The sequence below is a fragment of the Hoplias malabaricus genome, chromosome 16, assembly GCF_029633855.1.
Source record: "Hoplias malabaricus isolate fHopMal1 chromosome 16, fHopMal1.hap1, whole genome shotgun sequence".
NCBI lineage: Eukaryota > Metazoa > Chordata > Actinopteri > Characiformes > Erythrinidae > Hoplias > Hoplias malabaricus.
The window spans coordinates 21,509,556-21,653,734 of NC_089815.1; the positions used below are offsets into that span (position 1 = coordinate 21,509,556).

General features: G+C 39.5%; 7 protein-coding genes and 1 long non-coding RNA gene across 9 annotated transcripts in view; 5 read left to right on the forward strand and 3 right to left on the reverse strand.

The window, feature by feature from the left end:
- Positions 1-2,044, forward strand: part of amh (anti-Mullerian hormone) — a 6,188-nt gene extending 4,144 nt beyond the window's left edge. Inside the window, exons 6-7 of the mRNA XM_066647857.1 lie at positions 262-656; positions 906-2,044. Of these exons, the coding sequence (XP_066503954.1) occupies positions 262-656; positions 906-1,327 (817 nt within the window). The 3' untranslated portion in view covers positions 1,328-2,044. The remainder of the gene's footprint in view (positions 1-261; positions 657-905) is intronic.
- A 3,628-nt stretch (positions 2,045-5,672) lies between these two features.
- oaz1a (ornithine decarboxylase antizyme 1a) lies at positions 5,673-10,066 on the forward strand. The gene is given in 6 exon segments (XM_066648058.1): positions 5,673-5,853; positions 7,486-7,543; positions 7,545-7,631; positions 8,078-8,253; positions 9,288-9,373; positions 9,457-10,066. Coding segments are annotated over 6 exon segments (669 nt in total). The 5' UTR covers positions 5,673-5,734; the 3' UTR covers positions 9,600-10,066.
- A 292-nt stretch (positions 10,067-10,358) lies between these two features.
- Positions 10,359-17,756, reverse strand: peak3 (PEAK family member 3). The gene is made up of 4 exons (XM_066648057.1): positions 17,528-17,756; positions 16,342-16,487; positions 13,012-13,526; positions 10,359-11,543 (listed from the first exon to the last, which is right to left on the reverse strand). The coding sequence occupies exons 1-4, from the start codon at positions 17,593-17,595 to the stop codon at positions 10,470-10,472; spliced, it is 1,803 nt and encodes a 600-aa protein (XP_066504154.1). The 5' UTR covers positions 17,596-17,756; the 3' UTR covers positions 10,359-10,469.
- Positions 17,757-23,489: 5,733 nt separating this feature from the next.
- On the forward strand, positions 23,490-27,043 carry org (oogenesis-related gene). Its single transcript, XM_066648296.1, has 7 exons — positions 23,490-23,614; positions 23,803-23,883; positions 24,354-24,576; positions 24,730-24,884; positions 26,170-26,274; positions 26,712-26,750; positions 26,832-27,043. Exons 1-6 carry the CDS (start codon positions 23,561-23,563, stop codon positions 26,733-26,735), a joined length of 642 nt encoding a protein of 213 aa, XP_066504393.1. The 5' UTR covers positions 23,490-23,560; the 3' UTR covers positions 26,736-26,750; positions 26,832-27,043.
- A 32,888-nt stretch (positions 27,044-59,931) lies between these two features.
- lingo3a (leucine rich repeat and Ig domain containing 3a) lies at positions 59,932-88,805 on the forward strand. The gene is made up of 2 exons (XM_066648196.1): positions 59,932-60,322; positions 86,754-88,805. Exon 2 carries the CDS (start codon positions 86,799-86,801, stop codon positions 88,611-88,613), a length of 1,815 nt encoding a protein of 604 aa, XP_066504293.1. The 5' UTR covers positions 59,932-60,322; positions 86,754-86,798; the 3' UTR covers positions 88,614-88,805.
- A 9,497-nt stretch (positions 88,806-98,302) lies between these two features.
- On the forward strand, positions 98,303-108,335 carry LOC136672131 (uncharacterized). Of its 2 annotated transcripts, none has more exons than XR_010795769.1 (5): positions 98,303-98,493; positions 98,895-98,960; positions 102,032-102,113; positions 102,831-102,979; positions 108,271-108,335. It is a non-coding gene; the product is annotated as an uncharacterized lncRNA (long non-coding RNA). The 2 variants fall into 2 exon arrangements; XR_010795768.1 differs by lacking the exon at positions 108,271-108,335 and adding an exon at positions 104,313-104,673.
- On the reverse strand, positions 105,167-105,952 carry nfil3-4 (nuclear factor, interleukin 3 regulated, member 4). The gene has a single exon (XM_066648084.1). The coding sequence runs from the start codon at positions 105,950-105,952 to the stop codon at positions 105,167-105,169; it is 786 nt and encodes a 261-aa protein (XP_066504181.1).
- An 18,440-nt stretch (positions 108,336-126,775) lies between the features above and the next one.
- si:dkey-172o19.2 (nuclear factor interleukin-3-regulated protein) lies at positions 126,776-129,165 on the reverse strand. The gene is made up of 2 exons (XM_066648402.1): positions 129,121-129,165; positions 126,776-128,060 (listed from the first exon to the last, which is right to left on the reverse strand). The coding sequence occupies exon 2, from the start codon at positions 128,055-128,057 to the stop codon at positions 127,014-127,016; it is 1,044 nt and encodes a 347-aa protein (XP_066504499.1). The 5' UTR covers positions 128,058-128,060; positions 129,121-129,165; the 3' UTR covers positions 126,776-127,013.
- Between the last annotated feature and the right edge of the window lie 15,014 nt (positions 129,166-144,179).

Here is a 144,179-nt window from a genome sequence, read left to right on the forward strand (position 1 = left end):
TTTTGTCATTCTCCTAAAACGTTGTATAATAACCGCAGTAGTCAGCGCTGCCTCCATGTTGGCTTAGAGCAGAGACAACAGAACACAGTCAGAGCAGCAGTGCTATTGGTCGGAGAATTCACATGTCGCAAGTGACGCAAAACTGTTTTCACCCAGAAGTCATGTGCTAAAATTATTCAGAGCTACTGTTACCTACATTAATGTGTCTGTCTCAAGAGTAGAAAGAGCCACACCCTGACGGGGCTGTCTCACCTGTTCCAGGACCTTCCTGTTCCTATGTGAGCTGCAGAAATTTCTGAATGATGTTCCTCAGAAAGACACAGGACATGAGTCAGAAGAGCAGGCTGCAGTTTCTGCAAGTCTTCTCCATTCTCTGCCTCCTCTGAGTCTGGGAGTTTTCTCCAGTGAGTCTCTGCTTCTGGAGCTCATCGGTTCCTCAGGCCCCACTGTCTTCTCCTTCCCCCGTGACAGTATGAAGCTGCAGAGCCACCGAGTGGAGCTGAACCTCAGCCCACAGCTGCTGAACAGTCTCAGAGGGCGGCTGAACGAGGCTTTAGCTCAGTTCCACTCTGAGGTGGCTGAACGCAGTGTAACGGAAAAACTGAAGATTCTTACAGCTCTCGCCTCACTCCCCGACCATGAAGCACCAGCAACAGGTGATTGTTTTCCAGTTATGTATTATAACTTCTGATCTACATTATTTGGGCAAACGATTGTAGACACTAACTCATCTAACAGTACTTCTAGATTCAGTAGTGGTAATGCCCCCCCCCCCTCATTTTTCTTGCAGTGTATTAATCTAGTAATGAGAGTTGGACTTTGCTAAGATGCCATTTTTGCCTGTAAATATTTTTGGAAGTTTGTTTTGATCTGACTATGACAACATGTCTATCTCCTGTCTGAAGGTTTGGATAGTCCTGGTGAGAATCAGTACAGGGCGTTTTTGCTCCTGAAGGCTGTACAGAGTTTGCTGGGCATGTGGTCAGTGGAGAGGGCACAGCGGGCAGCCAGGGGTGACCAGGATGGACCATCCAAACCGAGTCAATGTCGTCTGCAGAGCCTCACCGTGTCTCTGGAGAAATTCCTGTTTGAACCTTCTTCAGCAAACATTAACAACTGTGAAGGACCATGTGGCTTCCCTCTGACCAATGCCAACAATCACGCCATCGTCCTAAACAGCCATCTACAGAGCGGTAAGCCCCTCAACCGGACGCTCTGCTGCGTCCCCGTGGAGTATGATGACCTTTGTGTGATTGAGCTGACAAGCAAGGGCCCCATCATCTCTTACAAAACCAACATGATCGCCAAGGAGTGTCAGTGTCGCTGATCGTATCTAATCAAGAAACCACAGGCCAAAGGTATGGAAGCAAATACTGAAAGGTTTTTAAGTATGAACAACAATACTCTACAATCAAGTCAGTTTGCCAACAACCAACACAGCACCAGATTTTCACTGTCACCTAGTTTTCTCAGAATGTGTAGATAATGGTCCCTAATAAAGATTACTTTGATGAACTTTTTTAGGCCTTTTACAATTATAAAAATGCTCCAGGAGAATTACATAGGAGCAAAAAATAACAGAAGAATCAGCTTGTATTGCAATATGCAATCCAGGTCAATAGAGAAATAACAGTAAATATTTCACAAAATGAGTGTTGCTCCTTTTGGTTTGTGCTGTATTCACCCAGTAAAGGTCAAAATCACAGCTCTACTAAACAAGTCTCACAACAGTACGGCGTTGAGAGATTCCCACTTCCTTGTTAACTTGAGGTGTTTTACAACCCATTCAAAGTATAGACACTCATGTATTTAAGTCAAATATGCCAGTGTTATTATTTCTAGCTTGTGCCTGCAGCCTCTGCTGTATCCACTTGAATATCATACATAATCATTTCAATGCATTCCTCAGTTCTTAGTTACTTGGTGTCAATTATGTGGTACACTGCTCTTATGAAGCAACCGCTTGTATTTCAGTCTGTGCATGGTTCACATTCACTTGTATGCTGTTTTGTCTACAATAAAGAGCCATTAAGCATGAGTCAACTATGTGTGATAAATACTAAAATACATGATGCTACATATTAAAAATGTCAATTTATCAAATACTGTCAGGTTGTGGTACTAAGGGTTCTGAAAGGACAGATTTCATAAGATTTCCTAATGTTCATTTCAAGGCGATAAGTCAGTAAATGATTCATCTATGAATAAAAGTATGTTTTATAACACGGTGTGAGAAGTACAGCAGTAGCAGCCTACCAACATTTACAGTAAGTGTTACGAACTGCAGGGAAATGTCCTAATACAGTCAACATCAATCAGCTAAAATTAATACAGCTCTCTTGTTCTCTTTTAGAATACACGAGGCATTAAATGTACCCCTAAAACTGTATATGATACAGTAAACATCAGAGGTGTGAGCAGTTGTAAAGCCATCACAGTAGCCCAATGAAATTAAACACCAAACCGCAATTAATAGGTAAATGTTAATGACTAAAGTGTAGTTCAGTAAAAATGTCCTTTTCCTCTTGAAATTTGTCAGTAGAAGAAATTTTATTTTTTGAATATTCTCAGGGAAATACAAATCCATTAGATATTAATTTAAAGGAGTGATCGACATTTCTCCAGGGTGATGATTCCTCACATTTTGAGGCAGCAATTAACTAAACATATTGTAAACATGGCTGCCTGCATCTGAGGAAAATATACCTGTTACATTGGAGTGCACAGCTGTTTAATTCCTGTGTTTTGCAATTTACAGTAAAAAATAAATAAATAAATATGAATATTGTATGTTTCTTTAGGATGGTACCAATTACTTGCCTTTTTCATTACATTTATTTGAGTAAATGTAACTAGTTAATAGCAACTACTGCTTATGTGGCTACAAGCTATGCTAACTTGTTAACAGTATGAACCTCATAGTTTCGGCTAAGCAGAAGGAAACTACAGACAAATGATGTACTACCTATAACTCCTTACATGTGAATTCACTTATAGGCCCTTTTTTTTATGGCTTCGACGTCCAATCAATGTTGACAGCCCTTGCGGTTCTCGAAAGGGACGTTTTAATCCCTATCCTTAAGAAGTCCTTTCGTAAGCATTTCCCTGTTACGGATCCGGGGTCCAGGTTTTTCTCCTGGTTGCCTTTGCCTGGCTGCTCTCTTCTGTCTAAATTTGTCAATTTCATCCTCTTCTCCCCAGTTCCAAAATGCTAGTGTGTCCCACCAGGATTCTCCAGACTAGAGGAAGAACGCAGGATTAATGAATGTGAGGTTCTGAACTGAACAGTATATTTTACAGTAATGGAGTATTTTCCTGTTACCTCATCTGCACCCACTTCCTCCACCTCTGACCCTGCCTCCTCTTCTGCCACTTCAAACAAAGGCTCCAGTGTCTCTGCAGTACGAATAAGAACTTAACAATTAATCCAGTCCTCTATTAAATACACAAACAAAAAACTTGACATAATAATAATTAATTCTATAGCAACTTTCCAGATGAAGAACATCATTATTATCATTTTTAACCATATTCAGTAATAATATGATTTACCTTGTACAAGCTCAACTCCTGAGCTGACCAATACAATCACCATGGAAACCAATATGCAGCGGTTCAGAGTGACCCCTGTCCATGGATTTTCCACCTCGCTCAAAGATTGAATGGGCAGTATCCGGCGATATTTCACTACGGGCCAACAAGTTTAATTACACCGCAATCTGCTGCACAATACTGATATCATAATCATCAATATGTGTATGAATAAGAAGGTAACAGTAATTATTCAGTTGTGAATTTATTTCCTAATGGATGTCTATTTACTAATTGCAATACAAACTTTCCGTAGTGGTCAATTTTTCTCAGTTGGTCAGCGAATCCTTTGGGGGAAGGAAGCAACAAGTGTCAGCAAATTAAAATCAAAACATTTTCATTAGCCTGTTTTACTGAGGATTTAAAGCTGACGCTGAAATAACATCAGACACAAATCAGAAATTAAAGGAACAGATGGTAATTTATGTACACTACTCTGTTCCAATATGTCCACTCGTACTATACAGTATACCACAGTACAGCAGTAGTATGAAGTAAACAGCACTTACAGCAGCTTAAAATAGATGACTGGTTGCACATAGGGAAAGATCTAACCAGATAGAGTACACACAACATATTCAGCCTCAAAGACACACACAAATGTGAACAATATTTATGAGAAGCTATCTCCAGTCTTACCTGGGTTAACCTGTAGTCATGGAAAGAATGGATAATGATTTCAAACGTGGTGCGTCAGTGTCTCATGTTGTGCGTCAGATGTTTTTTCTTGACTGACAGGCACAGCTGAGGGTGGATTATAAAAAAAATCAAAGGCAGCACTGAATGTGCGCCTGGTGGTCAGTGCAGACATACTTTCACCTCAGTGCTGCGATCCAGATTAGTTCCTGCTGTTCCATGTGCGGTCTGTTTAGTTGCAGGTGAGCCGTGTGCTGTTTGTCAATGACAGCAGGAGGATCACACTGATGTGTTTCAGCAGTTCACACAGATAATGTATGTTTTAATCAGAGATGAAATAACAAAAGTGGACTTATTTTTACAATACTGTGGTGGAGTGTCTTACTCATAATCAGATTTCTTAAGGGAAATAAATAATAATTTTAAAAAATGGTTATTTTCTGTCATCCAAGTAACAAATACCTAGAACAAGTCTTAGTTTTCAAAATCATTGTGATGTTTCACTGAAGGCTTCATATTGAGAATAAAGCCTCTGTTGATGCTGCTCTGGGCACAAATCCTATAAAAATAATATAACAATAATATTTGGTTGGTCTACATACATTTCTGCCATGATGTAAAAGTCAATCAGCTTTTTCTATAATTCCTCTTCACAGTATGTAACTGTTTATCCTGACCCCTAATGACCTGGATGTGGCAGAAATCCTGTAATAAGTCTATTTTAAACATGGCTGCCTCCATGCGGGGGACCTGCTCCCTGGTACATAACATCACTGCCCAAAGAAAACATAAATTGGTGGATTTCTAGTTAACGTCATCATTTAAACCCAACAGATGTCCTCCAAACTGTGTGAAAGTGTCACGATGAATTGACCAATAAAAATGTTCCACAATTACTGGGAATTAAATCTTTTTACATTGACTTCCACTGAAGATTAAGAAGGTTTTTTCTTCACCTGTAAAGTTACAATTGTGGAGGCACATGTTTTTCTTTGGAGAGCGGTGATAATCTGGGATATTCAGGGACTACAGAGCAATTCGATTTTTTTATTTTCATGTAAGCATTTAATATTAAGTTACAAATATTCGCCTGAATGACTGTTGCTACTTTTCAGTGGGGAAAAAAAAACGTATTCATCTTGTACTTTGTCCATGCTGTGTGGACTTTAAACAGATTGTGTGTGTGTGTGTGTGTGTGTGTGTTCCTGTTCGTTCATTGTGGGGAGCAAGGTGTGTTTGGGGGTCTTGTCTTACTTTTTGGACCAAAGCTATTATACTTTTAGGAGAAGACCTATTTTAAGAACAAGATAATCTTAAGCTTATTGTAGCAGCAGCTATGTTTAAGGTTAGGGCAAGTCCCCACGAAATAAATGTGTCAATGTAAGGTCCTCACAAGTCATGTAAACAAACAAGTGTGTGACTGCGAAATAAAAGCCGAGGCTCCAGCTCCGCAGCGCCACTTCGGGCGGAGAACGGACAGAGAGCTGAGGGCCTTGACGTTGGCCGGATGGTTAAATCCAACCTCCAGACGATCCTGAATAGCCATTGTTTTGTCAGAGAAAAAGAGAGAAATATATCCAAGATGCCAGTAGCCGAGGTGAACCGTAATAAACCCGAGATCGAAAGGTATGTTGAGTTTAATCGGGTTAGCGTTAACTACTACGACCGAGGCCTGGCTTCTGGTGAAGCCTTCCTGGACCAGGTCCAGCTTAAAACCACTTGCATAACGATATATATCCTTCTTACACACACCAGAATATAAACCAGTTTTCTCATAGGTTCTTCCACATTTGCCATATTATTCAGAGAAACGTTATGTTTGTTTCTCGAAGCTGTAAATCTGTATGATGAAGGCCAGCTAATGCTATAGCTAATGTTAAGACGTCTAACGTTAGCTAGTGCTACTCCCTCATATTTCGCTGTTTGTGTTGTTACCTGTTATTTTACATATAATATCATAGCTCATATGACTAGACAAAAAAATGCTTATTTAGGGCTCGTTTCAAGTCGTTTAGGCAGGTGTTCGTTTGTTAATTTAATAACATCACTGAAGCTAGGGACCTCAACGCTTACGGTAACGTTGCGCATGTCAGAGACCTCTTATTATAGTATTACGTCAAAATGGCCCTGAATTACAGCACACCGACTTTTCACCGTCAGAAAACCACACCGAATATAATATGCATATTTAGTATTACCTCTGTTAATTGTATCGTTATTTTTAAAGATACCTGTTGTTAGCTTTACATAAACACCTGTTGGGAAATATTAATACCTCCTAAATCCAGTTAAGAACTTGATTTTTTTTGTCGAACAGAGGCGTTAATTTACTGTAGCGTTATTTATTTTTGGCTACAGTTTATAGACCTAGTGGGTTTAACGTTTCTTAATATCCTAAAAATGAACAATATTTTTGGATACGTTTTCCTTCTTCCGTCTAGGGATTTATTTATTTTTTACTTCCCTGTTCCTTGTGCTTTCCCCCTCAGATTTTCTCGTGTATTTTTATATGGGAATCTGTTACATGTAAGGTGGTCTCTGGCTTTTGCACACTACCCTATAACCTTGACCCTTGTCTGTGGCTCAGTGATTAATGCAGACTTTGTACGTGATCACCACATCCTATAAACGCAACAAGACTTTCCTGGAATGAGTTCACTCTGGGGGATCATTAACAGACTGAGAAATTTAGACCACTATCAAGAAAAATGTTGAGGTGATTCTAGCGTTGAAGTGCCAGTTTTGTTTTAAGTTCGTTGATCAATGTAAAGGAAACAAACATTTGAATACAGCACATGGAGGAGGGGGAGGAGTCATCGTTTTGCCTCATGCGTTAACTGTGGTTCGGAATACTTAACATATGACGTTGTTTGTACTCTTAGTATGTGTATCCATTTAATATTAAGCATCCTGTGTCCCAAGCCTTCCATTATAGGTTTTTGAAAGTGTGGTGTCACTTACCAAAGTTTCCTGAATGCATGGACACTTCTGTAATAGCTGGGATATTCTACAGGTTGCATAGTTTAGATTTATGATTCAAAAATAAGGACAATGTAAAAACATTTTGTTATGTAATATGTAAAACGCAGAAAGTAAATTATGCCTTAAAGATTTTCTTGTATAACCTTTAAACTCTATTATATAACGTGTTGGATTTTTATCGTGGGGCTCTTCGGCTTAGCTTAGTGTTCTGTTATTTACCAGGACTGTTTTTTGAGTACTGTAATCATTGTGTGGTTGTTCCATTTCTCCCTGTAGCCCCCGCCGGTGCCTCCGGTGTTGCTGTAACCCGTGTCCGGGGCCTCTGTGGTGTTCCTGATGCCCCTCTCCCACCCCTGAAGATCCCAGGTGGGCGAGGGAACGATCAGTGGGATCACAATCTTTCAGCTAAATTGTTCTATTCTGTAAGTATGTGTGTTCTTTATTTTTCCTTTTCCTGTTTGTGATTCAAGTTTATGGAAAGAATAGTAACTCTTAATATTAAACGTTAAGTCGTATTAATACCAGACCCAAGTCTTCATGGGGAGCTTGTAAAAGCTTGGCAGCACATGGAAAGTCTAAAAGTACAAAATAATGAGTTAATTATTGCTTAAATCTCAGTCAAGGGAGCTGAATGTCCTAAGGTGATTTCAGCCCATGTTAATTTCTTCACCCTCGTCTGTCTGAAGGAATGAACTTTGAAATCCCCTCTACACAAATGTAGAACTTTGAAATCCACTCTACTCAAACCTATGATCTGCTTTGAATTAAACCTAGGTCAGTGTTTAGCCATACTTCAGAAGGACAGAGGACTGTAGCTGAGCGCTCTTGCACTCAATTAATGAAACATCCCTTTTCCCCCCTTTAACAGGATGCTCAGTTGCTGGTTCTTGAGGAGCCTCCCCCCTTGAACAGCCGTGTACGGTTTTTGCTCTTTGAGCGGCGTTGCTCTGAGGCTAAACCACTAGTATGGAGGGGGGCACTTACAGGGGCCAAGCTTTACATCGAAATTCCCCCTGGAGCTCTTCCTGAAGGCAGCAAGGACAGGTAGGCTAGCATTTTTTTTTTATAAGTTTTATAAGTTTTTTTTTATTATTTTTTTGTATAAATGTGGAGGCAGTGTTCTTTATTACAATAAGTGAGGTATATGTTATTTTTGACGAGATGTGTGTAGACCCTCTGCCATCTGTCATTATCCAAGCTCTAGTATCCTGAGGAATTAGTCATGTCCCCCACCCCCTCTGTCCAAATAGGGCTCAAGATGCAGATTCTCTTCTGCATTTCTTTCTTTATTTTATACATTGAAAAAAAAAGTCAACAATACCAAATGGTTTTTTTAAAATCAGAAATCTTGACAATGTTATATTTTATATTATATTTGAACAAATATAACGTGAAGAACAAAAAATGCTGATCAATTCTTGTGGGGTCTTCGTTTGGCATGGCAGCAGTACTGGCCATTTTCTATGGAACCGAGCAGTGTACACAAGATGCCGTATGGGACACGCCAGGTTAACTCGTATCTAGTAAAGGGAGAAGCAGCCCCATTTTGTGCAACATGCCAAACTCGACTTACAATAAAAAAATTAATGTTGGACTGGTGTTGGGTTTTGCCCGTGAGAGGCAACAGATCCTAACTGCAAGGTCCATAACAATTATTCAACAATACGAAAGCGTCTGCACTCCTAAAATTCTTGTCAGTAAAGAAAATTAATCAAAACACACGACTTAAATAGATGTCAGCCTCAACATATCTAAAGTAAAACTGTTAGTAAATCAGCACCACATTTCATGTCAAAGTTAATAAGATGTAATATGGCGTTAAATACTTTTTTATAAAACTTTTCTATAGAAGTGTGTACACCGGATTTCTGTGATTTCTAAATTAGAAAACATCATGCAGATGTTTTAAAAAAATACAGCTTTCGATGCTCTGTGAAAGTATAGAAATCAAATATACAGAGGGATATGCCTTGTACACAGGCCAGACTGTGCTAAGTAGACATGGGCAATCCGCCTAGATTTTAATGGCCTGTTTCTGTTGAGTGACTTATTTACTCACTGACTTTCTTCTCCTGCAGTTTTGCTTTGTTGCTAGAATTTGCAGAAGAGAAGCTTCAGGTCGATCACGTTTTCATCTGCTTCCAGAAGAACCGTGATGACAGAGGTAAGCATTTTGTTGTCTGTCTTGACAAGGTTAGGAGTCGGTTTTTGGCAACCTATGCTTAGGCTTTCTGTTTTTCTACACAGCATCGCTACTGCGGACGTTCAGTTTCCTGGGCTTTGAGATTGTGAGGCCGGGTCATTCCCTTGTCCCTTCCCGCCCTGACGCTTTCTTCATGGCTTACAGCATTGAAAGAGACACAGACGATGATGACGACGATGATGAATAATGCTTAATCCCACGCTTCAAATGATTTTGTGCTCCTTCACCCAAATTTGTCACCATTAAAAAAAAAAAAAATGAAACACATCAAGACACTGCATTGATGTTTCCTGTGAAGTTCTTATTAAAGTTGTGCTGTATGTCAGTGATATTTGCACTAGCGTAAAACCAGGAATTCCACTGCAATCATTAGGCTATATCATTACCATTGGGTTGACCACCTAAAATAATTGTTTAAAGCTGGTTCTTCCACCCTTGTTCCCACACTTTGCTTTTAGATTGTAATATTTATGGTTAAAATTCCCATGCAACAAAATGTATGTAAGTAGTAGTTTCCAGTATTTGATATATTTTTTTCCATGTTTGTATTGATTTTTATTAATGTGTGCATGAATCTGCAAGTTTGTTTTGTTTCAGATTCATTTTGGATTGATCTGCATGTTGTAAAAGTGCAGAATAAATGTGCTCACCCTGTGCAGTGGTTTAGTTTTAATTATTGCTACAGCTCACGTTTTTGTCCATTTAATGCTTCAGACGGTGAATCAGTGACGATGGCTTGGTGTAAATCTTGACTCGGAACCCCAATCTCTGTAAAAGTCATGGACCCATTTTTATTTATATTTTTAATACATCTGAAATTCCTTTTGTGTGTGTATCTGACAAGAAGCCATTACTATTTCAGATCCATAGTTTTGAGTGCTATGTTGGCAGTGGAAATGGATGAATAACTGAAGGGTGTTTTGCACATTGAAGAAATCAAGCCTGTTACGAGTATAAAAATGGACTTCTCCTTTTGGTGCTTGTAGCAGAGCTCAAACACATTTATGATTTCAAGCAGTAAAACTAAAATCTTAGATGGTGTGAAGGGTGTTTGTTACTAAACAAGCCTTACATTGTTGTACAGACCCAACTGTGCTGTTGTCTTAAGTACAGTCTCTGGCTCAGCAAAGGCAAGGTACTGCAGGCACAGACAGACCTCCCAATCCAGCCTAGTTTCTGTGAAGAAAAGTCCCTTTTCAGCCAGTTTCAACACCAGTAGAGAGCGTTTCACCATCAGCCAGTTGTGAAGCACAGCTGTGTTTGGTTGGTTCTTTTCAAAGAGTCCAGCTCTAGGGCCCCACAGGAGGGCCTGCAGAACCCCTATTACTTCAGCCATTTGAAGCCTGGTATTCTCAGCAGTTAGTTGTTTGATTAGATTAAGCAGGCCAGGTGTGTACTGAGTATTCTGATGTTTGTCCATGTCGATGTGCAGACAGTGCATCAGCAGATTTCCCAGTTGGAACCCATTGGGTGGTGCTTCCTGCATAGATTCACCACTGAAGCTGGTTTGACTGATTGCAATACGAGGAAGGCCCCACTTCTCCCACAGCTTATGAACCCTGTGCACACTTCTGTTGTCGTCCTGACCAATACGTTTCCTCCCACATTTATCTGCATCACCGTATATTTGAAAGAGATTCCTTGTCTGCCCTTCTTTTGGATCTCCAATGGTTTCAGCCTCCTCTGCTGACCTCTTGTTCTTTGCGTACGACCACACTAGCATAATTTTCTGTGGGCTCAGCTCTGCATTCTTGACATTGTGACTTTCTAAGTGCTGCAAGCCTAAAGCCAGCTGGAGAACCAGCAGGCAAAGCCGCCTCTCATACACATCTGGATGGGAACAATGCAGAGAAATTCCCTCTTGGACAAAGTCCTCCAGTGTTCCCTGAGGAAAATCCCTCACAATAGTTACTGCAAGGCCTTTTTCCAGAAGTGATAAAACTGTGTGGTCCTCAGGTTCTTGCTCAGCACTGCCCTCTTGCAATAATTCGGACGCTTCTGTTGCAGACCATAATTTCGAGAGCTGTTTTTCCTGTGCCCTGCTTGACGAAAAGTGTCTCACAGCCTCCTCAATATTGGGATGATGTGGAAGGGACATCGAGCAGGTGGTTGCAGAATCGTTGTTGCTGACCTGAGATGAGAAAATGCAGACAGGTTTGAGAATGGTTTAAGGCTGTCATCATATTAAGGCAAATAATGCATTGGTTTAAACCTTTGATCATATTTAATATAGTATTCATCAAATTATGTGAAACTGTTTAGTTGATTAACATGAGAGGGATCCCAAGTTGTTTATTCTTTTTTTTATCCAAAAAAAAATTCCAATTACACGTATAAAGCCCTGGAATGGATATTAGGGGAAAAATACATGGTTAAATTATAATATTAATTTTGAGTGATATTCCAAAACCTTTCATTTTGGTTACAGTACCTCCAGGTAAGTTTGGACGGCTCAGAACTCAGCCGTACTATATCTCACAGAGAGCAGAGGACTGCTGAATTTGTGTTATTTCGCGTGAGTGTGTGTCATTGTGGTGGGGCGACATTCTGTGGCATTAGTGTATTTATAAAAATACATACAGCTGCACGCAGCCACATTAACATGTTTTACTCTGAACAGTTACATTGAATAAATAGGTAACTAATTCTTAAAATCGTAAAAACGTTCTTGGTCTTTGTTCATTGGTGGTAGATCTTGTATTTATCTTTAAATAAAATTAACAAGAGGAACACTAATACCGGCGTTATACATTATGAACAAAATTTGTGCTACTTTTTTTCATTTCTGCATTCAGTACTTGCCCTCCACACTCTGTACAACACACTCACATGATAAAGACCATATATAAACAAAGAAACACCTCTGTGACAATGGCTATATAGCTAATGGCGGTCTGGCAAAACTAGGCTTGGCTAATTTCTTTTTGCTATTGTGATTAGATATGACCTTATACGGCTTTGAATAAGGGACAGTGTTAGTTTAGCGTGACTAGGGGTAATTTTCAGTCACTTAGAGTGTGTTGTTAGTGCCATTTCACAATACCTGGTGACAAAAAGGAAGTGTGGGCCATTGAGGTTTTAGTTGTCTGAGCAGTGGGTGGCCTTATATGGGTGTTTATGCTGTCTGTTGGAGTACAGTATGGGAAAGTGGCTGTTTACAGCAAAGCCTTTTTTCTTTTGTGCCCCAAGCTGCAACACACTCAATGTCTAACCTTTCTATTAATATTTCCATTGACATTCATTTCAAAATTCTCATTATATTGCATTATATATTGATGGGTATTTCCCATTTTGTTTCAATAACAGCATTATACTATTTTACCAATGTTTTGCTGTAAATGTAGGAACATATCAGTGAGGATTTGATGAAAATTAGTATGAATTTTCTTGTCACGACTTCTACATCCCACTGCTTCACAGCCCAAACCTTGGGGGTGGGGGTGTTTAGCGTCATCTGCAGCTGCTCCAGAATGTCCCTTTTCATTTCCTTCTTTTTTACAGAGGTTAAACAAGCTGTGCATGCACAATGGAACATCTGTGACCACAATGGGTGCACCTTAAAATAGAAAAACAGCACTGATGTATGACTGTTGCCTCACCTTTGCAGAGAAAAAAACATCTTGACGTTTTAGGGCATACACCATGTAGAAAACACCTTCATCTGTCTTTTCAGGCTGGAACTTCTTATACACGATAAAGTCCTCAGGCTGTAGTGTCTTCAACTGTTCCACTTCCTGTTCTCCTAGAAGGACCTTGGCCTCTATTTCCTTCACAGCATTCCTCAAAAACTCAAGGTAGCGATTCTGGATGCCTCCATACACCTGCTCCTGGTGACTGAAGCTGCTGAAGAAGCCTGGAAGGTGCTGGTCAGGGGTGTCAAATGTTAACAGGTTGGAACCATGGCCTTTAAGATCATCCTCTTTCTTGTTCTCTCCAGCATGTTCCTGCGTGGAGTCTTCAGCTGTGTAAAATGGTATTGCATAGTAGTGAGGCCTCTTGACAAACTGGAGAGTGGAGGAAAGAGACTCTGCAGGCAGAGACAATGTCCGTGCCAGCTTTTTTTTGGGAATGGGAGGAGGGGTTTGATCAGAGAAGAATCTCCCTTGGTGATATCCTGATGAAAACCCATGAGACAGAGTGATTATTTAAAAAGTGCCAAGATATGAAATACAGGTAAACACAGTAATAACAGAATGAAATTCCAGAATAAAACAAGTATGTCATTTTATCGTGATTATGATGTGTTCTGTGATTTTATGAGCACAGCATGATATTCCTCAGCCTTTTGTGTCCATCAATATACTCCTTTAAATTTCCAAAATGCATCCTCTAAGCATGTCATGCAACAATGAGAAAAAAAAACTAATAAATAAGAATGTGATACTCATCTTCCTAACAGTAGCTTTCAGTCTAGCACCCTTCATTATTTACCAGCTAATGAAAAAAAAAATAATTAAGCAAGTGCTTCAACCCCAAGTAACAACACAGAGCAGTTGAGTTTTTTAAAGGTTCCTTCCTGCATCATGCACCATTAACAGCATGTTTTAATCTTCTTATCTGAAAACCTCATCCTCGGTGCTGCCATGGCTACGCTACAAAAGAGAAGTAAGCATTTAAAAACCACTCGTAAGCTATGGTAACATTTTTGACATTGACTTAAGTGCCACTTTAAAGTGGTTCCTTATACCAGTGTTTCTCAAGCCTGGTCCTGAAGGCACACTGCCCTGCACATTTTTGTAGTTTCCCCTGCTTTAACACACTCACCACAACTCTGAAAGAACTTGTTTATTAACTGATTATTTGATGCCAGTGTGTTGTGAAAAGTGTGTTGTGACTTTTATGCTTCCGGTTCATGTTGCTAAGAAGTTTTAACATACTTAATTCAAGGAACACAACATAATATTTTTACCTTAAAATTATCTAGGGTGACCAGACGTCCTCCTTTACCTGGACATGTCCTCTTTTTTAGACTTAAAATTTTTGTTTTTCTAGAGCTTACATAGAACTTCGAGAAGCGTTTCGTTCACAAACTAGTCCCGCCCTCCCCTACTCCGATTGGTTCGCTTGAGTGAGAAGGGGGCGTGGTGAAGTAGCCTAAAATCTTCTGATTGGACGGTCTGACTGTAGAGCTCCCGTTATCAGTCGATAACCTTCTCTGTAAACATTTAATTGGTCAGTCTGCACGTCAGTAGTCCTTGTTTACGTCAGACAAAGCTCATGTACCTACCCTCATCTCGAGCAGCTATGCCTAAACGTAAATGTAAGTTCTCGAATGAATTAAAAACGAAATGCCCATGTTTTGTGTAGCAAATAAAGGTGTAAAAGACCTAAAAGCACACCTAGGTTCAGCTAAGCATACAACGGCAGCGAGGGGCGTGACCTCATCACCCCCCTACCCCCCTACCCCCCTCGGATAGTTGATGTACATTTAACCCAATATCTGAGATTTTGGCCCATTTGATCAGGCCCACTTTAGACATGTATATTACTGGTCTAAGTCAGAGACCGCCAATCATTCACATAATGTCTAGCTAAAATGAACTTTTATCACAATTCTTCCTTCAAATCTGAAAATCTCTACAGGTGTTTGGTTTATCTTAACACTAAGAGTAGAAAACGCAACACTATATCACTGAAAGGATGTGAAACTTCTAACAATTTATAACCTGTTCTGGAAACAGGTTTCTGAAGTCTGACATTTTAATGACACATTTCTCTGGAAAAAGGGGAACAGTAAAACATTATATGGCGCAAACATTTATTGTATGTGACAAGCACACAGAACATTCAAATCATTTTACAACAGAATCTTTCACAGGCAACTGTCAGGAAGCTGAGAGGAAGTTGGCAAGATAAGGACGCACAAACAAGAAGCACAAATAAAATAAATGTGTGAAAATCAAACAAAGAAGCTGCTTAATTTTTCAGAACTCTGGACTGGCCTTCCAGGAGCCCAGGTCTTAACATCACAGAATATGTTTGGAATTACATGGAATATGAAGCAGAAAATGCTACCAAGTTACACTAAACTTTTGAGTGTTTCGATGCACTGAAAACTAGCTGCTGAGGTGCAGATTTCTCCTTTGTTTATGAAAATATAAAATAATAATCATAAATAAATGAAGCGTGGTGCTGACCTTTGCCCAGAGGTAGATATAATTGTAGTTTTGCATCTGCTGATTGTAGTTTTACTTCAAATAACTTGGTTTTGTTTATCAGACTCCTACAAGATGGTGGACCATTCCCAGCTAGCATACAAAAGCTAGTGTGCACTTTTATAATAAGTGGAGCTTATTAAATGTATAATGAGTATACATCCACTGTAGGTGTAGCTATTAAAGTGGCCAGTGGATGGAAATGTCTTTTAAAATGGCCTAGAATTTTACATAATTACAATATACTGATATTTCTTCGGAAGACAGTGAAGTGCGTCGTACTTGTCTGTCATTTGAATATATCTGTGTAAGCTATGATCTAGCAATCCATGCAATGGAATATCTTATGATTTGATAAGAATTTTGCAGCTCCCCAAGTTATTTATTTATTTATTTATTTATTTATTTCACTGTTACACAGAAGTACATGTGGTTAAGTGGTCAGGTGGCTCTTTGGTTGTGTTTCAGATATTATTTCCTCTCATTCATTTCATGAGAAAAACAGAACCAGGACCGAAAAAAAATAAAAATGTACATGCAAATCTAGAGTATGTTTATCTGACTTCAGTCATGTCCCTGTTGTCAAATCGGAGTTGACCTTTACTATGGGGTTTCAATTTCTAGAAATCACACTCCTGTGTGGCAACTAAGCAATGGCCCTGTCACTGGGAGATTGTGAGTTTAGTCCCTGGTGATGCCCCAGCCATCCATAGCCAGCAGTCTGGAAGATACAAATTAGTCTCATTTTCTCTATCTGTGTCTATGCACACTCACCATATTTGTGATGAATCGGGCACTGGTCAGCATTGCAGTCCGCGGGGGCAGTAAATACATCATAAGAAGGAGAAGGAAAAGGCGAAGAGCCCTGCAGGTTCCCCTCTAACTGTAGATCTGGAGCAGAACTTGTACTGGAGGAGGACCTACACATGTATAAGTTATAAGTTAATGACCTGACAATGATCTATTGCCATTTTGCCTGATGCTGGTGTATATTTTTCATTCTGCTGTTCTTCCCTAGAGAAACAGCACCTGATGGACACCACCATGGAACTGGATATCTGAGCTGGAGTAATATTTTACAGAGTGGTGACTCTACATATGTAATTTTTAAAAATATGGTTACACTTCTAAAGCGCCTTTCTGGACAGAAGGCCATTCCATTCAACACACGCACACTGGTGAGAAGCACTTACACACTCATTCACTCACATCAGTCACAGGCCAGTTTCTGGAGTGGCCAATTTACCTAACCTGTTTTTCAACTGGGTTATTGCTTTGACTGTGAGAAACAGAAAATGCAGCCAACTTCTAAAACTGAACTGAAAACCCATTCCTGCAGAATTCTTTGAAAAAATAAATAGCAAATCTACAAATAACAGTGTAAAGCTGTAATAAAGGTTTTTGCAATTGCACATACTGAGAACAATGATTCTTATTAGTCGCTAAGGTTTCTCTGTAAATTTTGTTAAATATAGTTTCCCATTTTTTATGCCTTAGAGTGGATTTTGATACTTTAAATATAATGTCTGTTTATGTTACATTATAAAAATGAAAATGAATCAATGAAGGGTGGCCTTTAATTTTAGCTTAGCATTATACATTCCCTAATATCTTTAGAAAGTGCACATTTAAACATTTTAAAAAGACTTAATACTTATTTGTCCACTGTTTGATTAGCTTTGGTTACATCTAACATGTAGGTATTACTTGATCCAAGTGATCAGCAGATTACAGAAAATGACAGTTGTGTTATGTACATTTTCACAGTTCAGGACATATGAAACACGCTGATAGTAAATAAAAACACAAGACCCGTGTAAACAGTTATTAGCTGTTAATGAACAAATCCTACATTGTACTACAGATGCAGTGTATATAAATGTCTGCAGCAGTGTGTATGTGTGTATGTGTGTGTTTGTTTGAATGTGATGTGCGTGAGTTGAAGGTGCTGCTGGGTTACCTGCGCTGTTTGATGGGCAGAGCAGGGGGCTTCGTGTCTGCTGTAGACCCTTGGAGTTTGCAGTCCATAAGGGCTTTTACTCAGGGCGCTTTGATGGTCTCCGTCAAATGAGAATGAGAACTTCTCCAACTGTCAGTTCCTGTAACTTTCTTCCCATGTGTGAACTCTCTCTCTCTATCTCTCTCTCTCTCTCTCTCTCTCTCTCTCTCTCTCTCTCACTCACTCACATGCTCTATCTCACTCTCTTTTCTATCACACACATGCACACTCACTCTGTTTTTCTCTTTCTCTTTCTCTGTGTTATCTCATTGCATCTTTATCTGAGGTTGTAAGCGGAACAGTTTTGTCTCTGAACATCTCTTCCTCGCAGAAACCTCAACTTTTGAAACCCGGAACACATTTCCTAAGCTCATACAGTAGTTCCAATAACACTTGCATAACAGATACGGACACTTTAGAGGTGTTTACATCTACCATATTGGTTTTTTTTTTGTTCTCATGATGAAGTCTAAAAAAATGAAATTAAATAGTTTAAATGGTTAATGTAGGGCAGTAGCAGCATGACTGACCTACAGCAATTTGTTGCCTTCTGCACGCACATGTGCAAAACCCGAGACCACCCTTTACACCATTTCCACCCCTCCCTTTCCTTTTCTTAATAACAGCTTCTTGACAGCTCACATCCTTCTCAGATTTGAAGCAAGTGTAGACCTTGATTATATTTCCTAATCATCCACTGATAGTGGCAGTTAAAAAGATGTAGATTTCTCAATACAAATATTCATTTAGCTCAAAACTGGTTTAAAAATGTGCTGCTGCAGCTCTAGCTGTGATTTAGACCATAATTTATAACACAGACCAAATTTTTTTGTTGTTTTGATTTATTTCACATAAAATAATGAATGATAAACTGTTGCTCCATAGAAAACTTAGATTCTAAAATGAATACATACTCCAGTCCTTTACACTATTACCTTACACCTGAAGATCTAAGAGCTAGTGAGGAGGGTCGGGTAGTAAAGTATGTTACGGTGATGAAAGCATGCCACAAGTTCATGCACCAACAAAAATTAGTCATCAATGTTAAATAATTACTCACCTGGACTCGAGTTTAAGTGTTATCATATGCCAGAGCTTGGCATCAATCAGAGTAAGCTCTGCCAAATTGATCAATATTTGATACAGACCCAATCTGTCTTGCTTTGTGATAGGGTTTCTTTGACCTCTATTTGACTGAGACTAAAAAGGATGTCTGCTGCTCACTATCTGAAACACTGTGATAAAGCCTTGACCAGGTTTATCTCAGTCTGTGTTGTTCATGGTACTGAAAATGAGTAAATAGTTACTAGTTATTTTTACAGAAGTAACTAATTACATGAACAATTACTCTATATTAAAATAATTAGTTAAAATATATGTTGAATTACTTTCACATGTTTGGGAGAGTTCTGTAATTAATTACTGCACACGTAACTTTGATGTTTTTGTGTTTCTAAAACACAATGTGACAGTTGTTTATTCTATGGTGTAATTATGAATGTAAGTGGATCAATAAAAGACAATGGACATGTTTTGATAGGCCTCTGAATATAAGCAACAGGAGACATTGTATATAATAGCAATTTATAGAATTTAAACATCCCATATCTTCACATTCCCCCAAAATAATAATAATAATAATAATAATAATAATAATAATAATAATAATAATAATAATTTGAATAACAGGGAAATTCCGCAGTTGTAACACAACTTATTTCATTATTTTTTATTTATATTTCAAAATCACTTTGTGCATTTGAAATATATGTTAATATAATTTTAGATTTATCGCCCTGTGAAGGACTGGCGCCCCCTCCAGGGTGTGTGCCTGCCTTGCGCCCAATGATTCCGAGTAGGCCTCGGACCCTCCGCGACCCTGAACTGGATAAGTGGTTACAGACAATGAACGAATTAATGAATTAATTAATATGTGATTAATATAATTATTTTCTTTAATTTGAATGCAAAATACATATTCACAGCAATGTTTCAGCATTTAGTGTAAACCATTCCTAGAAAAGATGAAGCTCTTACTGTAAAGGTGAGCAATGCCCTGCAACAGAATGAGTGCTGGCCCAAATATTATTATTTGAATATCCATCATGTGCAGATCAAAAGATGAACATTTACTCTGAGCTCTTTTAAAACTCGCCTAAGTGCAGGTAGGGTCGTGTCTAGGAAACCGAGTGAATTCAGCATGCTTCCATCAATGACGCATAAAGCAGAGGGAAAAAGAAAGGAGAAGAGACAATGAGAGCACTGAAGGGCTATGAAGTGGACCCTCATTAGGCCTTTAAGAGCTTGTGGATAGCTCCTTTGCTTGCCCCCCACAACACCAGGCATCCCTGAATCACACACACATGCTCACGTCAGCAGCCTTATACAAGATGCTGAAGCGGGCCTCATTACGTAGGCAAAACCAGCCACTGTATGGCAACACATGCTTGTTGCCTAAAACTTGAGTTCACTGAGTACATCTGAAAAAGTGTTCCCAGAAACCCAGCGGACTCTACGTGGACGTGTAATGACGTTTCTGAGAAAGACTACGCTTCAAATTCCTCCTTTTTTAATGATCTGGTTTCTTAACCTCGTTGAATAAAGTGTGTATCCCTTTTTCAGGATCATCCCTGGTAATCTGGGCCTTTTTTCTCACCCATGATGTGCTGGAAAAACAGAATTAAGCCAAGGTTATCATTGCAGTTTTTGTTACGTTTTTATTGCTACCACAGCCATGAAAAGAGTCAAAGGTATAATCTATAACTTTTCGTTTATTGGTTCACATTCTGTAACTGATTCATCATGATCAGGGTCAAGCAGCTGAGTCCAGAGCCTACCCAGAGTAATTGGGCACAAAGCTGCCACACACCCTGGACACGGCAATGTACAATCAACGTTTTACTGAATTAAAAAAAGAAAAAAAAAGATTATTGTTTTATAGTATATCAGAAACATAAATCATTCACCCTGTTTTTAATAAAATTATAACTTTAGAGCAACACAGATTTGAACAGGGCACAGTTGGTCTTTATTACAAAAGTATAATTAGCATTGAATAATTCCAGTGTCATTGTTCATTCTGCTGTATGTTTAGTCACATGTTTTTGTGTCCTTCTGGCTGGTGAGATGTTTGCGGAGGACCCCCCAGAGACTGCATTTGGGTTTGCTGGCAGGTGGCTGTGTAGCTGTAGTTGAAGATGATTCTGAATGTCCCAGGGTCTCCCAGCTGTAGTTTGCCTTGCCTGGGGGCTGCTTCTTTGGGTTGTTTGCGTAGACGTGGATGGGCATCGTCTTGCATGAGGAATTTCTTCTGTTCTGCAGGTCTGGCTTCCTCAGTGGGACGTTCTCCTCATCCTTGGCCCAGCGGCGATGTCCTGCCTGGAGGAAGAGCTCCTCCTCATTGGCCATCTGAGGACTTTGGCTGAGAGTTATGAACCCATATGGTGTGGTGACTTTGGGCAGGTGTGGCAAGGATAGTGCAGCCCTGGTGGTGGGATCATGGCAGTGCTCGCCTTCCATCATGGGGCACGGGATGGAGCTGCCGCGCCGAAGGAACGTCCGCTTCAAGGTGTCGGGGTCTGAGATGCTGCGGTGCGCTTTGCGTCCAAGAGCTGGAGATGAGTCGAAGGGCGAACATGAAGATGATGCGGAGGAAGAAAGTGAAGAAGATGGCGGCGATTGTGGGTGAGGTGACACGCTCAGTTCTTCTGTGCTGTCCCAGGCATCCCGATGCTCTTTGCCCCTGTTTGCATCCTCCACTGCAAGCCTGGGGATGATAAACTGTGGGATGCTGTCTGGGGTCACCACAATGCCCCTCAAGCTGTCCCGACTAGTGTTGCCCTCCGAGCCCACAGAACAGGAGAATGCACCAGGTGATGTCCAGGCCAGAGCTCTTAGTCCTGCTGCACTGTGACGCCGCACAAATTCAAAGCCGCTGGGGGGCTTCTCAGCTGAGCGACTGAGCGGAGAGCAGCCAGCACTAATGGTACGAGATACAGGCTTGTTCATGTTTCCTCAGGGTTCTTCTGGTGCAATTATGACTGAGAAAAAGAATGGGAGACAGTGGGAAGCCCTGTTGTGTTTTATAGCCACTCCTTCAAGGCCCTCCACTTAGCTGATTACGCACATGTGACGACCCATTGGACGCACGCCTCGGCGGAAGCCCAGGCCAAGTGTGGCTCTTCTGTTGGATCACAGACTGCAGGGGTGTAGGAGAGGTATAAACAAGAGGCTTCCTCATCAAAAACATGATGATTCATACAAGGCACAGTTCTGCCACACAACAACTCTCATCCAAATACAAACCAAATCAATAAACAGTTAAATCTAGTTTAAACAGTATTTATTTAATAATAAACAACATTTACTTAAACTGTTATATATTGGGTGTCATATTATTATCATTCGTCTTTGTATTATTGTTATTATTAAAGGCTTATACATTTCTGATCAAGGCTTGGTTTCCCAAAAGGATCTTAGAACAAAGAAGGCTCTAAAGAGGTAGAGTGACTTGAACTCTCTCACCCTCTCTCCCTGTTAAGGTGATATCAACAGTAAGACGTTTTGGGGAAACAAGACCCAGATCTATACTGTTTATGAGCTCAATCTGGTTGTTGTCTTAACATTATAATAAACATGGATGGTTAACGTCAAGCAACTGATGGACGACAAGACATTAAGCTGTTTTATGCGGTTGTAGGGTATGGAAATTTAAATTGCTGTTCTTTAAGGAATACTGACAAACAAATAGGCATTCAGATTGAACATTCCTTGAAATGTAGAAGCTTACAATATAAATTTCATTCATTATCTGTAACCCTTATCCAATTCAGGGTCGCGGTGGGTCCAGAGCCTACCTGGAATCATTGGGCGCACGGTGGGAATACACCCTGGAGGAGGCACCTGTCCTTCACCAACATGTGTTTTTGGACTGTGGGAATCAAACCCACAACCTCCAGGTCCCTGGAGCTGTGTGACTGCGACACTACCTGCTGCGCCACCGTGAGCTTAACATATAAATATTTTCCTGAAATATTCACACTTTATTTTAGAAAAGTTCTTATTTTATACTCAAACATTATTTTCGATGCAGTGGTCCTAATTGTGCGATGAAGTTTTAGGGCCACGGCATAGATTTCAGGATAAATACTCAGTCCTCTGCCAAATTTGTACCAGATTGTGATTAGTATTTAAATCCTGATTCGTGTAAGACCCGTTTATTCAGAAGAGGGCATGTAGTTTCACAGTATACAATTAATGATCACGAAAATGATGGATCCAAAGTGAGTGGAACTCCAGTGTGCACACGAGGCTCCATCGCATTACGGCTCATGAACTTGTACAATAAACTAAAGCTGTATGCATCGCAGTCGTGTGGATGCTTTTAATAAATAATTCTGTTCACTCCACTGACTGCTTCTTTCGCAACTCACTCCATGGAGCACAGACTGTGAGTCTGTCTGTCTATATATTATAATAAATTATAACCGAAAACAGTGTTTCTCTAAATATTCTGACTTTATTCTCGGAATTATACTGACCTTTTTTCTCAGTATTATTCATAGATTTTTCCTCAAAATTATTCCAAGATTATTCTTATTAATATTCTGAGATTATTCTCAGAATTCTGACTTTACTCTCAGAATCTTTTTTTTCAGTGTCGTGGCCCTAAAAGTCCATGGTTATACCCCATTACCAACATTTTTGCCACGAAAATTCTTGTGTTTATAATGCATATCGGCTCTTTAACCACTTCACAAAAGGGTGCGTTTCAAAACGCAAAAAAACAAGACCATGATATGATTGGCTCGATCATGTAATTAGGGTAATTAACCCGGAAAACTAAGTGCTGATTGGCTGAGCGCTAGCCTACGCGTGGCGTAATTGGTCGTGAATGATTGGCCAATGGGCCAGGGATTGTGATTGGTTGAATGACACCGTCGCTACATGAAAAGCGCCAAAGTTAGACTCGAGTGAAGAAGTACTTGGTCAACAATGGCCTCGCAGTGCAGTGTCAACACTGAACATGAGCGCCCGGAGGGTCAGCAGGCAAGTCTCTCTCACTAACCTCTGCCCATGTGCTGGGTGTTTTTTCTGGACAGGTTTTCAGTTCAAACTGTTCCACCGTGAACGGTAGAGTAATGACACGGTGCAGGCTCTTGACTATCATTTAAGGTGGAGTGGATAATTTGAAGAAAGCTTATTCGGTTTCGTTTTTTTTGGTTTTCTTTCAACAGAGGGACGTAGTGTTGAAGAGAAGCGGTTTTCTCGCATCCGTCTTCTGTCGAATTTCCCAGTTTTGGCCAGTCAGCTTTGTGGTGAGTGGCCAGCGGTTGGTTCGCCATTTTCGACCAGACCATCTTCTGCATTTTGATCTCTTTAAGCTCGACTTCCATCATTCTTCTTAATTGTTTCTAACACAGTTTATCGAGTTTTTTAAGAATTTGCGTTCTCTGTCTATGAAACTTAATGTTTGGCTGAAGGCCGACGGCTGAATAAATAAACGTTATTGGTAATGTTTTTGGTAAGACTTGGTAAGACTATTTCAGAAAATAGAGACTAAATACTGAATATAAAATGTTTGTCAGCATAGGAGCAGGATGTTACTCCTCACAGAAATAGGAAAACTGTTAAAGCTTAAAGTTGGTAAAGATGTCATTTACAAATGTGTAGCTGTTAGATGGGACCAATTACTGGAAACCTGGTTTGGCTTAATGTATTTTAAAAATTGTGTATATGTATGTTGTTTTTATAAATAATAATTCTGTTATGTCTTGGTCACTTTCAGGTGCGTGGTTTCCGTGGCTTGTGGTGGCTTTTTGGGTTCTCCTCTCCCAGAAGGTGTCTCCTCTCTTCAGAGGCTGGTGGTTCTCCAGCTGTACGGCAGTGCAGGACTGGCCGGAAGCGTCTGCGGTGGGCTTCTCGCCTGCTGCTGTCTATACTGCCTCGCAGGGTCCAGGGTGTCCTGGGGTTCCCTGTCTGCACAAGCATCGGCTGCTCTGTGTCTCCAGGTCTAGTCTGTTAAAATGAATAGAATGCAATTGACTAATCACCCACATCCAATACCCCCACTATTATATCATGTTATATACACACAGTTGATAGAGGCCTTCTAAAAGTACCAGTGTTTTGTCTTTTTAAATCTTTTGCCTTTTTTTTAATAGATGTGCGCTGCTCTCCCACTAAGCCTTGTGGGAAAGGAAGTAAGCGAAAGCAGGATGATATAGATGAAGATGAGGAGCTAGAGCAGCAGTCCTGGGTGGAAGCTCTCACACAGGAGCTTACTGATGAGGACCATGCTGGTGACCCAGACTATGAAGTATGACCACCACTAGTTCTTAGCTAGCATGAGTACTTGGTAGGCTTGTCATTATTCCATTATTGACGTGTGTGTGCACACACACACCGTTGTCCTGCCATTGTTTGTGTATGCTGCTGGAGCAGTTCTCAGCACATTTATCGTGCACACTCAGGCCTACCTCTCTTTAAATAAGAGTCAAAGGACAAAAATTAAACCAGTGGCAAAGCTTTAATTTAAAAAAGTGCTGTTAGACCATGATTTGAGACATGCTGCTCTCCCTCAGCCAGAGGGAGGGGCAGAGACTCCACGACTTCTAAACGTGCCCTTTTCATTGGCTAAATAAGTGACGACCATCAGCAGCCAGACTTGGCTGTCTATTTAGTGCTGCATCTAATGAAGTCTCGCCTACAGGGGTTTGTTGGTTTTGTGGTGAAGCCGAGAGAAATGGGTCAGTGCTTAATAAATAAATCTTATTTTAGCACCGTTTCTGAAATGCTACATAACTTGTCGCTCAACACATCTGTGATGGCAATAAGTGACTGACTTTAGAATCAAAGTATTTCTTTATGCATGATCATATTGGATTTAATGATTACAAATATGTATATGCACTGTTTATGAAGACACCATTTGTTTGTTCTAAACAAATTTAAGCAGCAGCTTGATTGCAGGCAGTTTTTCTTGTTTCATTGTAGTGTGCACTTTGTAAACAGTACTGCAGGAAAATTGATCAGATTGGGACTCGGTATCAGCAGATGGTCAATATTCAAAGACACCCATCGGGACATCACTTTCTTACACATAGTTTGATCATTTTGGTGTTAAAACACTGACCTTTTTTATATAATTATTTTAAATCAATGAACGACCCAGTGTTTTGGCTAGTTGTGGTCATCTCTTCTGGGGCCCATTTGTTTGAAAAATGGTGGTTAAACTTGTATTTCTCATGTCTGTTTAATAGTTTGTACAAATTAATTCCTCTATAAAGACTTGTAATAGCCTTATGCTGTAGCTTTATTCTATCATTAGCATAAAATGGTCTCTTGCTAGACCACGGTTTCTTTCATATTCTTTGCTGCTTAATCCATTTGAGTCCTGGTATGGTTTCTATATTTTTATGCAGTTGTGGGCAATGTATCAGTCACTACCTCTTGTGCCAGATCTATTACTAGGGATGTATTGCCCATCTGAGCAGACCAGCTTTCTCTTCTGCAGTGTACATAAACTTGGGTTGCATTGTGCTTGGCCTTTTATTCTGGAGTCTTAATGTTTGCATTAGAATTTGATTTCTCTGGCCCTGCAGCCCAGTGCAGCTGAGACGGACAGTGAGGAGTACAAGTCACACAACGAAACGGAGAGTGATCTTGAAATGGAGCAGGGTGTTGTTGTGATCAAAGATTTGGAGACGGTATGGATACCTTACTACATCTACACTCTTTGGGGGAGGGGTGAATTCTAGTACACCAGGCACAGGAAAAGCTTTACATAAAAGCAGTGCTGTGGATGTCCAAGACTAGAGTTGGAGTAGGAGGGATACTAGGTTATATGACAGTTCTGTTTACTGTCAGTTATTGTTAACATTTTTGCAGTGTTTGAATAAATATGGACAGTTTGGTTAAGTATGAAATGAGCCAGAATTCAATGAGGCATCCTTTTTTAAAAAGTGTGAGAGGGCATTTTAAAATGCTTAAGTGCAGCATGTATCATGTGGAATAGTCTGCAGCAGTCCTCGCTGCAGGCTGAGTATGGTGATATTTTGACTATGCATTCATGGACGCTTTAACATTAATTCATTTGATTTTGCCCCTAAAACCTTCACTCACTTCCAGATGTTTTTCATTGCAGGGAATTCCTCCAGAGGCACAGTGAAATGTTTCATGTTGGGTATGTATCTGCCACTACGTTAATGGTTTTCATGACTATTCCATTAGTATGCATATTCATTCATTAATGTTCATCTTTTAGATGCCAAGAACCTCCAGATGTGCCTAGTGATCCTTTTTTGTATGCGTTCTGTGTTATTGCTGTATTGAAAAATAAAACTGTATTGAGTGTGTATTTCTTTTTTTTTTGACTGTGCCTATTCACCAGCAGATGGCAGGTTTTCACTAATAAAATGTATGGTGTCTGTTTTTGATTTTTAAATGCTAACTTGACTAAACCCCTCTTGATCATGAGTACCCGTTCTACACAGTGCAAATGTTAATCTACTAGGATGTATCTGACTGTATCCACCAATGGGGAAATATGCTCATTAAAGGTATACATTATGAAAGCTGGCCTGAATTAAGAATGAATAGTGAAGATCATTGGAACCTGCTAAATCTTAGCCGTGGTGCCTTTGAACTGTAAAAATAATTGTAGACATTGTCTTTGGGCAGGCTTAATGTACAGGAATGCATTAATTTTAATGTTGTCCAGTTTAATCTGTTATGAAGTGTGGCTAGTAGTTGGCTAACTGACCTTTGTTCTTCTGCAAAAAAAAAATATAGTTAAATGTAACCCAGTCTGCCTCCTCCCCATGAGCTTCCCTCTAGAACAGAAATAATAGTAGCATCATTCTCCAAATGATTTGGACCACATGTAATTGATTAAGAATTACCTTAGTAGCACCTAAGCCTATAACTGTAATTCATTCCCACTGTTGTTCTTGCTGTCAGTTTGCTGCTCACCACAGTTTGGCACAGATATCGTGGGGCAGTTGCAGTGTTCATTTATAGTAATGAAGTGGTTTCCTGTGCCTTTTGTTTTAGTGCAAATGTACCTGGGGTAACTGATTTCTCCAAGGCTGGTACCTAGTATTGAATAGCAGTAACTTGAGGTATGCCATTTTTTTTCTAACCTTCCCTAGATGCATCCAATTTTCCTAGTCTACACACTTTAAATGCATAACCAGAGCAGTGGCCTCCTACGTGCTATTAGGTGCATTTATTCATACCTTTTGTGCTCTCAAAGCACTCACCTTCCATTATGGGCAAAAACATCCTGTGCTCAATCACTGTGGCACTGTGAGCAGGATGCGAGTAGTGTTCACATAAGACTGATAAGGGTATAGGAGCCTTTGTACTAAAGAATCATCACCCACACTGAATGTTACTGCACCTCTTACCCTACTGGCACATACGGTTGCTCATTTTGAGGTTGCCTCTCAACTGAAGCAGCTTGTTTCATCACCCTCTTGAAAACAATTTCTTCCAGCTGGTCAGTTATGTACATCATTTTGAGGCTAAATAGGAAATATTTTAGTGTTTACAGTGTTTGAGTATTATATTAGTACTGTCATTGCAGAGTATTTTTGCTTACTGTGTATAGATAGGATTCAAACTTGACCTTGTGAGGTTATGGATCAAAAACAGGAATAAAATGAGGTTTCTTTAGAAGGCTTAGGAAGGAAGGGGGGGGGGGGGGGGGCAGCCTCAAAGCATGGATTGAATCTGTGGTCCATTGGGAATTTTTCTGTCTGCCTTTTTGAAAAGACAGTTGAGTGTAGGGCAGAAAAGGTTTTTTTTTATAGCATGCCTGCACTCTTTAATGCTGATAAGGCTTATAAGGATTTATAAGACACCGCTGGTTGTGAACGGTAAGCTGATATATCATTGATATCATTTAGAGTGCCTCTGGCTTGCAGGCAGTGTTGCATTCTGGGTTTTTCTCAGTATGCAGTACAGCAATGTTATGGTCCTTCTGCTACATGAGTTAGATAACAATCCTATAAATCTATGAAGAGAATACCAGAGGTCTATAACTGTCTCTAAATATGAATTAAAACGTCAGTACTTCACTTGGATTCTCCTGTACCTTTTGGCTCATTGGGAAGTGAGATTCCATCGCTATTGATCTCCTACAGTGAGTTCAGCCTCACACCAGCTGATACCAAGTGCTTGTAAATCTTCATTAAAGGTTTGAAGCCATGTTTTCTAGGGATGGCTTTGTTTCTGTTTCCCTCACGGTGGGCCACTTGAATAAAAATGTGTGTTCTTTCATCTAACGTAGTGGTAATGTGGTGTGAAAGATAGTGTCACTGACACAGAACTCCAGGGTTCTGGGTCCAATCCTTCTTCAGGTCACTGTCTGTGAGGACCTCGGTGTGTTCTCCCTCTTTCAGTGTGGGTTTCCTCTCACACATTTTTGTAGGTGAATTGAATGTTTGAAATTGTCAATGGGAGCAAGTGTGTGAGAGCCATTAATTTCACTTTATCTTCAATCTGGACAAACATTTTGATAGAGAGAACAAAGTGGTATCCTGTGTTTTCTGTCAGTTTCTATGTTTTGTTTTGCTATTTCATAGAAGCCTGCTGATGTTGGCACTCCTTTGGTTTCCTTGGTACAGCCAGTACATTGAGTGGAAAAGACTTCACTTTTAACACAAAACACTCTGCATTTTTGCTCACAGTGCAATAATAGCTCTGTGATATCACCTCTCTGATATTCTAAAGAATTCCCACAAGAGTAGAAACTGTTACTGCAGCAAATGGAGATAAATGCCCTTATTAATGCTAGGGCTGAAATATTCACTTTATTTACACTGAAATCGCCATTTGAAAGAGTTCAATTTTTTTTAATTCACTGCTGCTGTTTTAATAATAACCTGCATTATCAAAAATAACATCTTAAGATTTAAAGGGTTCTGTATAAAAGAATTAGACCAATCATGTGGCCCTCAAGTACTGTGCTTTGCACATAACTGCAACTAAATTACAGCCTGGCACACTACCTTCAGCTTTCAAAATTAAAGCCAGATTCTCTTGGTTATAAAAACTGAAACTTTTTCATTCATTCATTATCTGTAACCCTTATCCAGTTCAGGGTCGCGGTGGGTCCAGAGCCTACCTGGAATCATTGGGTGCAAGGCAGGAATACACCCTGGAGGGGGCGCCAGTCCTTCACAGGGCAACACAGACACACACACACACCTACGGACATTTTCTTTTGAGTCGCCAATCCACCTACCAACGTGTGTTTTTGGACTGTGGGAGGAAACCGGAGCACCCGGAGGAAACCCACGCAGACACAGGGAGAACACACCAACTCCTCACAGACAGTCGCCCGGAGCGGGAATCGAACCCACAACCTCCAGGCCCCTGGAGCTGTGTGACTGCGACACTCCCTGCTGCCCCGTTTCTGAAACTTAATTAATAGAAAATAATGACAATTTAAATCAAATTAAATATTAGTCTAAGAGATATTTTCCCTATATAGTCCTGCCCTAATTAGTACAATTGATTTGAGAAGAAATGTCGGATGGGCTGGTGACCACAGTTTTGGCCAAAACCAACTGTATTTTTTGTTCTCTTTTCCAGCACATTGGATTTGAAATAAAGAAACCAGTGCTTCCTTTGTCTAGAGCTGGACAAGACAAGAATAAATAAAAGAGTCTGGCTGTGGAGCACTTGGCTAATTCTATAAAAGAAAAAGAAATGGAGTACTAGTTCTAAGCTGTTTTCAAAGCTGTGAAGGCTGTGAATCACATATTAAAAGATGAAGTTTGAATGGAACGCTCCTTTGATGTTTGCAGGATGGAGAGTGGAGCACATGGCAGAGTCGATAAGATACTTTTTTTTTTTTTGGGTGTGTGTTCTATGAGAAACTGCTCAAGCTTATTTTTGCATGAGGTAACACAGAGGTGAAGGATGTAGGTTATTTGCCTCTAGTGTAATATCTGTCCTCTCACAAAGGACGCAGTTTGTTTGAGGGGAATAAAACTTTGCTTAGGTTGCTAAATCTCTAAGCTTTTTGACGCAGGACCTCTGACTATGCTTGAGTGACCGCAGGAGTCCCACTCAGGTAGGGCACACTGACCTGGATGATGAGCATGAGGTTACTATATCTTTTTTAAAGCACAGGTTCCTCTCTCTCACTGAAGGATAAACTGCAGAAGTCATTGTGCTTTGAGCCTGAGCCTTTAGAATAATTTAGAACCGATTCGATCATCCACTTTAACACATGGGACTGACACTGAAATGTCTTTCTTTTCATGTTTGTCAGTTTCTGTAGGCTCAGAAATATAATAATTTTTCTCGACCCCAAAAGTGAATGGGGCCATATTACACCCCATTTTCCACAAGTTAACGCAGTTCTCAGTTCAAATAACGTAACACAATTCTTGCACTATCTCAGCAGCCTGGTTCAGAGCCCTTTTAAGAGTGAATATGTGTAAAGCAAACACGAGGCACCTAAGAATGAGGCTTGAGCTGCAATTCAGGTATTAGTCTCTTTTTCTCCATTATTTTTTCTGCATATTTGATCAGTATTCTCATCACTCTGCTCTTGTCGTGTCTGTTTTACTCCATTTAACCTTGTACTGGCACTCTCACTAAAGAAAGACCCAGATGAGGTCTTCCCTCTTTCAGTTTTAAGGTGTTTAACTTCACTCATTGCAATTGAAGTTATAAGGAGTGTTTCATTAGTCAGAGCATACTTAAATTGTCAGTCTTAAAGAAACAACAAATAAAACATCTGTTTAATTCTTAGGAACAAGGACAGCTTGGAAAATTGTCATCTGAAAAGGAATTAAGGCATTTCATATAAAAATACCCAAACCTTGTTAATAGTTGTGTTAGGGTTACACTGTTTCTAATTTATTTTTCACTGTGTAATGCGGCACGGTGGCACAGCAGGTAGTGTCGCAGTCACACAGCTCCAGAGGCCTGGAGGTTGTGGGTTCGGTTCCCGCTCCGGGTGACTGTCTGTGAGGAGTTGGTGTGTTCTCCCTGTGTCTGCGTGGGTTTGCTCCGGTTTCCTCCCACAGTCCAAAAACACATGTTGGTAGGTGGATTGGCGACTCAAAAGTGACCGTAGGTGTGTGTTGCCCTGTGAAGGACTGGTGCCCCCTCCAGGGTGTATTCCCACCTTGCGCCCAATGATTCCAGGTAGGCTCTGGACCCACTGTGACCCTGAACTGGATAAGCGCTTACAGATAATCAATGTGTAATGTGTTGTTATAGACCTTGATTTAACAGGATAAAGTTGTGTTTGTTTGTGATGATTTGACAGTAGCTGTTGGACTCTTCCTCTTCAAAAGGTTAGCTGAAAAACCCTGCTGTTTTATAATCGGTGAGATATGTTTTATTTGTTTGTTTGTCTTGACTGAGTCCAGAGCAGGATTTGTGTCCCAAAGGTAATTAATTAATAATCGGAATCAGAGAGAGTGCCATTGTAATCTTTGCAAATTGTTCAGTCAATAGGTTTGAGTTGTGGGATGGAAGTTGCAGCAGAAGGACTTTAGATTTGTGAGAAGCTTTAATGAATGCTTTTGTTGCAGTGGCAGATCAGGGGACTAGTCACCGTCAAACAAAAGACAATGCAAAAATAAAGGCATCTGTTATGGCAGAAGGTCTTTTTGAAGTTCATTAAGCAGTGTTTTAGAAGCCTATTTGAAAAGGGAATGACGGCACTCTGTATACGTCTTTACTTTGAATGTCATGAATATTGAGGTATTTCAAACACTGTGCGTTTACACTCTTTGTTCCTGAAAGAGTCTCTATTAATTTTCTGACTTTTTCTTTTCAGGTATTAGGCAGATAACCTTTTGGCCATTTCATAGCTGTCATGACAACACATAACCTTTCAATATTTGTAATTCACTCATTTAAGATGCATACACCTTATACTTCATTACAGAAAGATCAGCCAGTCATTAACAATGGTAAACAATTATTAGGGATTGATGTACTGTAATTAAATTTTTTTGCCAAAAACAAACACATTTCAGTCTGTTCCACCTTTATTTGTGCAGCAGAGTCAAAGAACTGCTTTCAGTAATTTAATTTCACAGAACCTGGGGGCCATATTCTGGCTTAATATTTTTGGTACATCAAATATCGTTGTTAGGGATGACACTTTTGTCTCCCAGTATTGATCTGGACTATACCAGTCATGACGAAATGTTATTCATCCATTAATTCATTTATTCAATCGTCCTGTGTTCTGTGTCTACTTCATCCTTATCAGGGAGTTGAGGTGGGTTCAGACCCTACCCAGAATCACTGTGTGCAAGGGAGCGTTGCAAAATGTTGATGTTTTCTCTATTTCCTCTGACATTCCTCTGCATTGCTCCGTATGGGTTTGGCATTCTCGAGCTGCTCTTGGTGTAATGCTGATGCTTCGACTTTCAGCTTCTTAGTGGTGACAAGTTAATGTCACTCTGCAAAAAGATATGGTTAAAAGCATGTTAGCTGCAGGCTCTGTCAGCACAGATATTCTCCTGTAGCCCTCTTGGACAGAGATGTCATTGTACCAGTAAATAGATTTTTTTTCTTTTTAGAGTTTGTGGCTGTTCTGGTACTGGAATTTGTCAGAGGCATGGCATGGCATATAAATCAGAACCTGACTAAGCGATTCAGAAAAAAATAGAATTCATTAAATGAATATGGAATATACATACTGTTTAGTAGCACATTCCATATGACAGATCAGGGTTTATTACACAGCTTAAGGAGGAACACCATGTCCCAGGCAAGTCATCCCCCGAACGGTGTTCGGAAACTCTAATAGACGTCTTGCCTGTGACGTAGATGGTGGACAACAACTCTAGAAGTTGCACTTAATTTAATGCAAAATGACGAAAAGGTGTGTTGTTTTTGGCTGCAATAATTCAATGTACAGTGAGACATCTGTGCACAAATGGCCCAAAGATCCCAAAATATCCAGAAAATGGACTAAATTTGTCAACTTTAAACGTTTTGGAACACTTTGGAAAGGACCATCCGCTCACTCCGTTATCTGTAGCTCATTTCACTGGCGCTTTTCCAACAATATGGGCATGTAAGGACACCAACGAAAGGTGCTCAAGAGCCTCTGTAACATGGAGGTAAACAGGGTAAGGACACTTACTTCGCCTGTTTTAGTTGGTGTTAGTTAACGTTAGCTTGACTTGCTAAACTCGGTGGCTCATTATACAAGGCTATCTACGTAGCTGCATTACGGAGGTTTATAGTGTCGGATGAACATTGTCGAGCTCGATTTCGATCACATTTACAAGAATAACGGTACCTCTAAATTTGAGTTTAGCTTATTGCTAGGCTATTGTCATGAATAATGTTGGTTATTTAGCTAGATACTGTCATAACAGTCAGTCATAACGGTGTTTTACCGCGGCGTTGTTCAGCTGTTGTCCACCAGTGACGTCACGGTTGCGTTCAAGAATTTCCGTAGCGAGTGAGCTCGGGTTTTTCCGTCGATTTAATAAAATTGTCAGTTTTAAAGCAAATTAAGCTGCTATTTTCATTTTAATTCATACTTATATATGTCAGTAACTAAAATAATGTGAAATAATTATGGAGGTCCATTAAGTGGTGCTTAGCCTTTAAGGTACTGTAAATGTATATCTGTATAAATATTTGTAATGTAGTACTGTGCAGAAGTCTTAGGCCCATAAGATAGTTATATATATTTAAACTAATGACTTGTGCTTGGCGCTTGTATAAAGTTATATATAATCACAGCAAATACAAAACAACAATAGTATAAATTTTTCTATACAGTAGTAGATGTGAATGCGTTTGAAGAACAATGTTTTGTTCAGATTCTCCTTGATTGCATGAATTTGTTAAATCAACAGCACACATTATTTAAAATCATCATTTATTAACCACTGAAACTAGTTATTGATGATAACCTCAAATAATACAGACTGCCACGAGGAGAGATTTGGGAATTTTTTTTTTGCAAATAAACATTTACTACTCAGATAAATAGCATTTAAATCTCATAATCTCTGCTGCCTATAACTTTTGCACAGCACTGTAATTATTTTTTTTTATCTCTATTTATTTGAATAATTGTGCACAGATAGTCCCATACCCTTTCGCCCTCAGACTGTACAAGTGCTATTTTGTCAGTGTGTGTATAGAAATTGTTTTTGTGTGGCCATTCTTCAAGTTCGGTTTCAGCAGAATGCAGCTAAGTCTCTTCTCAGTAATGGAACAACAGGGTTGACTCAACAACAACTGGGTTTACGCCAGGCCCTGTGCGCCTCTTAAATGGAGTGCTATAAACTTCAAGATTAATAGCAGGTAGACAGTGCAATGGGTAACGTTACATCTTGTATGCTACAGATTGGATTTCAAACCCCCATTTGGGCAGTAAAGCTAGAACTCCTGGCTGCCTTGGGGAACAGTTCTGCATGCTGTATTTAATTTCCTCTGAAACTCAATTAAACCGTCTGTCTTGCTAAGACTGGCCACTGCGCACACTGTAAATTAAATTTAGTTGTGCTTTCTGTTTAATTCAAGATGTTTAGTCTTAATGTTCCCAAATGTAGCATTAGAATCCCACGTTGGTTGCTTGATTCACAAAAGGGATCATGGGGAAACTGGCATTTTTTTATGTGTGTGTGTGTGTGTTTTTTTTACTAATGCATACAGTGTAAGTGTTAGAAACTGTAAAAGAATAAAGCAGTTGGGGCTGACAGAACATTCATAATGCCGGCACATTGAACTTGAAATAAGTTAAAGAACAGACTTTGCTTTTTAGTGAAAGTATTTATGTCTAAAATTGGTGAACCATGAAAGAATCAGTCTTTTTTATATATGTTTAAGGGAACCAAAAATAATTGGGTGACTGGTGAGCTGTTTCTCAGCTGTGTCTTTGTCACATTGTTATTTCTTTCTCAACAGCTAACAAAAGGTCTAGATATGATTATAGATGTGGCATTTAGAGCAAGTCTTTTGTCCCTTAATATGAATATCAAAGAACTGTCAGGGCTGGAAAATCAGAACAAATCAGACTTTTCCAGCATAGAGAGACGTGCACTGAAAATCTATAGCATGGTGGATAAAAAGCTTGAGCATATTCTGTGATTTGGAAGTTGATCTGGACAGTGCCCTGATGGATACAGACTAAAGCAACTCGAGAGCACTCCAGGTCCAAAATCCAAAAATATTCAGGTACAAAACTGGTACTCCCAGATCTGAACAGCTTTGAGCTGTACTGAAAGCGTAAAAAAAACCTGTAAATGGCATTAACAGTCACTTGGTGGCGTTTGCATAATAGACCTCAGGCAATCTACTTAAACTCTCTGTAATTACTTAACGTGATAATTTATGCAGCATTGTTCTTTTAAAGAGTTTATTACTAATTTTCTCTAAAATGAGGGGTATGTGTATAAAATGACTGTGATTCAACCTTTCCCTGATTTGGAACTTAATAAATGCTCTGAAATTAATTATATACTCTAACCTCACAATTATCACTTCACTTGAATGCTGAAGTGCTGGAGTCCAGAGCCAAAATAAGAAAACCCCCGTCACTGTTCAACATGTCTGTACTGTGCCATGTCACCGAGTTTCAATATAGATTTAATTAATTAGTGTCCGCTTGATTAGAGCACAACACTCTTCTGACCTAATTCTCCTGCAGCAGTGTTTAGAGAAACTGAAGATATAAAAGTGTAATTAATATATGGAGGGGATTGGGAGCTCCCTGAGCACTTTTGCTTAAATCTGGCATATCTTGAGATGTTTATTAATTATATGCCCTCATACTCTTTAATTATATATCTTTGTCCCTTAAGGACATGTGGAAGTGCACGGATAATTACAAGCCATCAATGTAACCGTTTACAGTGGTATTTCTGGTCTATTTCATAAAACACAAGCTTGGAGAGTGCTATGCGAATGCAGGAGAAAGCCAAGAGAGACTGAATGTTAATTTCACCTGTGAAAATTTGAACTGAACTGGGGGCAGATGAACAGTTTTTTTTTCTTGGGGGCAATCTGGAAAATGACATTAAATGTGTAGGAGTGATGTTAATGTAAGACTTTCTGATACTGAAGTATCTATAATATGACTACTGTGCATCATCTGCAGGCATTTTTATATTTCTTTATACATACACAGTACACATATATATTTCATTACTGTCCATCTCTGCCCACGTTATAGTATTCACTGATATATCAAAGAAAGTAACACTACAGTGAATTAGCATTCATGATGCTGAGAAATGTTTTGCTGTGACTCATGACAGACTTAGGCAGAGACCATTGCCTTGACGTTGCTTTGTCACATGGTCTCCATCACCTCTGGGTACAGCCTCCACTCTCCAGACATAAAAAAGCTCTCAAGGGTTCCAGGTGCTGAAGGCTCCTCTTAACTCTGAGGCACAAATGTTTCAGCAGAGAGCTCTGTAAAATGCAGAGAGACTTCCCTGGAGAATGATGCAGTAAAATCTTGTTTTGCATAACTGTATTTTTAAATGTGAAGGAAAAATGTAGATTTTTTTTGACTGATTAAAACCTGTTTCGGCTACTGTTTGAATTTCTAAATGTGTATTGATTTCAAACTCACGAAACTGGTTCAGCGCTTGGAAGTCAAGGTGACTGGCTGATTCCTCTGTCATTTCTTATTCCTTATTATTGGTGGTGAACCTTTAGTTCATACCCTGAATCCTAACAAGTGGAAGAGCTCCTCAGGCTGTGAATGGAAATAAAACTTGTGTGGATAACTTTGTGTGTCAGTTTGCATATAACATAAAGGGTTTATACTCTGTGCATGCGCAGTGTCAATGAATTTTATTGTAGCTTCTGTGTATAATATATTCCTACGCTGTGTTGTCATACAGTGTCCCAGTGGCTGAGTGGAGTGGCTGTTGTGAGCCTGTTCCAGCCCACAGCAGCTCCTTATGTAAGAGGCGTGGGCTGCAGTCTAACAGAAACTGAGCGGAGGCTCGCACACACTGGGGTTCATCAGCAGAAGAACCACACACAGACACACACACAGATCACACTGACCTGAGGTAAAATACCATCGAACCAAACGCATGAAACAAACCGTGTAGGCAGAGGAAGAACAGTGCAGTGACCCAGGTTATTTTTATGACAATACTCCTCTTCACTCTGCTCTGTTAATCTTTGTAATGTCAAGAACACTTCCTATGAAGCCTTTATCCCTAATGTTTCAGAAATGCATTTATTAGAGGGTCATGGAATTTAAAATATGTTTAAATGTTTTATGTTTAATAAAAAGGTCTATAGTTGCTTAAAACTACTTAGAATAACACTATATTCAATGAAATAAAATAATTTAAAATATTGTCAGGTTTCAAAATTCATAGAAATATCTTGCAATTGTAAATACATGGTACAAAGGTATTGGACTGAATTCCATCACTCTAGAGAACAGTTCCTCTTCTCCACCTGCCAGTGCTGGGGGCTTTATTCACTGACACTTGGCATTGGGCAAGGTGAATTTGAGCCAATGCATCCACTTAAGAGCTTCTCGTTCTACTGACAGTGCATTACTACAAGAGGTGTCTACAAACTTTGGACATACAGTGTGTATGGAGTTTATTAGGGCAATGACAACATATTTAATTTTTCCTGTGGTTGTGTTGCTGCTATGACAGTGATGTGCTTTTTTGATGCATGACATTTTGGACAGGAGTGTCTTTGAAATGGAAAATGATTTATCTTTTGTGCATTTCTTACAATGCTCTCAGTCTAGCGAGTGTGACATGCACCTGTTAAATTCTCGCAGTCTGCCGGAGGCTAAATATTCAGAGATTGGACTACCACTGCTTTTCTATTCCATACTCCCTTTGAGTTCCAGCCAGTAGGCACACCCACACTTACACACTTCTCATTTCTGTCTAGGTGTTTTTTTTTCTAAGCTGTGCAGTAGATAATGATACCCTTATTAATGGTACACAAATGTGCATTTATTTCAGGAGCTTCTCTTTACAAATTGCACACACATAGTGAGATAATGATGCTTGACCCAATGTCCCATTTTTTTCTATTATAGCTGTGTTTTGGGTTTTTAAAGAACGCATGGCAAAATGTTTGTGGTAATCCACTTAACATTTGTTGTACATGGTGGGCCATTTATATGGATACATCTTAATAAAATGGGAATGGTTGGTGATATTAACTTCCTGTTTGTGGCACATTAGTATATGGGAGGGGGGAACATTTTCAAGATGGGTGGTGACCATGGTTTCCCATGTTGAAGTTGGCCATTTTGGATCCAACTTCTGTTTTTTCAATGGGAAGAGGGTCATGTGACACATCAAACTTATTGGGAATTTCACAAGAAAAATAGTCGTGTGCTTGGTTTTAAAATAAATGTATTCTTTCATGAGTTATTTACAAGTTTCTGACCACTTATAAAATGTGTTCAAAGTGCTGCCCATTGTGTTGGATTGTCAATGCAACCCTCTTCTCCCACTCTTCACACACTGATAGCAACACAGCAGGAGAAATGCTAGCACAGGCTTCCAGTATCCGTAGTTTCATGTGCCGCACATCTCGTATCTTCACAGCATAGACAATTGCCTTCAGATGACCCCAAAGATAAAAGTCTAAGGGGTCAGATCGGGAGACCTTGGGGACAATTCAACTGGCCCACGACAACAAATCCACTTTCCAGGAAACTGGTCATCTATGAATGCTCGGACCTGACACCCATAATGTGGTGGTGCATCGTCTTGCTGGAAAAACTCAGGGAATGTGCAAGCTTCAGTGCATAAAGAGGAAAACACACCATCATGTAGCAATTTTGCATATCCAGTGGCCTTGAGGTTTTCATTGATGAAGAATGGCCCCACTATCTTTGTACCCCATTTACCACACCATACCATCAAGATGTGCAGCACCTGAAACTACGGATACTGGAAGTCTGTGCTAGAATTTCTCCTGTGGTGTTGCTATCAATGTGTGAAGAGTGGGAAAAGAGGGTTGCATTGACAATCCAACACAATGGGCAGCAGATTGAACACATTTTATAAGTGGTCAGAAACTTGTAAATAACTCATAAAAGAATACATTTATGTTAAAACCAACACACCATTGTTTTTCTTGTGAAATTCCCAATAAGTTTGATGTGTCACAAGACCCTCTTCCCATTGAAAAAACAGAAGTTGGATAAAAAATGGCCGACTTCAAAATGGCCACCATGGTCACCACACATATTGAAAAGTTTCCCCCCTCACATATACTAATGTGCCACAAACAGGAAGTTAATATCATCAACCATTCCCATTTTATTAAGGTGTATCCATATAAATGGCCCACCCTGTAGATTTGCAGTTTAGCATGAAAAAAACTTGCCTGTAATTTTCTGATGTTCTTATCTGTACATTTGAAGACATAGATCAGATTGTGCTGGAAATATTTACAGTGCTCCTAGCAATTTCTGCTTATATTAATCATGTAATCCCAAACACATTTGAAGATGTTAAGGTCTGGCCTGTTGGGCAGCCATTTTAACGTTCTGTGATAGACCTAGGCAATTATTCAATATCAACATATATCGTAATATAAAAGGTTTCAATAACAAAGATAAGATCTTTTTAAAAACACATTTTCAATATGTCAGTATACATTAGTTACATCATCTATCACTGACTGACATTCATTACAGGGCACTGCCATCTGTTAAATTTTTTTATACTAACTTTAAAATAAATATTGACAAGATGTTTATGTTTGAATGTGATGTCATGTCTCTTGTTTATCTTGGCATTTTTTCGGTGCCTTTTATGTTGTTCATATCGATATTGGAATTATATTGTAGCGACCAAAATTAAGAAAGACATCGTGATATAAATTTTGACCATATCGTCCAACCCTCTTTTGTTAAAACAAACAGCTGTTGTTGTTCAGCATTGTTCACATTGGATGATCCCTCAGCCGTTCGAGGCACTCAGTGGATCTGAGGAGACAACCTGATGTGTGGAATTGGTGACAAATAATAATCAGTCAGAATATTCTACAAAGAATGGCAAACAAACAAAGAAACAAAAAACACAAATCTTAGTCTGATTTGCAAATGAAAAGCTCTGTGTAGGGTTTATCTGATGGCAGCTCTTTTGGTGGACTGCCAGATCGTGCATGGCTCACAATTCATTTATAAAACCACCTGTTTTGTATTTATCTTTCTTTGTTTTCCTTTTCTTTATGCTAGCGTATTATATCTGATGTGACAGAAATGTGTTCTCATGATTTATTGCCATTATGCCAAATTTAAATAAACGAAGGCTGGTCTTATACTTTACACAGAACTGCTTAGTTCTTTTCTAATGCCTTTTCTATAATGGTCACATTGACGCCTACTCTAAAATGGTCTTGTGCTTAATCATACAAATATCCATGTGAATTTGACTGTTATATTCATAGACGCCATTAAGCCGCCCACATGAGTCTCTTCTCTGTCTGAATGTGAATGCTGCGTGGGTGGTTATTGTATGGCATTGTGACATTAGACTCACAGCTGCCCTGTTCTCACACACACACACATACACACACACACATACACACACACACACACTAACCAAGTAGAAGAGCAGTTTTAATCCAAGCTGGAACCAGATTTGGTCCGTGCGAACTGATGCTTAGATCAAATCAGACATGTAAATGCTGAAGAGAAAATGTATTAATAATTGTGTTTATGTAATCATGAATTTTATATATATATTTATGGAAATGTTCTTGTACAGCTGGTCAACTAAGTCCTGTTTTACATCTGAAATGCTGTCAGAATCCAATGAACGCCTACCAGTTCAATTACTTTGTCTCAATTAGGTTCCCTTTAAAACTGTATCTCTATGTACACAGACAAGTCTTTGCTTTCTTATCCCAAATGAAAATTGGATTTTGGAATTGGATAATTTTCCCAGACAAAGTAATCCAGCTCTGAACAATGTGCTTTTTGTCTGTGAGCTATGAGAAGGATATCGCCAGAGGTTAATGCTGCATTGTGTCTAAATATGTGGAAAATAATGAAAGTATTGCTATTCTTGGACAGCCTGTTCCATTCTTTATAAGCTGATATTACAGCATCCTCTGGCAGTTGTTTACTTGCCTTGTTCTTGCGCTCTTTCTTTTTCTCTCTCTGTCTTGCTGATCTGACACTCTGCAATAAGTAAACAGCATGGATCAGGACTCTTCCTTCTTCCACATCACACAAAATTGCTGACAATCATAAAGCCTTAAAGCCCTGTGTTCACTAAGCTCCATCTCAGGGACTTTTCTGCTCCCAGCTAATGACCTATCAAGTAATCTTCTCTCACTCACTCGGGGATGTCGCCTCATTTGTATTGGATTCTTTTGTGCCCTTGCTTTTTGTGTGTGTTCTCATTCAATCTTTTATTTATTTGTATATTTATTTATTTCCAAAAAGGCTGCTGTGCTTTTGTGTTTCTCTTTGAATTAGCTGGTCTGCTCTGCTTCTCCACGAATAGTCTCATGTTGTTTGCCTGAGTTTCTTTCTCTTTTTTTTCTGGAAATCTGCTCACTTCCCTTATCCTCTTTCCCCCGGAGCCTTTATTCACTTGTGACAACTCGGAAATTGGGGTCCACAACCACAAAGCTCAATCCTGCGGCTTTAGGCCGAGCCTCACGCTGATGTCAGCGCTGCGTTTTTCCTTCTTCTCCAAATTGAGCTCTTTAGTGAGTCAAATTACGTTCAGCCCTGGTTTTGCCTCCTTGCATGTGAACTCAGGGAATGGAGGAGAAGTAAGGAGAACTAATCGCCATGGCAGCTCCTCTGAGTCACACTTATGAAAATACAACAAAAACAATGTAAAGCTGCTTTTGCCCTCATCTATTGACTCTGCTTTATGATGCTTCAGCTTCCCTTTCTGTCCTCATTTCACACAGAATCAGGTTTTTAAAAAGAAGCTGTTAGGTTCTCAAAGGGATGGCTTTATATATCATAATATATACCTCATAATGAGAAATGTTTTTTATGAATAAGACTTATGAGCCTCGTGATGACCTAATATCTTGATGTTATCTTGTAGTAACTAGTTCTGAAGTATGAAATGCTACATCATTATGGCTGTAGTAAATATGAAACCATATACGTTCACTTTTGTGGAACAATATGCCACAATGACAAGGTTCATTGTTATCAGTGTTTGTGAGATGATTATCATAGCTCTTTCTGGTGAGGTAGGAAGACATATGACAGTACAATTTGGAGATTTTAATATGTGATACTGTTGTTATTATTAATATGGAATGAAGTTTTAATAATAAGAAAGGACTCACATGGTTTACTTGTGTTTTATTAAGTGGCAGAAACAAGCTTCTATTCAAAGACATGCAGCAGCTTTACACATCTAAAGCAGTGAATGTTCTAGTGGCCTGAGATGACACGGCCCTCTGCACGAATGGGAATATGAATTCGAGAGACTTTTTAATTTTTAGAAGTTCATAGCAGCCAGCATGAGAAAAAAGCACATATAGGGCAAAATCAAAAACTATTTTGGGATTGCATTTTGGATATTGTTAGAACTCTGCTGAAGTGAAGTTTTTACAGTAGACATGAAATGGCTGGGGGCGGCACGGTGGCGCAGCAGGTAGTGTCGCAGTCACACAGGGGCCTGGAGGTTGTGGGTTCGATTCCAGCTCCGGTGACTGTCTGTGAGGAGTTGGTGTGTTCTCCCCGTGTCCGCGTGGGTTTCCTCCAGGTGCTCCGGTTTCTTCCCACAGTCCAAAAAAACACACGTTGCAGGTGGATTGGCGACTCCAAAGTGTCCGTGTGTGTGTGTGTCTGTGTTGCCCTGTGAAGGACTGGCGTCCCCTCCAGGGTGTATTCCCGCCTTGCGCCCGATGATTCCAGGTAGGCTCTGGACCCCCCGCGACCCTAAATTGGATAAGCGGTTACAGATAATGGATGGATGGATGGATGGATGGATGAAATGGCTGTAAAATTCCTGACGTTAATATTTCCTTTTCAAAAATAAATTACAATTTAAACCAGGGGTGGCACGGTGGTGCAGCAGGTAGTGTCGCAGTCACACAGCTCAAGGGACCTGGAGGTTGTGGGTTCGAGTCCCGCTCCAGGTGACTGTCAGTGAGGAGTTTGGTGTGTTCTCCCTGTCCTCCGGGTGCTCCGGTTTCCTCCCACGGTTCAAAAACACATATTGGTAGGTGGATTGGCGATTAAAAAGTGCCCATAGGTGTGAATGTGTGAGTGTTTGTGTTGGTCTGTGAAGGACTGGTGTATTCCCGCCTTTGCACCCAATGATTCCAGGTCGACTCTGGACCCACCACGACCCTGAACTGGATAAGCGCTTACAGATAATGACTTAAGATAATTAATTAAAATCAGGGTTTATTACAGTGGTTTAAAAAACTCATTCGGTGCACATTGTCCACTGAAATTAGTAGCAGTGTCACAGTGACAGAACTACAATGTGGAGCGCAATCTCACTTCCCCATACTGATTTCACTCCCAAAAGACCATGGAAACCAGAGGAGCTGAAATCAGGAAGGGGAGGTGAGATCGAACACCACACTGGAGCTCCTGGAGACTCAGGGAAAAGCTAGGGTAAGCTAACTATGGGTCAACATTTAGCGTGGCAGTAGAAATGTACGGGTTCCAATTGTGTTCCAGTTCAAATGCATTTTCTTTGTGCTCTATTAACTCTTTGAAATGAACATGCCGTAAATTAAAGGGACATACATTTTGTGCAAGAAAAACAACAAATTTGAGGTTTATATAGTTACGATTACATAAATTCATAATACAAAAGCATTAGTGTCTTAATGTTAAGATATTACAGCTTTATGTAAAGCAAACACACAAAAAGACTATGAGGCTTTATACCCTACATGTAGACACTTGGCATTGGGCATGGTGGAACTTGTTAGTTTACTTACAACTCCTAGCACTAAGTGGAATATGAATAAAAGATCTTAAAGCATAACAAAGAGAAGCACACAGCCGGCAAAATCAAAACGTTTTTGGAATTATGTTATGTGTTATATTTCTTGTAAACTCTACTAGAAGTATGTGATGGTGCTCCATCTTGTTGTGCATATCGTTCTATTTCTTGCACAGCTCTGCCTGCCAGGTCCTATTTTAATGCAATGGTACATGGATTTTGAAGTATTTACGTTGAGCAGGAGTGGACCTATATGATATCCATGTTGGAGCTGGTCATAAATCTCTTAGACAATGTGTGTGTGTGACAAAATACATGGCGGCACATGGCCTGTGGTACGCTCCTGCTGATGCCTGGCCTCCAGCATGGCTCTGACAGTCTCTGGGTTTTCTGGCCATGATCCCAGCATTACCCTGGCATGTATCCGCAGGCAAAATACTTGGACGTGTTTTGTATTGCTCATTACACACTCTCTGAGGCATACACACTGCAGGCCAAATCGCAGAGACAAATAAAGACAGACGTGGCCCATGGCAGGGAATTCCCTACCCCTAACCTACTCACACACTACCTGCAGTGAGAATGCTATCTTTAGCTACAGACACTGGAATATAATGGGATTTTAATGGGTTTTGCTCTTAGAGCACATCCATGAGGACTGCGTTTGATGGAAATTTTTCATCTTGCTTCTTTGCCCCATACACACACACACACACACACACATTACTGTGCACTATTTGAATAATTAACCGCAGAAATCATAGAACAAATACAAACAGTGCACAGGATAATCCCATTTCATTCATGGCTTTTGTAGGTAGAATATATAATAGTTTGCACAACTGAACATCTTTGTCCACAATGGGAGCACCTTAAACTAGTTGAATTCCCTAACTGTGTGGGCCATCTACAGAATTTTTGAGATATAACGTTAGAGCTGGGCGACATGACCAAAAATTTTATCACAAAAAATGTTTCTATATTGATCGATCTCGATATTTATCACAATATTAACATTTTGACACACTGTGACAAAAGACATTCATTTATTCATTCATTGTCTGAAACCACTCATCCAGTTCAGGGTTATGGAGGGTCTGGAGCCTACCCGGAATCACTGGGTGCAAGGCGGGAACACACCCTGGAGGGGGGCGCCAGTAAAAGGACTGTATGTCTATATATATATATATATATATATATATATATATATATATATAAGATTTCACTGAAACAATAACATTTTCTTGCCACAAAAAGTAATGATATCTATTTCCTGTATCATTACTATCTCAGGTGTTTAAAGAACTAGAAAGAGTAAAAATGATAGGTTGAGAAGAGTTTAAAATAATAAATTAATAAACAAATAAACACTTCCAAGTGCTGAACTGTAAACATATTTCACTTAACCCATTAGAAGGCTTAGAACAGTGGGAAAGCTAGAACGATTTTAGTTTTACACTTTCGTTCATCTATTGTCTGTAACTGCTTATTCAGTTCAGTTTCACGGTGAGTCTGGAGCCTACCCGGAATCACTGGGCACAAGGCAGAAAAATGCAGCACCATACCAGACACTATACCCCAAAACACAGAGTGAACAGAGACTATAACACAGTTAATATATATATTTAATACATACACACAAGCACTTTTTAACAGAATTAAACCCATTATAGTCTTGTTTACGTGCTCACGTTCATGCGGTTGCCTATGCTCATTTACCATGAAATTTATCATGAAAAAATATTATTTTATATATTGATATATTGCCAATTACTGTAGTGTACAACAAATTCAGCTGAATGAGTAAAATCCTTTAAACAAATTATCAAAGGTCTGTGTGTCCGTGGTGTGTTTTTGTTGAGTGTTAGTTTATAAGTGCTTATTAATTCATGGGACTGCAGCAAGCCCTTCTCTCTAGCCCGCTTACCCACCACAGCAGGCATAAGCCTTTAATGAAGCAGGGAAACGACAGAGCCAGGCATCATGCTGAATGTCAAGCGTGTTTGCTTTAATGACTATAAGATTTCAAGCCTCCACAGGGCCAAATAATCATTTCGTCCTACATGTGCTGCGGTGTTGTAAGCTGGAGGTGACTGATTTGCATTGAATGTTGGCCTGCTGCACCTGTTTGTAAGCTTTTGTCTCTGTTCAGGCTCCAAAGCTGGGTAGAGTTATTTGTGTTTGCCCAGTATGCAAAGTAAGCTTTGTTTGGTAAGTGTAAAACCAAAGTGTTGCATAATGTTTCAAATATCATTATTTCAGTACTAAAAAGTCTCAAAATAGACAGACGACAGTGTGATCAGCATGTGGCTCAGCGGCATGCAGTTAGTCTTTTATAAACTCTGTCTTTATAGTTTTGACATTTCAGCTACAAATGGTATTAGCCTTTATAGATGATGCTTCCCTGTGAAACATGTACAGTGAAAGAGCATTAAAGACACGTTGGGCTATTTTTGGAGGCTGATATGTATGGAACAAAAGAGGGCAACTAATACTCTAAGCACGCAGAGTAGAGATTACTGTCTAATGAATATAGATGACCCCCATGGCTGTTTGAGTCTACCGTCAAGAATGAAACATAAAAGTATGAAGCCATAGATCTGGTTTAGCTTGAGTGTTGATGCTCATTTACTGTAACAAGAAAGAGGAGCAGTACGCCTTTAAATTTATTAGCAAAGTATATAGTAATTAGTATTATATTAACTATTATTACATTTAATAATAGTAATGTTTGACAGGATGTAGTTTTTTTTCTATTTAAAGATGAGTAGGATGTGAAGCTGTTTATGTATAATGCACTATTACAAATGTATTCAACTGTTATCTTCTGGAAATTACATTAACTATCATTCATCCATTGTTGGTAACCTCTTATCCAGTTCAGGGACACGGTGTGTCCGGAGCCTACCCGAAATCACTGGCCGCAAGGTGGGAGCACACCCTGGGGCAGCAGTCCGACACACACTCACACCTTCTCTCACACACTAAATCCCCTACCAAAGTGTGTTTTCAGACTGTGTGAGGAAACTGGAGCACCCAGAGGAAACCCACGCGGACACAGGGAGAACACACCAAACTCCTCACAGACAGTCTCCCGGAGCAGGGCTCAAACCCACAACCCCAGGACCCTGGAGCTGTGCTGCCTCTATTATTACCAAACGTTTTTTAATTGTTAGCATTATAAACATTTGAATGATACATACATGTTAAACAATTTTATGCAAGAGCTGTAACATATAATATAGCCCTCCCAAGAATTACTGTATAGGGTAGTGACAAAGCTGGCCAGCAAAATAGAGTGTGTCCATGACTATTTTACTGTGAAGAATTGGATTCACGCTCAGCTCTGCTCCAGACCTCCAGGGACGTGGCAGGACTCGCCATTATTCAATTTAATCACGTCATATGTTTGTGTATTTTTCTAGAGTATCTCTCAGAGCACTGCACTTTCTGCATACTTCAGCAATATTGGAGCAGGCGTTCATGACAGATTCGCACCACTGGTCCCATCTGCTGTGTCAGCACCACCCACATCACATCCTTGTGCGTGCTGTGTGCCATGAGTTATGCACGCTGTCTTGTTCCCGTTCGTGCCCTCACTGTAGGACATGTCTGAAAATGAACGGCTAAACCCCCAGAACACCTCTTGCGTCCTTCTAAAGCAGTCTTTAATCATCTGCTGGTCAGGCACAAATCGTCCCGGTTTGAATGGGCAGCCTTAAGCTCCGTTCCCTGCTCATGCAATTCATGAGCTCCAGCTTGAAAGAGTCAGTTACAGAGAGCTGTGAGTGCTCCTCAGAATGATAAATCCCATTTCCTCCCATTAGTATATTCATGGAGCTGCTGATTTACATACCACCATAGTGTACTTTTCCTCCAAAAAGTAAAAGAATTTTCAGCAAAAAATGCTCTTGTGACCTTTTTGTTTGTGTTAAATGAGCCCACTCTGGCCTTATTTACGCAGAGTAAATGGATATGAAGAACACTGACATTTACATATGGCTCTGGACAGTGTGCACTGTTGACCTGTCTTATCTGACCTGGGATGGTCAGCCTGAATACATACCCCACAGTGTATTGCTCTGAGAACACGAGAAGCTTCTTTGCTCCATATGCAGATTTCCTTCTCTTTGTAATGTCTTTTTGACAGCTACACTTTCAGACCTGCATCGCTGAGATGTCTTTTCACACTCTAAAGATTTTCACATTTTTTTCAGAAGGAAATTATTAGCTTCACAGTCTCAAAGATGAAGTCTTTATGTACTGTTTATTTGGTGGTGACAGTTTTGAGGGTCAGCCAGGTCTTGTGCTGATGTTAAGAGTCCTTGTTCTTGTTATGATTTTTGAATGTTTCGGAAATAATTATTATTCTTTTCATTTTTCTACATAATTATAGAAAACAAAGAAAGCTCCATGTTGTAATACGGAAGGAGACGAAGCAACACAGTGCAGTTCTGAGGCCCCGTCCACACAGATATTTCTAAAAATGGAGATTTTACATCGCCAAGAAGCATGAGAGAAACACAGATGTTTAATCCCAAATAACTACTTAATGAGTATGTAGTGCACTACACAAGTAATGAAATTACTTTATACATTTCTAATACAAAAGAATTTATTTTTATTCATGTGTGGGAATCTGGCGGCACGGTGGCGCAGCAGGTAGTGTCGCCGTCACACAGCTCCAGGGGATTGGAGGTTGTGGGTTCGATTCCCACTCCGGGTGATTGTCTATGAGGAGTTGGTGTGTTCTCCCTGTGTCCGCCTGGGTTTCCTTCGGGTGACTGTCTGTGAGGAGTTGGTGTGTTCTCCCTGTGTCTGCATGGATTTCCTCCGGGTGCTCCGGTTTCCTCCCACAGTCCAAAAACACACGTTGGTAGGTGGATTGGCGACTCAAAAGTGTTCGTAGGTGTGAGTGTCTGAGTGAATGTGTATGTGTGTCTGTGTTTCCCTGTGAAGGACTGACGCCCCCTCCAGGGTGTATTCCCTCCTTGCGCCCAATGATTCCAGGTAGGCTCTGGACACACTGCGACCCTGAACTGAATAAGCGGTTACAGATAGTGAATGAATGAATGAATGAATGCGGGAATTTTAAATCGGTTGCTATGTGACTGTACACTGTAGTTGTATGTAATTCACTCTATAGGGAGTGAGAAGCTATTTGAATTGAAGACAGAGACAAACATGCTGTGTGATCGCAGCGTTTCCAAAAAGGTGTGTTTTGGCTGTTAACACGAGGACACTGACAACAGAGCTTTCAAAAATCGACATCTTTCAGAGCGATTTCTAGAGGCCAAAACTAAGACAAAGACCTTTTTAAAATATCTGGATCTGTGAGGACAGGGCCTGAATGCCACTTGTTGTACACACAAGGTATAAAACAGGTAGCAAAACCACAAACAAAATCAGACAGGTAAAAACAACAGAATCACTGTTACAATAACAAAAAACAGAAAAAAGAGAAGTGCTTTTATACTCACAGCCATGGGAAAACAAATATTTGGGAACAAGAGGTAACCATGGCTTCTGAGAACTCCCAGGTGCAGCACATGAGGGGCAGAGGAGGTCAAAACACAAAGACATGGACAGGAACACATGGGAAGGTAAACAAGAGAGCAAAACAGACAAGGGCAAGTCAGGGCAAGTCATTACACAGTTCCACATGCTGATCCAGTTTATGCCTAAATTGGACATCACATGCCAACAAAGTCTGGGGGCAGATTTTAATGAGTTATATGCAACAAAGTCTGAACGCGCCACCAATGAGATGTAAAGTATGAAAACATTAATAATGATGTCAGCTGAAGGTTGTTATGTGTTGCTTTAATTAGAGGAGATTTTGGAAAAACATTGTCAGAGGAGGGGACACACGAACACTTGCGCAGTCTCAAATAAGTTCTGTGTTTATTCCTCTAAACATGCTCTGCTCTCCGCCTTTTGGGATGCCTGCTGGTCTGTTTCTGTTTCTCTATCTCTCTGTATCTGTCTTTCTCCCGAATCCTGTGGGATTTCTGCTCGGCTCCTCTCCTTGCGTGACTCACCTCACACTCCTGCCCCTGGAGACACTAGCATACATGACAAACACACAGACAAGCACACACACACACACACACACACACACACACAAACACACACATGTTTAGCTGAAATAGGGGCTGTATTTTTTGACAATGTCAGAAAGAGGAAAACACATTTAGTCCAGCCTGGTTCAGCCGAGGTCTGAATGACACTGAATGTTTGAGTCATTCCTGCCTCGCAGCCTCATGCTGATTTCACACTCGTATGTCACCTTGGATCACCATGTTTTGCTCTTCTGCCAGACTGGAGCACTTCCACACGGTCTCCATACTGCACACTCCAAACCAACAAACCACTGCTTATAGGACTCATGATAAACTTATGTTTTTATAACGAACTCCCTCATGCATTATGCAGTTGTTGTTTTCAAAAAGTGCATTACTTAGTGGCTGTGGTAACAGCAATCCATAGCAGCAAAACATCACTATCAAAACTCCAGAATTCCATTTTTGAAAACGCAACAAATTGATCCCAAGTGGTGCAACTGACTAGGGGTGAATCCCAATTTATCCATTAGCCATACCCCTCCCTTTTGCCTAAGTATAGGGGTGTCTCAATTCTTGATGGAAAAGCGGGTTAGGGACAAGGGGTAGTGCTATAATACCTCTTTAAACTGAGATTTTTTTGGCAAGATGGCGACACATGGGACAATATAGGCCAGAAATGTCAGTGTTGTCTCGTTTAAAAACTATGGTAACCATTGTATTATCTTAGTTTAATATAGTTTTTAATGCATTAAGTCGCTTTATTCATAACAAGCGTAAAACTTTGCTAGTACTTCGCCGATGTTTCGGAATTTCCAGTTCCACCTTAAATGCTGAAGCAATTACATTCTAGTGCCTGTGGCTGCTGCAGCGAAGAAGAAACAGCCAAATAAGCAGCTGAATTCAGCTTCATATCCCAGAGAGTTAGGAGTGTGTGGTAATATATGATTGTGGAAAGTATTTGAAGGTTTATGATGCCCTATATTTAACTACGTTAAAGTCTAGAAGCTCTTCTCTGATACTGCTGCAAAATGGCAGCAGATCACTACTGAAATGCTGCTCTTTTTTGTGTTACTGAAGGGTCTTCATGATACATAGGAGAAGATTTTAATCAATACAAAGTGTAACTCAGTTCCAAGGGGTGAGATAACACTCGAAAACGAGGAGTAGGAGTAAAGTTATGAAATGGGATTCACCCGGCGTTGGACGTATTATTGAGAGCTCTAGTAAATCCTCGGTTATCCATATTCAGGAGTCAAATAAGCAAAATTGTACCCCCATGCACACTTTTTCCATCACAGTACAATGCCAGCCGATGAGGTGCAGTGATGTTGCATTAATGAAAACAGAACAAAGCACTGGCTGGCTATGTTTAGAGGAAACATGTGCTGGCTTCACCCTCTCAGCTTATGTGGTTGGAAGACACTAAAAATAGTAGAGAAAAGTAGGTTAAAATTAAACTGATAAAAGAGGCATGGTTAGCAATGCAGGTAGTGTCAGGTCTGAGGTCATAGGGTCCTGTGCCTCGAGTCACAGTCTGTGCAAAATTTGTCGTGCTGTGTCCCTGTGTCTCACTTGGTTTCCTCAGGGTGCCCCAGTTTCCTCCCACACACATCTTAACACACATGGATTGGCTGTGGGAAAGTATCCACGGATGTGAGTGAGTGTGAGTGACTGAGTTTGTGATGCCTGGCAACTGCCCTGGGCTTGTTCCTGCCTTGAGTACAGTGATTATGGCTAGTCTGACCCAGGGGGGTGCCATGTCATATCTTTCACAATAATATTGGTCTTTAACCGATTTTTTTAAAGCTAAATAGAAAAATCCATATCATAATAGTAATGTGTCTGATTACGTAGCCTAATGACATCATGTAGCTAAACATAGTATGGGGTATGTTTGTTACATGAGTCATTTAGGCACAGTAACACATATGGAACATGGCTCTGCAGTGGAGGAGTTTCTTCCAAACGATGGAGTGACTTCAGTAGCGTGGAAGTGGTTTGGTTGAAAAAATATCAGATGTACATCAAACCAGAGTAATATATAAGATCTGCACGAAGCCTGTAACAATATAATAGCAACCTTTATGAATGAACCACCCAGATGAATAAAAGTGAAGTATAAAAAGCCACAATGAGAGCTCTAACCCAAGCACACAGACTGCACTGACTCAGCAAAGTGTGTATTTTTCTATTTTTTTTTTTTTTGTTGCTGTTGTTTTGTTATTTACTGTTAAATTTTATGGGCATTTTTATTTTTTGTTAAAGTTTACTTTTTTATTTTCTGCAGTTTAGTTTAGTTGAAGTACTTGGACTTGGCGGCTGAGGTGAGGGAATGTGGGTGGCAGGCACATGTAAGACCAGTGGAGATAGGTGTTAAGGGATCTGTAGCCAAGTCTGCCACATCCCTGCTTGTGCAGTTCAGCATCAGGGGCCGGAAACTAAGGGCAGCTATGAAGGAGTTATCAGAAACAGCTGAAAGGTCCAGTCAGTGGTTGTGGATAAGGAGAACACAGACTAGTTGGGTAAATGCACTGTAGAGGTGCTGTTGTGGTGGTTGGTGATGTAGCACGTAAAGATTACATGGAACTGGTGGCACTGAGCTTGCATTAACGGTGCCAGTGGGGCTAGGTACAGGCTTAGTCACCAGGAAGACCAGTGTGGATTTACGATTGTTGATACTTAAGTGTAAGGTAGGACTGTAAAGCTGGTTTGGAGGGGGGTGGGTCTGGGACGCCAGACTTCACTGTTAAGCCTTCTGGAGGTGTAATGGGCTTAATTCAGTGAAATACAGACGAGGTGAGGTGCCTCCCTGATGACCCCTGTGAAGAGCTAGTGATGCAGTAGGTGGTTTGGGTACTCATGGGCTGTGCTCAATGAGTAACCGTAGATGTTAAGTGTAGCTGGTTGCTGATTGAATCATAAACGGCCACAGCAAATTTAAGATGTAGCTATAGGAATGGAACAATGGAAATTATGTGGCTGCTGGTAGGAAGAGAGTGTGGTGGGCCCTATGTGAAGCTCTAATGGATTGGCATAGGATATTTTACATCTTGTGTATGATTATATTAATTATTAGGAGATTTCATCATTTTTTTTTTACAAAATCCAAATTTTATATATTTTTGTATAAATTATTGTGTACAAAGTAACAAAATATTTACACTTGGACTTTCATTTTTGTTTCTATAGAATGTTTGAAATAACGGTAACATATTTACTAAAATTAAACTAACATTTATTTTGTTGCAATAGTATGTTCTTGACAGTGTTTTTTCATATCGTTATCACAATCGTTTTAGGGCCATATCGCCCACCCCTACGCTTTACTGGAATTTTAGCATAGTCTGAGGTGTATAGCTCTATATTTAAATTCTTTTAACGCAGTAACTTTATATGAACAATATTGTAGGGGGATTAATTTCAGGCAATTTACTAATTTCTCTAGAATTGAGCACATGGAGTCAAGGTCCGCTGAGTGATTGATTTTATTTTATTTTTTAATCTAATCTCATCTAATACTTAGATCAAAACAAGGCCATATACGACATAAAATTGTTCAGAACAACCGGTTTCAGCACCTGTTCCTTTAAATGAGAATGAGTCATGGCTCAATTCAGCACAAATTCAGCATCAATACAGAAGCTCTGTATTTTAACCTTTTCACTTGGTCTCTTTTCTCTTCTCATTTTTTTCTGTATTTAATCAGTACATTAATGGTATACTTATTGCACTTGTTTTGTTAGGTTTGCTCTGTTTAACCACATTTTGTCACTCTCACATAAATGAGAGACTTAGATGAGGTGGTGGGACAGTGAGATTAGTCACTCTAAAGTATCTGGACTTTACATAAGAAGCAGTGGTGAGCTGTGTCATTTTGCAGTCTGCATCACCACACTACAACTTATAGCTCATATTCAGTGTTACTTTGAAAGCACTTAATTAGCCTTCTAATTAACACAACCTCTCCTCCAGCCACTGTCCGTTTACCCAGTTCAGTCTCAGGCCACTATCCGCTAGCGGCCACATGACACTTTACATCATCATCTACTGCTGGCCAGGGACTATTGGCATTATTATTCAAGCTCTATTCCTGCTGTGACTGCATCATCATCTCTGGAGCCGCTTAACAGGATGCAGCTCCCTATGGGTCAAACACAAATACACACACACACACATACACACACACACACACACACATCCACACATAAGTGCACTAATACATCTAATTCCCAGTTATGCATACTTACTCCAGGTGACATCTTGCAAGAACAAGGGTAAAGGCCCCCCTGCAGTAAAAAAAGGATGGTCACTGTCAAACACTGTTTATTTCCTATTCACTGACAGCAGTGTTAAAAGAGACAGTGTCCCAGGAGACAGCGGCTGAACTGTGGAAATTAAAGAATCTTTATAGGCTATCAAAGGATCCACACACATTCAGAGTGACTGAGCTTTTCAGTCAGAACTGTGTGATGTATACCACTAAGCACTAAGCCATAACTTTATATTTTTCCTTTCACCCTCCATTATTTCAGCTTCACTGACCACACAGGAACACTTTGTAGTTTTGCAATTACAGACAATTGTCCATCTGTTGTTCTGCGTACTTTGTTTGCCCCCATCACCCTGTTCTTAAAAGATAAGGACCCAACAGGACCACCACAGAGCAGGCATTATTTGGCTGATGGATCATTCTCAGCGCTACATTGGCACTAGTGTGTGTTGTGCCAATGAGTAGACAAGCAAAGCAGTTGCTGGAGTTTTTAAACACTGTAGGGGTGAGACAAAATATCGATGCAGTGATATATTGTATATTTTGTGATACGTTATCAATACGTGGCATCAAATAGAAATATATTTATTGAAATGTAGGCGCTCTTAACTCCATAAGAGAACTCCTCCAGTTCCTCCACTTACCAAAGTCACTGCCTCATTACTCCACGTGGTGGCGCTAATCAAATGAATAGAGTAAACCTGCAGTAAACCTGAAGAAAAAGAAATTCTCAGTGGAGAAATGGCAGACAATGCGGGAAAACAAATCAGGCAAGGTATTGTCCTCTTTCAAGTTGAAAGTTTGGACCCCCTTGGCTTCTATAATAAGGAAAGGACCAACGAAATAGACAAAGGCTATTTGATTTGCAAGAAGTGTCTTGTTAAAATAAAGTTCACAGGCAACACAACCAACACACCTTTGTTTGTCAGCATCCTGAACTGATAGTTGAGATAACATTTAACATTACCACAGTCTGTGTGTGTCAAAGAGACACGAGCAAGCAAAGCTATGCACTTAATTGTACATTGTTTCATATTGGTTGTCAAATTCTGTGAAACTGACACCAGAAAACACACAAACTCTGGTATTTGCTTATTTTTGAGTATTGTATTCTCTTAGTTTAAACAGATTTCATGATGTATCGCAGAGAATGGTCTTGTAAAAAATCAAGTATCACAGTATCGTGATGTCATCATTATCGTGGGCAACAATCCTATCGTGAGATGCCCTGTGATTTCTACACCCCTACTGTTTTCACTCACTGTCCACTCTGTTAGACACGTCTTGGTCCACATTGACAGCAGCTTAAAGTTTCCTCTAATCGGTGGACTATAAAGATATTGCAACAGTTAATTAACTAGAGATTCATATCTCAGTTGCGACAATTGAAAACTCATACCAGTAACATACTTCTACTGGTCTCACTCTGACCAATGATGCGGAGTCAACTCCAAACAGTCCGTTCTTTGACTCCAAAGCATGGGTTTAATTTTGGGTTTGATTAAAAAGATTTTCCTTAGTTTGTTGAGTATTGAGGTCATCTTAATATTTAATCAGAAAGGATATGATTGGAGTGGTGAAAATCTTAGTGTTTAAACATGTTGTTTTGTTGTTTTGTCATATATAGAAAAAATAATAACTTATACTTAAAGACTTTTGTGATTGGAAATGAAGTGTAAAATATTTTCCCTGGTTTTGTCCAGTACAGAACAGCCATTTCCATTTTATAATCTAAAACAAACAGGTTGGAAATGGCCAGATACAAACTATAGTTGGTTCTTAAATCCACAAAAATGAAATTACTTGGCTTAAGGAAAAATAAATATATATATATTTTTTTTTAAATAAATGCAGTAGGTGCCCTTTGCAGACCTCCACCAGGGTGTACCATCATGAATGTGTGTGTGATGCTCATCTACTTGTCTCTGTCTCGGAAAGGTCAGAGAGTCTCTTTTGGGGCAAAAAAGACTGAGAATATCATTCCTGTTCTTTTACATTCTCACTGTCTCTGCAGTATTCTGTCCGGTTCTGTATAGCCTCGCTTCAGACTGCCCCATGTCTTGGACATTATAATTGTACTGTGGCTGGAATGTGTGTGTGTGACGTGGAGGTGTGTGTCAGAAACCTCATGTAACTCAGCTTGCCCAAGGCCATTAGAGCACCATTACAGCTGGGCTGTGTGTAGGTGTTTTTTTGAGGTTTGTTTTTATTTTTAAGCCTGTTGGTCCTGACAGTGATGTGTCTGTTAGAAACACTGCTGTTTTTGGTAATAATCTGTTGAAGAATATGTTTCGTACTGGTTGCTTACAGACAGACCAATCTGGAAGAAAAATAGAAAGAATAATTAGCATCTAGCAACTGGACCTTAATTCATTAAGGTCCAGTTAGAGAAAATATTCTCAAGCCAAGGTCTGGATGTTCCTAATGACATTGCACTGTAGTTGCAGTTGACTTTACTGCTTTTTGGATTGGCTCGTATTGATAAAGGGCGGGACTTTATCTGTTAACAGCAGTCTGTTTTGCTGGAGGGTGGGACTTTATTTGTAACAGTATCCACGTTCAGCGTTATGAGAACATTTCAACCAGTAGTTGTTCCCGTATTTGTCAAGTTTCTGGGTTAACCTCACAAAAAGAGCTTTTATCATGTCCCTTGGGCTTTTTTATTGGCCCCGGCACAGTGGAGTCTGGAACCATGCACTGTGTGTGTCACTCGTTGGAGTCATAGTGCTCATCATAATTTACAGATCTGATTGGCTGAGTAGCCTCACATGTAATATGCAGAAACGCATGCGATTAGTGAGTTTCCTGGAGCGCTAAACCTGAACCGTAATGACTAGAAGAGTCACACCACTTAAAACAATCACCCTGTTCAAAATGAAACAGCTCTTAATAGTTTATCAGTTACAGGTCCAGGTCCAGATAGGACAGCGTTTGGGTCTGGACCCGGACCAAAGGTCCACCTATTTGTGACCCCTGATCTAGATTCAAAAGTGTACTTAATTGAAGTAGCCCACTTAATTTAAGTATCAGACATAAAAGAACATGCTGTTTTACTTTTTTAAATAACCATTTTATTCATATGTCAGCAATGTATTCCAGTTATTTTCATTCTTCATTCATAGCTTTCCCTAATGACATTAGCCCATTCAAATGAACCAATTAACCTGTAAGGTGTGGCCAGTGGGATCTACTGTGTCATAGACAGCTTCAGTCAACCATCCATCCATTCATTATCTGTAACCGCTTTTCAAATTCAGGGTCGTGGTGGGTCCAGAGCCTACCTGGAATCATTGGGCGCAAGGCAGGAATACACCCTGGGGGGGCCAGTCCTTCACAGAGCAACACACACACGGTCACTTTTGAGTTGCCAATCAACCTACCAACGTGTGTTTTTGGACTGTGGGAGGAAACCGGAGCACCTGGAGGAAACCCACGCAGACACAGGGAGAACACACCAAACTCCTCACAGACAGTCACTCGGAGCAGGAATCGAACCCACAACCTCCAGGTCCCAGGAGCTGTGTGACTGCGACACTCCCTGCTGCGCCACCGTGCCGCCCTTCAGTCAACCATGTAGATCTTATTAGGCAAAACATGAAAAAATGTTTATACAGGTTCATGTCCGACAGAAGTAATTTCTTCATTGTAAGTGTGAATGGAGATGGATTGGTGACTCATAAGTGTCCATAGGTGTTAGTGTGTGAGTCAATGTGAGTGTGTGTCGCCCTGCAAAGGACTGGCGCCCCTCCAGGGTGTGTTCCTGCCTTGCGCCCGGTGATTCCGGGTAGGCTCTGGACCCACCGCGACCCTGAACTGGATAAGCAGTTACAGATAATGAATGAATGAATGAATTAATTGATTAATTAGGATTCAGATTAATGTAAATGTTTGCATGTTAACTTAACTACTGATAAATTAATATACAAAGGGAAGAAGTATTTCAAGGACCAGTTCGGCATCACATCTGACTTCTAGTGAGTAGCAGACTACACAATCAATTTAGACTAAACTCTGGAGGCGTGGAAAATTATCCTTGCAGATTTCTTGAAAGCAAGCATTCTACTGATAATGGAAGGTGAAATAAAAAAAGCTTGAACCTGCAAAATAATGAAAATGTTGACTTCTGTCATTTGTTTTCTGTTTTTTTTTTTGCAGTTTCTGTCAGAATTGTAGTTGAGTGGGAGCTAAATATATTAAAGGATGAGCTTTGATTTTTTTTGTGCAGTGCTGAATATCAAAATCACATCATTGTAAGCAGTTTGACTGGAGCACAGATCACAACAAAATGACAAAGACAAACAATCTGTGTCTTGTTGCTTACGTTTCATTTAAATAAAAGCATATAAGACAAAATAGATAAGGCACGAATGGAATATTTCAGGAAATGTTTGTTTTAAAAGGATTTTAAAGACTTTAAAACGATGTGGTAAGTAATCGGAACATGCTCTGTGTTTATCTGACCCAGTCATATTTGCCCCAGTACAAATATGACACAGCTCTACTCAGCACATGTGACATCTGAATCACATTTTGGTTTAAAATAAATAAATAAATGGTGGTTTATTGTAAGTAGATTGCACGGAGGGTTTAAATAAGATGTGCTGAGGTCATGTGTGCGCTAAAACAGTAAGACTGCAGCTGTTTGTTTTTCTGTAGAGTAAAATCCAATCCTCAATGGAGCTCGTTGGCAGCCAGTTAGGGAATGTGTGGTGAAGAAGATGACAGAGTTCTGGAGCGAAGAAACAGTATTGGCTCCTGGAAATGCTGTCAAGTGAATGTGATGTAATTAACGAGTCAGTGCTGTTCTCTCCTTCAGATGTCATTGAGGTGGTGCCAGGTGGAACCTTGCCTGGACCGTTTCCCTTTAACATTTTTCTGCTGGTGTGCAGACTTTTGAGATGCTCCCTAAGTCTCTCTATTAGCTGGCAGATTGAGTTTAAAACCATGCAGCCGTAGTGTGTGAGAGAGAGAGAGAGAGAGAGAGAGAGAGAGAGAGAGAGAGAGAGGCAGTAGCTTTTCCCCACATGCACACATACAAGGCAGCTTTAGAGACCAGAGGCAGAAATAGGACAGGATTCTCCCTGACATATTATATAGTCTTTCTACCGCATACTTTTCCAGGCAGCGCGTGCACTCCCACCCCCCACCAGCAGCTCCCCTGTCAGTGGGGCAGTGTGAGAGACGCTCTGTCCGATGCCTACTAGGAACCAGCAGTGAGAAACAAAAGAAGCGAGAGGAAGGCTGGATGTGCATGGCTGTCTCCCTTTGCTCCCACTCTATTTTTCAGTCATAGTCTGGAGCGAAAATTGAATGTCCTGAAGACAACAGGCAGAGGGGGAGCTCCACATCTGATAGCACAGACAGATACAGCTGCATCCTCAAGCCTTGTTGGAAGATAACAGTGGAAGTCCAGAAGAGAAACAACTGGACTTGAGAGAGCCGTCCATATGCATGTCCACTGTCAAGGTTTGCAGATGGGAATGGGTCAGCTGTCAATTTCCAGTCCTGGGTGAGTACTGTTAAATCATAAATCAAATGGAATGAATAAATGAATGAACTTGCATGATTCTGCTGCTTGACACTTACTTGTATTGGATTATAGTACAACCCCTAGCCAACTTCATTTCCACACCTGTGTTTACTTCACAAGAAAGTATCTTGTTTGTAATAAAGTTGTATATACTGGATACTCCAGAATATACATTTAATATCCTCACTACTTAAGTGCTTGGTTATATTTGTTCATTTGCATTAATGTGGGTTAGCACCGTTGTATGTGTATCTCCTTTCACTGTATACATTTACATATCGCTGGACATCACAGCCTTATCACCTTACGCTCAGCCAATAATCACACGCCTCTGTATGGCCAGCAGCAGCGAGCTCGTCATCACCCAGTGGGATCGCTGATAGTAATGTCACCACAATATGTGTGAATCACATTAAAGCGCTCCATTGGTCTGGAGGGAATTTGCTGGCGTGGATGTTAAACTGCCCACCGCACCGTAAGTGACAAGATGTCTTCATAAGCTCTGACTGTGGTGCCATTTTTTTTTTGAAGGCTTTGCAAAAAGGTGCTGAGATGCAGGCAGAAGCTTTAGGGCAACGTATCAGCTCCGAAGAGTTCAAGAGCAGGGACTTGGGCTAGGCTTGAGTGTCTAGTTCATGACTGGAGGTCACGACACTGTTTTGAACGCCAGGATTGTATTACACAGAGCAGAAAGTGCTTGTAAGATGATAAGGCATGCAATGATTCCAGATTATGTCTCCAGATAATGTTTATGGACACTCCCCATCGTTAGTGAATTCAGCTACTTTAAGGTGCACCCATTAAGAACACAGATGTTCAGTTGTGCACTCGCAGCTTGTTTAATCTCTTAAGAAAATGACGACATCCGAGACTCTGAAGGAGCCGCAAGCGAGGTTAAGAAGTGAATAAGGCAGGAATTGGCTCTGCGCTCTTTAGTAGATGGTTTCCATGAGAAAGTTCAAGTGCTGTTATTGACTTTTAGAGTGAAAGGAGAACAGATGTATGCTCCATAAATGTGTGCTATAAATCTTCTTATAGGGGAAATTGCTGTCTGCGTCTTTGCCTCTGGCAACACACAGAAAACAGAGAGGAAACTGATAAAGGTTTCACTGAACGTGAGTTTTCTCCTTCTAATGTGTATTCTTAGCTGTTCATATCCTCTTTTTAGTGAAATATAGTGCTCAAAGCTAATAATCCTACTCTAACATTAAAAAATCTACCACCTTCGAGCCAAAATGAAGCTTGAATCTTCAAAAAAAAAAAAAGAACTCAGAAATGAGAAGCTGTTTTGCCAGAATTAGCTTGTACAGCTCTAACAAACATCCGTTGTATGAATCCTCTTTTATTGTAGGATGTTGTATGTTAATAATGGAGTATGGCTTGTGTGAGCAGTCAGAACGTCCCCTACACACGCCGGTCACTGCATAATGGACATCGGCCTCAGAAATCCATGTAAACACTTTTTTTGCTTACATCAAAATCCACACTGATCCATATACAGTGATAGTCCACCATTGAGCCCTGCGCTCACAGTGGTCTTTAGGTCCTCGTGGACGTAGTCCGACTGATCCTAATTCACACGGACAGGGTGGAAAAGTGGGACCGCTGTAAATCTCCGAGCGGATGGCTCTTTCAGTGTGCTTGCCCACCACTGTTCCAGCACGCCATAGATAAATAGGACTTGTGAGTGTTTATTCGCATGCTGATTTCTCCCTCCTGTGTTTGATGGATTCTCCATTCTTTATAATAATTGTAAACCACAGTAATAGATCTTAACTCTAGGAGTGGAGATGAGTAAGTGAATAAAGGCTGTTCTGATTTCTGCAGCCAATATCTGAGTCTTTGTGGTGTAGCCACATAAATTCAGCTCAATAATTACTGGCATCACTTGTAAAAATCCAAAAAGTTAAAAAAAATTTGTTGTTGTTATTTTCTCAGTATCACATTGAGACTGAGAAACCTTAACTGAAGTTGCTTTAGTGTAAGAAAATAAACCCCTGAGCGTAGGGGAAAATAGAGCTGTGATCTCTCCCAGAGCTGGTTTGTCTTTTTCTTTTATGTTTTCTATTTTCCTCATCGTGTTGATGAATGGCTAAAGGAATTTGGCCAATGTGGCTCCTCATATTTCTTCCTCAATCAATCAGAGATTCATGGATCTACTACCTACCTAAATGACTCAACACCCAGGTGGTGTGAAAACTGAAATATTATTGGCATTTTGTTCTTAAACATTTCTAGAGTGTTAAAAAGAAAGCATGTTTAACAGAATGACATTTTTCACACCATCTACTCCTTATCTTTGGTTTACAGTTTTTTAATTATTATTATTTTCATATTCCAGTGTTCAAGTGTTCAAATCCCAAAGAGCTACAAATTGGACAGTAGCCTACAACATCAACACTGTGGTCTTAAGTTTTAAAGATTTACCTAATACCACATGGTTCATTAACTGACAAATCAGAAGCAAGCAAACACCTTTGTGCTGTGTTGTGAGGGTCTGAAAAGTTAGGTAGATATTGTCCAAAAACAGTTTAGTCCTAGATGTAAATAATTATGCAGCTTTCTGCCCCTAACTGTCTCTTGTAGACTTCACTGAGCGGTTTGCTCTTCTCGGCTGCAGTAGATTCCTAAAGCCTCTGGAGAGACTCACGTTGTATGTCGTTCCCATGGACCATGCCTCGTGCCTGCCTTCCGGCAGCTCTTTAATTCATGCTATTGAATTAACCGCATACTGTGATGTGCTGCTGTTTTGTCAGCAGAGCACAGACACAGAACACGGGCGGAAAGGATTCTTCATTCATCCATTCATTCATTGTCTGTAAGCGCATCTCCAGTTCAGGGTCGCGGTGGGTCCGAAACCTACCCGGAATCATTGGGCGCAAGGCAGGAACACACCCTGGAGGGAGGTGGAAAGGATTCTTCAGGAGTTTATTTAACCAACAAACAGACTGGAATTCACTACCCCTCGAAATTACATCCCTAACATTTGTTGAGGATTTCAAGACCAGCCTTTGGACATACTTTTATTAACTGGCTTAATCTTGGTGATTAATCTTGTGATCCTTAAATTAGTTTTAAAACTGGGCTACAATTTACCATTTCTACCATTCAAACAACAGTTTGGTTTGGGATTCATTTCATTTTTTTTTCTTTTCTTTTTAATTTTACTAGTTTGGTTTATCCATATGCAGCTGTTTCGATTTCAATACTGTTATACCGGCTGGTCAGTTTCACTTTTTAAATATGTGTGTTGAATAAATTGAATTGAACTGAATTGAATCAAATTTATTAAATTTTATTTGAGGGCGGCACGGTGGCGCAGCAGGTAGTGTCGCAGTCACACAGCTCCAGGGACCTGGAGGTTGTGGGTTCGATTCCCGCTCCAGGCGACTGTCTGTGAGGAGTTGGTGTGTTCTCCCCGTGTCCGCGTGGGTTCCTCCCACAGTCCAAAAACACACGTTGCAGGTGGATTGGCGACTCGAAAAGTGTCCGTAGGTGTGAGTGTGTGTGTGTGTCTGTGTTGCCCTGTGAAGGACTGGCGCCCCCTCCAGGGTGTATTCCTGCCTTGCGCCCAATGATTCCAGGTAGGCTCTGGAGCCCCGCTTTTTTTTTTTTTTTCTGGAGCCACCATTATTACAGATAATGGATGGATGGATGTATTTAACTGAACTGATATGAAAAAGCGAGGCTGGCAGTTTCTGATTAGTGGAAATGGGGAAAGAAACTACACTCCATCCATGGTGGAAAATAAGTTTCAGAGGGGGGAAAATGATGGTTTGAAAGTCAGTCCTTAGGGTCCCTGTCTGTCTTTTGCCAAGCCTTCGAGGGGACGTTTGAGGAGGTCAGTGCTATCGGTCTTGAGCCAGGGATGAGAGGTTTCTCCGTTAGAGATGGTCACTCTGCCTTGGCTGGGGAACAGAAATCACACAGAGAGAGTGAGTTTAGTGGTATGTCTCAATCTGGAGCCCATTCCCTGATGCTTCTCCTTCTTGCAGCTGGCCTCATTATGGGAAGCCGGCTGTTCTTGTTCCGGCTGCCCCGCCTACCTTCTCCACGTGTCGGCTTGGTCCACAATTCCAGAATGTGTGAGAGGCCCCTTGCAATACCCATCCCACTGACTCACAGCCGTTTGTCCCTCTTTGCCATTATGTGATAGATTAGATGTGACTGGTATTTGATTACCTGTTCCTGCATATTTCCTCCCATCAATTGTCAGCAGGTGGTGGTTGATAAATTTTTCAAATGCATGCTAAAAATACCCCCACGCCCTCCTCCCTCACTGGAGATGCTCCTCTTTGCTCCCTCCAGGTTACACAGGGGCTGAACCCCTTACATAAGAGGTAATTGATTGCTCACTTCTATCTGGTTGAGATGTTGGCATTACGTTGATTAATCACGACGCCATGATCTTTACACAGCTGCTCATAAAAGATTGGAATCTGACCGAGGCCAGAGTTGCGCTCAGGCCCAGCCATAGCCTGTCATCAAGACACCGTTTTATCAGTGCCTATCATCAGAGCCACATAGTTCGTAGTCTGTCAGAGCCGTCAGCAGTGACCAGGCTCGGAAAATTGTGATGGACATGGAACGATAGGGCCGTGACCACCATACTCAGAGAAGATTCATTCTCTGGAACACTAATACCTATTCAGAGACCTCTATCTTGCCTCTCTTCTGCATTACAGAGTCATGACTCATCTCATCGACTCTTTACAAGGCCGAAACGTCGACACAAAAAGAAGCAGACAAGGCAATTTAGCTGGGTGTCACGTAAATTCATAATTCATCTCTCCTCATGGGAGGCCAGCACTCTGAACTAATGATGGAAAGAAGTTGTTTCTCCCCCTCATTAGCCCAGCCTGATGTAGTCAATTGACTAGCAAGTGGCAATAGAAATATTCGGGAAAGTTCTTTAATCTAATTTGGTTCAGGAGACTGTGTCCTAGATTTGGGTGAGTGATATTAGCAAGCTTCCACAATCGCTAAAGTGTCTGAGTGTGAAGTTAGTCATGGAAACACCGCCAGCTCCCCACGGATGAATTTAATTGTTAATATGCCTCTGCCGTGCCTTACTCTACAATATGGCAACAGATGGTGCACGAGATCAATCTAAACAGACTCCTTCCTGCTTCGTCTCCCGTGAGGTATCTGTCAAAAAGGCCTAGATCATTTAATCAGATGGACTTAGTAATGATGCTCAGCTTCCAACCATTGTGGAATTGCAAGGGAGAGTCTCTCTACAATGTGTCAAAGTGCTTATGTTGATGGAGGTGAGCTGTGTCTAAAAATACAAAAGTAAGCTTAGTTTGAAAGGCTTTTTTCTTTTGTCTTTGTTGCTGAAGGGATGGAAGAACAACAAGGGCACACTTTATTTGAAAGGCTACCTTAGCAGAATTGAACAACAACTTACACCGTTAATAAAAGACATTTGTTACTTTTATAACTCTGCTATGAAGCAGCATTCCCAAGTAACTGATTCTTCCCTGTCAGTGCTGGCAATGCCAGATATCAGTCACTTTACTGCAGTAATAACTTGACCTGTCTCTGTAGGTTTTAGACTAAATATTTTACCATTGCTGTGTGGATGTGATCATGCTGAGTCTTATAAACATTATTCAGGTCAGTTACTGATGCCGGATTATTAGTTATGGAAAAGTGTACTGGATTGACTTTTATCCCACAAGAGAAAACAGTTCCTCTGCAGCTTGGCATTGGGCATGATGACCTTATGTTCATGGTCAGCTGCCCCATTGGTTGCCATTCGATTTCATGGTTTTTCTATTATTCTGTTGTGCTGGTATGAGTGGATCAGACACGGCAGTGCTGCTGAAGCTTTTAAAGCCATCAGTGAATAGTCCCCCAAACAAAAATATCCAGGAGGACTTGAGGATGACCGACACAAAAGCAACAGGTGAACTACTGTCTCTGACTTTACATCTGCAAGGTGGACCAATGAGGTAGAGGGGACAGTGAGTGGACACTGTTTAAAAACTCTAGCAGCACTGCTGTGTCTGATCTACTCATACCAGCACAACACACACTAACGCACCACCACCACCACCACGTCAGTGCCACTGCAGCGCTGAGAATGATCCACTACACCAATCATGCCTGTCCTGAACATTGAAGAGCAGAGTGAAATGGGAATAAGAAAGTATGGGGAGGCGGCGCGCTGGCGCAGCAGGTAGTGTCGCAGTCACACAGCTCCAGGGACCTGGAGGTTGTGGGTTCAAGTCTCGCTCCGGGTGACTGTCTGTGAGGAGTTGGTGTGTTCTCCCTGTGTCCGTGTGGGTTTTCTCCGGGTGCTCTGGTTTCCTCCCACAGTCCAAAAACACACGTTGGTAGGTGGATTGGCGACTCAAAAGTGTCCGTGTGAGTGAATGTGTGTGCGTTGCCCTGTGAAGGACTGGCGCCCCCTGCAGGGTGTATTCCCGCCTTGCACCCAATGATTCCAGGTAGGCTCTGGACCCACCGCGACCCTGAACTGGATAAGGGCTTACAGATAATGAATGGATGGATGGAAGTATGGGTAGAAAGAGGTGGACTGCAAAGTGCTCCTGTATGGTGGAGTATCACAATGATTCTGAAGCTGTAATTGTAATGTAAAAATATTACATAGTGTTCCTTTATAAACACCTTATTATTTTTTGTTACTGGCATAAACATCATACAATGCTTATGCATGTGCTATGAAGTTCATATGTGAGCAGCCTACATATAAGGATTTACCAAACCCAGAGAAAAGCATTCTAATGTGCTATGATAGACACCTGGGTCAGTGCTTCCTCATCCAAGGCTTGCTTGACACTTCCTCCATTGGCTGCAAGGCTGTACCAGTGGCTTTATCATTACCCCGATGACAATGTATCCATGTCAGCGAGATACCTTCCCATGGCCTGCTTGACAGGACCGTGGTTCCTTGGGAAATGCCATGAATTTCTCATGGACGTTATAAAAGACACGCAGCATAGCTCAGTCGTCTCCGGGCTGTCACCTCCGTGTGCCTAAATGATTCACATTCTCTTAGAAAGAACTTCTCAAGGTGATACACTGATTGAAGTAGCATCATAGCTGCATATGATCAACCTTCATCTAAATCTGACCTTTCCCCCCTTCTGTTTCGGTCTTTTTTTGCCCTGTCACACTGGTTCACCTTGACTCCGTCACCCTCTGAGGAATGCTCTGTGGTGCTGAACCAAGCGTTTCAGCAGCAGGGACAGGTAGAGGTGGGCAATGTGACAGTACTTTACAGGGGTGTAATGATGTAATTCCATTCAGTTCATGATACTGTGTTCACAGTTTGGTATTCTCATGATATATGATGAACAAAATTACTAAGAAAACTAACTTGTGTCCATTGTTCATAATGCATTGTGGTGTCTAAAAAAAAAAAGTATTAATCGCACATTTTGCTGCAATTAATCGTGAATAATCAAATTGTCCCTTGAGACTGAAGTTTCTAATAATGGATTTTTAATTGTAAAATAAACAAATTAGTGTAAGATCAACACAATGTGATTATATTTGTATGAATATAGTATTATATTAATTATATTTTTGGGAGGGAGATAAATGTGTAGTGTGATATGAATGACAAACTGGCTAGAGTTTTACTTTATTATAATATCTAATGTAATTTTGATGATTATTGAATTTGTTTATCTTAATTTGCTGAGAAAAAGTTACAGGGAAAGCTTTAGCATCAGACACAGATGCTGTAATAGAGAATATGAATGGCACACTTCAGCTCAGACTCAAACCAGGAGGAATTAAGCGATGTAGAAGACAAAACAGGAGCTCCGTGTGTACGAGAGAGAGAGGTAGGGAGAAGAGTGAGAGTCAGTTCTAATATTCAATACGTATTTCAGCATAAATAAGATGTAATCTACATTCTGAACTTAACAGTAGTGAAGTTGTGTTTGCATACCGAGATAAAATTAATACTAGCTAATACATCTAAAGCTATTACATCACTAGGCTCTGTAAAAGGAGTGTATTATGGGAAGAGGTTGTAGCCAAATTTGGTAAAATTATTCATTTGTTTTGATGCGGCATATTAAGAAAAACCTAATAATTCATTAATCAATGGCAGTTTTTAAATCTGTCATTGCTAATACATTATATTAGTATTTGTGCGTTTTAATATATGATGTGTGTTTTGTGTATTGTAAAAATGTCTTTAGTTATTGCCCACCACTAGGGAAGGTTTTTCATCCTGTCCTTGCATTATTTGCTCTCCTGTTGTCAGTAGCGGGTATTCATTGCATTGTTGGACCTGGATTTGGTTTGATCAGGGGATGTTTATGAATGGATTCAGCACAATGCATTTCATAAGCCTCGGTAAGTACAGTGATGCAGAGGACAGTCTTTTTGTGTTGTGTATTGACCACTGCCCTAAACCTTGCTGATTTTCTGTGAGTCATTTTACAGCCACAGACCTGACACTATGCTGAGAAAGGTCCTTGTACATCGTACCTTGAAGGTGTATCGAGGGAATGTGGAATTTAATGTTGATCCCTGACACCAGGTCAGAAGCCTCTAGCTTGTTGATTCACTTGTATTTTGCTGCCAGCGCATGGGGTTAAGGAGGGCTGTTGGAAGACTTGATGAAAAAGTGCTGAGAACTCAATATTCTCTGTGCCCTCTCTCTCCTACTCTTTCTCTCTTTCATCCTGCCTGCGTCCTTTCTGTCTTCTCAGCCCTCCCTATTTCTCTGCTCTTAAGAAAGCCTGTCTCACAGAGGCCTTAAGATTGTCAGTCATTTGAAGGGGCTCAGTGCTAAGTCCCCTCAAATTCTTAGGCATCGTACCAGTCTTTCCACAATTGGATTTCCACCTTGACAGCCCCAAAACCGGTCCTAGCAAAGAGGGAAACGAGAGCACCTGTCAAACTCTCGTCCAATCATGCCTCCTTCATCCAAGGGGGGCCTTGGATTCCACAGATCCTTTTCTCTTTTCCCCCATCTCTCTGCCTGTCTATGTCTCTCATTCTTATAGTCCTAATCAAATATACAGCAATTTCTCTGCCCCTGCTCATTCTAACAGATTTTAAGACCCAAAAATTGAATTTCAAAAAGTTATTAAGATAAACTCTAGGGTCGTTTATGACACGTTTTATATGAACCGCTCCAACAGGAGCAATACCTTTTTTTGCTGTGTATGTAGGGTCATCTTAGACCAAACCATTCTGGCCAAAGTACACCAAGTCCAGAGTGTGGACAGCATTAGGCCTCTCACGATGTGCGATTGTGTGCAGAGAGTCCTAGAGTTGTTTTGGCAGGCAGGGGATTAAACCAAAGCAGTAAAGTAATTCTCCCAAAGCCTGAACTCAGTAATACAGCAGCCTGTAAGGTTAACAACCTTCAAAACCCTGAAAATCTGGGATTCTGTCAGTGGTGCACTGGAATGAATTACAGTGCTGTGAGTTTTCAGAACACCAGCTACTTCTTTATTTTCATTTGCATTTGGCTGTGGAGAAGTGGAGCTGTGTTTTCTTGAGAAATGGAGCTCCATTCAGAATGGGGTGAGTTAGAGGGGTGTTTGTGTTTGGGTGTTGATGCCGGACGATTAGTCTTGGATCACAAATGCCACTTTAGCTTTTCCCAGAGGTGTTGTATACCGACAGGGTATCAGAGAAATGTCTCACAGAATGTAGCCATCCTAGAAAATTAGAAGCTTCAGCAAAGGATGAATAAACTACTCATAAACGTCCTTGATTTCTGAAGAAATGCCCAGTCCACAAACCGTATGTATATTGTATATTATGTCTCTATATTCGTTCAAGTGGAGGATTTGTGTATTTTATTCACCACTGATTTGTTTAACATTTTGTGTTTGAGTCTGTCCAGCTGCAGTTTCACCCTTTTATTTATTTATTTATTTATTTATTTATTTTTGAGATGCTACAATGATTTGCCAGTTGTCCCCAATGGCATTCTGTTGTCTTGTCTGTGTTCAAGCTTAAAGCTGGTTTGTAGGTAGCAGTAGAAGCTGGCAATGTGCCACAGGATTAGGGGACCACTCTGAACTAGGCCAGGCCCCACATCCAGCTCTGAAACACGGATGCTGCTATCACAGAATGTGGCCAGCATAATGCTTTAATCCGTCTCTTTAACACAGTCACGTGTGTCATTTCACAGGGCAAAGACCTTATGGAGATTTGCCGACTGACACTGCGGATGGAAGGAAATGTACGCGGTCCTTAATTTTCCTCTCGTTACAAATATAATTACAGCATATCTCACTTCTCCCGTTTTTCATGCCACTAGAGTAAAATTGCTTCTAATTTTTGGAGGCTGCAGATGTATTATATGGTGCTGTGCCAGTGGTTCATCGCTGGTGAGCGTGGCAGTGGAATTAGCAGATGCGACCTTCTGCGTGTTTGCCAGTTTGAGCAATCAGAATGGAAAGCTATTTATTGGAGTATTGAAATCCTGTTTTTGAAAAAGCTTTTGAAAAAAGACCTACATTTCACACTGTGAATAACCATTTAGACCCACCATTTAAAAACTGCTGTTTTAACAGGAAAATTGATCAGACTGCTTTCAAATTTTGAATTCAGGAAACTTCTAATAAAAATTCCATAAAAGAAATATGTTTTTGTTCTTGGAATAAGGCATAAAGGGACGCGTACAATTATGGGCAAATGCAGTTTGTTTACCTTCCGAAGCTCCGCATCTTTTAAGGTTGAATGGTACATTTGAGAGGAAAAAAACTGTTGTTTGTTTGTGGCTGAAGTTTAACTTGTCTGTAAGTTTTTATCCACTGTTTGGATTAAATTGAATTGTGAAATTTGCCTTTAGGTTGAATTGGTTTCGTCCAGCTACGATTTTGCTTTTTATTTTTGATTCAGAATATTTATTTGAGTTGAAGAAAGTGAATTAAACTGCTAGTTATTCCAAGGAATTTACTGAAAATTCAATGTAAACTTAGTTTGGTTATTTTTATTTATTAATTTATTTAATGAATGAACTGATCAATAAATCATTAAAATACTTTTTGTTGCGAAGTTAAATAGCATTTTAACTCTGTTATATAGGAGCAAATATAGCCATTTAAAACTAGTTAAGGGGGCGGCATGGTGGCGCAGGTAGTGTCGCAGTCACACAGCTCCAGGGGCCTGGAGGTTGTGGGTTCAATTCCCGCTCCGGGTGACTGTCTGTCTATGAGGAGTTGGTGTGTTCTCCCTGTGTCCGCATGGGTTTCCTAAGGGTGCTCCGGTTTCCTCCCACAGTCCAAAAACACGTGTTGGTAGGTTGATTGGCGACTCAAAAGTGATCGTAGGTGTGAGTGTGTGAGTGAACGTGTGAGTGTGTGTGTTGCCCTGTGAAGGACTGGCGCCCCCTCCAGGGTGTATTCCCGCCTTGCGCCTAATGATTCCAAGTAGGCTCTGGACCCACTGTGACCCTGAATTGGGTAAGTGGTTACAGATAATGGATGGATGGAAACTAGTTAAGACATTTGTGATATTGTACGCCAGATTTAAAACTGCAGTTCTTGCTATTTCATAAATTCACTGTTTCAGTTTACGAATTAAATATAAAAACATGTACTCTTCCAGTCCTTCTAACGCTCAGTTAAATTGTTACATAATGGTTGCAAAATTTTAGAAGCACTAAATGAATATTTTACATCAGTTTAAATCTAAAAAACACTTTCTGTCAACTTCTGCTCCTTTTTACGGTGTATTATTAGAATTGGATTGAAAAGTTTAAGGCAATATTTTAAACATATTTTTCACACTGTAATGACTCTGAGGTCCCTGTGAGGACATGTCTGTGAGTGTGCTGTGTAGTACATGTTTTGCCTGTAACCCAAGCTCTGGTGCATAGGGTCTTCTTGGTGTAATTTTCCAGCCTAAGGCAAGGGGCCCTCTTTGACATACGTCACTAAAACCTAATTTAAAAGGGGCAGCTCTCTGACACACCTGTTGGGGGGAGGTCAGCTGTGACTTGGTGATAAGTAGCTGTTACTGTCTTGTCAGATATACCGAGGTTGACCTACATATTCGTGCGCGATACACAGTAAAGCCTTTGTTGTAATTTGATCAGCAAAGATCAGAATGCTGCAGTGTGGCTCTTTTCCCTGATGTTACAGTCGGGGAAGGACAAAAACAGTTGCCAAGGAGAAGTTTATTTTAAAAATTCAGTTCAGATGTTTTTTTGGATGATCCCCAAGAGAGGTCTATGTAAGGGTCACATTCCTATGTTGGATATTGTATAATAGAGATGCACACAAGCACTTATTTAATAATTGCGCGTGCACGTTTTATTGAACTTAAATTACTCTTTGAATATTTATTCACAGAAATCAACAGAAAATATGCAGACTAATGGTCCATTTAAATTCTTGGGTGTAGTTTACATTTATGTTCAGATTTAAGTACAGAAGTGGTGTCTGTAGTGAGCATGGAAAACATTATTTCTTTTAAATACAAACACATCAAAGAGTGAAGTCTGTTGAAACAGAAATATATTTAATATCAGAACAAATGACTACACATTTTTATTTACTTATATAATATTAATTTTAATTTTTTTCTTGGGTATTTGACAGGGCCTAGAGGGGGCGCTCCTGCTGTGTTCTACTACAAGACAGAATTAATCAGTTTGATAGGAAGTATGAACTGCTGCGTCATTTTCAGTGTTTTATTGCATTTTATAACATACATATCTGCCTATGTTGTCACATAAACATATAAAACAAATTGGGATGCTTTCTGACTGAATTAGCATGACAGAGCAATAGAAGACGTCATCAAGAAAACATCAGCGTATCACCAGCGCTAGTGTTAGCATTACCTCACCACAGAGGATGCACCACCCTTTGAAAATAGGTTCCGTTGACAAAGTCTCTAAAACTTGGGAAGTGGAGTCCATTCCCACACTGAAAGTTGCCTAGAGTAACCACATCTTTTAAGTCAACACACAAACTAAGACGACCATCAGTTACTTTCAGTCTTCAGGGACTTAAGTCTTCATTTGCAAGCCTAATAGATGTATTAAATAACACTGTGTCCTGGTCACTTAAGGAGTTCTACTCCAGTCTCTTGGGTTACTCACAGTTTGTTTCACCATTGACACTCTTCTCTAGATTCAGAGGATACAGATCAAATGTTGTTAGTGGCAAAAAGCTCATAGTAATGTTTCTCACTGCAAAGGAGGACAGTTTTGTTTTTTTCTCGCATTAAACAGTGTATTTAGTGTTTTAGAGAACAGAAGACAGCCTATTTGGTTTTAATAATATAAAATGCACCATATGTCCTAAAGTTAGTAGCCACATCTTTAACACATTCAGTTTTCTCACAGCTAAGCGTGTATTTAAGTTGACTGTGCCTTATACCAGCTGTCAGTGGCAAGGGTGTAATGCCCTCTGGCTTTAGCCTACGCAGCAGTGGAACTGTATTCTCTGGAGTGAGGGAACATTGTTCAATTCCAGTAGGATGGGTAGGATTGGTCTGTTTGATCCTGAACTGAACATCAAAGATCTGTACTTGACTTGAAGGTGACATTCACAATTTTGATGAAAAGATAATAACAAACACTTTACAAAATTCTGAGGATGTTTCCTCGCCATTTACTTGCTGTCCGTTCTGTTTGTATAGACTCAAAACTGGTGTAAGGTGTTTATGAAGCCCCTGTGTCTGTAAATGTGTAAAAAAACAAAGGGTCTCTGTCTGAAATGCTAGGGGTTTTAGTGATAGTGATTGTAATTTTTAGACAAAGACACCTCCAAACGTTGAATAGCATGAACCAGGATAAATATATTGCTCTATTTCTGCTTCATAGGTGGGTAATATTGACTTAATTTTGCTGTAGATGGAACTCACTCTAAATTCAGAGGAATGCTAATGACATAAATGTAAACACAGACAGAAATAGCTACAAAACAGAATAACTCGAGTTACAAATGCATTTCTGTGGTCATTCAAACAGTGAATAAAAACGTACAGACAAGTTAAACTTCAGCCATGTACAAACAACTGTTGTTTTTCTCCTCAAACACATCGTTACACAATAAAAGATGCAGTGCTTCTGAACGTAAACAAACAAAAGAACGTTGATTTTATGTAATGTTCAGAAATGCCATCAAATCCTGCAAGCAATATAAGGGTTTCTATAGGACAAAGTCTTCCTAAAAGAATAGATGCTCTATGTCTCATCCCCATCTGCAGTCGGATGTGTCTGGTTTTCACCAGCATGATATGCTACGACATGAGAATTACATTTTTGTGGGAGTGGATAATTGCAGATTGTTAGAAATGGGGGAAATAAGCCAGAAGATAGGAGTTGTGAATCAAGTCAGCAGGGGACAACTCAGCTCAGGCTCTCATATCTCCCTGATGACTCTTGTTAATAGTGCTTAATTGCTCTAGCGGATCAGTAAGCAGTATGAGCCCTGATTATAAGGATTGAGTGATGCACAGCTTCAAAACAGAGAGCTAGATCTGATCTGCTTCTGTACTTCAAGACATATCGGATTTCAATGCAGTGGAGTCCACAGGGCTGTGGTTGATCAACTGCTATAAAGAAGGCTCTGTAATGATCCCTAAAAAACTTTTTATATTCATTTATTCATTGTCTGTAACCGCTTATCCAGTTCAGGGGCGTGGTGGGTCTGGAGCCTACTTCAAATCACTGGGTGCGAGACGGGAGTCAATCCACCTACCAACGTGTGTTTTCAGAATGTGGGAGGAAACCGGAGCACACAGAGGAATCCCATGCGGACACTGAGAGAACACAACAAACTCCTCACATACAGCAACACATGGGCTCGAACCCACAACCCCAGGACCTTGGAAATTTGTGACTGTGGCACAGTGCCGCCCTATTTTAGTGTATTTTAACATCAAATTAAATGCATGTCCAAAACTGGCGAAATTTAAACTTATGTGCCTAAAATTTTGCACAGTAATGTAGATCCCATTATGGTTTTCTGGTAATTGTGTGAGGTGTGCAGTGGAAGTAAATACTAATGGATATTAATAGTGTGAAGTCATGAATAATGGAATTATGGATTGATGATTGATGTATTTACATCATATGGAATTTAAAGTCAGGCCATACATGTGAGTGAGTGAATAGCACCTCACACCTTGCACGCATGGCCATTCTGACAGACCATCAGGCTCTGCACCAAGCAGTACTCAGGTGAACTGAAGTGATGCTTCTTGACAGAATTAGAATGCCAGCCAGTGAAGGGTGTATGCCAAGTCTCTGAACGCAGACCGAGGAAGCCATTCTTTCTATTCTCTACGCTACGTCTCCAAGCTGAGCTGTGTTCTATGCTTGAAGGTGCTTCCCTACCATGTATTTCCTCTAGTTTGTCTCCCACTATTTATAACCTATCTAAGCAATTCCATGCCATCCTGTTAATTCTGACTGAATCGGTTATGTAATTTTGTCACCCTGTGTTTACGTGTAATTGGCCATGAGAATGAATTGTCAAGGGGCATGAGAGGCATCTTGAGAAAACCCTGATAGAACTTGTCACAATTTAGCATCGCTTGTTTATAAAGTCTCTAGTCTGGTGATGTAAGGAGTGCTGTAATAAAACTGCATTTGCTGTTGATGTTAGAAATGCACTGTGCAGGTTTAACTGGGTCATTATCAGTCAATAGCATTTGCACCATGAAATAATAATAATAATATGTTGTTATGTGATCCACATATTCCATTCACATTCTTCAGATATATTTGTAAAAAAAAAAAAAGTGGCATGGTGGTGAAAACAGTGGTGTTGGTTCTAGTGGTTCTGGGGTCCTGGGTTCAATCCACACTTTGGGTCACTAGCTCTGAGAAGTTTGGTGTGTTCTTCCTCAACTGGAACTGGAGCATTCCTGTTCACGAACCTAATTTGGAACTGTTCGCCACATTTCTACTGACATAAATTGGTTTGTAAACCACAAAAGTTTGTTCCCACCTGGAACCAAAGCATGGTAGGTTCTTCAGCGAGAACCACAACTTTGTCCATGAGTGTGTTGTGCTAAAGAAGCTCCAGAAAGAGAGTTTCAAATAAAGTTTTATCATGCAGTGGAGCTATTTACAACATTCATTCATTCATTGTTTGTAAGCGCTTATTCAATTCAGGGTCGCGGTGGGTCCAGAGCCTACCCAGAATCACTGGGCGCAAGGTGGGAACACACCCTAGAGGGGGCGCCAGTCCCTTTGTATCATATTTCACTATGCTCTGAACCCGTTGTAAACAGACAATAAACAATGACACCATCTGTTTATCTATGGCTCAGACACTGGCGCTGAATTCAGCCACCGCAGTGCTGGAACTAGGCTTAGACATGTCTAATGGTGGAATTATGGTTAATATAGAAACACAGTAAATATATGATAGCAGCTTCAAAACTGATGAGTGACCTGAACACCACGCTGTCATCTCTTTGCTGTATGGTCTTAGAGAAAAATCTGAAAGCCATTCCTCTTTTGGCAACTTGTATCCTTGTAGGTCTTTTAGAGAGCATGTTCATTACGGTCTGCTGCCGCCTGCACCCTAATGCCAGGGGTGCTGCACATGGCTGGCCTACTTTTGAACCCCATCCTTATGTACACTGACAACAGAGGTGCCAGAAACCTGTCTGCCCTGTGCAAATCATTAAATCTTGCATAAGCACCATTTGACACTGATCTTGGACAAGCCAATAAATTAGTAAAATATATTTAAGCAACATTCACCTCTAGTAAACTGTCTTCTATTGTGTTGTCATGTTAGTCATACGTATTTTGCTACATATCATAGAAATTAAAAATGTCTTTCCAAGGAAACTGAGTGATGCAAAGTGATGAAGGAATGAAATGCCAAAGGAACTAAAGCCCTCAAGCTCGCAGGAACAGGTTGCATGGTGTTAATCTGGTAGATCAGGTTTTAACAGAGTGACAATGGCCAGTGTCCAACCAGACTTGGCATACTGGACTGACCTTGCATGTTAGTCCTTTGATACGGTTAGGATGATAATATGGAATAGAAATTATATTTGCAAAAGATTGTAGACCCTTCTGATAATTTCAGAATTCAGCTACATTACAGTGTCCCCATAGTTATAATGCAGTCATGCACACAAAGTGTGTATAACCTCCACTAAAAAGCATGAAATTAAAATTTCAAATGAGCTTAAGGTCACGTTTCCCAAAGATAGAGGGGTAAGAATCCCGCTGGCAGTTCCCTGGAGTAATTGAGCACCATCCAATACCTCCATGATGTCTTGAGAGTTCAGTTTTTGGTCCAGAACTATTTTTCCAACATCAGAACCTAACCACGCCAATGTTTTAGGTGGGTGAATACCATCAAGTCATACTATAAATTAGGGCTGGACAATAATTCATTATCAATATATATCACAATATAAAATGTTTCAAAAACAATGTTATGATTTTGCCCTGTGAAGGACTGGTGCCCCCTCCAGGGTGTATTCCCGCCTTGCGCCCGATGATTCCAGGTAGGCTCTGGACCCCCCGCGACCCTAAATTGGATAAGCGGTTACAGATAATGGATGGATGGATGTTATGATTTTTAAACAGATTCAATTTAAAATTTAGTTTAAAATATTAATACTTACAAAGCCAATAGGTTTATATTTGATGGTGAAATTATGTTTCTTGTTTGTTTTTCAGTGGATTTTATACGAAATATATCCATCCATTATCTGTAACCGCTTATCCAATTTAGGGTCGCAGGGGGTCCAGAGCCTACCTGGAATCATTGGGCGCAAGGCGGGAATACACCCTGGAGGGGACGCCAGTCCTTCACAGGGCAACACAGACACAAACACATTCACTCACACACCTACGGACACTTTCGAGTCGCCAATCCACCTGCAACGTGTGTTTTTGGTTTGTTTTGGGAGGAAACCGGAGCACCCGGAGGAAACCCACGCGGACAACACACCAACTCCTCACAGACAGTCACCCGGAGCGGGAATCGAACCCACAACCTCCAGGCCCCTGGAGCTGTGTGACTGCGACACTACCTGCTGCGCCACCGTGCTGCCCTATCGTGATATATCGTGATATAAATGTTGTCCATATTGTCCAGCCCTTCTCGAAATGTTTCAACATCGACCGTAAAGCCTTCTCAGAACAGAAGGAGGATGTGTTCACTTTGGGGAGAATCTCGTGTGAGAATTAAAATTCCTGAAAGTCATTTGCTCATTCTGTCTCATTAGTAGCACTGACAGTTCTTAACTAGACAATGACCTTGGAGCACAGTTTCCACTGAAGGGTTGGATATTCAGAATACTCATTGAAGAAAAGGGGCCGAAAAGGCCTGTAAGCATATTGAATTTTGGTGTGTGACAGGTGGTGTTCTGAACCATGCTGTGCAGGGTCATCTTTAACCATAATTTTCTTAGAGTAACTAAGACACCCCAACACCCCTCTGAGTGATTTAATAGGAAACAAGGTTAATACATTTGATTTCTTTTGGAATCATTTGTAAAAATGTCCTAACAGTATTTCCAGGGCTGGTTGCTATAAGTGATGTAGCATGATGCTCATGCCCCTGAGCCACTAGGAACCCCCAAACACATATAATATTTATTAATTTATTTATAAGCAGAATAGCAACAGTCAGAGACCTTTTCATTTATTTAACTCCCATTGAAGTTATTCAGTGTTCAGCACCAGAAATTTTCTAAAAGAATTTTTGTCAGTCATTTTTTTTTTCACCAGAGAGGAAATAGGAACATTTGGGGATACAAAATATTCAGGTAGATTTCTGCGAGGATTGGATGCCATTAATAAGCTCAGGTAATGATGTAATTAGCATATTTAATATGTGCTCCATGAACTTACTTATATCAGTCATAACATTACAAAACATAAAAACACTCCTTGATTCCAAACACATCATCCATTTTATCAACTCCGCTTTCCTTGTAGGGGAACTTTGTAGTTCTACAATTACAAGCTAGTCTATCTGTTGCTCTGCATACTTTGTAAGACTCCTTCCATTATGTTCGTCGGTGCAGGCCTGCACTCTCAGAAAAGTGTACAGTAGTGGTACATTATTGGTCACTAAAGGTACAAACGATGTAAATGTACCATTAAAAATCCAGTTTTGTTCCCTAAAGATACATTACACTCTCTTCTTCAGAAGGAGAGGTGAATTTTTGTAAGATTTCATTACAGAACTGTAAAATAGTCCTGGAGATTAAATGGGGCATATGACATCAATACAATTTTAAAACCTACAAATATTATAGAAAATGTAATAGTTTTCTGAAGGTACCAACACAGTGACCGTTTTTCTGACAGTGTATGTAGTAAGTGGAGCTGATGGACAATGAGTGTAGAAAAAAAGAAGGTCATTTTAATGTTATGGCTGATAATGATATAATACATTGCTCTCAAGGGCACCACTAATCACCCCAAACTCTTTCTGGACACACTGGCTTTAACCACTGGTCTCACAGGGATGGGGATAAAAGAGAAAAGCCATAAGATTAAAGATCAAAGCCATAAGTGCTACTGCAGCAAAACATACTCATTTGGAATGACATTCTGTCCAGAGTCATCAGGATTTGGCAGCAACTGCTGAAAGTCAGTGTATCGCTCTCTTGCTCCATGAAGATACCTGTGTATAAGAGGTGGAGGTCAGTATCTCTGTCAGTGGGTCATGTTCATGGAGCAATCAGATTTCAATAATTCATGCTCATCAGCTAGCTCTGCAAAGCCTTTGGTGCGTGGAGCATGGAGCACAGTTTCTTGTCTTTCACTTTATCAAATATACATGGTGTACAACCATGCACTCTGCTCTGTGCTACGCTTTTGTCTTCCCTGAAATACACTTGACATTCAATCCCTCAAACAGTCACGTGATCTTTAAATTGTTCTGTATTGTTCGGAGTTTCAGAAGATTAGTTTTAGCTTCTTGGCGGGCATAGCACTATCTTAGAAATAAACGTAAAGAATCATTTGCACAGTTTAATTAACTTAGTTTGTCCCTTCTTTGTTGCACTAGCAGTCATTACACCAGATGATGGAACTGGCTTTTTTTAGAGGTCTTTTCCCCTGGATAGAGTAGACACACATCAACTCTGTTTATGGGCAATCATATGTCACAATTAACTTGGTAAATTCTGTGAAAATATTCACTGATTTAATCCGTCGAAATTTTCGCAAAGTCTTAATAATTTTCTCTAATAATTTTTTTTCCTCAATATATTGTTTTATTGTTTTAAAATAGTTACTTGGTGCAGCAGGTAGTGTTGCTGTCACACAGCTCCAGGCCTGGAGGTTGTGGGTTTGAGACCCGTTCTGGCTGACTGTATGTGCGGAGTCTGGTGTGTTCTCCCTGTGGGTTTTGTGTGGGTTTCCTCTGGATTTCCTGCCATGGTCCAAAAACACACGTTGGTAGGTGGACTGGTGACTCAAAATGTGTCCATAGGCGTGAGTGTGTGAGTGAATGTGTGAGTGTGTGTCACCCTGTGAAAGACTGGTGCCCCCTGGTGTGTTCCCGCCTTGCGCCCAGTGATTCCGGGTGTTTAACATGCTGGACAATATAAATACATATCAAATCTGGCTTTGTATTTTATGTTTAATGTTTCCAATGTGTTCAAAACAGCAAAGTGATAAAATAATAAAAAGAAATTTATAAAATATAACACACAAAATAAAAAAAGTGTAGCAGCACAGTGCATGAGAACCTCATCATTCATCCACAGTATTTGCAGAGTTACTGAGTCACATAACGTGAGCTATTTACAGAATCTGCTAGTGGTTTGTCATCCCCTTGACCTGGTGGTCCTCTGAGTCTGAGAACAAACATGGGCCAGAGTGTCCTGCTGTATTTCAGCAAGCATCTACTGTCCTTGTCCACTTTTTTGTTTGGCCGAAGCTGGCCCTGCTGTCATCATGTTCCGCAAGACTTTGAGACCAGACCTCCAGGGAGCAGACAGTGGCGGTCAGTATCCATTGTCCTCTTAGCTTGTCTTCCCTCTGCCCTCAGGGCCACTGCCCTCCCCTCCTGCTGCCCATGATGGATGACCACCTGAGACGCAGTGCTCCCGAGCAGAAAGCTTGTGTGTGGATATGTGAAGTGTTGTGTGGGCAGCGAGGAACTGAAATCAATGCATGTTGAAGAGGGCCATCAGTTTACGCTAAACTGATTGCAGCTGAAGTGTTGGAGGGTGGGTTTCAGTACAGCTCTGACACCCACACACCTCGCAACCACACACACGGCCCCTCCGTGTGCTCCAGCTATGCTTCCACCTGCCTCTGAGCCATTTACATACTATCTTTGTGCTGTGAATGGCTTTTTGCACAGGGCCCTGCACTTTGCACAAGGCCCATTTTATATTCTCCATATATTAAATTCTGCAAATATGAAATGCACGTTAAATAGGTCCTCTGTAGAATATGTTATGTTGATAGCTGCGTTAATCATCACAGCAATGTCATATTTGTATAACTGTAAAATGGACAACTTATAGCAAAAATACTGATGTTATCTTTCATTGCTGTCCCAAGTTATTGCTGTTCTTGAGTTTTAATGCACATTTTTGAAAAGATTATGAAGGAATATTTGTGCTATTATTTTATAAATAAGTACATATTTAAAAATAATTCAAATTGATATTAATACATTAAATGTTGCATTAAATAATTTTATTTGGAAATAGAATATTAAATATATCAATTCAGGGGCGGCACGGTGGCGCAGCAGGTAGTGTCGCAGTCACACAGCTCCAGGGGCCTGGAGGTTGTGGGTTCGATTCCCGCTCCGGGTGACTGTCTGTGAGGAGTTGGTGTGTTCTCCCCGTGTCCGCGTGGGTTTCCTCCGGGTGCTCCGGTTTCCTCCCACAGTCCAAAAACACACGTTGCAGGTGGATTGGCGACTCGAAAGTGTCCGTAGGTGTGAATGTGTGTGTGTCTGTGTTGCCCTGTGAAGGACTGGCGTCCCCTCCAGGGTGTACTCCCGCCTTGCGCCCAATGATTCCAGGTAGGCTCTGGACCCCCCACGACCCTAGAATTGGATAAGCGGCTACAGATAATGGATGGATGAATATATCAATTCAATATATTTGTTATTTTAACATGCAGATTAATAATTTACTAATTGTGAAAAGTTTAATGATATTTAATTATTTCTCTATTTCATGGTTGCATTACTATGCATTATGAAATAATTAACATCACCTGTCAGAATCAGTGGTAGTCCTCTTTATTTTACAGGTTGATTGCTCTGTGGACATGTCATGAACATGCAAGACATTTCCCACCAGTTCAAAGGATGTATCATACATCTAACAGAGGAGATTGTATCAGGGAGTACACACTCAGATTCTGTCAGGACTCAAATAAATGATTTTACTGAGGCTAAATGGTGCTGTTAGGCGTTATTTTTGCTCTTGTGTGATTGATAAATCATGGCTCACTGCGCTGTAGTACCAACCAACCTGTAAAATCAGTGAGGCCCCTCCCACTAACTCCAATGGGTGATGTTCCATCCATCCATTCATTATCTGTAACCGCTTATCCAATTTAGGGTCGCGGGGGGTCCAGAGTCTACCTGGAATCATTGGGCGCAAGGGGGGAATACACCCTGGAGGGGACGCCAGTCCTTCACAGGGCTGGGTGATGTTGATGGATTTAATTATTATTATAATATATTATTTCATGATGTGTGGTAGCATGAACCGTGAAATAAATAAATCATTACATTTCTTTTTAATGACATATTTAATCATCAATAACCAAAATGCATGTTTATATAAAAAGTAAATACAGGGGGTCCTCGACTTACGACGTTGATCCGTTCCTACGTTGCATCGTAAACCGATTTTCAGTGTAAGTCAGAACATACGTACACAATGTATGTAAATAACATACTGTAAGCACTTATCCTATCCTAAAACCTATCCTCCTCGGTCCCGAGCCGCGTAACCGTGTATTCTTCTGCCGCGCACAACAAACACGAAGTTCGCATTACAACATTTACAACACAAAACCACTTAAGTCGAAACAAGGCTTTATAGAGTAAATGGGAGATGTGTCTAACCACGAAACATCGTAACTCGGGACTGACATAACCCAAGGACCTCCAGTATATTGAATTTGACCTACTTCAGCCTCGATTTTAAAAATAAATAATTGAATCCCACGTTTAATTAATTAATTCATTGCCTGAAACCGCTTATCCGGTTCAGGGTCACGGTGGGTCCGGATGCCTACCCAGAATCACAGGGCGCAAGGCAAGAACACACCACACACTACACACACACACACCTATGGACACTTTCTGAGTCACCAATCCACCTACAAATGTGTGTTTTTGCACCGTGGGAGGAAACCCACGCGGACACGGAAAGAACACATCAACACAAGAAAGAACACAACTCCTCACAGACAGTCACCCGGAGCAGGACTAGAACCCACAACTCGTGTGACTGTGACACTACCTGCTGAGCCACCACGCTACCCCTCATATTTAATTAGTTAATTCCTATTTTACTGAATAATGTATTTTTATAATTATTTCAAAAATATCCCTCCATAGACATTTTTACACAATGTATAAACAATCTGAAGTTCAATAAATAAATAAAAATAAATCAAGGAAAATAGAGATGGCTTTCTTTGGAGAGTGACACTATGCAAGGAATCTTTTCAGATAAAAATTTGCCAAACATTGTCAGAAACCACAACACAAATGTTGTGTCCATGCAATTTGCACAATGATAAGTGGTTGTCATAAGCCTATATCGTTTATTAGCTATATAACATTGTAGCCATGGTGCAAAACTAACGATGCAGACTTCAGACACCATGCATGTCTTTGATGATCAACTGCACTTGAGTCCAGGGGATAATTCCTCATGTATGGTTGGTTTAAGGGCATGCAGGGTGGGGGCTCTGTGAAAATGAGAGGTTTATTGAGTAATTTACTGAGTAGTCAGCTTTAAATAATTTTCCAGCTAGTTCTGAACAGTTGCAAAATCTTATTTACAAGGTCTCTGCAGGTCCCGTTCACAAATATTATATTCTTTGCTGAAGTCTGGCGTCTTTTAATTCTGCAGGCCACACAGAGACCCTCGTGTCCATGATTATATAAAATGTATTAATCTCCAGACATTCCGGCTGAAACACAAGTAGTTGTTTTGATTAAGCAATCCTTCATATGTGCCCTTCCCCTGATCCATGTTTAATATCGCTGATGGTCTGACGTGGATATGTGACGGTATAACGATGTGTATCTAAAACACTTCCTCTAATCTCTAAAGTCAAATCCACACATTTGCTTAATTTGGGCTTCGCTTTTAATAACAGCAAGTTATGTGACACTTGCATGGACATTTAGTACAGGCTAAAGAGAAACTATTCACTGAGAAGCCATATCCCAACGATGGCCTCTGCAGTACCTCATGTCTTATCTTCCACTTGTTACAGCATTTGCTGTGGAATTGGATATGCCTGTACTGATGAAACTACTAGGGCAACTCTGTGTGTGTCCTTGGCTAGTGTGTTTCGGGTCATGTTAGGGACTCGAAGAAGGGATGGCTCCTGGCCCTGTGCCTCATATGAATTCAATGAGTTCATACATTATTCATTTCCCCCAAATTAACTGAAGCTACTAGGCCTTCCACCCACACCAGTCTTAATCAACAGAGTGAAAATACTGATGTTCATATCAGGGATTGAGTATGGTTAGCAAAACAAAATCTTAAATATCATTTGCAATGTGTCAAAACATTGCCCAGACGACCAGGAGTTTATGATACGAATCTATTTATTCAAGTAGGTATAATTACGAGCCAGCATGACTGTTAGTAAACATATTAAAACTGGGTAGTTGTCATTCTCCTCCAAGCGTGTTGAGCTGTCAACTGACTAAAATATAAATATCTTCACATACTAGGTTTAAATGGCAATGACTACATTAGAGAGAACATTGGAAAAAAAATGGTCAATATGTTGTAAATATTAATGTTTGGGGGCCATTTGGCAGGATAGTAATCAGCAGCATTCATGAATTGTGTTATGCTAAACCTTCAAGAGAAACCCATTTAAAATGCAGTTCACATATTACTCTGTGAAGGTTAAATAGTGGTGGAGAATTAGTCATTGCTTTGGACAGTAATGTCATGTACGGCATCATAAATTCAATTCAGGTGACATTGAGAATGAGACATGGAGCTCTTCTGTAGATATGTGTAACGATACCTCTTGTTGAGTTGCACTGAAGTCTTGTAAGAATTCCTGTGTCCCTCCTGTCATTCGTTACCGAGGTCAGTGCTAAGTGGAGGGCTTTTGAGTGTTACCTGATACAAGGCTAAATGAGAGCCTGATCATGTGTTTTGGTTACCAGAGATAGGGGAGGGTTGTGAGAGAGGGTCTTTACTTCAGAGTTTAGGCCACTTTTAATTAACAGCTTACCTTTTGATATCTACACTGTTGAACTTTTGAACCAGAAGTGAGTCACATTGCTCCGTGTTGCCCCTGAGCTTAGGCCATGGCAGACTGACACAACTCTTTCTAAGATATGGATAAGATATAGCTATATGTTTTAAGGCTGTAAATCAAGTCTGTATTCTCATATGGGTTTCTGTCTGTGTGAAAGCAGGTTAATTGTAAGACACTGTTAATCCGATTTCAGTATGAGCCGTACAGATGATAACAGACAGTGGTAAGAAGGACATATTATGTCATGACTTAAGTGTTGGTTTCGCCCTGATATGATTGGTTGTAAAACGTCCATGAAAGGGATTAAAAGAGTTAAAAAATCACTGTTTATATTATTTATTTTCAGTGTCAGGGACAACAATAGACATATTTGACAGGAAATGACACCTTAGCAACTTAATTTAATCAAATGATATCATGGAAGTTCATAATATTATGATGTTTTTTTTATAACATATAATCACTGTAATGAATATTAGTTCCAAATTCAACCATCCTCTGTTGTGTAGCACTAAAATGACTGTTATTTAATATAGTAGAATTAATCATTTAAAATGGTAATTTAGTATTAATATGCTAGATTCACAGTTGTTAACATTGAAATCACTATATTTAAATAATTTAACCAAAACTCACACATACTTTTGGAAACAGTATTATCCCCAAGCACAGAATACATCGATGCACATGCCTTTACAGCACTTTTTCCTTGATTTCATTCACAATTAATGCAGTGACCAATGCATTTTTCTTGTTTGCCATTTACAAAAAACTTCATTTTTAGGCTTTTCTGTTGATGAAATAACAAAAGTTATTTATAGTACTATGCAATTGTTGCCATTAAATGACAAAAGAGCAGGAGAATGTTGGAATTATGAATTACAATTACACGTTATACAATAAAAAGGCTTTAAAATTGTGTGCACACCTGAATTGATTTATAGCAGAGAACAGAATAGAGTTATTTAACACTTGGTTTTGTTTTCTGTGTGTTTTGTCTAGGTGTCTGGTGCATTGATCCAGCCCCATTAAGGCAGAAAAAGGGGCATGGCGGTCTGTCCAGTCCTGGGTGTGCTGGGTCTTCTGCTACTGATCACAGCTCCAGCATCCCAAGACCAAAGCTGTCCGCAGCTCTGTGACTGTGTGCCCCAGAGTAAGGCTGTGAACTGCCAGAACAAGCGCCTGAGTTCTGTTCCAGCTGGAATTCCTCTTGACACTCGGCTGCTAGATCTCAGTGGCAACATTTTACGCTGGGTGGAACACGACGAACTGGCAGCCTACGTACATTTGGAAGAATTAGATCTTAGTGAGAATGTTATAAGTGTGCTAGAGCCTAATGCGTTTTCCAGCTTACTTAATCTGCGAGTGTTACGGCTGCGCGCCAACAAGTTAAAACTGGTGCCAATGGGTGCCTTCTCACATCTTGCCAATCTCACAATTTTGGATTTAAGTGGGAATAAACTGGTCATTTTGTTAGACTTCACTTTCCAGGACCTACGAAGCCTCCAGACCTTGGAGGTGGGTGATAATGACTTGGTTTATATCTCAAACAAGGCATTCCTGGGTTTGGTAGGCCTGCGGGAGCTCACCATAGAGAGGTGCAACTTGACCTCTATCTCAGGCCAGTCTCTTTCCTACCTCCGTGGCTTGGTCACACTGCGATTACGCTACCTCAGCATTGCCTCATTAGAGGAGCAGAACTTCCGTAAGCTGGGTGGACTGCGGGGTCTGGAGATTGACCACTGGCCATTCCTACAGTACATTTCCCCACATAGTTTTCAGGGACTCAACTTGTCCTGGCTTTCCATCACCAACACTAACATTACCACAGTTCCCACTGGTGCCCTACGGAGCCTGATCCATTTAGCCAGCCTGAACCTTTCTTACAACCCCATTTTGGTGCTGGAATCTTGGGCCTTACGGGATCTAATACGTTTGAAGGAGCTCCACCTTGTCGGCACCAATTTGGTAACAGTGCAGCATTATGGTTTCGGTGGTTTGCAGCAGCTGCGTCTACTTAACCTGTCCAACAACAGGCTGGTGACGCTGGAGGAGAGCTCTTTCCACTCGGTAAATACACTGGAAACTCTACGAGTTGATGGTAACCCACTTTCATGTGATTGCCGTCTGCTGTGGATCCTCCAGCGCCGGAAGACCCTCAACTTTGATGGCCAGTCGCCGGTATGTGCTGCACCTGTGGAGGTGCAGGACAAAGCTCTCAGCTCTTTCTCCGACTCAGCACTCTTTGACCATTTCACCTGTCAGCGGCCAAAGATCCGCAACCGAAAGCTGCAACAGCTGACCGCTCGCGAAGGTCAGGTGGTGTCGTTTTTCTGTCGTGCCGATGGAGAGCCGACTCCCGTCATCTTTTGGATCTCTCCTCAGCGCCGTCGTATCACCACTAAGAGTACCGGCCGTGTCACTGTGCTTCCAGAAGGCACGCTGGAAATCCGCTACGCCCAGATAACGGACAGTGGGACCTACATATGCATTGCCAGCAATGCAGGTGGAAATGATACTTACTTTGCTACACTAACAGTTAGTGGGCTGCCGCTAGATGCAGCTGTCGCAGCTAATCGCACCTACTATGTGGGGGACCTCAATGACACTAACCTGAATGACACACGTGTCTTCCTGAAGTTCACATTAGACCTTAAGACCATTTTAGTCTCCACAGCTATGGGCTGTATCACGTTTTTGGGTGTAGTTCTGTTTTGCTTCTTGCTTTTGTTTGTGTGGAGTCGAGGGCGTGGACAACACAAGAACAACTTCTCTGTAGAGTACTCCTTCAGAAAGGTGGATGGCCCCACAACCAGCACAGGTCAAGGAGGAGCTAGGAAATTCAATATGAAGATGATCTAGGCGGCATAAATCAAGGACCTGCATACCTTAAACGTGACAACAGGGTAACTGTATACTGCAGAAAGTACAACAATCTGGGGTATGGGTTTCCTTCCTGTTTGTGGTCAGATGTTTACATCTGTCACACGTCACAATATCATAATTTTGTTTCAAGAAATAGAAAAATATAAGCCATGATTAAACTGTTATTATTGCAGTGATCTAATGGGACTTAGCTTAAGCAACTTGCACACTATAATTACTCATTAAATTACAGTGTAAGACAAAAAACATAAATTACGTTTAAATAATAACTGTATAACTACATAGGGTGTTATTATAGAGGTTAAGCATATTATTTAAAGTAAAATAGAAGCAGTCTCTCTATGGTCTAAAGCTGGGGCATGTTCTTCTAATGTCCTGGATACATTTTGAAAGGGTGCTCTCTGATTGCCAAGGAAATGCCAAAACTTTGTATAGTGATACTCAGAGATTTGGATAAGGTAAAAACAATGTGGATTTTGTATTTTTTGCCCTGGTTAGGACTAATTTAAGGTATTCACAGCAGTATGTATAGTTCGCACTGCCAATCCTCTATAACACGATAAAAATGATAATCGCCCTGTGGCAGAAAGGACTAGTTTTGCCTTTTAAAGTGGAACTATGATCACTGTCTCATCAATGTCCCAGATGTGGTCAGTTTTATATCCTACACACAGCCGGTGACTGACCTTGTGTACAAAGCACACATTAACCCCTTTTTTCATATTTCAGAGAAATACCCTTTGTCAGTTATGCTCCATTAACAGCAGCGTGGTGTTTTTATTGTGTAAAGATGTTCCGATATTTGTATCTTATCTGTATATATGGCTGTTTTCTGTGTTGTATTTCTGTGGCCGGATTTGCTGTCAGGTTTTTGCTAATTCTGAAATGCTTGCATTTAGCCACTTTGTAAACAGATCATACCAGACATTACCACACATTTATAAACACTGAACAACCATTTAATGCAGGTTTGTTCATTTGTCACATGGTGGACACTATGGTATCAAAATGTTGCTCAAATGTTCCAACTCTGCTCTCTGCTGCCCTCAGCTGGCGCAACGTTTTAATTTGCAGTGTTTTTAACTTAAACACAAGCCCTTTGAATATTTTGAATATTCAGGAAGAGTTGGAGTGGAGTGTGTGATACTGGAGTAATTATCCTGGCCTCATTGTGGCCGATTGCAGTCAGATCCTCACAGCAATGTCATTACATCAGCCTAAAACCTTTTCAGCAGCGTATATGCTTTTGGTGCAAGAAACAGGGATGCCCTGTTTACTATAGTCTTGTTTTCACAAAAGAAGTTGGCTGAGCTGTGTGGTGTAGCTCAGTGAGTGAACACATTGTGGTGCTGTTACTCATTAGGGGTAACTATAGGTCACTCTGCTCAGTCCAGCTGATTTTTTGCAGTAAATCTAATATATATATATATATTGCATTCAATCACTACTTTATATTTTATTTATATATCACTGTCATAAAAATAACTAGGCAACATTTTATAAAGATCCTCTAGAAACCATTTGGGAAGCTGTATATGATTTCTGCCCAAATGGTGGCCTTCAGCACCCTGCAAACTTCTTTTGCAAATATCTGAACGCCTCAGATATTTCTTTTTTTATTATTTTTAAATAATTATGCTGTACTGTTAATCATATGTTTAAATGTTTGTGTATTTACTGTACTTACACAATATCTAAAAACTGCCAGAACTAGATAGAAATAAATAATAACACAGTATGTGTTTCTATATTTTTTTAAGACTAATCACTTTCACAAAATGGTTTAAGTTAAAGGGAATAAACACTGAAGACGCATTTATTGTTTCACTGTAAGAAGTATTATACTTATCTTGTACAATTAATCACTGTTTATAAAAGCATGTGTCCTAAATGTCTCTGCTGTCATTCGTTTATTATCCAGGGGCATCCCAAAGCTCTCTCTCTCTCTCTCTCTCTCTCTCTCTCTCTCTCTCTCTCTCTCTCTATCTATCTATATTTAAATATCCTAAATATATATATAAATAAATATCCTTCATTCATTGTCTGTAAGCGCTTGTCCAGTTCAGGGGCGCAGTGCGTCTAGAGCCTACCCAGAATCACTGGGCGCAAGGCAGGAATACACCCTGGAGGACACATCATTAAATATGTAATTAATAAATATATAATTAAATATTTAATTATGAAGCTAGTGCTAGTGGAAAAAGCATCAGCTTTTATGATTTACTTCCACTTTCACAATACATCAGAAGGGGGTTTCTAACTTTTCATATCACTTTAATGCTACTGAGATATTGTCACTCTCCTCATGCTTGTGTTTTTGTCAGTATCTGACTACAGATCCCAGCCTGCATTACACAAATGTGTCACAAGATGGTTCCCTGTTAATTTCATATACATTTACATATTCAAATACAGTCTCACATACAGACACATACATATTTCCATTTCTTCAACTTCATTAACCATGTAGGTGCACTTTGTTGTTCTATGATCACAGACTGTAATCTGGCGTTTGCTCTGCATACTTTTTAGGCCCAATTCACTCTGGTATTCAGTGGTGGATCATTCTCAGCGCTGCAGCGATAACATGTTGGTAGTGTGTTATTTAGTGTTTTGTTGGTACACTCAGTTTTGGAGTTGATAAACTCCTCAGTGTTAACACTGAACTGAGCAAAGTCTACCAACCAAAAATATCCAGCCAAAATCGTTCTATGTCCACTGATGAAGGACTAGGGCACGACCAACACAAACTGCAGTAAAATATGAGCTGCCCTGTCTGATTTTACATGTACAAGGTAAGGACGTGACAAACAAGGTAGGTGTGTCCAGTACATTTGCTAGTGAGAGGACACCCCTATCTAAATTATGCATGCTCCGTGGTACTTATTTATATATTTCTTTATAAATAATCTAGCTATTGTTAAAACTGCAACTCTTGTTTCAGAAATGAGTTCCAGTTTCATGAGAAGCATCAGAAGGTGTTTTCTCCAACCTGGTCTCACACCTATTCGTGAAAGAGTCACATATATAGAGGACTGCAATTTGTGACAAAGTCGCATATTTTCGACGTTTTATGCGACAGTATCACGATCATAAGTGTATGAGTAATTACCATAGAAAAACTTTGCGACAGTAACACGACAACTCTTCCTCATTACAGGCGTCATTACTCATATAACATAGAAAAAGGCATAATGCAAATTACATAACATAGGTTTATATTCCAACAAAGGCATAAAGTATTTTATTATATTTCTCCAAAGCAATACTTATTATTGGTGTCCTACTTTAGCTTTAACTCTAACAAGAACATTTCTTTCACTTAACGTTATTTTGACTAATTTTCAAAAGGTTAATACTGAAAAGGACATTTCTCTAGCCATTATTTGCTTCGATATTTTAGCCAATAACGAATTAGTATCGTTATATTTTCCGTAAATAAAAACAAGACCGTGGTATTAACGGATGGTAATGACGCCTTAATGAGGGAGGAGTTTTCGTGTTACTGTCGCATAACACGGGGCCCTGATATGACGGTTTTTATGGTAATTACCCATTCACGTATGATCGTGATATTGTCGCATAAAATATAAAATGCGACTATGTCACGAATTGCAGTCCCCTATTTATGTGACTATATCACGAATAGGTATGAGACCGGGTTGTTTTTTCACACTTTTAAAAACTGCTGCAAAGTTGTAAAAGATAGGTAGATTTGTTTACTTTTGATTTAACAATGACTACAATTGGTGTTTTCACCAAAGCTCTCATTATAGTATTAAATGGAACGTCTATGATAGTGAGGAAATGCAGTTGTCTGGTGGTTTATATTCAGAAGCTCTGCGTCTTTTAAGGTGGAATGGTGTGTTTGAGGAAAAAAGGAACGACTGTTGTTTGTACGCCGCTGAAGTTTAATTTGTTTTTATTTACTGTTTGAATTACCACAAAAACACATTTGTAATAATAACATTTAGCCATCTCCCAAGTTTGGAGACCTTTCCACATTAAGTAATCAGAAACAGCAAAAATAAGTCAATACTACCCACTTATGGAACCGGAATAAAGCAATCCCAGTAAACAATTAGCCGTTGATTCAACGTTGAAATAACGTAATGACTGCCGTCTAATCAACGTTCTCTTAAGGTTGAAAATGAAATTTGAAAAGACGTCCAAACACAGACATTGAAAATACGACTATTATACGTATTTTGGACGTCCATTGACGTTATTAATTGGTCCCGAAATAAATTACTTTTATAAAACGCGTTTTGGACGTCCACTGACGTTATCGACTGGTCACCACTTAACTAACTTATTAAGATGGATTTTGGACGTCCATTGACATTTAAAATATGTCCTTGACGGACAGACTACTTTTAGACCTATTTTGAACGTCCAGGGACGTTCCTTGTTTACTGGGATATCCTCATCTTGGACCATGCTTTTGAATGTTTGGAGTTCTCTCCAGAGAGTAAGACTAGCATATAAAAACTCTGGCTTCATAAACACATTAGACTAGTTTTGAACACACAAACAGCCTGGAAAGTTAGCAGATGGTGAGGAAACATCTTCTGAATTTAATAAAAAGTGTTATTTGGTTACAATCGTGAACGTCTCCTATAAAACAAAGAGTAAATGGAAACAACATATAATAAAGTTTACCTAGAAGGGGCTTTGTTGCTACCCGATTTGCACAACTTTCTTCTCCTTCTCCATATTTTCTGTACAAGATAATCACAATAAAAAACACATGTAAACAAAGACATTGATATGAAGCACCAAAGCTTCTCCAGACTTTCCAATGACAAAGGTATGTATTTTTTGCTTTCCTGTTTTTGAAATACCAGAAACACCTCTGTGACAATGGCTATATGGCTAATGGCAGTCCGGCAAAACTAGGCTTGCCTAGTTTCTCTTTGCTTTTCTTTTCAAGTCACACACTCGAAACTTTGGACAATTTCACACACTTACCCACACTCACACTTTTAGATGATTTAGATTCTCACACACACACACACAGTCTCACACTCACATCTGTGGAAACATTCACACACTTACCCGTCATAAAATATAAATGATAAGCACTGAATTGCTGAATTAGATATGATCAGCAGTAACCTTTGAGTGGTCTATTTCCATTGATAGACTGAGGCAGATAGTTCACATGGAAATAAATTATCTAATATTAGTAACTGTTTTCAAGGTGCAGGTATAAGGTAGGTGTCCATGTAACAAAATGACTAATGGAAATAAATACAAGGCTGGTGTATAATAACAATATTCATGGCATGAGGAGAATGATTGGTGCGATTGCACAACATGAAGAAAATGGTAATTGAAACAACACACAATGCAGATGCTCAATATTCTGCTTATGTTTCACAGGGTCTCAGTCTCCTAGCAAAAGCACTAGCCAAGGACAGTGTGCCAGCCACATGGATAGTGATTTAATCTTATCAAATGTGCATGCAGAATACAGTGAATTAACAGTTAACACAGGAAAAGAATCCAGGTAGACAGGAACAGCCAAATCTCCTTTACTTACAATTAGTTTTACTGATGAAAACTAAAAAATTAAGGTCAGTCTGAAAGTATGCTGGGCATGAAAAGGCCTGACTTTGAGTGTGTGTTGGCCAGGGTAAAGTTCAGAGTAGTACTAATGTTGTTTGAGGTCTATGAATACTTGTGAAAAAGGGAAGTTCTTTGCAGGTTTCACTTTCATACCAAAATTGAGGCAGTGTTCAGCTGTTGAAAAAAGGGAAAAATTATATATATATATATATATAATGTTTTCCAGTGTCCATTTTAACATTTCCACTGACCATAAAAGAGCACTTTTTGGTTCTACAATTACAGACTGTAGTCAACCTGTTTCTCTGCATATAATCTTATCCTCATTTAGCCCTGCTCTTTAATGGTCAGGACCACAAGATAGCAAGTATTATTTGAGTGGTTATTGGATCATTCTCAGTGCTGCAGTGACACTGACGTGGTTGTGGTGTGTTAGTGTGTGTTGCGCTGGTATGAGTGGATCACACACAGTAATAACAGTTTGTGTTGTTCGTCCTCTAGTCCTTCATCAGTGGACACATGATGCTGTTAGCTAGATATTTTTGTTTGGTTGACACAGTCCAGTCGAGACACAGCTTTAAAAACTCTAGTAGCACAGCTGTGTCTGAGCCACTTGTACCAGCAACACACGCCAACACATCAACACCACCCAAATCTTACCTGCTCTGTGTGGTCCTGCAGTACTATGCAAAGGGTGTTAGTTCAAAGGAAAATGTGGAAAAAAAACAATAACAAAATAACAGTTTAAAAAAATTACTAAGGCATGACAACCAAATGCTCCACTGAATCTGTCTATATAACAAAAGCAGCACTTGAAAGCTTTCATATTTGAGATACAGAGAAAATCAAGGTCCATTCTTACTTCAAATCTTCTACTTCTACTTCAAAAAAAAAAAAAAAAAAAAAATATATATATATATATATATATATATATATATATATATATATATATATATATATACAGGGTGGGCCATTTATATGGATACACCTTAATAAAATGGGAATGGTTGGTGATATTAACTTCCTGTTTGTGGCACATTAGTATATGGGAGGGGGGAAAACTTTTCAAGATGGGTGGTGACCATGGCAACCATTTTGAAGTCGACCATTTTGGATCCAACTTTTGTATTTTCAATAGGAAGAGGGTCATGTGACACATCAAACTTATTGGGAATTTCACAAGAAAAACAATGGTGTTTCTGGCCACTTATAAAATGTGTTCAAAGTGCTGCTCATTGTGTTGGATTGTCAATGCAACCCTCTTCTCCCACTCTTCACACACTGATAGCAACACCACAGGAGAAATGCTAGCACAGGCTTCCAGTATGCGTAGTTTCAGGTGCTGCACATCTCGTATCTTCACAGCATAGACAATTGCCTTCAAAGATAAAAGTCTAAGGGGTCAGATTGGGAGACCTTGGGGCCATTGAACTGGCCCACGACGACCAATCCACTTTCCAGGAAACTGTTCATCTATGAATGCTTGGACCTGACACCCATAATGTGGTGGTGCATCGTCTTGCTGGAAAAACTCAGGGAACGTGCCAGCTTCAGTGCATAAAGAGGAAAACGCACCATCATGTAGCAATTTCACATATCCAGTGGCCTTGAGGTTTCCACTGATGAAGAATGGCCCCACTATCTTTGTACCCCATATACCACACCATACCATCAAGATGTGCAGCACCTGAAAATACGGATACTGGAAGCCTGTGCTAGCATATCTCCTGCGGTGTATCAATATAAATGGCCCACCCTGTATATCAGAATCTTTACCCGTATATGGTGTATATGGTGCACAAGGAATTTTTCTTTGTGCAGAGGTCAACATAAAAATCATACCCAAGTTCATGAACCAAAGATATTCTAATTAAACCAAAAATTAGAACACAAGCAACAATTAAATGATGTGCAATGAGGATAAGTACAGAACAAGCAGTTATAAATAGTTATACTGTATATGTAAATGTAAACATATTTAGAAAAAAAGATATGCATATTGGATACATATTTGAGAGACTGTGTGTGAGAGTGTGAGTGTGTGCATGGTTATGTGTATGTGGTTTTGTGTGAGTGTGTATAAAGTGCATGTGCAGCTGCTCAAGGGTAAAGCAGCTGGATGTGAGAAGAGTCCTTGTTTAGGAGGACAATGGCCTGAGGGAAGAAGCTGTGGAGATGACTGTTATTGTGAAACTACAGATTTCTCAGTCTCAGTCTCCACCGAGAAGGAAACTGCTGGAAAAGAAAGCAACCAGGGTGTGAGGGGTTGGCCATGATCTTCCTCATCCTACATTAGTAAGGGTGTTTAGCTGTGGACAGCTGATGGCTAATGATTGTCTCAGCACATTGTACCATTCGCTGCAGCTTCTGCTTTGTGTGGAAAGATGCAGAACCAAATCAGACAGAGATTGAGGATGTTTTGATGGACCCAGTGATGGCAGTGCAGGACTGGAAGGTTACACTTAGGGCAGTCTTTGGTGTAGAGCATGTAAAACTGAGAACATACATCCCTGTCGAGCACCAGTGTAATTGTCAGAAACAATTGCATTAAAAGCAGAGTTTGTGTCAAACAACACATGGCCATAAGTGTTTGAGGCATCCAAGTATTGCAGGTTATAGGGCACAGTCTAGGTAAACTGCAGAGGGTCCTGGAGGGCATCAGTTATGACTTTGAGGGACTGAAATACACACTTCAGCTACAGATTTTGAAAGCAGCTGGTCTGTAGTCATTGAGTCATGAAAGTAAATATGCACTTAGCAACAAAAGTTTAGACAATCAGAGTTCTCGAATGTGACCCTTCAGGGACGCTTCATCTATTGCCCCAAGCAGAGTTAGTTCATGGTGGAATAAGGCCCTGATGCTTATTGGAGATCAGTCACAGCCCAGGATTCCTGCTCTCTCCAAATTCAACAAGATCTCTTCTCCTACAGGCACCACACACACATTCACTCACAGCTATGGATTGGTGTGGTCACCTCACCTCAGAGTACCCCGAGGAAATACACGCACACACATGGATAACACACCAAACTCCTCAGCGACAAGGCTCAAACCCACAATCACAGGATCCTGAAGTTGTGTGACAGCTACACTACCTGCAGCTCCTCTATGACGTCCTGACTTTAAAAGAGCCATGGACCAATTTTAACTGTACAACTAGAGAGTGGTGTGAACCGTTAGGGTTGGAGTGTTAAAAGCGATCTGTTGATGAACCACTGTAACAAAGAGTTAATTTGCTTACAGGATGTGGTGTAGTGATATAAAAGACAAAGGCTCTTTTTCATGTTCCTTTTTTCTCTTCTTTCCTGCTTTTGTGGTAGGAAACAGTAGAAAAGCAAACTGTTAAACAGATAAAGGTAATATCTTTGATGGTTGGTGATGGGTGTTTCTTTTGTTTTGTTTTGTTTTTTCCAGGTAGAAGACTCAGCTATTACTGTGAACAATGATCACGGTTACAAAGTGTTGTCAAAGTGGCGTTTGTGATTCAGAACTAGTCAACCAACAAAAGCACTAATGCTTGTTTGGCTGAAAACAATTGAGTCCTCTTCGCCCATCCACTTCGCACATCCCCATGTCTGTTGCAGTAATGGCATCTATACTCTTTAAAAAATATTCTTATTTAACATGTTTATTTATTTAAAATAATTTTAATGCTTAAATGGTTCTTCAGATTGATGGATAACAGGTTGCATGTGGTTATATATAACACCAAACAAGGGCTTCTATAAATTTAAATACAATTTCATCATGGAAAGGACCATTAAAACAGGGGTAATTAATTAAACTCCATTAAGGTCCAGTTAGAGAACATTCTCCCAAGCCAAGGTCCAAAACATAATGTATAACTGGTATTATGATCAGTGCCATATCCTGTACATTAAAATTGCCTTATAATTATAGCATAAATGTATGTAGTTAACAACTGAATGTCAAATCAAATTACACTTTCAATTACATTTAAATTTAATTATAAATAACAAATACTCCAAATAAAATGTCCTTTATTGGTTTCAAATAAAATGTACAAATAAAACAATGACTGTGAAAAATAAAGCATATTTAAAAGTCCCTAATGACTTTTGTATTTGTCGTTACTGCTTTCCCATAAACAGCAATTTGATTGGCTATTATTGTTGAAGGGTGGGACTTTATCTGTTAACAGAAAGCTGATTGGCTCTTTATGCAGACACAGAATCAACGTTTCAACGTTATGGGAATTTCAACCGGCAATCGTTTCCTTCTTATTAAAGTTTCTGGTTGTACCTTACACAACACGGTCGTCCCGTAAGTGTCCCAAAAGAGCTTTTACCACGTCCCTTAGGCTATTTTCACTGGCTCCAAGGTGTCTGGAGCCCTGCCCTGTGTGTGTAACTCTTTGAGTCACAGCACTCATCATAATGTATAGATCTGAGTGACTGAGTAGCCTTACCTGTGATATGCAGAAACGCATGCAATTTGTCTCGTAATTTCCTGGCGTGCTAAAACTGAACCGTAATGACCAGAAAAGTCACAGCACTTAAAAATAAACGCTCTGTTCAAAATTAAACAGCACTAGGTCCGCCTATTAGTGACCCCTGCGTTAAAGCATACAAACATTTTCATTTAAAACTTGATTCTGAATAAAATATCAAATAATTGTCTTTAATCAAGACCCCTTAAAATTATTTATTTATTTATTATTTCAGAAAGGAGCTACACTACAACATTGTGGTGAGGATTTGCTGGCAATCAGATGCATGACCATTTGTGAGGTATGTTGCATGTCATATATGTGTTCACTCACAAAGACAAATTCCTTGTGTATTCAAGATACATGGCTAAATAATTCTGAAGCCATTCTGATTCTGATGTTGGATGATTGATCCAGGATCATAAATTCCACTCCAACTCAAACTAATGGTTTTGGCGTTCCATCATTAAATGCTCAAAGCCTGAGGGCCTTACACACTTCCAGTGTTGGTGTGCAGTAGGTCAAGACCAGCTTTGCGTACAATAGAAACAACTTGATAATCAGTCATTCACACTGTCCTTTAGTGCCACTGACATCTATGAATGTACATTATGTTTTTACTGATAAGAAATTGAACCATGGTCTTACTACTTCACACTGATTCTTATCATTGGCTTTGTAATCTGAAAGTGATGCACATGTATTCTGAAACAAGGTGATAATCAAAGATTTATGTGGAATAGAGTAACTATGAAAAAATACGCTGCTGTAATGAATTAGTCAGTGTTGTGTTGAACCAAGGTGCCTGGGGAAAAAGGTCTCGGTAAGCGGAGACTTTATTCCTCAAATTTATTACTTAGTGCTGGCTCAGGAGATGTAATGATGAAAGTCCTATGGTGAAATAGCATTAGATAAAAGAAACGGGACACTTCTGGTCCACATCAAAATGATATAAGTTATTTATAACTTCAGAACTGAGAAGCATCTTAGTGATGGATGAGAAATTTTGAGCTCCTTGCTTTTGTATAGCTGCAGCTTAGTAAATCCATCACCAGAGTGAGACATTACTGGGATCTCCACTCAAACTCAAGTAAAACAAGTTGTAATATATCTGGAGAAATATCTAAAGGATAACTGACTTGGTTTAAGTCTCATTTGTCTTTCCATCAAATCTCATTGCACCCCAGGAGAAACTAAAGGCAGTTTTAAGGACGTGTCTGTCCTGTGTCTTCTTTCCAATTGGCTCTCTTTTGTTCAGTGTTGCTAGTTGTGTGTCATTTGTGGTAGCTGCTGGAGACACTGCAATTAATCGCTAACCAAAATGAGTCATAACTGCTGAGAAACATGCGCCCACCTTTCCAGCCCCCCATGCCACTGAAACTTGACATGCAGCCCCTCTTAACACTAAAAAACCACAACAGACCCGGACGATAGCTGTACTACTTCCTTCTCGGGCCGTTTCACAGCAACAAACTATGACACGTTTCTACTTAAACGTGTACACTAATATTAATTTTGTAATCTATGATGATATCATGTAGTATACCAATATATAATATCAGAATCTTTTATCAAATCCTTTTAGGAATATGGGTTTATGTTTTTCTTCTGCCTCTGTATTGGTATCCTTTTCTGAGAGCAGGAACTCAGGTATCACACTGGTGTGAATTTAGATTATTATAAGCTTGGGGAACTTAGAGGAAACGTATTTTTACATTCTTGTACAGAGCAATAGAAGTCTATTAACCCTATCATGACTTAGGAGCCTTGAAATTATTATGATTATAATTATAATGAGATGCAAAGTTCTCAATGCAAAGTGTGGGCTAGATGGGTATAAAACCCTTGGGACAGAATTTTCTTGAAGCCCCATTTAGTATTGGGTCATCCAAGATCAGCACCAGATTCCAATTATGGCCTTGTGGCTAAATGCTATTGAAAATATTTTAATACCTTGTTTAAAGCCTTCACGCAAGAGTAGAAGTGGTTACTGCATCCAACCACTACTAACTATTTATACTAATACTCTTCATTTTTTAAGCAATTTTGGAAGAGAGGGTGTCCACACTCTTTTGGCCATACAGTGTATGTAACCTCAGCTATGCTGGACAGATCAGGTCCTGCTGATTGTTGTGACATGTGTATCGTACATGTAGTTGTAGAGTTACAGGAGCAGGACTGTTCTCTCAGATTTGATTATGATATGGTTAGGCAGATCAGGCCTAGATGATAGCTGTGGTATGTTTGTTATTTCTATATCTTAGCCCTTTCCAGAGTTATGAATTCTAGACCAATAAATACTAAAGTAGTATAGTGCTAAGGCAATCTCACAGCAGTCTCATGATTATGGTATACGCTCTCTGTAAAATATACAGATCAACTATAGTTTTATGATCACCTCTTTGTTTCTTCACACACCATCCAATGTCTCAGCTCTACTGTCAACGGGAGCACTTTGTAGTTTTACAGACTTAATCAATATGTTGCTCTGTATACATTGTTTGTACTCTCGCCCTGTGCTTCAATGCTCAGGACCACCACAGGACCCCCAAAGAGCAACTGTGATTTGGGTGGTGAATCATTCTCAGTGCTGCAGTGACACTGATGTGGTAGTGGTCTGCTGTGCTGATATAATTGGATCAGACACAGCAGTGCTGCTGTGAGAATAGTCCACAAACCAAAAATATCCAGCCAACAGCATCCTATGTCTGCTGATAAAGGATTAGAGGATATCCAACACAAACTGTGCAGCAACAGATAAGCTATTGTTGCTGACTTCACATCTTCAAGATGAAACAACAAGGTGGGTTTGGCTAACATGGTGGACAGTGAGTGGACAGTTTTTTAGAAAGTTATAGTCAGTATTATAAAACTACAAAGTGCTCCTGTATTGTCTGTAGAACTGAGAGAATGGACAATGAGTGTAGAAACAAGCTGGTCAAGATGGTCATAATACTATGAGGGATCAGTGTATTATCCTGTTAATATCTGAAAACTCACTTAAAAAGCTCAGACAGACAGTAGAAAGTTTTCTTCAAATATAATCTTTTCCTTCATGCAATTTTAGCACAGAATTTGCCAGCATATTAGATAAAGATTTAAAATAAATGAAATTGTGATCATGTGCACTTGTGTGATATGCGTACACATGAAAGGACTCTGGGTTCCACACACCATTGTCTAAAATGGCTGCCCCCTAACACTTAGCTACACCTTGGGCTTTTGATTGTATTAACAGCTGACAGCAATACTGTGTCCTTAACCACATCAAAACGTCTGCAAGACCACATTGAAGACCAGGATGTTATATAAACTGGTTAACAGAAGTTTTGAGAATTTACAAAATGATTTAGCCCTCTGTTGTTTCTTTAGCAACATTAGCATTTAGCTCCAGTGCAAGCTGAACACAAAATGTGGACTCCCTGTATGGTCTGGCTGATCCGTTATTAATAAGGTAAGTGTTTTTCTTTCTTTTTATTTTAGGTCAAAATAATTAATTTAAGAGCACTCTCTTTCCTCTATGCCCTGTGTGTATTTAAAAATTATGTTTTGGGCCAAAGCCTTGTTGACAATCTACCATAAAACACAATGTTTCTGAAAAAAAAAATACAACATATACAAAAATAATAATACAAAATACAAAAATGTAATAGTTGTCTGTGCTTCAGTTGCTACAATTTATTAAGAACAATTCAGTGATGTTAAAGTTTTCCAGAAAAATGCACTGCACCTTTAAGACTTAAAACCTGAAATGATATTTACATGTTTAAAATTTAACATGTCACCGTGAATTATTTATACTATGTTTTTAAGTCAAACATTTTTCACATTTGAGCTTTTATAAACTCATATAGGACAATTAGTACATATAGGACAATTAGTGCACAGCAACACAACTAGGAACACACTCTGGGATAAACTAGAGGATCTATGGATAAATCTATGGATTTTTGTATGTTTGTTTCTGCATCGGCAGGGCAGTGCCCGAACAATGGGTTTAATATTTGACGTAAAGTTGATATAAAAACTTTTGGAGGTGCCCTGTACCTGATTACAAAGCTCAAGGTGTGAAATAAGTTTAACTTCTTTTTTTAAGTCTCTGATTGTTTGCTAAATTTGATCACCCCATTCATCTCAGTGATTTGATAGAATTTAAAAAATGTGCACTTAGGATGAGGTGCTAAGTCACACACAGAGAATGAGACAGCAGGGTTAGGCCTAAGTGCTCCACATCTCTGGAACACATTAACACACCACCATGAGGAGTACATGGAAACTCACCCCAATCGGAACCTAAACCCACAGCCTCGGCAACGAAAGGTGAGATTGCTAACCACTACACCTACACACAAGCTTGAACTGTTTCAGCTGTGTTAAATATGATTCACTCCTTTTTAATGAGAAAACAAACTGCATCTGTTTCTCAAAGCAAACTTTGCTGAAAAAATTGATTTCACAATGAAGACGAGAGGCATGTTTAGACCTCGATATTAATAATAATGCTAAGATGAAGAACGTAAAAGTTTAAGCCATTTGTTGCAGTTTGGCATCATCTTTTTATCTGGAAACTCCATAATTGACTTGTGACAACAACTTATCAATACCTTCACAAAGTGTGACATGCAATTCCTCAACTGATGACTTCATCGCTTCATACTGGTATCAGTTGTTTCTGAAAGCAGGCAAGAGGTTACAAATATATGACATAAAAAATGAAAAATTTTAGTAAAATTTGTCTAGCATTTCCCGTAAGGTGATTCGTGAGAGTACAGTAGTCTGTGCATTCCCACGCTGATGAAAGCTTGTATAGAAGTTTTAGCTGGTATTGGACCTAAAGAGAGCCATTATATTCATTTGAATATATCCACTTTATTTGGATATTTTCAGTGGTACTCATGAAGAAAGCTCCTTGATTTTGGTTTCATGGAGACTTCACGCATAGACATGAGTACTACATTTCATATCACTGACCATGGTAGAATGTAGGTTTAAGGCATATGAACAAAATAAAGTATTTTTGTCTCTCGGTCCCCACAAAACTGCATATTCCATGCCAAAAATTTATTAACAAACATATCAAAAAACAAACCATTCTTTGGAAAACAATTATTTAGTAAGAAATCCTTTTTTTTAAATGTAAGCCTTCTACAGAGGTCTTTTATTTTATATAAGGCTTTTCATAATCTCCATTTTAAAATGTCAGTCTTTACTAAAGACTTATATTTTGACCTGAAACCTTCTTCATTAACCTGCGTTTTAAATAGGTAATTAGGCATAGTCTTCTGTTTGAAGTTAGTCTCTGCCATATACAGAGTTTTGTCTTTAGGTCTAGCCAGGTGCAGCTGACCAGTCAAATCCTAAATCCTTGACTGTGACTTGTTCTTATTCATCACAGAAATTCTTCTGTTTGTCCGTATTCTGTCAGGTTGATAGCACACTTTTACATTGGAGAGATCTGTGAGATGTTCCTCTCTCAGATCTATGAGAGATCTGTGAGAGAGACTCACAGCTGACCTTGGCTAAAGTTTTGTTGAGGGGAACATGAAACAAAAAAGTAATCTTCCAAGAGTGAACTCATGAAGCTGTGGTGAATAACTGCACTTTAATGACCTTCTCGTTGGCAACTCATGAACCGATGTATCCTTGTTTTCAGGAGGACCAAGGACAATGTCCAGATACTTTAACCTCTTCTTGGTGATTGTATTCTTCAATATTGGAATGGAAGCAAGAATACAATAATATAAAAACAGCCTAGGTGCCACTGAGAATCCAACAACCACTACTTAAGACAACGATGCAGCACTCACTCTGTGTTTAAAGCTTGTCAGAGGGATCTAATGAAGGCCTTGAATGTGGGCCAAAATGTAATGGTTTTGAATTAAATAGAGTAAATTGTGGCTTAAAAACAGATGGAGTGCTTCACCTTTGTCGTAACTAGTGTAAATTCCCTGAATACATCTGTCCTTTAAATTATCTAGAAACTTTATAATAAATAAACCAAATGATATGGTTCTAAATGAACTGCGGATAAATCTCCACTCTTAAAAACAACAGTGCTACCAAAGGTTTTTTGAGAGATGTCATATAAGAAGCAATTTTGGTTTTATAAAAGCCCATTTTTGCTGATACATTTAAATGAGTAAAAAATCTTTAAGATTGAGTGATGGATTTTTAAACTTTTAAAAGGTTCTTTACACAGGGTTAGATTTGAATCCGAAAGTGGTTCTTCTGTGGAATCGCTCAAAAAACTTGTAGCACCGTTATTTTAAACAGTGTCATTACTAATACGTTTGCCTGCACCAATAAATCAAGTATTATGGACAGCAACAAAACTGGTACTTTTGCAATCTTTTTTGAGCAGAGATCTGCAAAGAGGATATTTACATCACGTCCTGAAACAGATTTGCGGATTTCCTCCTCCTGGCCAACTTTGGAGTTCACCTGGTCCGTATGAACTAATATGCTCTCCAAGTCTGACAGCTGTCCATCCCTTGGTTTGTTTTGGTTTCAGTCGGACACGTATATGGGGCCTGGAGATGTGGCTGAAACAGGGTTGTTTTTGTGCTCTGCTGCTTTGCTGGTCTTCAGCCTCAATTTGTGAGGTAGAGCAGAACTGGCATCAGCTGGAACTTGCTGCTCACCCTCTTCATCTGACGGGGGTCTCAGACCTCTGGGCTTCAGCAGTGGAAGATCTGTGTATGGTGTGGTCAATGGTGGGAAGGCTGGACCCAAAAGCATGGAGGTGTTTGTGGATGGAAGGAGCCCAGGGACGTCTAGAAGGTAAGGATAAGGCCTGCTGATGGGGAGTGAGTGTGTGGGAAGGAAGGTTGAGCCTGAGTGTGCAGCAATGGCAGCAGACCCTTGTTGGTATCCAGGCAGCTGGGAAGATTCTTGACTCCTCCTTTCCCAGTAGAAATCTCTGTCTTGGAAGGGGTTGGGGGTCTGTGGGGTGTATGGATGCATCTGAAGGAACCTCCTTTGGTGCGTGGTATAAGGAGGGCTAGAAGTCATTAGGCCATAGCGAAGCTTCAGAGCCAGTAGCTCAGCTCGTAAAGCAGCATTTTCTTCGCTAAGCGCCACAAGCCGTGTCTCTAGCATGTAGTCGTTGGCTCGCCTCTTCTCTCGTGAGCGCTTGGCCGCCTCGTTGTTCTTGCGCCGCTTTTCCCAGTAGCATGCATCCTTTTTTTCCTCTGGAGTGAATTCTCGCTTTCGTCGCAAGCCTAGGCCTCTCAGAGAAGGGTCATCAGAGTCTTCCTCGACGTCCCCCCTCAGCCGCAAGAAGGCAGACTGCATCCTAGCCAGCATCAGCAGAGGAAAGAACACTCTCTTAGAGTGTGTTCACTAGGCTGCTTGGAAATACCCTCCTTCAGTTCAGTCTTCACTTCTCAGCAATTCTTGTATCTATAATGAAAGTGAATATAAACAGATGAAGATTATAGTGTGACCATAAACCAAGGGTTTCAATATCTAGTTACCAAGAATCGGGTTTAAATAATTAATGAATTTATTTATTAATTACATGAATAAAAGTTAAAAGTGTTAAATTAAATCAAGTAAATTTCAAGTAAACTCACATGTATTTCATGGATTATATGGGACTCTTATTGTGATAGCGATACTTTATAATGTGAGTGGGGTTATTTCAAGTTAAACTTATCAAAGGAAGATCTAATTTCCAGTGCATTCATTTCTGGACTGTAACTACCGCTATGTCACAAATGAATCCTCAAATGTGGATTTAACTATTGAGTTAAAATTAGAACTGTTAGCTAAGTGAGTTAAAGGTACATTTCATTGATGTCTGCTCAGTGTGAAATGTTTGTGCTTTTTTTTTTCTTTTTAAAAATAATATCTGAAAACAATCTTTTCTTTAAATCCTTAACTATGTAGCTATCAATCCTTAGAGAACAACATAGTAACTTCTTCCACAGCACTTTTTTAAGGGGACATATTATACCCCATTTTCCACAAGTTAACTCTGTTCCCTGGGGTTTTTATGAAATTTTTGTGACAAATATTGGTCAAAATACCACGAGGAATAAACAGTGCTGTCTAAACAGCCCTATACAGAACAGTCAGTTTCAGTAGCTGTTCCTTCAAATGAGTATGAGTCACAACGTTTATCTTCTTTACTATTTTAACTTTTATCATCTTTACTGTAGACAAAAAGAAACAAAGAATGCCCTGTACTGATCTCTCAAAACCGTTGGCACATTTGATAACTCATTCATTATTCATTTTCTGTAACCACTTAATCCTGTTCTGGGTTGAGGTTGGTCCTAGAATCATGGGCAGGAACACACACTGGACATGGTGCCAGTCTGTGACAGGCCATCATACACTCACCTGTTCCGTCTCACACTAACACACATCTGTGGACGTTTTGAAGAGCCAATCCACCTACCAGTATGTGTTTTGGACTGAGGGAGGAAACCACACAGCAAATTCACCAGTGTTAAACTAACACTAAAGAGAGCTTTTGCACACTCAGTGTTAATTTAACACTAATTGTGTTGAGTTATTACTGGTGTGTTTGCTGACAGAGCACCTGTTAAAGCACACACTGACAGGGGGAAACCCTGTTTCTCTACAATGTCACCCAGTTCATCACACTACTTTTTAAGTTATTTTTTTTTTTGCTGAAATTTCTACCCATTTATTATTAGTCCTTGTACTTGTATGCATCAATGAGCCTTCCTGACTGCACACAGTCTGTTAGAGTAAGTGGAAATGCTTCCTTCCATTGGACGGAGACCACCTCAGCAGGTGGGTCTCTGGGGCAGTTCATTTCAAATATGCATACAATATGAATCAAAGACATCTAACCAAATCAAACACAGGATGTGAAGTCACAAGATGTGACACTAAATGCTATGTGAGGAAACTGGGTGTTGAAACAGCAGCGTACCTTTCTGGTGCTGCTTTGACTTGTTTGTCCATTTTACAACCTCTTGTTGTGTTTCCAATTGGTAAAAAAAACAACACACAACTTCAATAAGTACAGAGTGGTGCATTATTCTGATGAGTGGTGCAAAATATATGCCATACGTCAGGTTATTATTATTAATATATATTTTTAAATGTACTTTTTAAACCTGTTTTGGTTGAATTGTAAATGTATCAGTGTAAACACTAAGTAAGCCAGGGCTAAAATGGCACAATGTATAATATTCATGTTTATTTTGGACGAAGGGAACTGAACTACTAATATAAACACATCCTAAGGGACATGTGCAGCCCACCCATCATTTTCAAACTGCCGCTGATGCAGTGCCACTGAAAAATTGGAGCGTGGAGATAGACTAGTTTGAGAATGTCAGACTGTCCAGCACTGGCACATCAGCTGACAGATGTTAGCGTTATGTAGCAACATGAGGGGAGATGGGGGCCATCCGTGCTATCAGACTTGCTATTTGAAGGAGGTCCTGCAAGGTTCAATTTTTGGTCCAATTTTGTTTAATATATTTATTAATGATCTTGCTGCCTCTACCCCAAATCGCACAACACCCCTTGTTATACTGTTGAGCTGACTCAGGCAGCAGTAAAAATATTACTACACTTTTTGAAACCTTATAAATTAATTCATTTATTGTCTATAACCTTTTATCCAGTCCAGGGTCATGGTGAGTCTGGAATCACAGGGCACAAGGCAGGAAAACACCCTGGACAGGGCTCCAATCACTCATAGGGCATCACACATTCACACTACCGGACGCTTTTGAGCAGCCAATTCACCTACCAACGTGTGTGAGGAAACAGGGAGACAATTTCCTGAGACGGAGACAACCCTGGGACCCTGGAGCCATGTGACACTGACATTACCTGTTACTTTATAAACATATGTTAGATTCAAATGCACACAAAAATGAATTCCTGTTGTCTTTTAGAATTTTCAGCATGGATATTAGCACTGAAGCTTAATAATCTGCCAAACAAGACTCTGGCATATGGATGGACAATTAAGGTACTTTCAAATACCTCATTAGAAATATCCTTTGTAAACTAAAAATGTTAGATTCTCATAAAAAAAATAAAAATAAATATATAGCATTTTCCAATGCAATCGAGGAAGAAGACATTTTGAAGCAACATTGCTTCCTTTACTGGACTGTGATGATGTAATTTATAGAAATGCATCAGTAATCACCCTGTAACCACTAGGCTTACTCAAATCACCCCCACTCCAACTGTCTGCACCTTTTAGCTGGTTACACTTGGTTTATTGTTTTATTTTGATTTATTGAATGCATTTTAAATGATCACCTACTTTACTACCTTTTAAATTTTATTTTAATTTAATTTATTTGTATATTACTTCCTAAATTCTATGTTGCTGTTTTGTACTATTCTTAACATTTTAACAGTATTCTTACATTAGTCTCATGAACGAATGGAACTGGCTTGTGTATTTCACTCCCTCACTCACATAACCACACAAGGACACACAAGGTTTTTTTCAACTCTTGTAAAGATCCAAGTAAACATTTCTGCATCACAACATGGGTGCCATACACATATGTTTACAAAGGGGTCAACCAACATACTTTAGAATTCAGATGTGCTTACCAAAGGGGACTTTAATTGATCACCAGTGGCAGTATCCTCTTCTAGCTACCGATTCAAATGCAAACTGCTTCACTTTGCTTTTGTGCTGGTTTGAGAAGTGTGATTCGTTCGAGTTTGAGTTGTTACTGATAATTAAACTCTATTATACATTCACTCACAAGAGGCAATTTCTCACATACTCTCTCACATTTATGGAGTTCCACGAAGGGGTGCTATTGTGTCTTTGTTATCAATCTATCCATTTTTGTTCTCTTGTTTTGTAATGTCCACTCACCTACATTGTTAATGAGGGTTACACTCTGTTCCAAGCTTATATAAATGTTGATAGACAGATAGATGGAGCGATAGATGGATTAATCGATCGTTTGTCTCCCTCCTCTTCTGTTCAGCACTGTAAGCATAAGCCTAAGCTGTTTTTATAAGCTAACCTATGTTAAGAACTTGGCTACAATTAATGTGTACTGTCAAGTAAATCTACCTGTTAGTTTCATTAAAAGTGAAAGAATGAGAAGCAGGGTGGCTTTATTAGTCTGAGAATTCTGTGTTATCTGAGAATTTATAAAGCTATACCTGATTTAAATATGAAAAGAATCATCACGTATGATTTATGACATCTCGTCTGAGGACTGTTGACCACGATTACGTGAATTTCACAAACTTTGGTTTCATGAATCAATGTAAAATTGCATTCCAGTAATGGGCTTTATGAGCAACAGTGGTGTAAAAAGGTAAATTCCCCTTTGTGGCTGTGACAAACAGTTGAAGACGTTGTCTGAAGGCTTCAAAGCTTCTGTGTTTCTCTCTCGTTTTCTGTGTGTGTGTAGGTTATAAGCAAATATTCAACATAGTGACTGTCAACAGTTTGCTATAAATGCAATGTATGATATTTACATAATGAGCTACAAAAAGTATATTGGAATCTCTGAAAAAAAGAACTGAAACTATCAGTTTTACAGTTGATTTTAACGTCAATGTTGTAAATGTATTTTATGGAGTTAATGGCATTGATGTATGTTATTGGCGTGGGTTTCCTCCAGGTGCTCGGATTTCCTCCTACGTTCCCAAAACACACGCTGATAGCTCTGTGTGTGTGTGTGTGTGTGTGTGTGTGTCCCATGCTGGACGAGAGGGTGTTTTTCTGCCTAGTGGTAGGCTCCAGACCCATTGAAACCCACCCTAAACAGGATGAAGTGGTTACTGTCAATAAATGAACAAATGAAGGAATTAACATATTATTTGACATAATTAAACAGTTCCCAGTTGAATTTAGGTTTCATTTCCAAATTTTTGTTTGACAGCTATGGGACAAGATTTACATAATTTCCATAAAAGTAACATTCTCAAGAGTTTTTATTTTTTTAAACTGAAAATTTGGTTTAAAAGCTACTCTTAAAAAATAAATTGCCACACTCTCTTCTTCAACAGTCTTTTTAGGTTTGGGAAGTAAATCTTGTTTGACAACATGTACTGTGTTAACATATTTCACAAGTTTACCAACTTTTAACAAAGGTTCTTTTATCAGAGATGTGTGGAACAAATCTAATTCATTCAAGCACGTTTATATGTGTCCTTTCCTGAGGATTTACAAACCATTTCTCTGTACTAATCACTGCATTTTTACTGCTTTGTGATTGGTCACACATTTGGGGGTTTATCATTACATTTTGGTCCAAAGAGACAGAGCTCAAACCATTAATTGCAGCTCCACTTCTACTTTCTTTCTTACAGTTACCTCATGCTGTGGGGTGATTCGTAATATTGACACTCACTCTGCTTTCAGATAGAGTGTTGGTTTCATGATTTCATTTAGTGGCACAGACGTAATGTGATTGAAAAAAAAAAAAAGTGGGGGGGCTGGCGGGAACTCTCAGATATGGGTAGCCCCCCACGCAACACTACACTGAGGCTTATACAGGACAGAGTGAATCACACAAACATACACACCCAGAGAGAGACATAATTTGTGACAGAGTCAAATCGGCTGGATTGGCCCTGTCTATTTCCTTCCATTGTGAAATCACTGGCAGATGGCAGACATGTTCTCATTTGCTCTTGTTTCATGCATACGTAGATTTGTCTTTAAGATGTTAAGATGAATACATTAAAGAGATTGATGTTAAAAATAGAACATTTTCATAACGTAATTAGAAAACACACATCAGTTCAATAACGGCGTAACAACGGTATAACGATTTCATTGTCCAAAGTAAAACATGCATCTCTGTTTGGAAAATTCTGTTTTGCTGTTATTTTGATCCCTTCTGCTTTCCTCATGCTTCCCTTAGCCACGCCCTGTACCTGTCAACTGTAGTTGGTCATGTGACCAATTTCACAGGTGTTCCCAGTTGTTTGTCACTATTCAAGCCCTATCAGTGTTGTCTAGTGTCGTGGTTCATTGTTAATGTCACTTGTTTTGAGATCACTACCTCAGGATTGAAAGTCGTTATTCACCTGATTGCTCTCCATGCTCAAACCTGACAGTCTCCAAAAAAGTAACTCTTTATTGGTCCATTCATCATAAAATTTTCACACAGTGTGGAGGACAGCTGCTGTGTTCAAACGATGATTAAAATAAAATCCACAAAAATGGAGATACTGTGACAAATAATGACAAAATGACAAAATAACCTCAGTACCCAGTTACTCATGGCATGGAATCAATTATCACAGAGTAAGAAACAGTGATATGTACATAATGACTGGTCAACAACTAATACTTGCATCTCCTTTAAACCATTTGGTAATGGAAAAATGTGAGGCATTGTTCAACTCATCCCACACAACACAGCCTCCATGTCTAGCTGTGGTCTCTGGACATTTAGACAAGTCCATTCCCTTCACATGTTCGGTGTTTCTGTTGCTGCAGCCAAACCACATCCCACCCCCACCCACACCCACACCTCCAAAGTCCCTTTACTCATTTATTAAGCCCCACTCTGAGGTGAGTCGTCTGGCCTAAGAGGCACAAGGGCTTGAAGATTCACCACAGGAATAAAGAGATACACATTTAGATCAAGCACAAAGCCACTTAGGCTATAAGATTGAAAGATAACATAAACCATTATTCTGGAGGTGAATGGAGGGGATGTAGATGAATGTGAAAAACCACAGCTATGAGACGAGCTGTATGTAGAACACATCATGCAGACCCTGCTCACAAGCACATATCAGTAACACCATCAGAAAACACTCTAGAAGTGTTAAATGATTTATCACTCATGACAAAGGCCAGCAACTGAGGATTTCAAACAACTTATAAACGTCTCATTTGGCTTCGGTTTGTTCAGTGAATAATACTTTATCTTGATATACATTTTATTTTATTTGTATGAGTCCCTTCTTTGTTGAGTTTTTTGATGTTTGTTTTTATTGTACTACATTTTGGCCTACATCCATCGTCTTTGAAATGTGCTGTAGAAATAAATACATTTTTATGTGTTTATTAACACATATAAACACAAGGCTTGACTAAAATAACATAAACTTTGTAGGTTGTAATGAAAAGGGTTAAATCCAGTGGCGGATGCTGGTCTTTCAAGGAGGGGAAGCTCAATTTCGGCCTACATCATAAAATGTGTCGGTTTATTTATACGTAAATTCTCCCCTTCGTTCCTTTTAAAGAAAATGATCTGTGACCCTGTCGTACCCACAAGGCGTCTTTTCCAGGGACTTGACTAGTGTCCTCTCAATGGTCAGCAGACCTAGGCTGCTTAAACGGCCTTGGCTCATGTGAATTGTGTCCGCCTGTGCTCCCTCGGATCTTTACACCAAAGGATCGCTGATTCACTTATTTCGCTGTCAATCAAAAAGGGATTCAGCCTCAGACAGATCAGCCAATCATCATTCAGAAGCTGAGCGTCCGGGCCAGCCGAGGCCAGCCCACTGCCCCATAGACCCCCAGAGACGCTGAGCGTCCGATGGGCGGGACAAAGCCCAGCATTTATCCAATGACTTGTCTCGTTTCGCTGTACTTCACTGCTTCGCTATTGAACTCTGTGGACGCTCAGTGTCCTCACTGTTTAAAACACTGTTAAACTTTGCCAGTGATAAGAAGCTGATTCTGAACAAAAGTTGAGCGCGTTGTAGTGCATATTTATTCAATGACATGTACACACAACAGAATATATTTGATCACTTATTTTTTGACATTATAAGGGAAGCTGAGCTTCCCTTGCTGTCTTGGAGCAATCGCCACTGGTTAAATCCCAATGCACCCAATGAAACGTCACCCATTCAGACTTTTCCCTCGAGGGTATCTAGTGATATTTAGTTAAGAAACCATGGTAGTAGTAGGTCTCTGCACATGCCAAAAAAACTTGGCTTTGTAGATACAGAGTGCTTGTGCTTGATTGGTCTGTCTGAAGTCCAGCGCTGTCTCATATGGTGCATCAAAAATGAGAGAATCAGATTAGAGTGACCACTAACCACAGTTTACAAGAATGGTCAATAATTCCATGTGCAAAATTACGTTTCCCAAATGATTAAATGTTTCATGAAAAAAAAAATGGTATTATAATATAGTGGTAAACATGACACTTTTCTTTATGAATTTGAATATAGTTACAAAATAAAAGCAAGTTGATCATTCAAGACATTGAAAATATTTTCTTAATTCTCGCTCTAACATTTTACATAAAATCTCCACTTTTCAGGACACTGTTGATTTCGGTTGGTAATGAAACCAATCTGCACAGGATGAATGTATTATTTTTGTGTATTGTATTTTTATAATTTAAGTTATCTTTAACTTTGTTGTTGTTATATATATATATATATATATATATATATTTATATTTTAATGTCACAATGCACTGATCATGAGCCAATTCCCTTGTGACCTAGAAGAATTATCAAATCTGACCCATACGCATGAACTTATCCTGCTGTATGCAAATTAAGTGTATAAGTCTAGTTCTGGAGAATAGGGAGAAGACACTTTACTGAGAAAGGAGCCTAAAAACTCTTTGCTGTGAATGTTAAGGAAGACAGACACCTTGCTGTGAAAACCGCAAGCAATTTACTCATGGGTATGAAGACATTATATGTATAAATTAGCATTATTTCCTTTCTCAAATCTGTGGAATTATAACACCTGAGGAAACCTTTAGGTGAATCTTGCTAACCACTATCACAACTCAGGCTTTAAATACCACCTATGGTCACTTTCTTTATTTGGCTACACCGTAGAGATTCCGATCAGATGGTGTTGAAGAATTTTTCACCAATTTTTGGGGCAGCCGTGGCCTGGTGACTGGAAGGTGTGTGTGTGTGTAAATGTGTGTTTCGCTGCACGGATTGGGTTAAACGCAGAGAACAAATTCCTCTGTGTGCAATCACAGTGGCCAATAAAGTGATTCTAATTCTAATGCTAATTCTAAGATCTGGACAAATCCCTCTGGAGTGGTTTGAGTCAGAAGAGCTTATGTATAACCAATGATGTAGTAAAAGGATTCCAACACTATTTTACCATCATCAATTTAATTTAAAACCTTATGAAACTGAAAAATGTAGCTTCAGTGGTCATTACTTTAATAATGAAATGAACCCTGGCCCCTACTCTTCTATATATTACATTTGTAAATTGAACTATATTTTAAATGAAAGCGCTCAACATTTTTTAAAAAAAGCATTAAATAGTGTTAAAATTATAGTTTTATGTCAAATTTATTTACGTAATATCAATTGAGGCATTTTGCAGACAAGGTACAGTCTGATTGTGTTACATATATAGGCAAATGCAGTGTTAGGAGTCTTACCCAGGGGCTATTATCGGTGCAGGAGGGTGTGCTTGTCTGAGTGGACTGAGCAGTCTGTGGGCAGGGCAAAAGTATTACACTGTATACTACACTATACCCACCACAGTTTTAATAATGCATGTAAAAATTGCATATTCTTTTTGTACATTATATACTTACGTGAATTTTCATGGGTGATCATTATAACATCGAATCTGTAAATACGAATGGTACAGATAGGAGGAGCCTGGCTGGCAATCAATGAAATCTAAATGTTTCTCAGCAATAACCCACTTCACATATGAATAATTTTGTTTACAGGTCAGTGAGGGGGATATGCAGACAATTCTGTTTATTTTAACGACACCCGAGTCAATAAATTGTGCATATACTGAAACCATAGGTCAACCTTTTGACCTTCATGATTAAGATCTTGAGAAATGATCTGATAAAATCTTGAAAACTGTGGGTTCATGTTGTGAGGCCTTTTCAAATACAGCTGCAAAGAAATGTACAAATCAATAATACACAGAGCTGGAGTGGAATTTGTGATCCAGAACTAATCAGTTAATATCCTGACTTCGCTGAAGCTGTTGTAGCTGAATTCAATCAAATAATTGCAGTAATTATACAATGTTCAGTGCTGAGCTTTCCCAGAACAGAAGCTCCGCAGCTGTCATTCTATTACTTTGTTATTATGAGTTCTGTTTAGAGTTCAGTGGCTAAAGCCATGCTTTTAGATGTGATACACATCTCAACGTGTTAGTAACTTATTAAAATATACTGTTGGTTGTTGCTCAGAAGGCTACATGTCACCTATGTAATTCTTTTATAGAAACAGACCTAAACCTACAGTTGCATTTAGAAATGCTTATTCCAATAATTGCTACTAGTCATAAAAGCTGCTTGAGTCCATCACATCCTAGAAAGTGTTATGAAAACTGCTGCTTGTAGGGCTTGTACGCTTTTATAGAATATCAACAACCCTGAAATCAGCCATTTGTTAATTCTCTTTGAACTTTAACAGATATGACACAAAAAATATTTTTGTTTTATTTGCAACAAGTTTTTGTTCCGCACTTCTGGTGACAGCATGCCGTCATAATCTAGTGATAATCTTTCACACATTTCTGAGATGCTTTGTTTTTTTCACAGTTCTTAGCAACTGGCTGCTTTTTTCAGAGACCTGAACTCTTATTGTAAAGCATTAGCAGTTTATAGAACTTGAAAGTAACATGCCCTTAATGTTGCAAGTTCCTAACATCACATTACTTCCAGTGCTGTAAATACAGTAAATGCATTTCTGTGCTGTGCTACGTTTTGGGTCTGTTCTAGTTGTACAATTTACTGTAAGGAAAAAAAATCACAAAACACACAGATGCACCTAAAAAAAAAAACCTGTTTAAAAATGGCATGCAAAACACTTGCTCAAATGATGTGCTTTACTGATTTTCTATGTTAACATATTAATGCATTCTTCAAAAGTAATTGGATTTTTTACCTCCTGATTTCTGTTGTGTTCTGAGTTTAATATAATGGGAAAAAAAAACTTCAAAAAACGTAAAATATGATTTAAGTTTTGCCCAAAGCCAGGTGCATTTTATTTCCAATGATAAACCCAGGAAAATGTGCAGGAAGTGTGTTTTCTCTAGAGGATATGCACGCACATGTACAAACACCACACCACTTATAATGAACAAATTCAGCTACTTTAAGCTGCATGCATTGTGAACAAAGACGTTCAACTCTGCACACAGCTTGTAGAATCTGCAAAGAAAATGAAATGCAAAGGAAAATTCTGGACCGGCTGCACATGAGCTCAAGATCACCATTCCAAATTCCACCATTCCAAATGCTAAGTGTTGGCTAAAAGGGTGTACAGCTCCCAGCATTGTTCTGTAATGCCATGAAACTGTTATCTTTACTAATGAAGCTCCATTCAGTAGGATTCATTCATTCCTTTGGTATGAACTAGATTAGTCTTTATTATCCTGAGCTAATAATGTCATATCTGTACCTGGCCTCAGTATTTTTTTGCCTGAATTGCATTACATCAATGCAACAATGTTCCAGCATCTAGGGTAAAGCTTTCCCAGAAGAGCAGAAGCCGTGACTATTAATACCCTTGTTAGAAATGCGTTGTAGAATCTTGCGGCAGACTTCTTATCGGCTCTGCCTGTCTCTCTTTGTAAAGCCTTTTATCAGATTATGCTGATTGTTATTTTTTTAATTAAATAACATATTTACAAAACTTATGAAAGAATGGTTCAATACAAATGCTTAATTGTAAAAAAAAATTACTTGAAATTATACTTTTTGTCTGAATTAACCTACAGGTACATTATTGTCACTAAAAATACAAACAGTGTAATGTACTTTCAAAGGTACATATTGGTTTAAAGTCCAGTTGTGTTCCTAAAACTTACATTACATTCTGTTCTTCTGAAGGAGAGGGGAGGAGTTTGTTCAATATCTATTTATAGAACTGTGTAAAATGAAAAAAAAAAAAAAAAATATATATATATATATAATATAATATATATATAAATATATATATAAGTCCTGGAGATGAAATGACATGTATGAAATGAACACAACTTGAACATTTAAAACGTTTAGAATGTGTTACAATTATGTTCCCTAACTAAAGGCACTGAAATGCAGCCTCGAGGATACCACCACAGTGACCGATTTTCTGACTGTGTGTATGCCATTTTAAATTACACAATTAGCTGATTTAACACTGGTGAATTTGCTGTGTTTGTTCAGAAAAAAACCTCACAATAATGTATTTATAAAAATCAACTTGTTTTTTAAAATAACAATTCTAAGCAGACAATCAACAACAGACCTTCCCAAACTGTTCATTTCCTTGGACAATTCTAGAAAAAATATTCTGTATTGGATCTTTGTACTGTTCAAAGCATCATTAAACTTCGAACTGGAAAGATTATTCACAACCCCTTACAAAAGCATTTCAGGGTAGGTTTCTCCAGAGAGGTTCCTCCACACTCATTTATTTTTGTATATGATCTATACATGAGAATGTGAAGAACTTTATAAAGGGAATATAAAGGTATTTTGAGACTTCTTTCAGGGTTCTATCCATTTTTAAAAAAGTTATTAATACTCACAAATCGGATACATGCATGTATTCTAATTCTAATGTTTTCTAATAAATAAATAAAATAAATGTATTAAACAAATAAAAACTCAAGTAAAATATTGTTAAGGAACCACACATTTCTTGAGGGGTTCTTTGTGCAAAGCCATATACTCTGAGAAAATTTTGTACATAATATTAAATACATATAAATATTGTACAGATTCATTTATTTTCACTAAAAATACAGACAAAGCTAGAGTGTGTACAATTCTGTGCCTTAAAGGTTACATTCCTTTCTCCAGGAGGAAAGTTGATAGTGAGTGAGAATGAATGAGTATGTGAATAAGTTGCTAGTCCAGCTATTTTGTGTTTTATCTCAAGCACATCTGAATGAAGCCCTGGATTAGTTTCATTAGTTGCGCTAACGTCATACAGCCACTGCACATCACACATTCTTATAGTTTACTTTTGATATGTTCAGCTCTAATTTGTATTCCTATTGTAATATATTGCTGTGTCCTGTTTTTTACTGTACTTCTGCTGCTGTGATACTTGATTGAAAATGTATCATGAAATATGTGCTCTTATGAAGGATTATTTATGGGGCTTAAATAATTCTGAGACTGCAGTAGTCATTAAAATGTCATTAAAACTGAAATTACTCTTGTGTGATTGGGTTATTGTAAACAGCTCAAAGTTTGTAAAATTTGCTAAAAAACCTAATATGAAATGGGAGTAATTGGAGGAATTTTGATTGCAATGGAATTTGAATGTGTTTGTGAGTGAGTGAGTAAATGTACGTGTAAGAACATCTAAAAACCTGGAGTTGAAACAGGCTGCATGAATATAATGTATAATAATAATAACAATAAAAAAACATCTATCAATCATTATGATGGAATATGGAAAAATTCTATTGTCTAATTTGAGAAAAAAAAAAAACACGTATCTTTTATGGTACTACTACTCAAGCCTAATGTTGGTTTTGGGCTTGTTTTGTTTAGAGACCAGCTAATTGCAGCACTTCCATTTAAAGTGGGTTATTTTTGTTGTAGTTTTTTTAAATCATCAGTGAATATCAACAGTACATTCAGACAGATTTAACAGCCCTTCAGCCCTTCCTCTACATGTTTAAACAATGTCTGAACTCTGATTGGCAAACAAGTTACATAAACAAACTACTCCTCACTCCATATTTCATTAACAAACACGTTTTATTTTGAGAGGTTTAACTTTAAAAATAATGTGGGTAACACTTTAACATACAGCCTGCTAATTACTGGGTAAGTACAGAGTACGTACCTTTTAAGTAAGAGGTAAGATAAAATAAGTAATGAGTAAGTAAAGTGTATGATGTTAGAAGTATGTGGTTATTACTGGGTATCTTACAAACATTTTACAAACGGAAGAAGGGCAGAAGAGAAACACTCATTACATATAATGCCTCAGTACATATAGGCAAAATAGTGTTAAATATCCCCTAAGTATGTGATGATGATAATGATTGTGGTAAATCACATGTCCTGAAACTAATGAGTACAAATCACCATGAAACTCTGCTAGTGCCTGTAATGTAAGTAGACGACCATGTCATCCTTCTGTAGGTGCAATGTAAATAATTTTAAAAGAACCTAAAATTACATTCAGAACTACAGTGAATTCAGAATAGAAGCTGCGTTCCTTATTTATAAAAAATGACAGTAGTAGTCACTTGCATAAACTGTCATACTTTTAATTCAGTTTTGTAATCTATAATTATGCTGAGAAGTACTATGGATTCAGAAAGTAGTTACGTGCCTTATTTGTAAAGTGTTTGTAAGATAACCAGTTATAACCACATATTTCTAGTATCATGGCCTTTACTTACTCTGTCCTTATTTTATCTTACTGCTTACATAACAGGTACTTACTCTGTACTTACCCATTAACTAGTGGGCTGTAATTTGAAGTATTGTGCAATTTCACAACAAGAGTCATGTTTTACTATGTTACAATGTCTTCAACAAAATTATACTCTCACCTTTACCACTTTACACACTGACGAAATAATTCACTTCCTATTTAAAAAAACAAAAAAATTAAACAACAACAACAAAAAAAAACGTTTAGCTCAAAGCAAGTTCTGTCCCGTATTATAATAACAGACCAGGGGCCCCTTGTTTACATTTCCAGAAATGTTGAATGGTGTTTATTTGTGTGTATTCAAAATATATTATAATTTATGTATCAGTACCAATCATATATAATTAACACACAATGACCTACAAATTAATTTGAATATTTTTACTTTCTTCATTATATTTTAATGTTATAAAAACTTGTTTTACTGGTCTTGACTCAGACTCAGTGTGTCGCAGTCTTGACCTCATCACAGGCCCTATGTGTCTCTGTCTCTTTCTTGACTTAGCCTCGAGGTGACTTAGTCTTGGCCTTGATTCGGACTTGGCTCAAATGGTCCTGACTTTATCACTAATTACAGTGACAGTGACCACCCCACAGATTTTCCTGAAATGTAGAAGAACCGCTTTTGGATCCTTAAAGACCCTTGTTTGAATGAAAACCCAATTTGTGTGTGAAGAATTTTTAAAGTCTCAAAAAGGTGTCATATATTAATATAATAATATTTAGAAGTTTATAGACTTTTAAACTGCCTTCACACGTCACACCATTTTCAAAGATTCTCAGAAATACCATTTAATTAAAGGATTTTTAGGCTTGAAGGTTCTTTCATGATCATTAGTTATAGTCACTACTGGAACAAATCCATGTCTCTCCATCGGATTGTTAGATATTTCATCATTTCACAGCCTTTTTGCAGTGTATTCAAATGATATCATGAATTGACCAATAGGAACAGCCCAGAACATCCTACAGTAAAATCACTTTATTTGAACTTTACATACATAAGTTACATATTTTAGTGTTTCTCCTGTAAAGACCTGGTGTGAAAATGGTTTCTCTGCTTGTTGGAACTCCACATGCCAGATACTGGAAACAGTGAAGCAGTAGATCTCACATCTTCAGTAACTAAAAATAAATCAACATTTGCCCTACTGCTGCCACCAACTCAGATGGTCACATCTGACCCGTCTCTCATTCTTTACTTATTTACATTGAGAACTGAAGAGTCTGTATTAAGACATATATATATATATATACATTACTAACATAACACATTCGTGGCATTTGGCAGACACTCTTGACCAGACTTGACCACACAACTTTAATCATGTTACAGATGTATGCGATGAAACAGCTATACCAATACCTATGTATGTACATATACATAACCTTTTCAGACTTGTCTCTTAAATGATCCCTTTATATAAAGGTACAAAACTGAAGAACATATGGCCATAAGCTCAAACCATATGCCAGACATCGTGCACTTACTGAAGCTCTAAGTAGAAACAGTGCATCAACAACAACACGGAAAGAAGTGATTTTCAGTTTTTGGTTTCACTCTCTGGAGGAGACGGCAGGATGAACACTTCCTGGCTTGTGATCTCCTGAGGCCAGGGCCAGAGCCACACCTGCTGCTTATTAACCGTCTAATTTTAGACACCACTTTTCAGCAACAAACTCTTAAACTTCTTCTTTTTTGCTACCTAATGGTTCTTCAACCCCATGACACCTGCTCCTACACTGAAACGTATTTCTCTGTTATTGTCTCGACAGTTTTGAAGAGAAAACAAGGGCAGGATCCTGCAGCTGTTATTTTTTTTTTCCTTGAAAGTGTGTCAGTCGTCATTTGTATACAGCACATTTGTGGTCGCTTTTGTTATTAACCATATGAAGGTGTTGTATTTTATAGCGACAGATAATACACAGCCTACTCTCTCCTAAGACTGCGCGTAGTGCACTAAGACAAGGGTCCGTACTTGGGTATTTAAGATTTTTTATGGGTATCTTGTAACACATTTGTTCAAACATGACCATCTAAATGTGTGATCAAAGGTCGTTATCTGTCCGTCACTATAAACTGAAACTGAGGGATTTGGGCCTGATACAGTAAAGTAATACTCAACAACATTTCAAAGGGATGTTCTACATATTAAGTATGAGAGTAGTTTTTGTCTGTATAACTTTGTGCAGGTCTTTCCCTTGTAACTCCATTTTCTGGAAAATGTAATCTGCTGCTAAAATTCTGTCAAAATTTGAGGATGAACGGACCAACAGAAATAAACTGCTTGACATAAATGCTGTTAATTTATAATAGAAGTGTATTTTTATTCGGCTGTAAAGACCTTGGCGATTTTAGTAAGTTGCTGGTGTGAAAAGAAACCCTAACGTCACAGGAAAAGGCGAAACGCCTTGTGACAAGTTCCATTTGTTCATCAGTAAGTTTCACTGTCTGAATTTAACATAACTTTATCTCAAAAACATAACTTTGCAACAGAATGAAAAAAAAAAAAAGCAAATTCAGTGGAAGTTACCGCAACAAGATCGAATTTCAAGGTCCATTTGTTGTGAAATTTTGACACAATGCAAATGGCAACTAGCATTTCCAAATGATATAAAAACACTAAAAATGTCAAAAGACACAGAGGCTACTTTTATCAATTATTATCTAAGTGTCACAACTTCCTTCTTTTAAACGCTGATCTCTCTCGGCACAACGTTATCGACCGTATGAAGTACACTCATGACACCCCACCGATCCAATAAACTTCACCTAAAAAAACTATTATAAAATGTGCTTGTCTATGCTATGCAATCATAACGTATCATGTTACTGAGTGATCTGAGTTGATGTAATGCTCCCCTATTTTTGCACATGAACCAAAGCCATTAGTGAAGAGCGGACTTACCTCACTCCTTCAACGAACATTGATGTTTTGGCACCAACTTCAGTACGTCTTCAACCGACTGGTGCCAGTGGCCAGGGGCCTTGCGCTCACTCCTGATGGTGTGTGAACATGAGATCTCACCTGAAACAAAGTGTGAGTGGTGGGGTGTTTACTAGCACGTGGCTTGGGTGTTATTGTTGCTGTGCCTTTGAATCTGCCTGTGTGTCTCTTACGCGATTAATTCTGCCCACAAGCCCCTCCATCACTCTACTTCTCTTATACACCCAGCTCAAAGGTCGGCACTGTGGTCCGTGTGCCTTTGTGTGTGTGTGCGCGCATGTGTACGTCTGTGTGTGTCTCTGTGTGCGTGTGTGAGAGTATGTGAGATAAAGCCCACACCAAATGTTGTGGTTTAATACTCATCACATTTACCGATGGTCTCCACACAGCACAGCGAAAGCCTTCACTCTCCTTTCCACCATTACTCTCACTGTTGCTTCTCTCTACGCAGATCTTTAAAGTAGGTTTCATTAATTATTGCTTATGCTAGAGAGGAATGACAAAACGGTGTGCTATATGATTTTCAGGGTTTTATACCCCAGTAACCATTGGCTATTGTAACCTTGGGCTCATGTGCAGCTGCTCCAGAGCATCCCACATGGTTGCATGCTTTCCTATGGCGATGATATGACCTCTGTGTGTGGTCAGCTGAACATCTAGGTCCACAGTGGGTACAACTTATAGTAGCTGAACTTAATCATTATAAGGAGTGTGTATAAAGGTTTATACAACATTTGTTTCATTTTATTAAACATTTCAGTGAGTTACCTGACTGTTACAATGAGTTTTCAAACGTTCCTAGTGAGTGGTGTCTGGCACAATTTACTCCTCAAATGCTTCCAATAAAACTAGTACTCAATGTACAAGTTGATCAAAATGGAAATCACAAACTGTGCTGGACACCAGCAGACCTAAAGAGGACCCCCCTGATGTAGAATGGACTTAAATGACCGTCAACGACAGTAAATGTAAAATGCTAAATGGACAAAACAGTTTCATATGGAGGGGGGGGGGGGGGGGGGGGCACCTCACTCGGGCCTTAAGACGACTATGTGGATTTGTATGGAGAGTGCTCCCCCTGGTGGTCACACCATTCACTACTGGCACTGTGTTCAATAAAATGTCCGGTTGTGCAGTCTTTAAACGCCTCTGAAGCACAAGAGGACATGTTTCTGAGCCCTCCTCCACCTTTTAGTGCTCTGTCCTAGCTGTGTTTCTGAATTTATTTCTGCATAATTTTCAGTGTAGATCACTGCTGTAATCTGCTGGGAATGGCTACTTGTGCTGTGATTATGACGACAAATTCCATACATTTTCAATCAGATCATGACTTGAAGTCAAAGTGATAGTATGCAGTGTAGTCATGGTGATATATGTAACATGTAAACACAGTAAAAATGGTGTCATGGTGTCTTAGAAATCATTTAAATTGAATCAATATATCTAATAATTCTCAGTATGACACTGTTGGAAGGATATATGTGAATTTACGGATTTTTATGGCCTACATTTGCAGATACTTGATGCACCTGTTTCAGAAATAACACCTTTAATTTTAATTCATTAAATAACATTTTTGAGAACTTTACACTGTCCACAGACAGGTCCATTATGGTAAATAACAATGACTTCATTCTATTTAAGGTTGTAGATTTCCTGTCATCTATTCATGGCAGGGAATATCTGACATGTATTTATAATTATTTATATATTTAATATATATATTTTTATATAATTACATTATTTTTATACCAAGTGAGTTAGTGTTAAGAAAATTCATTCCATTTCATTGTCTTGTAAAAATGACAGCGCTTTCTGAAAGCCTTATTGGCAATTAATAATATTACATATTTCAAACAGCATTTACCAGCGTATAACGTCAGAACACCTTGGGGGGAAGCAGTGCTCCGACCCTCACAGGCTTCCACTGAGCAAAAAAAACAAAAAAAAAACAAAATAGTTTGCTTTCTGAATGTAATACTCCTATGAAGCGAGTGATATATCATTGACTAATAATTGAATAATTTCCTTTTACAGTACGGCAGAATAAATATAAATAATTTATAGTTATAATTAGCCTGGGGCTATTGCACTCTACTCTGGCTAATGTTGGGTTTAGAGCTGCAATTCTCTTGTCACCCAGCGTCTCTCAGATGTAGGGAGAAGTACTGCCACTTGAGCTGTAGTAAAGATTTGATCAGTCATCTGCCTTTTTGAGTCATATTGTGACTGCTCCATGAGTTAGTGATATTTCATCGCCCTTCATCACCTATATTTTTAAAGTGTTCTCAGTTCCTGTGCTAGGCTTGGTTTTGAACCTAGCTTAATCCATATATAACAGACTAAATGACTCAACTCTTGAAGGCATCAAGTTATTAATGGGAACATTTAGCATTAAGTAGATGCCCAAAAAAATTAATGAAGTGCGTAAGTGTAATATCCGGGGGTATGTTACACCAGTGTAGAGTGATGTTGTTCATATAAATGCCCACTTTAACAATAATTACAATTCTCATGATGAGATCTGATCATTATATTTGGCAAATATTTAGAAAGCTGTTTAATAATATGATGAAGCATTAAAAAAAAAAAAAAAGAAAAAAAAAGCCAAACACATTTTCATTGCTTTTATTTAGTAGTGGCAGGGCAGGGGAGGGGAGGGGGTGAGAGTTGGTCAGGAAAAGCTGGTTGTGATGCTCTAAGTCTACACTGTCTTATCTATAAATCTGGTGCTAACTTTGTATATACTCTATATTAAATGTGTGAACATGTGGTTTAGCAAGCCACTGCATTTCAAACTCAAATGTGAGAAACAAACAAAACAAGCTTGAGAACACATCCTCATTGTTACTTCTTTAACATCTAACTTCATGAATTTATTTTGAGAAACTGTATCGTGTGCACTTATTTCCCTGTTGTCCCCTTTACACAGTCCACACTGTTTATTTCATGAGTTTGGAAGAATTACAGTTCACTCACGTGTTGGGGTCCACACCACATCTTGCAAAGTGGTAATAAATAAAAAAGAGGCTGCAACATGTTGTAAAAGTGGGCTATATGCAAAACACAAACCCTTCCGTTGTTACACTGTCATCTCAGAACCTGTATATATGGGTTTGCAGCCAAAAAGCAAACAGCATAGATATAAATTTGCATGAGCAGTTTACCACAAAATTCATTTCATTAAACACAAACAAACTGGATAAACTACTAAACTACGTAAGCTCGTTAAAATCACAAATCTGTCAGTTATAAAAACGTATAGCATCAACCTAAATAAGTCTAGTTTACAGCTTTGCAAGCACTTCATTACTGCCGTTCAGCCTAAAGAAATTTTATTAATAAAACCGTTGATGTTGTTTAAGAAATTCCTTGATCATTTTTTTATTATTATTCTAATGATTTTAAAAACTGTTCTGCAAGAAATATGTTTATACCATGTGTGAATCAGTGTAGCAGTTCACCAGTCTGTTCAGTGGATCAGGATAAAAGAATACAGAACCTTTTTCACGGTATGCTAATACGAATTCAATGCTAATTCTATGTTTCATGCTACTGTGGAAATGATGTGCATAATGTGTTAAAACCACAGTCTGCGTGTTTAAGAACTATGCAGAACATATTAACTGCTTATTAAAATATACATTATTTGGTGTTTTCTTGTTTTTCTCCACTCTCCACTAATCATCACACTAGAAAAAATAGTCAAATTAATTTTTTTGTAGCAAAAATAAAACTTTTTTGCAATACATATATATATAATGTATTTATGTTTTATATATATGATAATAATAATAATAATAGTAATAAACTGTCCAGTTTAAATTAAGGTTTTAATTATGGTTTTGGCTTTTAAATACATTTTCTAATCCTTTTATTTATCTATCCCTTTCTGACCCTTAAGAGCCTCAGTCATGAAATAAACAGGATCTGTGATATTTTAATGCAGGGTTCCTGCCATTACTAATGTATAAAACATTACCAATTAACTGATGGATGTTACAATGGTGTAAAAAATTAAAAATACGCCCTGTGGTTCAGTGTGTTTAACTTGTAGTCACATACATCAAACACACATAGCACCAAAGTGATCAAAGCTAGTCCATCACGGTATATTCAGAGTTCTCTGGCCGTAAGTACCTTCTTAGCTGTGAGATTTCAGCAGATAGCATGCTGAACTTGCCATTCATGTTCCACAAGTTAGAGATCCCATCAGACTCCCTAAGAGACAGAGGCAAGGGCTGAGGCCAGCGAGCATGAAGAGGGGATGGGCGGAGGTATGGCGATCCCCAGTGCAGGAGCAGGTTGTTGGTCTGGTTGCTAGGGTGGTTTATGCCGGTCAGAAGCCAGTTTTGGGTAGGATGAGTGGTGTGAGATGACGAAGATGAAGGTGATGTCGTTTGGGATGGAGATGACTCTTGCTCATTTGGATCATTAGTGGATGACACTTGCTGGTGACTTGCTGCTTCTGTCTCCGATGAGCTTCTCTCAGCGGGCTGCTCATCTTGCTGGAACAAGCTCAGGGGATGTGGAGGTACGGTGCCATTTCTTTGGGGATTCTTCTGTGAGAGGACTTGGGAGGAGCTGGTGGAGGGACTTCCAGAACTGGAACTGTATTGGGGCCAAGACTGGTACAGATCTGGGGATGGTATCCCAGCACTTAACCCCCAAAGAGAAGTCTGAAGCTGGGACTGCACGGGAGGGTGAAAAGGCACATTGGAGTGAAACGGATGGGTAATATCACTTCTTCCGAGCCCCATGCGATACTGCAAGTTCAAGAGTTCGGCCCTTAGCTGTGCGTTCTCCTCATTCAGAGCCAGGAGGTGGCCCTCCAACATGAGGTCACTCAGACGCCGCTTCTCCCTGGATCTTTTGGCTGCCTCGTTGTTCTTGCGCCGCTTGTCCCAGTACACTGTGTCTTTCTTTTCAGCCGGGGTCATCTCCCTCTTTCGGCGCCTGTTCGGAATGAGAGAGCCTCGATAGGAGTGGAAATGGAACAGTCTTCTGGCCAGCAGGGAATTGCCTGGCAGTGGCAACTGCATATTCGCACTCACTGGGTCATCCTCTTCTCCTATCATGTCAGCCGACGAGGAAGGCAAGCATATGTCTCCTGGATGTCCAGGGTCTCTGTCAGTGGACATGCTCTGGAAAGAGAGGTCGGACAGTCACCAGGCTTTCAGAGTTAAAAGCAAGCTGCTATTGCTTGAGTGAGGGGCCCTACAGGTGTAAGCTGCGAGATTTGGAACCACAGTGGTTTCAGGTAAGATGGTGCCTGACTGTGGTGAGTGTGATATAAGGTAACGCAAGACGTCGCCCAGATTTGGATAGTGTGTTTTAGAAAGTTCCTCAACAAAGGACTCAAGGTTTAGTTTCTTCCAGTACTATTTTGAACAGGATAGAAAGCATAGTTATGGAAAATGTTGCATGGTAGCATCCAAAATAGATCATAGACTTTGTAAAAGTCTGGTAAAATTCAAGATTACGTGTTTGGCAGCTTATCATTTACGTTGAGTCATGTGTAGCAGGACATGTTTTGTTTAATTAAAGTACGTTGACACATACTTTACAGAAAGCACACACAAATGTGACTTTTCTGTCATTTCAGTGCACAGTTTCTATTCATTTAAATAAAGAAATGTTGACAATGAGTGGGACACTGCTAATGACACTTCAGCTGACCTATGGGCACTGGTAGAGATGCAAAGAGCAATACGTAGTTAACACATAAACACCTACATGTATAATCATTATTTGCAGTGTGTAACAATGAAAATATTACATTAAACAATATATAAAACCATCAGTTTTTATGACATCTACTTTTATTGCTCTCCCAATGAGTTACATTGAGCAAATCGACATCACTCTTGAAATTTAAATGTGCAAAAGTGTGTTCTCTGCGGAGGATGTGTACAACAAGCTGACAACTTCATTTGACCAGTGGTGCCCAAACCTTTGCACACCACTATAAACCGCCCACAAAGCCAGCACACTGTAATCAGTGTGGGACCCTCTGTAGTGCAGATGGCATTGGGTTCGCTGTGTTGTTGTTAATGCAGAAAGTTTTGGAAGAATGTTCAGGAAAATGGCTGAACAGCTGAAGCTTTTCTTGTCGTTTGTCCTGGACGTGTGGAGGAACGCGCGTTGAAATGGGCCTACGTCTTATCTCTGTGTGAAATGTAGATGATGAGTGTCGGGCTTTACCTGCAGCTGCTCTGTCCGCCGTCCGCGCTCGTAACTTTTGAAGAGCCCGGCGCGCGCTGCTGGAGATTAAATATGTTGCAGAGTCCCGCGAGCTCCACGCTCCACAGCCAATGAAAACTAAGAGTGGTGCGCGCTCCCGTGCGCTGGGCGCACAGACGGGGAAATAAGAGTCTGAAAGGCTTTGATAGAGGGGCACACAGTGTGGTCTGTATAAAGCCCCCCCCCCCCCCGAACAAATGACATGTAGATTTTCTAAGCGGAAATATGTGAACGCACTTGACTTGAACACATCTATATTTGTCACATATATTTGTGTAAGGTGGTGACGTTACTATGTTGTATTTGTTTCTAATACGTCGGAAATGTCATTTTCAATGACAAAGTACCGAAAGAAATGCGACTACTGAAGCTGTAAAAGCTTTGATATTATTTACTAGATGTATTTTTTGCTGGTCGTGTGAATTACAAGCAGAATCAGCTAATTTTGCTAATTGCTAATTTTAGTAAACAGTTAAAGAACCCCCGCCATCAATTTGGACCCTGAAATCTCATTCTGCTCATCAAAATGACCAATATTGAACTTATAAAACATAAATAAATAAAATAAGTAAATCTGTTTCGATGCAACTCTACACCTTCTCCTTCATTCATGAATATGCAGTAAGACCAAAGCCGGTTTCTCCACTTACCCCACTGCTGTCTGTCTGCTGCTCAAAATCCCTGCTCTGCAAGCTGACAAGATTGTTGCTTAGGTTTGTGATGTAAGAAACACTGGTTGTCTAAATCCGCCTGTTTGAAACAGCGGAAATGGGACAAGCGGAAATGCTCGGCTGTGGTGTTGACTGCTTATTTCACACATAAGTCATCTGGCGTATGAACAACACCAAGGTTTAAAAAAATAAATAAAAAATTCTGGAAGGGGTCTTTAAATAAATTTTCTCATACAAAACTCTGATGCACATAGAGTCAGAGATGGACAGCGAAGTAGAAAGAGGCACTGAGAAAGAAGGTAAAAGATTGTGTTTGTGTGTGTGGGTGTGTGGGTGTGTGACTCTGTGTGTGTGAGAAAGAGAGAGAGAGAGAGAGAGAGAGAGAGAGAGAGAGAAAGAGAGAGATTCAGTGGCTAGTAAGTAACTATGCCAGGGTTTCTCTGCGCCACCGTGCACCAGCCAATCTGTATATAACAGTGGTAAACCATGTGAGCTGACACCTGTGGGGGTACATTTGACTCCCCAGTGGCTTATGGAGGTGGAAAGTTTATGTTAACCATTTTTTTTAATGCGTTATGACTCACTGAAGTGTCAGCCTACTTAAAAGAAATGCTTTCTGACTGGAAGCTGTGGTTAAATCACCTTCACTAAGTTATATACGAGTAAACCTTATTTCTCAGAGTATTTTGATTCCTCTTAAAATTTTGCACTGTTTAACCCACCGTTACATTTCAGTCAGAATTATTTCAGGGCTCTTAAAGTTTGAGTGCGAGACCTCAAACACCAAAGGTGCTGCTGTGTAGAAACGCAAAGTATATTTGAGTTCTGTGCAGATGATAGAAAACTCAATAAATCCATGTTCAATTCATGTAGTTTTTGTGATAAATATGGATTAATTAACAGTCAAATATTCACGTACCGGTGAAATGTGTGTCATTAGAAATTTCAAAGTAACAAATGGTCTTGAAGCTGTGAAATGTAAAATGTAATAAAAGCATGGTCCATAAAGACATGGATGAGTGAAATTGGTTTGGAAGAACTTGATTGGCCTACACAGAGTCCTGACCTCCACCCTGATAGAACCTAGAGCGAAGACTGTGAGCCAGGCCTTCTTTCCCAACACCAGTGTCTGACCTCACAAATGCGCTGCTGGAAGAATGGTAAAAAATTCCCATGAACATTGTCTTAAACCTTGTGGAAAGCCTTCCCAGGAGTTGAAGCTGTTATAGCTGCAAAGGGTGGGCTGACATCATATTAAATCTTATAGAGTAAGAATGGGATATCACTGAAGTTCATATGCATGCAGAGGCAGAAAAGCAAGGGCGTGCTCAGATTGAGAGGAGAAGAAGAAGAAATGTTGCTCTATGAAATTTTTACCGAATGTTCATAAGCTCAAACCAGCAAGAACTCAGCCCTTACTGTGAGGGGCTTTGATTCAGTAGTAAAATCCTACTGTAGAAATTAATAAGTTGGTTGCTAGGGCTCTGCCATATCATATCGTTCGAAATAATATTGTCATATATTTAAAACGATAAAAAATATCAATATTGTGATATTAGTGATATTTTTAATTAATAGAAGTATTTTCCTGTGTGGCTGCAAGTGAAGCTAGAAATCAGTAGTGGAAACAGTCCTCCATTTTGATTCAGCAATTTCACATGCCAGCTATCTAACCCACTATTAAAACCACAGAAGAAAAGATAATTATCACCTAAACCCACCTCCCGACTGACTGTGTACCAAACCACCACTCGCTTTTGTTGTATTGAGTAATCCACACAAAAAGAGCTGAATAATATCTTCTGTCTTGAAACCGCAACAATGGTGCTTCCTCCATGTTGGCTCAAAGACATCAGAGCAGATAGAGTGGGTTGTAGCTCGCACACAGCCAGAGAATTGACCCGGGGCTAATGAAAAAATACCTGGGCCTATAGCCACGTAGCCAGGGCCAAGGCACACCCCTGCATACGAGTGAATAATTTTGCCAATATAGTGTGTATATACATAATTTATATTTTTATATATATATATATATATATATATATATATTGCTTGTGCAGCTTTTCAAAGGGTGGTAAAACACTCTCCATCTCCTGAAAGACTCAGGCTCTCTGAGAAGCTCTTAGTAAACACAATCATGTCTCTGATCTCTTGCCAATTAACGTTACTGCTGTAATTTATTTTTAAATTTTTGTATTCCACAAATTTGCACAACTTTTTTGTATAGACACTTATATTTAAATAATAATAATTTTAAAAATGTTTATTTATATATTAACATATTTATTAAGATTATTTATTATGTTTAAAATCTAAGTTCGTATAAAAAAAAAAAACGCTGAGTAAATTAGTGTTGTTGTTTTTTTTGCCGGACCCTGGGCAGCACAGCAGACTCACAGGGGAGCTCCCAGCATGCACTGTGGGCTCTCCCTTTCATTGTTTTGGGCCGTTTAGGGGTTTTATACTGTTATTGTTTGTTGTATAGGTGTGTGTGTGTGGTGGGGGTGGGGGGGGGGTGGTGTTGTATTTTTGTGTTAACGAGTTTGTATAAGTGTGTTTTTGCTTGGTGAGCAGCGATGTGTTATTGCTGGGGATTCACCATCTGGTAAAAGGGTGTCAGCACAGTTCACTTGCTTCATTTTCTCCTGTCGAGCAAATGAAGGTTGGTTATTTGGCTGTATGGTTGTGTCTCCATGCCCATCAACGTGCATGCCACAATACTATTGTTCAGCCGTTAAAAGCGTTCTACTTAATGTTACAGATTAGTAAAAAGTGAAGAATCAAAATCATGCAGCCATTTCCAGGAAAACCACTGTCTCGCAACTCAGCAAGGCGCCCTACAACGCCCTAAATTACATTGTTTACTACAGACACTGATACTGGAATGGACCAAAAATGTTACCTTAAAAATACAGCTTCAAAATCATGGTGATGCTTTACTGACTTGTACACAGTCAGAAAAACGGTCACTTTAGTGGAACCCTCCATGGTACATATTCTGTACTTTAATTTAGAGAACATAATTGTACCATATCATATAATAATTGTAGATCTTTAAGTTTAGCTGAGTTCATACACCTCATTTTATGTCCAGGACTTCATTCATTGTCTGTAATTGCTTGCTTATCCAGTTCATAGTCACAGTGGGTCCGGAACCGACCTGGAATCACTGCACAAGGTGGGAACACACCCTGGAGGGGGCGCTAATCCTTCAGAGGGTGACACACACTCACCCAGTCACTCACATATATGGACACTTTTGAGTAGCCAATTCAACTCCTCACAGACTAATCTGGGCACTGCAGAAACTGCACTATAAACATTTTGGAGGAGGGTAGGAACTGTGTACACCAGAATCTTTTTTTTCAGCTGGTCCCATCCGGGGTCACCACAGTGGATTGGATCCACCGCGATCCGCACCATTGACCGGCATAGCCCTTCCTGACGCAACCCTCTCTATTTATCCAGGGTTGTGGACCGGCACTACAATGCGATACATTCCAGTGGCTAGGTACACACACTCACACCAGCACAGCAAATTCTCCAGTGTTAAATCAAAACTATTGGTGTTAATTTAACACTAATAGTGCTGATTTAACACTGGTGAATTTGCTGTGTATGGACAATCTTCAGAGTCACCAATCCACCTACCAATGTGTGTTTTTGGACCGCTGGAGGAAACCGGAGCATCCGGAAGAAACCCAAGCGGACATGGGGGAGAACACACCAAACTCCTCACGGACAGTCACCCAGAGTGGGACTTGAATCCACAGCTTCAGGTCCCTGCAGCTGTGTGACAGCGACACTACCTGCTGCACCACTGTGGTGCCCTACTGTGTACACCAGCATCTCACAAAACAAAAAATTAACGAACAAAGTCAGAGTGAAAACCGCAGAAATCAAGCACATAAATCAGGGTATAGAGCATGCTCATTTTTTAACTATTTCAAAGCTACTTGATTCTACCTAAAGGACATCCGTCACCCTCAGCATGTTGTGCTTATATTAACTTTAACAGATGTCAGTGTCAGACTAATTTATGACATTCTATTAAATTGTTGGTGAACCAAGATCAACACTACAGCTTTTACCCCCACTATGCGTCAATTTAGCAAGTGTTACAAAAATCAAAAATCATGGTGATATTTTACCTTGAGTATGTATTTTAACTTCAATCACTGACAAATACTACACTGTGAAATCTCCTACATTCATTCATTCATTCATTATCTGTAAGCGCTTATCCAGTTCAGGGTTCGCGGTGGGTCCAGAGCCTACCTGGATTTATTGGGCACAAGGCGGGAATACACCCTGGAGGGGGCGCCAGTCCTTCACAGGGCAACACAGAGACACACACACACACCTACAGACACTTTTGAGTCGCCAATCCACCTACCAACGTGTGTTTTTGGACTGTGGGAGGAAACCGGAGCACCCGGAGGAAACCCACACAGACACAGGGAGAACACGCCAACTCCTCACAGACAGTCACCCGGCGCGAGAATCGAACCCACAACCTTCAGGCCCCTGGAGCTGTGTGACTGCGACACTACCTGCTGTACCACCGTGCTGCCCGAAATCTCCTACATGTATCTTCCAAAATACAAACTTTACAAGAGAAAGAAAAACTTATCTTTCAATGGACGTCAGTGTAAATAGAATTTATTCTGAGTGATTTGGAGAATTTCTATTTTCACACAATGTGAAGGATAACTGCTGTGTTTAAATGATGTAGTAAACTAAATATCCACAAAATTGGAGATATGTGTTTTTAATTGGACAGTGAGGATATGTTCATATGTGCTATCTATCTCAGCTATAATCTAGAGCATTTAAAGTTTGCTGAGACCTGCTGGAGCTGCAGTAACAACTTACTAAACTTAACTTTCAACAACTTACTAAACAACATATGTATTATTTCTTAAAGTCATTTTCATGACTTAAATAAATTGTTTCCGCATTAACTAAGCCATGGCCATGCATTATGATGATACTCCCATGCCTTAGTAGTCTATGTTGTTGACGTACATTCTTTTAATTGAGAAGGGATTTGACCAACGGGGCCTTGTAGAGGTTAAAAAATTCTGCAATTAAACTACAGCAATACACAATATTGCTGCAGTGATTAACACCAAGTGTGTACAGTTCTACTTCCTACCGGGGCTACCAGTGGTCTAAGATCCTTTTCTTATGATAAACTGTGGTCAACAGTGAAGTGTTATCTGATTTTGAAATTTCATCGTGCAACATTTTACAGCATTTCTGTACACAGTTTTGTTTCACAGGTGAAGAAAATGGACTGTAGGATGAAAGCACAGAATGCTCTTGTGGTGATTATGGGGGTGTCCAGACACTCCTGATGGTGGGGGGGTGATGCATCTTGACAGTAGGGGAGATGAGCTGTGGTTTTTATGAGAGTGTGTGCAGAGGGGGTAACACTTGGTGTTTGCCAGTGACTCATCAAATAGCCCAGTATTTTTTCTTTTCTCTCTTCTGCCAATGACTCATAATTTCACCACAAATCTACCTCGAATTGAATGTTTTTACCTTGGAGCTCAACCTGATTTTTCTTGTAGAGTTATACTCACCACAAACACCCTCCCACCCACACCCCCGCCCCACACATACCCAGACAACTTTGCACATAGTTCACACATTGATCAAGTTTTGTCAATAAAAAAAAATTGACAAAAACTGCACGTGACATTTTCACAAGGAACCCTTCCTAGACCCGTGCAAATGTGTGTAGGTGAGCAACAGTGTGAGAGAGTGACTGCAGGCCACAGGACTGTCTTTCAAATACTTTTGACCTCTGTGTACACTTATGCACATCATGATATACAGTAAAACCTATTGCACTTTGCTTCATTCTCAAGTAAATGGAAACCACTTCCTGTCTCTCACAACTCCCCTTTCTTGTTGACCTAATTTGTTCTTGCCCATATCCAGTTCTTGCAGTTTACAACGGAAAGCATAACAGTCTATAATATTGTTCCATAAAACCCGTACTTTCCAGAAGCTGTTCTTTAGAAAAAAAAATAAAAACCAGAAACTGCCAGGGTTTCACGCTGTAAATCTTGACTGCATCAGGGAGTCATTGGTTGCTAGAGGAAACCTCCAGACTACATTTTGTACATTTCGAAATATATAACTTAGTTCCAAAAATTGTGTTGTTTGTTTAATGCAGTTATTAGTAAATTGCTTGACTTATTTGTAAATGAGAATGGTACACATACATAATTAGTTGTGTTTTCATTCTGATTTTCTTTTTCTTTTTTTTTTTAATAAATATATGCACATTCAAAATGTATTTCTTGCCACAAAACAATTGGCAGAGGAGCATGCTAATTGCATTGCTCCACTTTTAAATAAGCTGCAACAAATGAAGTTTACTATTAATGCCTTTGGTGACACCATGATGGGACAGGGTCCTGGGATTGAGGGTTCGAGCCCTGCTTTGGGTCACTGTCTGGAAAGAGTTTGGTGTGTTCTTCCTGTGTCCATTTGGGTTTATTATGAGTGCTCCAGTTTCCTCCCAAAGTCCAAAAACACACGTTGGTAGGTGGATTGGCTGTGCAAAATGGTCCATAGGTGTGGGTGTGTGTGATGTGATGTGGGTGTGTTCCAGACTTGCACCAGTGATTCCGAGTAGGCTTCAGACCATAAGCTGGGTAAGTGGTTACAGAAGAATGAATGAATCATAAGGTTTTTACAAATTATTCCTTAGCTCATGTGGTGATATGCTTAGTGAAGCAAGATAATATTCTACTATAGTCTAATCTGATTTGATTATGAGGAAACACAGTTCTCTCTGGTTGTTTACATTCAGAATCTCCACGTATTTTAATGTGAAATGGTGTGTTTGAGGGGAAAAATAGTAGTTGGCTGTACGTGGCTGAAGTTTAACTTGTTTGTTTTTACTCATTTGTAACTTGAGTTTTTTTCGCTTTGTAGCAATTTCTGTAATGCAGTTAGCTTTCTCCTATGGAGCAATATCCTCATCTTGATTTGTGCTTTGTTTGGAGTTCTTTCATTATCTTAAAAGACTGAAACACTACAGATGCCTCTGCCAGGAAAAGAGGGAGAGAGAGAGTCTGGCATACTGGACAGAGACCGTCTGTTTTTTTTACTCATTTACAAACACTGGGGCTTCGTAAACACAGACTGGAGTGGTGAAATGGTGAAATGGAAACATCATATGAATTTTATAAAATGTATTGTATTTGATTCCAATTGTGAATGTCACTTTAAGTCCTAATAGACTCTGTCCCAACTCTTTTGGAATGTTTCAGAATGAGTGTATATTTACCAAAATCTAATGCTGACAATGTAAAACTTAAAATATGCCTTTTATTGAATCAATATTTAAAACAAACCTTAGAAAGAAGTCTTGAATACATGCACTTATGGGGTACATTGAAAGTATACATTTCTCATGTAACCAAAACAAGCTGAATTTACAAACTCCTGGATGGTGCTGAAAATAAAACAGCAGGATTATAAAGCACTCTTGTTATTTACATCTTTACATAATCAATGCATTTGGAATATCTAGAGTTTTACATCATTGGTGCATTGCTCTCAAGTTGTTATTGAGTTGTTATCAACATGGTGCAGTTAAGTGATATCTGTAATTAACCTATAAATGATTTGGGCAATGGGCATTTATTTGTCAAAACAACGCAAACAAACAAAGACAGTGCTTAACCATTTCCTGCTGTCCTTTTGGATTAAATTTAACTAGGGCTGCAACAACTAATCGATTAAATTGATTAAAATCGATTGTTAAAATAGATTGCAACTAATTTAATAATCCATTAATTGGGTCTAAGTTATTATACACATAGGTACAGTTGCTACACGTTATGAACTCTGGAAGAAGGGTTTGAAAAATGGCGGAGGTGGTCACAGCAGAGGATGATGTTAGCACAAGCAGAGAGAAAAATGTAGCAGACAGGAAACCAAATTTGGCTTGTCTTCCTTTTTATCCGATTAATAATCGATTAATCGAAAACATAATTGACAGATTAATCAATTATCAAAATAATTATTAGTTGCAGCCCTAAATTTAACCAGTATGCCTGTAATGTTGTAGTAAACTGTGGGGTGTTTTGATTCTCAGTTCTAAATGTTCCCTGATTTCCCTTGAATTTACAAAGAGCCAGTGCCTCTCTTGTTCGGTTTGCTACTTACTCATAACAAAACACTTGAAAGCCAGTGATTATAAAACACACCAGCACATTCAGTGTAAGTTACAGCATCAGTACGGCAGAAAGACTCTCTGTCCTGAGGCCTTTAAACCATACTTTTTTTTGGCTCTGTAATTAACTTGAATGGCATTAACTTGAATAAACTCATGGCTTATACTATACATCCAATATTTGGGGAAAGATCTAATTCAACTCTGATAAACACCCCAAGAGCTGCTTAGTTTCAGAAACAGTGCTCAGGCAATGACTGGGAAATGCAAGGCTCTTGAGCTGTAGGCTGTTGAAATTTAACTGAACCTTATATGGCTAAATTATATTAATTTATATATATAATTACTAGGAAACTCCAAAGGACTAATTTTTCCTTGATCATGTAGACCAACTTTAGATCCCAAATAGCTTCCCATTCAGATCTATTTAGGATATCCTTTGTGGCGCCAACACTAGTGAAATATCGATTTGCCAGTTTTAGAGTCAATCGAGGTGTATACAAATTGCCAAACACTGCCCATATTGGAGGCATTTGTTTTTGCAGGCCATTTTAATTTTAACCAAGCTTTTTAAATATATTATAGGAGTTAGGTTTGAACGATGAGTCGTATTATAATCAAAATCAGAATTTAAACAGGTGCCTTTTTCAAATCACAAATTGGCTGTAGATGACTAAACAGAAACTATTACACAAATGCTGTGTCTGACATCAAAGTACAACTTACTGGATGATAGCAAAGGGCTGACTTCACCTGAGCATGCAAACAAGAGCAAATAATCCAAACAAGGACCCAAAGAAGCTGGTACACAAATGTAAGAGCATCTCTGCTGTGTGAGAGTATTTTGGTTTCAGAAAAACTGGAACTGATATTCATCAAAAAAGTATAAAAGTAATCATATTATATATTGCTTTAGATGCTATTTACACTTGTATAGCACATTTCTAGACACTCGATTCACTTTATATTCTTTGAAAATCACCAATGAAATATGCAGCATCTATCTTTTTATATGTTTATGTATTACTAATTAAATTTTGATCATGTAATTTGTGATGTATACATTTCATATATTAATACATTTTAATTAGTTAGTTAGTCTACCAGTTGGAAAACTCATGGACTACAATCATTCATTCACTTAATGTCTGTAACCACTTGTCACGATGGGTCCGGAGCTGACTTGGGATCACTGGCCGCAAGGCGGGAACACACCCTGGAGGGGTCCTTTGCAGGGCAACACACACTCACACATTCACTCACACACTCACACATATGGACACTTTTGAGTCGCCAGTCCACTTACCGGTGTGTGTTTTTGGACCGTGGAGCACCCAGAGGAAACCCACGTGAACACAGAGAGAACACACCGAATTCCTCACAGAGAGTAAGTCACCACCGTGCCGCCCAGAGATACTTTAGTTTTCTAGAGCATTCACTATTAACAGAATGTCTTACAAAGGGGGGAACCAAACAGAAAATGACTGATCAATTCAAAGTAAGGCCTTGTTTCGCATGCTGTCTGCTCACAGGAAAACACGCCACAAGACTCAGAACTGTTAGTCAATTCACAAAGCATGGCATCCTTCTCAGCACTGTCAGAAAAATTGTCACTGTGGTGGTACCCTCAAGGGTACATTCCTGTACCTTTAGTTAGTGAACATAATTGTACAATATTCTATAATACTTTAGATTTTAAAAGTTGTGTTGATTTACATCTGCAAGACTTTTTACTGCCTTTTTATTTTAGACAATTATTTATTTAAAGTTTACAAATATTCACCCCTCCTCCTTTAGAAGGTAATGTAATATTTATTGATTATAAAGGATTTATTTATTTGTTCTCTGGAGAAGAATGTCAGCATTTCATGTCTCAAACAAATGTTCCATGTTTTAAAGTCACTTGCAGAAGATGCTGATGACACAGATCTCACTATGTCCATCAAGCCCCAGGTCACTGGCTCCCTCTTCCTGAGACCTACTTGACCCACAGTTCAAGACTAATTTTCCTGGAACAAGACAACATCCCTGCCATTAAAACAAGCATGGAAAGATGGACAGAGATGGAAAAAAGTAGATTTCTAAAATCTTGACAAATTCCACATGCATACCGTTACAACTGTGATGACAAAATATGCATTTCCTCTGAATCCAGTTTAAAAATCCTTACCACTGAATGTTGCAGGAGAAGACATCACATGCACCACAGCCAAAGGGTTAAGCAGTTTCAACTGAAAAGCTGAAGAGCTCACTTCTACTCACCAGTTACTTCAAAGGTACTTCTATACCTCCAGACCTGTCTGTTCATTTATGATGCCATGGAAATGGATTTAACAACTACCAAATAACACCCACCAATGATGAAGAAGATCATTCCACATTTTGGTGGGAAATTTAAGCAACTTTTCCATGGTTGAACATGTAAGCCTACAAACATGTTTGTGTACCTACCACAAGGTCAGGAAATATGTTAAAGTGATGTAGCACAGGAGGCAATGTTGTTAGTTACCAGCACTCATGCTTACTCTGACCACACATATTTGGAAGCAGGTGATAATCCTAAATGGTTAAAGTTATTATTTGTAATGTTTAATTTAATGGTTAAAGATGGTCTGTAACCACTTATGAAATTCAAGGTTGCAATGGGTCCAGAGTCTACACGGAAACACTGGGCACAAGGCAGGAACACACACTCACACTTATGGGCACTTCTGAGTAGCCAATCCACCTCCCAAAGTGTGGGAGGAAACAGAAGCACCTTGAGGAAACCCACGCGGACACAGGGAGAACACACCAAACTCCTCACAGACAGTCACTCGGTGCTGGGGTCGAACCCAGAGCCTCCAGGTCCTTGGAACTGTGTGACAGTGACACTACCTGCTGTGCCACTGTTTTATTTATTACAGCCTTTTAATATTTTTCAAATAAAAATGCAATGCTGCATTTCATTTGCATGGGATTGCATTTATTACAATTGTTGTATTTTAATCAAAACCCCAATATTCAACTTAAAATAACTCACAACAATATATTTTGAAACATTTAGCTGTAAAAGCAGTGGTAAAATATACGTTAATAGCTCTTCTGATACACAGTAAAATACATATTTTGGTGCTTTCTTTGTATATATTATTGCACCAGCTAAAGCATATGTTGGATAAAGGGCACATGTACTGTTTTATTGACCATTTGGCCTTTGACCTTCTGCAGGCTATATTACCTGTGTTATTTGCATTGCATATTTTAGTATCCCTCAGTTAATGGTCCATGTGCAGACAGCCTCAGCTGAAAACCTGTGGCCCACACCTGTGGGGCAGTTTGCAGGGACGGTTTGGATGCAGAGTGAGATAGGCTTGAGCTGCGGTTTAGCAGGCAGCGAAGAGCAGTTAAACTGTAGTGGAAACATGAGCGGAAGGCAGCCAGGCCGAATGGTCACATTGGCTCTGAAGGTCTGGGACTGTCTGCCACCACCTCTCCTTCTCATCTCACAAACCACTAAGCTGCTGAAAAGCCCACATTTAAAAATAGATGGGCCTGATAGGCCTCGAGATGCACTATTTATCTCCCTTTCTTTGTCACACGCAGACAAACCTACCCACACATTTTTGCCTGCGAAGGGGGATTGTGTGGGGGCCATTTGTGTGGGAAACTGTCAGAAACAAAAACAACACTGGTAAAAAAGCACTGACAAAGCTCGGAGAAACATGCCTGCTTTGTTTTTACATGGATTCATACAAAAAGCTCAATATTGGCTGTGATGCTTGTGATTGAGTTGCAGTGTGAGTGTATAACCACTAGATGGACTCAAAGCTAAGTGAGAATGACAAAGATTAAAACCAACAAAGGATGCTTGCTAGATTTTTTAAATGTTGGAAGATATTAAGATATTTTTTTCTTTAAAACCTAATTCAATGCACACAATGCTAATTTGTCCTCAAGTACATATTGTTAAAAAAAATAAATAAGGGCGTAATATAAAAGGAAGACTGCACATATAGGTGGTTATTGGTCTCTATACCATTTGTGGGTTTTTGGGTTCTTTTGCTTTGATGTCCTAGTAAGACACTTTGCTTAGCCTAGTTTTAATTCTTACCACAAAACGAAAGTGGCAAATATATTTTAGTTGATTTCCAGTAAGCGTGTATGTTAAAATGCATGCTGCAGATGTAGGGCCCCAGGTTTTCCATGCTTTTTCACATTATTTGAGTCAGACAAATATCTAGTGGTTTCGTTAGTGGTTTGAGTACATGCTCATTGTATCACACAAACACATTTACTTACAAACCGATAGGTCCCTTTCTGCACATTCACTTTTCCTTTTGTTTGCAGGCACTGAAGCGCGAGAGCTCTTTATCCAGCAAAAGGGAGAAAGAGGCCACTATGGAGGAGAAAATTGATGTGAAAACTAAGGCCTGCTGGCAAGAGGGTCAGATATCGGACTGATGAACAGGGAGTGTTCCCAGCCTCTGAAAAGTAATTTTCTCTGTTGCCAAGAGAATAAGTACAGGCCTTATAAATATTTGCAATTATTTATGCAATACTTATTATTATTATTATAAGAAGTGTTTTGGTTTGATAAGTCGTGTACATTGTTGTCACTTTTACTCTTAAGAGACTACCTAAGTGTCTAGCTCACCCGTGACATCATCAGTGTTGTTTTATACACCTTTTCTTTTTTTTTTTTTTTTTTGCTGATTCAGACTGATTCATGCATGCTATTGAAAAGGTTGGTGGAAAAATGGCATGAATTACCTCGTTCTGGGTATTGTTCCCCTTACAGTCAGGAAGGATCAATGTAAACATACAGTTGAGTGGAAATACTAGCTCAACGAGAACTCTATTTTAGGAAGTGCTGACGGTGATTTTATGTAAATAAATTGTACAGTTGTAATGAATTGTCACATTTAAAACAATTAAACAATACTTTTTTTCAGTTGAAAAATATTCAGGCTCAAAAAGACTGGGAGTTTGGGACTTTGGGAGAAGTCCTTTGGATATATAAGAAATATATATATATTATGATAAGGTTTAGAATTTGAATCTAATTGTACATTAAATTAATCCATCCATCCATTATCTGTAAGCGCTTATCCAATTCAGTGTCACGGTGGGTTCAGAGCCTACCTGGAATCATTGGGCGCAAGGTGGCAACACACCCTGGAGGGGGCACCGGTCCTTCACAGGGCAACACAGACACACACACACACTCACACACACTCACATTCACTCACACCTACGGACACTTTTGAGTCGCCAATCCACCTACTGACGTGTGTTTTTGGACTGTGGGAGGAAATCGGAGCACCCGGAGGAAACCCACTTGGACACAGGGAGAACACACCACACTCCTCACAGTCACCCGGAGCGGAAATCGAACCCACAACCTCCAGGTCCCTGGAGCTGTGTGACTGCGCCACCATGCCGCCACATTAAATTAATATATTTGTAAATATTCTATTATTTATTTATTTATTTATCTGATGTGGATCGTAACATCCCCATCTCTCAGTAATGTAAACTGAATTCTCTTTATCTGACTGTGACAGTTACGGTACTCATCCAGGTCTTTCAAGTTTTTAAGGTTTCTGTGTCTTTTGGTGTTTTTTTTTTTTTTTTTCCAGTCAAGATTTTCTTATTTACTTTCATTCGACTACCTCCTTCCTTCTGCAGATGGAGTATCTTACGTCTAAGCTCAATCTCTTACAACTAAACTAATCTCTTTTTCTACTTCTCAAAATGGTCTTATTTTTAAAGATGAAAGGTTTTCTTGCCTTCCAGAACATTCCAACTCTCTGCCAACAGATTCATCATCGACAAAATGGACTCCTCATCCTCTGAGGAGTCCTCTGTATAATAGGCTTGGCACTTTTAAAGGAATGAAACTTGTTTGTTACACGTTTACTAAATAATAACATGCACTTTATGACTATTCTGAGTGAAAATTAAAAACGAAGGCAGATGTCTGACTTTTACATCGTCCTGAGATCAGGTTCTCACTGTCACTCACCCTTAGTTACTGATTTATTATTTTATGTTCCTCAGATTCAGATTAGTCATGTATTACAAATAAATTGCGCATGACATATTTCAGTTCAGAGATTAATGCTCAAGCTTTGAACTTACCTTTTCTATTTTACACATTAAAAAAT

Excerpts from the sequence above, each read along its gene's own strand:
- peak3 (XM_066648057.1), bottom strand. The coding sequence starts at position 17,595 with ATGGACTGCAAACTCCAAGGGTCTACAGCAGACACGAAGCCCCCTGCT. Across the intron at positions 16,488-17,527 it reads CTGCCCATCAAACAGCGCAG|GTCCTCCTCCAGTACAAGTT; the intron begins GTAACCCAGCAG and ends ATACATGTGTAG. Across the intron at positions 13,527-16,341 it reads CCCGATTCATCACAAATATG|GATATCACCAAGGGAGATTC; the intron begins GTGAGTGTGCAT and ends GGTTTTCATCAG.
- org (XM_066648296.1), top strand. The coding sequence starts at position 23,561 with ATGGCCTCGCAGTGCAGTGTCAACACTGAACATGAGCGCCCGGAGGGT. Across the intron at positions 23,884-24,353 it reads TTTGGCCAGTCAGCTTTGTG|GTGCGTGGTTTCCGTGGCTT; the intron begins GTGAGTGGCCAG and ends GGTCACTTTCAG. Across the intron at positions 24,885-26,169 it reads CTGGTGACCCAGACTATGAA|CCCAGTGCAGCTGAGACGGA; the intron begins GTATGACCACCA and ends CTGGCCCTGCAG.
- lingo3a (XM_066648196.1), top strand. The coding sequence starts at position 86,799 with ATGGCGGTCTGTCCAGTCCTGGGTGTGCTGGGTCTTCTGCTACTGATC.
- nfil3-4 (XM_066648084.1), bottom strand. The coding sequence starts at position 105,952 with ATGCAGTCTGCCTTCTTGCGGCTGAGGGGGGACGTCGAGGAAGACTCT.
- si:dkey-172o19.2 (XM_066648402.1), bottom strand. The coding sequence starts at position 128,057 with ATGTCCACTGACAGAGACCCTGGACATCCAGGAGACATATGCTTGCCT.